This window comes from Idiotropiscis lumnitzeri, chromosome 15, assembly GCF_059441095.1.
Source record: "Idiotropiscis lumnitzeri isolate Australia: NSW breed Sydney's pygmy pipehorse chromosome 15, RoL_Ilum_1.0, whole genome shotgun sequence".
Taxonomy (NCBI): domain Eukaryota; kingdom Metazoa; phylum Chordata; class Actinopteri; order Syngnathiformes; family Syngnathidae; genus Idiotropiscis; species Idiotropiscis lumnitzeri.
In genome coordinates this window covers 9,745,025-9,865,551 of record NC_142405.1, presented here as the reverse complement: position 1 = coordinate 9,865,551, position 120,527 = coordinate 9,745,025, and the positions used below count along the sequence as shown (strand labels likewise).

Sequence of the window (120,527 nt, the reverse complement as noted above, 5' to 3'; positions counted from 1 at the left end):
TTGCGGTAGTCTTTTAGTTGTTTGTCTGTTTTGTGAAATCTTGCGGTGACAATCAAAATCATCTTTATTGGCAAATTTGTTAAAAACACACATTATTCCAATCCATCTCTCTCTGTTAGTGCTCGGAGGTGATGTAACAGCACCGTGTAAACAAGCCCGATGCGTCAAGACGAATTGCAGGTAGTGAAACCAAATGCGGCTCACAACACACGCTCACAACCTTTTCCCCATCTTTCTACGTCTTCAAATACTTTTTACATCAGTGACTTTCATCACAGACATAATAAACAACCCGACCAAATTTCCAAAGCTGAGGTAGTCATTTTCCCTTGCAGCACTACCACAGAGTACTCGCTCTGTGTGTGCTGACCTTTTGATTCCAAGCTGACAGCAGTCATCCAAACTTGTAATGGTCGGTGTGACACGCGTTTGCTTTACGAGCTCACTGAATACTCTTCTCGGCAAGGCAATTAAACACTGAGGCGGAGTAACGGTCGCATTGGAAGAGGAGTTCATGAGAAATAGTCGGAAAAGTTGGGCAATGGTATAGGGGACGCAGAGAGGAAGCCTTTAAAAAACAAGCTTCAAAGATGAGCGTGAGGTGATGGGAGGATGTATATGTTGAGGGAGTTGAGAGATGTGAAGTACATGCCAGAAGCTCAGGAAATGTTAGCTGCTCGAGCAGCTCAGTAGATTGAAGTATACAGTATAGGAACTATAAAATACATATTCAGCTTGCTTTTTCATTGTCAACATATCTTACAAATAAAGAGTTCCAGTTGCGGGCGGTCAAGGCCTTCAAGGCCCTCTCTGCTGGCCTAACATAATGAAGAAATCACGATCATATTCTTCACATTGATGTCATATTTTATCCTAGTGTTGAATCTTTCGGTGAGAGTTTTTATCCAACCAGAAAGCACCTAGCTCGTGTTGCCAGGCAGATTTCATGATACCACAATTCATCCGAGGCCTTCAGATACAATCGTGCGGGCGTCTTGTTCTGTGTGTCAATGGGGCTTTTACAGTTGATAGACAGTTGCGTTTTTTTTTTTAAACCACAATGGCCAAAGGAGGGAAAAGTGTGGATTTAATTGCGGATACACTTGCGACGCCATTTTCAAGTCGGACTTTTCAAGGGAAGCTAGGTTTGTCCAACACTCGCTCAGTAGTGCGTAAGTGTCTTTCTGTTCATTAAATCTTCAGCCGTGGTAATATGAGGTCAAACTACGTATAAAATGCACGGCCCGCCACTGAAGTATTCACACATACACATAGTCATAAGGACATGCAGTTTTTCAATCAATGCCTTATTGTTGACTTCACAAACAGTGGATCATAGAACAGTAAAGTCAGGAAAAGGAGACAGGGAGCTGCAGCTGACAGGTGTGTCATATATACATGTCGCCATTTGAGCACCTTTCAAAAACATTTCTCCCAACATGTGCACTAACTTGCTTTATGGCTGCTCAGTCATCTTCGGATAAGTGATGTTTATCTCTCTGCAGACATATGCTCAAACCTCAAATGAAAGAAGAGAAAATCATTCATTTGAACTTAGAATAGTGCATTCCTGTTCACCCGCATATATGTATAAACGCACGTTGCATGGAGGGTAATTGATACTAACCAGAAAAGAAGAAAACGACATCTCAATTACAGGCCAGATAGAATGAGAAGAATCTGAAATGAAAAAAAAAAAATGAGAGTGCCACTAAGTAAAATAAAGATGTCATCAAGTCCCATCCTCTTGGTGAAAACTGCTGAACCTGTTGGCAGTTATTACACAGGACTGTTGAGATACGAATAAGCTAACTTGCTTTGCTTTGACTTGTGCGCAGTCATTTCAAATGAGCGCTGTGTGGTTGCATAATAATCAACTCAATGCTTCAAGCTTTTTGTATTTAAAACAAACGCGTAACTTTTTCTTTCGGCAGGCTATCATGATGCTAACAAGACGCCACAGATGAGCTAATGTACTAATACTAAACTCCACAGACTTTGAGCGGTGGGAAGCTGCCCATTATTGATAAAAAGGCCATAAGTTTGTCTCAAAGAAGAAAGTATGCTTTGTCGTCATCATTGATGGGCAATTACAAACACCAAAATTTGCAAGAGCAGTCAAAATGTACACGGTTATTTTTGCCATGTTTGAAAAATCTCTGAAGCTGTTGAAAATCACCATGCATGTATCCCAGTCACACGCAACATAAGTGTACACTGAATAGTGTCACAGAGCATCATTTTTTTTTCTTGACCTTTCAACTTCATCATTTGCTTGACAAGTAAGGTCAACCTTTGCACACACTCCCGACGGGGTCAAAGGAAACTGGGTCACCTGTACCTGCTAGTGAGTGAGTGCGTGTCTTCCTGATGCGAGTCCACCCCACGAAGCACCCCAAGCAAGGTCACACCCCCCTCCCTACCAACGCCCGTCCCTCCCTCCCTCCCCCTCTGAGTCTTCGCCCTCCCCTCACCTCCAAGGTGTCACAGAGAGCACCCTTGTTTGAGCCCTCTCCAGCTTTCCAGTGGGACCCTCAAAAATCCCAGATATCCCTGCAATTTCCGGTGCAATGTTTATTTGGCAGAAAGGGGGGCCGGTGGGCTGGGCGAGATACCTTGAAAAAGGAGCCTCACTCACAAACAGTTTGGTCCTGCGTTTGAGGGTAAACATGTGCAGGACGGCTATGTGAGGCCAGCGGCGAGATAGACTGAGGCTTGTGTGTTCTGGTCCCGGACACACCGATCCCACCTCGGACAGCACATAGAGAACACCTCTGTTCAGACCCCAACCGCCACAGTCTAATAAACACCCACCCCCTCTTGCCCTACCCCCACCTCCACTTTAGACAGCGTCCTCTGTCGGAAAATAAATGCCACGACATCATAAGTAGGTTACAAACAACCATCACCCTGAAATTACTTAACAACATAATTATGCAGTGCGATTTCATGCAACATGCAAGGACCAAAACACAAACAAATATACAAACACAGGCACAGACTTTCGACATTTCGGGGCAATGGATGGCATGAGAATCGTCACGTAGCATGCATAGTTCTAACAGTTTTAAATTTGATTGTTCTACTTACATTGAAAGAGAGAATTCTGACTCCGATGACCCTCATGTATCAATAGTACAATACACTGTGAAAAATGGTATACAAATACTCATTTATAAAATGTAACAGGCCCCACACAACAAAGGGAAAAATGACATGTGCGCTTAATGCTCAACAGCACGCCAAATACATTAGCATATCTCCACCGACAAGCTTGAGACTCCTCCCCCTGTTGTAGTACCAACTCTGACCTGTGAAGGGCAGCATAGTGCCACAGGGCTTTCCAGCTCCTGGAATATACAATGAAGATTAAAAAAAAGAAGTGGGACGGCACGATGGCCTCACAGTGCGCAGGTGCACGGTTCGATTCCGGCTCCAGCCTCCCTGTGTGACGTTTGCGTGTTCTCGCTGTGCCTGGGTGGGTTTTCTCCGGGTACTCCGGATTCCTCCCACGTTCACAAAAACATGCATGGTAAGTTAATTGAAGACTCTAAATTGTCCGTAGGTATGAGTTTGACCTGCGATTGGCTGGCAACCAGTTCAGGGTGCACCCCACCTACTGCCTGAAGACAGTTGGGATAGGCTGTAGCGATCCTTGTAAGGATAAGCGGCTTGGGAAATGGATGGATGGATAAAATTAAATTTATTCAAAAATATAATTCAAATGTAACAGCAGTAATACTTTTCTTGGTAGTTGTAGTAGAAGTAGATGAAGAAATTGAAAAAGTTAGCTTTTCTGGTATCATACATGACTTGGAAGACACATCAAATAAACACTGTACACGTGTCATACAATCGTATAAGCTTCCGTTTGCTCCTTAGTTGTAAGTATCATTGCATTTCACGCCACAATCAAGGAGTCCATGAATCAGCTGAACTGATCAAGAATATTGAATAACTTCAACATTAACGATTGTGAACCCAAACGTTTTCTGAACAGGGGATGGAAAATCATTCTTAACACACAACAAACCACAAGATAATCACTCAGAGTGAATTTTCAGAGACAGTCGATAATCCTGTCCTTAGTTTTTTTTTAATCAGAAAAAAGTTTATGAGTAAATAAAATATATTTAGGAGAGGTTATGGTTGAGAGCATTTTATACCGATGACGTGATTTTTATGAGTGAAATTATGAGAGTAGAGCAAAACAGAAGCCAGAAATACACTTAAGTAAGTTAAGTACAGTATCTTGTTTCTTTGGCACGGAAAGAGAGCACGAGAGACCGCATCTCACATCAACGCCTGTGGTGGTAAGCGAAGGGACAGGATGGAGGTGTTTTCGAAGGTGGGGGCTGTTTTCAGGAAGCAGGTGGGGTACATGTAAGAGAGAATTCAGCCGACAGATGGGAGGTGGGAAAGTGGGACTTCTGTCTCTGCTGTGGCCTGCCGCGCTGTCTGGCTCAGTTGGATACAAACATGTTATTTGTAGCAATGTAGCCCATCGACTTACCGTCTGTCATGCCCCTCAGTCAATGCTAGCAATAAATAGTTAAGTTTGCCTCCACGTTGCATCCTCTTCTTTCTTTTGCGGTGGCTTTTTTTTTAAAGAATTCTCTGATGTCTGAAGTGGAGTCAAACATCCGTGAAAGCACACAAAAAAGCCAAAGACAACAATACAAATTTAATTGGGGTCAATCACGTGGTGGTGCAGAATTGCAATCAAATACTTACACTTAATAAGTGTGATTTTTTTTTCTTTTGTGGTACTTCAAATGTGTCTTTGAGTATGATACGATACAACATTATTTATATAGTGCATTTCCCAACAACTGGAGCTGGAACAAAGCCCTTTACTTATGGTGTAATATAAATTAGCAGTAAATTAGAACACAAATTAAAGCGCATTTACAGATGATACGAGAAAGACAACAGAACAGTGCCAGTCTCATGCTGAGCCGAAAGCCAAAGAATACAAATAAATTCGATTTTTTTTTATTAATATTTTGTGCTCTATAAGCAAACTTGAGTTCATTTGTAAAGAACTTGCAGCAACTCGTCATACTTTCATGTGTGCCATTCTACGGTTGACCACTAAGTGGCAGTAATGGCAACGCTGTGTGAATTAGCGACGTTAAAATGCTGCCAAACTACACCGGAAGTACTACTTTGGTCCTTGAGACCAAGCACTGCGATAACGAAGCAGGAAGGTAAAATATTAAATTACTTTACTTTTATATTAGAACCCATTTGCGGTAATGTCACATTTGTAGTGTTTCTATCAACCTGGGTAGAAGTATTGTTTTAATTTTTATTGTTGTAGTTTCCACTGAGAGGAAGCCGGGTAAGGTTTGTGCGCGGAGGAGGGCGAAGAGGGCAAAGTCGTACGTGACGTTTCTTAATGGAGGAAAGAATGCATATGCTGTTGATTGTTGCGCAGCAAATATAATGACCCAAAAAGCACTTCCGAGGATCACGGCACAGACTTTCATGTGATCTGGATAACGCCTCTAAAACGAAGCCTTATCAATATCGTTTCTTATTCGCATGTGCGTGTCAAGCAACATGAAGCATGGCTCCTTGAGCTCGACGCCACTTGACAACCCTCAATTAAGTGCACATGAACAGATGCAACCTGTCAAATACTCGATTGGTTGAAGAAGTGGAGGTTAACTATATTGGTAGACATTGATTGGTCCAGAGCTAGCTGTAATTTACATTAAAGCCGACGGGGTCAAACGACTAGATAAGGATGTGCTATTTTTAAATGTATGAATGAATATGCGTCTGTATACGTACGATATACAGTACAGAATGTGTCTTTATGCAGGGTGCAAAAGTAGGTTTACAATTCTTATGTGACAAAATAGCTTTACTAATTCAAATTTGAGAATGCAATTACTGTAGAAATTGCGTGTAAAAGGTGAATTCGTTTTTTTTTTTGTATCTGCAAATCTCCATGTTTAGGAATTTGAGAAATTGGGAAAGTTCAGCAGAAGCCCTAAAGAATCAGAATATTTTGGAAGTTGGAATGATTTGAATCAGTCCAGAAATGCAGGAATAATGTTAGACCTCTCCTGATATATATATATATATATATATATATATATATATATATATATATATATATACACACAACACACACACACTTGAAAGGTCCAAGGTGCCTTGATTCTTGGCTGGGCTCTTAGTCTGCTTGTGACTCAACCAACTCTGTTGTACTTAATAAAGACTTTGGATTATTAACATCAGCCTCTGTTGTTCTGTCTTATGTCTCCGGCTTAGATGGCTCATAGGCTGCTCGTGCGCAGGATTTGGACGCTCTCTGCAAAAGAGATCCGCTGCCTCCCGGCATCCAACGCCGGCATCGCCTCCACTTCCTTTTCCACCTCACTGCAGCCTGCCTCTGCCCACGTCTTCTTCCTCTCTCCCTCACACGTTCTGCCTTGCAGTCTTCCTCACACTTCCCGTCGTCAGGTCTCCTTCAATGTGCAGGATAATGAGGATTTCACGGAGAGGGTCATCAACAGTCAACTCCCAGTACTGATTGACTTCCATGCACAGTGAGTGTGCACAGTGCAGAATGATTTAAATAAAAACTTGTCTGCAAGATTACAGTATAACTTCGCTAAACAAACAGATTGATTACTTCCACCCTAAATTATTCAATATTATTGAAGTACTTTATGAGAAACATCTTTAGTACTTAGGACAACCTGTTGTTCATGACCATCTGAAGCATAAAAAACTAAAATACAAATTGTAAAATTTTTTCTGTGTACTTTCAGGTGGTGCGGTCCTTGTAAAATCCTTGGACCAAGGTTGGAGAAGGCTGTTGCGAAACAAAAAGGCCGTGTCGCCATGGCAAAAGTCGACATTGACGATCACACAGACCTGGCTATTGAATATGGGGTGAGATTTAAACTTTGTTGAAAAACAGTTTTGTATACATTTTGATCCCACAGACCGCAATGACATTTTCCGATACTGTTTTTATTCCACTAAGCATCACACTTTGTGCGTCTTTTTTTAAATTTTATTTTTATTTTTTTTTTGCCGATGCTGATTGGCTGCCGCCTCACGACAGGGTGGGCCTGAAATATTGACTGACGTGCACACACCACTGCTCTTTATCGTCTGCATATAATGAATAATATTAGCGCTGTACTGATAAGATCACTTGAATTATCCATATGACATGCCCGTTGCAAAATTATTTGCTGGTGTAAGGAGGCAAGGGCCACCAGAATTCAGTAGTATGCATCAATGAACATTATTCCTGTCCGTCTTGTACTGCCCCCAAGTGGCCATGGTGGTCACACCAGAAGGAGCCGCATTTGCAAGCGTTGTCACGGAATTAATTAAACTCATAGCTCGAGGCACCACTGTACTTCTGTATTTATTTTGGCTGGCAAATTTATAGTCTGCAGCATGCAGTTAATTTGAGTGCAGAATATTGTCTTGCAAGTACTTAATCGCTACAATGGTATGATACATTTTGAAGATGTGATATTGTTTAATAAATTAGAATTAATTCAAATTGCTGTTGATAATCATATTGATACCTCATTGTTTTCTGGTAAGATTTTTTTGGTAAATGCTTTATCATAAACGACTATGCACGATAAATTGTATTGTATTCACGTTTTGCACACTTATTCGTGACCCTTGACGCAGTGATCTGTGTTTTCCCTCACAGGTGTCTGCCGTTCCAACAGTTATCGCCATGAGAGGAGGCGATGTCGTCGACCATTTTGTGGGGATCAAAGATGATGATGAACTGGACTCGTTTGTCAGTAAGATTATTGGGAAATAAAGCCGCTTTCCCAGGCCTGTCACTTCACCACCAACGCAGTGCTGTCTTTAATGATTCTGCCGAGCCCGTTTGGAGCCTGTTGAGCAGCAAATCCTTGACGCCAGCCAACCTGAGTCCGCGCTCACCCCCATCACCAGACTCACTGATTTTTGCCGTATACTGTCTCGTCTTATTCTCTTGTTTCTTGTTCTAGTAATGGGTGTGGGCCTCCATTGACCTTGGAAGTAAACGCTGTACGCCTCTCTTAAGGAATTACTGTCACTATTGATGGCTCCAATAGCTTTATTCAGACCTTTAGGGGTGTAGCATTGTGTGTAACAGTTTTCGATACAAGGGCAAAATACGCCACAGTACTGCTCTTATATTGTGTACCTTGAGGGATGAACATTTAGAGTTTTAGTTGTGGAGTGGATCTAACTTAGAAGCTGAGAACGGAATGAGGTGTGTTCCAGTGTTAACTGTAGTTTCTGCTTTCGTCCATGCGAGGGTAGCGTTTCTCTAACATGCCGCAACCACACAAACGATCGTTTTACACCAATTTGCCTGGAAATGTGATAAACATTGTGTGCGTTTGTGCATGTGCACTTTTGGGTCCTGACTGTGAAACTTGCACCAAGCAGAAATTGCGAAGAATTGGATTTCTCTTATTACTGAAATGATGCTGTACTGCAAACATGGCCACATGAAGTACGTAATAAAGAAATTTTAAAAATGTTTTGCATTTGACTTTTGAATCTAGTTTCCAATTAGAGCTAAATGAGTAAACATTACTAGTTTGTCTGATCAAATGTTTTAGTTGATTGGCTGCAACCAATCCAGAGCATGTCCACTTTTCACCAAGTTGTCAGCTGTGATAGGTGCGGTTATATTCAACACACCTGCGACTAATGGATGATGAAATATGGATTAACAAAATCATTTTAACTGTCTTTACCAATAGGTGGCGCTTAGTGCAGGGGGTGAGCTGGTCTTGCTTTTTCACACAGCTATGGTGCAATATAACCTGTGACGTCAGCATCAAGAGTATTAAATGATCGCCGGACAGTGGCATTGCTTTCCGCACAAGACAAGTACATGTCAAGTGTCGCATCTGCTACCCCTTGCATTTTGAAATAAAGGAGAAATTCTGAATATGTCCACTGAGGTGCTTTGTGGCCATCGATGGCATTTTTAAAAACAGCAATGGATGCTGTGACAGAGGCCAAATGGGTTCTTTACACGGGACAGAACAACATTTTCACCCTGTATTATGAATGAGTGCAATGGTTTGGAAAAAACAACACACACGACCCATACAGGGTCTCTCTTCCATTGTGCAAGTTAGTTTTAGCTGTTCGTGACTCATGGTCCCGTAGAAAAAAAGAGAAAACAAGGTCATACAAACTGAGTTGGGTTGACTGTTGACTCTTTGTCTCGTCTTTGCCCTTCGTCGCCACGCAACTGGAAGGCTAGCCGTCCTTTCATTAGAGCCCACAGTTGACATGATGCTTATCAAACCCCAGTCGTTAGACTCGTATTTGACTCTAACGCCGTTTGATGAGATCACCGCAAGGATGTGCGCATGCAGAGCTGTTCAGTAGCACCCACAAGATGATTTAATGAGGGGAATTCCACTGGCATTACATTTGCATGCATGATGGAATCAAGTAGGCCGAAACCGATAAATGGCCAGATGTACGGTTGTTGCATGCTTGGATCAAAAGACATTCCAAGCATAGTTTTGGGATGTCTGCAACCGAATGACAGCATCGATGTTAATGATCTACCATCAGTAAACATTGCCGACCTTGCTTTTAACCACCTTGGACCCAACACACACACACAGGGTGGGTTATCCCCTTAATGTCAGCCTTTCGAGAAGAACAGAAAGATGACGACAGGCTCCAAAGGTTGAAAAACAGAGTGTAACTCTACACCTCTTCCGGTGTCGTGCCAAAGTACTTGCCCCCGAAAAAATCTGCATCCCCTCTCGCGGGAGCGCGCACGCATTGACTGAAGGCGTCGCGATTTTACTACGTTTGTTTTCATTGAAAGGCACGAAGAATGTATGATTTTGTGTTTTTGATTTGCTGTAATTTAAACTAGGTTTTCCATAAAAGCGGTAGTCTTCGTCTGTGTGGTTTTCAGCGCACCATTCGCTACAATTTAACACGTAAAGTAAGCGTTTGACTCCGCCGAAATTGGGGGGAAATTACCCGCATTTGCATTCGTTAGACCAAAGAAATTTTGCAATCAATGAAGCTACCATAAGGGAATTTCAGTGATCAAAACACGATGAAAAGGGGAGAGGATGAGTGAAGTGGGCTATCGTGTTTGCAGCGAGATCAAATTAAGTGGCAAAATACAGATAGGTGGTATCCTGTTAGAGAACACGTAATTGTATTCCAAATGCAGGTAATTTCCCCCCAATGTCGGCGGAGTCAAACGCGAGTCAATGCGTGCGCGCTTCCGCGACAGGGGATACAGCTTTTTTCGGGGGTAAGTACTTTGGCACGACAACCGGCAAACACAATAGACCACACCTCCATCCTCACTCGCCTGTCTGTGTGGATGTGTTACTCAACCCTCTCTTGTGACCATATAAGGCAAAATAAGTCATGCGAGAGCTGCTGGTCAAACTGCAGACAGGCAGAGCTGGAGAATTCTTCTTTGACTCCTCTGATTTGTTTGCATTTCTCAGGAGTTGAAACCGTTAATGTTTGCGGCGTGTTTGATGGAAATACAAGCTTATATTCACTTGGCCGGTTGCCGATTTTCCCTTCTGTGCGTGTGATTGTTGGCTAAGTTTTGTTGTGTGTGTGAGGGGGGGGGGCAGCGAAGTACCTTGGAACAACAAAAACTTGGCTTGGCTCCTGACTATTTTGTGTTTACAGTAAATTCATTGCTGTATTTATATTGTAAACACAACAATGACCTCTAACTGTTGGGTCTTCATTTAGTCCCTGCCATTTATTTCTGGTTCTATCGTATTTTTTTCCCATGCTACAAAAAAAATGCAAATTTTAACATTAGGGTGATTATCTTACAACCACATTTGATAAATGAGCAAGGAGACATTTCAACAAAAGGGGGAAAGCTGTCTACATTTCCTTCACTTAACATTCCTGACTGCGTTTTGTGAGTCAACATGTGTCTTATCACTTCTTCCTGTGTACTGATTACTAAAAGACAGGAAGATGATGCTGGAAGAAAAAGTGTTCACTGTTGCCTTGTAATTATTTGTTTGACATTTCAGGGCCTCACAAACTTATTTTGCATTGCAATATAAGCAGTTATTTTTTATGTAATAAATGTAATTTTGGTGACTTAGTTGCAGGAATGAATGGTATTGTGTTTGCAAAGGAGGCGCGCCTTCTTGCGTGTGTGTTGAATTTTCTCTCATTGTAGGTCAGGTGCGAGGGCACATCTTTAGAATGTGGGTCAGGCGAGTGTTTAAGTTGACGGGAGTGGCTACGGTTGACACTATTTTTGCCACTTTGCACAATCTAGTGAGACCCAACAGAAAACCAAGTGGCAAATATTCTACTCCTGCTAAAATTTGATTGACAGCTCCGTTTTGATTGACAGAAGTTTTAATCCGGCATTTTGTTAATTATTGTGGATGTAGTCTGCAAGGGTGTTAAACTGACCGAAGCACTTACCTATTGTGCAATTATAACATAATTTCTTACATCTGTTTTCATGCAACTTCTCTTGGTTGCCCTATTTCCAGTTCATAAATAATGTTAGATTTTTTGGGGGGGTCCAATCACATTTAAGCCTTGGTGCTGCCATGTCAAACTAACCTGCCGAGGCCGATGAAACATAAATTATGAGCAATGACACAGTTTTATTTATTTTATTTTATTTTTTTATCCAGATGATTTCAAATTGGTTCTTACAAGTTCCAGCTCGATATTCCTGATGACATCAGCATTTTCCCGTCCACTGATTTGTCGGTCATTGCAACAATTGTTCCAGCCAACTTCAACAAACAAAAGACCTTTTCAGGCATCTGCAGACATTAACACAATCGATAATCGATATAATTGCGATTTTTCTTTTATATATATAATATTGGTGGTTTATTATTAAATTGTGATGGCGGTGCTTTTAAAAAGTGGATTAAGTCGAGTTTGTCCCCACTGAAGGCCCAAGTACCCGTGAGCTATCGTAAACATAAAGTAAATAGAAACATATCACAGTTTGTTGCAATGTATTCCCAGAGAACTGGAATCCAAATAAAACTACTTTTATGAATACACCCAAATTAAAAATTCAGGGTCATTCACAGGTCGGCCTGGTAAGAGAGAAAAGACGCATGCAAGACTCATCGCCGCATTGAAGCATGAATGGCATCACACACATGGAGTGATTTTATAGCGAGAAAGAGGTCAGTCAGTTAACATGCAAGCCCTCGAAAGTGTTTACACTGAATGGGTCCCTTTCTCCCTGACTGCAGGATATAATAGCCTGACACACCCTGAATGACAGACACACCCTGCTGCTAGTACAACCAAGGGCAGGCAAAAGCGAGACTGGGTCACAGTGGAAAGGAGGCGGAGGAAGGAGATGGTGAGGTCAGATGCACATCTCCATATTTGGTCATCCAATGCCTTCAACTCCATCCTGCGTTACTTGCTGTGCCCGGGAAGTATTTCTTATTGTCTTTTGCCATTGTGTTATTGTGCAACAAAATCGCGCTTGTGACTGTTTGTCAGCAGAATTACGCAAACATTTGTAAGACGGTTTTAAGGATGTGGTGGACTAAAGAAGGCTGCGTTTATCAGTTTGGGTGCAAATAAATTGTGTGTTTTACTTAATTTGGGATTATTCAGTGTTGGGGAAATTTGAAGTTTATCCAGACTTTCACTCGGCCTTGGCGGGGTCTCTGTGTCATTCTAGTTTTATTTTTTCAAACCAGCTTCTATGTCAAATTTGCTTATTCTGTTGAGAACTTTTTTTTTTCTTCCACTCCTCCTCACTTGTCCCTTTCACTGGCTGCTCCAGCTCAAGCAATATAACAAGCTCACCTTTGACCCGCCAGCTGACATGTCAAATATTTCCCACCCATCCCAGCAAAGAGCAGAGTGAGATTTATTGATGTTTCCACAAAGTACAGGCATACTGAGTGTTCAGTGACGGAGCTACTCCACGCACGCATGGGATGCTTCGTCACTGAACATATATGAAAACACAGATGCATTCCTCTCCATAATGACACACAGCAAACGTAAATCACACATGATTCAGAAAATGTGATTTTTCAGCCTTATGCCAGGAAATGCCGGGCATACCTCAGGCTCCACCCCGAACATAATGTGACTGAATAATATAACGTAGAGAAGCCCCGGGGTTAAATAATTGCACTTACTGACGCAAGAGTCACAATTTGTTGTTCATCCCAGGACGTTGCAACATCATCATCTGGTTTACATTTGGATTCAACTCGAATATGGGTTAGAAAAAAAAAACGTGTTTATTCAGGACCTTTGTACAGTTATCCCGCTTTCATCCAAGTTCTCACATGTCCCCAACTGTAGCTTTAATGATGCCCAACGGATCAGAAGTGTTGATTCATTCATTCTTGTTTCGCAATTTGCAAGCAAACTCTTTTTTTTTTTTTTTTTTTTAATTTTCCACCATTAATGTCTCCCTGCTGGTTGTGGCATTTGTACAGGCACTGGGCCATCAGTTCGACTTGGCCCAGTAGGATATCTGAGGTAAACAAGTTTACACTGAACTGTTCCCCTTAATGTAAACTAAAAATGCATTTGAAATTATTTCTACCGTCAGGTGCAAATGTTTTTCTTTTCAGTTATTTGTCAATTGTGGTTGCATTTAACATGAATCGACCTTTGCAAGCAAGCAAGTCATTGCATTCTCGAGTGTTTTTGAAGCGAACAAAGAAACCACAATCAAGTCAGACAGTCGTATGATGTCTGACTATAATTTTCCTCCCTGACATTAATTAGTTGATCACCTGCAGCACTTCCCACGTCGTGTTTACATGACTGGGCATGCACGTTGGCCCTGTTTGACGATCACAAACCTGTTTATGTGACAGGTGGTCCAAAGCAGGTGGAATAAATGTTTTACGTCACACACACATATGGGTTTTACCTCACACTAGTGACTTTATATTTACGTGATATGATATAAATAAGGGGTGTCTAACTCGCGGCCTGGGTGACATTTGCGACCCACAGGATGATATTTTGCGGCCCCTTATTTCAATGATTTTCATCCAGCTTGCCGGCGAAATCTTAACGTGTGCCATAGGAAATTATCAAATATTACTTAATCTGCCTCTTTTTTTTTTATTTTTTATAAATTATGTATCATTGTTTATCCATCTATGTAAGCAACTTATAGAGACATACAGAACAATTAAATAATCTTTTATTATTTTTAATTGTGCCGTGATTTTTTTTTTAACTTAAACTACTGCCTTGGGTCAATGAAGTTTGGGAATCACTGCCCTATGTGACATAAAAAAATTATGGTAATGCGTCATCGCCCTGGGCAATGTGTGTGTGTGTGTGTGTGTTTTTGGATTCATGGACTAGCATAGTCTAAATTGACATTAGGTGCAACAAAAAGCTATTCTGTCACTCAATCCCAGATTCCCGGGCGTGTCACTTTCAAAACCAGTGAAGAGAAATGTTGAGTCAAAAACAGGCGATATCAAGATAAAACAGGAGAGTATTTTTTTGTTGTTGCATGCAGGGGCACCAGAGCATGTCTTGAATGCACAGAGAAATTTGCAGTGTTCAAGAAATCAGAAGCAACGTTCATGTTCTGAACTGGTATTAATGAAGAAAGAGAAGATTGGATTAGTTGTACTTTTTTTTTTTTGGAATCCCGAACCCCTTTTTATGGAATACTTGATGCGGCCCAGACACACCCAGACTCGATCTCGAGTGGCCCCCCACAAAAGTTCTGTTTGAGACCCCTGATATCATGGGTAGCATGGTGGTTCACACATCTGCATCTTCCGTCAAATTGTTCCAGTTAAGATATTTTTACAAAAAGTGCACTAACGCAAGTTTTGCCGAGCCACCAATGTGCATGAGGATAAGCAGGGAGGTGGATGTGTGCAGTGAACATTCCAGCAAAGAGGTGTCGTTTCCAGTCTAACAGGGGATACGCCATGCCAAATAAAAATCAAGACTGCGCCAAGTATTTTTCATGAGCCAGAGGTGGGAGATGAGCTTAAATGACAGAGGGAGCTTCTGTGTGTCCCCTTCGCCATCCCCAGCGCAGCCAGAGTCCACACTCTTAAGCCGCTGAGACACCGGACCAAAGCACCACTTTGTTCATCTGGTGTGTAAGGTAAGAGAACTAATTAATTCCAGCATCATCTATGTGAGAGTAGTTCACGAACGAGGGCCATGTCTGCTGACTTCCTGATCCAAACCACATCAAAAGTGGAATCTCACTCGCTAGACTTATTTCATATTCTTGGCTGCAAAATGATATTCCTTCAATCTTGCAGGATTAACGCTAGAGATGCATTCCATTTGTCGGAGCTGTGTTTGTAGTCTAGTCTAGTCCAAAGTTGACGCACATGACTGTAGTCTAGTGATGTGTTTCAAGATCATGGTGGCCAGCTATATTCTTTTCAAATTGTTTTTTTTCAAGCTTTTAAATTTACATGAAAAATCATAATAATAATAAAATTATGGACAAAATGTATATTTTTACCTCTGCAAATTGTGTAAATATGTGAAATACCCCTTTAAGCAACAGAGGAAAAAGCCATCCATCCATTATTTTACCTGCTACTCCTAACGAGGGTAGTGCTACAGCTTATCCCAGCTGACTTTGGGCAGTAGGCGGGGTACACCCTGAACTGGTTGCCAGACAATGCAGGGCACACAAAGACAAGCAACCATCCACGCTCAAACACACCTAGGGTGTCCAATCAACCTACCATGCATGTTTTTGGACTGTGGGAGAAAACCGGAGTACCCGGAGAAAACCCACGCTGCCACAGGGAGACCATGCAATCTCCACACAAGAAGGCCCGGAATCAAACCCTGCACCTCTCAACTGTGGGGCCATCGTGCTAACCAGTCGTCCAGCGTGCCGCCAGGAGAAAAGGCCTTTATATCCAAATAAACAATTAGCGTCTACAGAAAACATTGTAAATCATGAAACTTCACTTGGGACACAAAATGGTGAAGACATTTTGGTGTTGTAAGTTTGAAAAAAATATCCATGTTTTTTTTTCTTAAATAGAAAGATATTTCTTTGAAACAATTATTACCATTTGAATGATAACTGCCAAATGCTCCTATCAGGAAAATGAATCGAATTTCAAAGTGAAAGTTAGTGGGGTATGTCTTTTATTGATCAAATTATATGAAAATGGACCATATACATTTGACTTAGTCATACACATACTCAGACATGTAGTAGCAGACTGGACTCATGACAGCTACTTGTTTTGACTGAACCTTGATGTTAGACAAGACCCTGTTGACACATCGGGGGGAATCTGGATGATGCAGTCCCCTCCTGAGAGTGAATAGTGCTTATATGGTCATAACAATTCCTACTATGCGCATACCTTTCTCATTAAACACGCTTTATCTCAACCCCTTCCTCTCCTCAGATTTTTCAAGTTCAGCTTTTTTGCAAGTTAATTGCCCCGCCCAGCTCCTGTCAACCGGATTTTGTGTGAGGACGTGATTGGTCCACTGTATAACGCTAGCCAATGAACGAGAGCCGTTGATCAAAGGGGCGGATTCAACATGGCCGGTGCCCGCCTCGCCTTGGACCGCACCCCAGTGGGCAACGTACTCAACTAAAGTTGCGCGAGCCAGTTAGCTGCAAGTGAAAGAGGGAGGGCTGAAGGAAGAGGCGTTTGAAGAAAGAAAAAAAAAGCAGAGGAAGAGGGAGTTAAGGAAAGGACGGCTTGTAGTGTAGCGTCAACTCCCGGCGAAACTGCAGCAGTCGACTGGAAAAAAAAGAAAGTTTGACTCACGTCGACGCCGACTGAGCCACCATTACGAAGGCGTCCTGCACCTTTTAAGCAGGTAATAATTTACAACTTCCTCACTTTTCGCTTCATGTTCTCGCTACGGTGCTCCTCGACTAATTCATTCATGCGAGTATACGAACCAGGAAGCTTTGCAATACATGCTAGTTCATTGCGCCACTTGCTTAGAGTGGCACCTCATGGAACAGATTTTTTGGGTTAAAAGAACAATTGAAGTTAACCCTCGAGTTCATTGATTCAATTTTTAATTTACTAACTTTAATTTTCACGTGCATGCGTCGTTATATGCGAGATGCAAGAAGTCAATTATTGCATCCGCGTTGTGGCAGCTGGCGCGAGCTAAAGCCACAAGGGCAGAGGCAGGAAGTGATTCGCCTTGAATGAGGCCGGCCGGCTGGCTGGCCAGCCGAGAGTTTCAACCCAACTGGGATGGAAATAAAACGGAAGGTGTATATTTCGACTGCGCATATGCTCTACGTCGGGTATATTATTAAGTGCGCTATTATTTAGCGGTTTGGCTTGTGTGGCGTGTGCGGTCAGTAACGTGTCTGTCTGGCAACTGTGACGTCACCGGACGGCCAGCCCTACCTCTCCCAAGCATGTCACCTCAATGTAGGACGGTGCCCTTTTTTTTCCTCTTTTTGCAACTCTTGCTTAATGTTTGCAGTCGCTCATCAAACACCAATACAATACTTTGATTTATTCGCCTCAAGGTTGAGCTGATTAACTATGCTCATGTCGATGATCCTCTTGTTGCAAACGCACAAAAGCACGGATAACTTCTGTGGATCGTAATTGTATGCAGCGCAATGCTAATGCCCATTCCCTTGTGCTTTTGAAATACTATTTTATTAAAAAAAATACTAACCGTAATCAGTGTCATTGATGGCACCGGTTTTTTTTTACCCCGAACTTCCGTGACGCTTCCACACCTTCCTTTTCACTTTTTGGAGTTGCCCCCCTGTAAGTAAAAACAATGTTCATATAAAGTTACACTTTAGAACTATTGTTATTAGTCAAATTAGACAACAAGTATGCGGATCTTCATTGGAGCGTTCGCACGTAATGATTTAAAAAAAGTATGACATTATTTTTTGCACTTTATTTATAAACTTTATTTTAATGCCACACGTGACAAAATATATCAAGTGTATGCTTATCTTTCATGTATTGTGCAATGTACTCAAACAAAACTAGGGCTGCGGCTTGCAACTTATAACTGTTTTGCAAAGAGCCCACGATTTACCACAGTTATCAATTGAAATATAGTTGTGCCACCTACTGGCTTGGAGGACTTAACTGATGTCTTATATTTTTTTGCACTAAGTACTGTTGGCTGGTCTCAGCAGCCTTCATGAGACTTGATACTTTGACATAAGGCCAATATTGGCGTGATATCGGTACTCACTCTTAACAAAACAACAACTTTGGATAATAAGTCTGGTTGACCTTTTAAACAGATCAGACTTTCAGGCCTTCACTAACTTTCATTGTGAGGGATTTAATTGCTCAAATCAGACTCAATTGTCAGTATGTGTGTCCCTCACTTAATTGGATTTTGTCAGACCCCATGTTTAGCACCAAAATGAACTTTTGGCACATTCACCGCTTTGGCAAAGTGCAAATTTGAAAGTAGGGTGTGTAGGCAGTGACTTTTAAAATGATCATGCAAATTTTCCGCAGTAAAAACCTGTTTGTCTTGTGATTAAGCACATTTGGCTGTGACAGATGACAGTCTGTTGAGTGTCAAATAATTTAAGAAACCTCTGTCTAAATGTTACTTTTTTTTTTTATTGGTACTATTGTATGGACCACTGGTTCACAGCCCTTTTGGTTTCCTGGACCCCCTGCATATTTTTGATTTAGGATGCAGGTGTAATCGGAAGCAGTCTCTTAATTTCAGCTGATGCCTGTCTACATTCTTTGAAACCAGCATGAGGTCACCACATTAAAGACATTTTGATGCGCGTGATTCCATGCGTGATGGTCTACGGGAAAAAAGTTCCAGCAGTAGCTGGATTTTTATGGGTGCAGTATGTGTGAAAATCCCTGGCAATGTCTGACTGCATCCTGTAAAGCATTTAGTCAACGTCAACTCTTAGATTACTTTGCTCTTTGAGTTTAGTCTGTCGTTTTGAGGTGTTTGTTGCAAGTCATGAAATACACTTTGCTAATTGCTGACATAATGTGCAGACGATATTCTGGAAGCAAGCACATTTAATGCTGTCGTAGAGCGAATCCCCCACCGAGAGTTTTGCACTCCCTCATTTGCGAGTTGGCCATTATCTAAAATGAAGACCTCCGAGCAGAATTTTTCTTTATAATGGGCGTGGCAAAATTGAAACGCTGATGTGCGCAAAAACATATTTCATACAATCACAATGACTGTTTGCGTTTAGAGCGCAAATCAAACTCTTGGCTGGAATATTTCCTTGTTTGTAGCAAGTATGTGTGACGTTTGCGCAGTCTCCGCTCTGTCTCACAGTTGTCTCAAAGTTTTGTGTTTGAGTTGATGATCTTTCAATATGCGTGTGTGATAGCCATCTTAAACTCTGGTTGACTAAACCTAAACGTTGTTGTGATATTTTTAGTTGGATAACAAAAGAGATCATGTCAGCAAATGACTAACTTGCACCCAAACTGTTGGGAAATTAAAGGGTTTGGCAACCATGCACTTTACGGCCCTGATTAATGATTATTTTTACCATAAATTCTGTCTTTCATTGAATATCACTTTATCAAAATGCCAAAAATATTTCAAACCCTATTATTCTCCCCTCTGTGAATTTTTATTTATTTTTAATTGTACTGCGCACTGCCATATTTATAGACCACGAGACCAGATAACCCGGATGAAGACGTCATACGCGCAATTAAAATTGATAATGCAAATGCTTCTAGCGTTGCTCATGTAAGAATTATTCTGCTTCGTTTGACGGTCACACGAACAAATACGCCTCAAGAGAGAACCTCCTTCAGATGAGGAAGTTGCAGTACCCCCTGTCGTGTTTTCAGGCACCAAAAAAAAAAATGTCAAGCTGGCCGTCACGACGACTGTTCATTACACGCCGAGGGCCAACTTCAAAATAAAAGCCAAACATCCGCAGTGCGCTAGAAGCACTCCACCTCTCGTTTTTCGTGGTCCTTCTTGCAGTTGTTTTATTATTTAAGTTTTCGAGCTCTTGCACGACTCCTTCAAGCAGCTTTATTGTGTTCAATACAACAATGGCAGTGGAATAGTTAAGTTGTTAATTTTATGTATTTGATCAAGAAAAATGTCAAAGGCCCATCAACACAAATGTCTTTCTGATCATGAAATTTCAGTTTTTATTTTTTAAATGCATGTATTCATTCAAAGCGGAATTATAGCAATGGGAAATTTTATTCCTTAATTTGACACGAATAGGATCATAGGTTGGATCATCAAAAATTAATAAATAAAACAACATTCTCGATGTAGTTTTAAATCTTGTATTTCTTTTGTCTTGGTCCTTTTCTTCTTCTGTTTCCTTCACCCATGGCTTTCTTCCTCTATATGTTTGTTTTTTTGGGGGGGGGTTGTTTTTGCCTCGAGGCAAACCCATTCTTTCCTTTCTCCTCACCCACACAATGCACACCTGTATGGTTCAAAAAGAGACGAACAATACCAGGAAATGTTTGTGTGGCCGATGCGCATTAGCAGCTAAGATGGACTCTGGCCACATGCTTTACTCCGTGGCATAAAACTTGAGGTAATGTCTTATCAGAGACAAGTGACCTACAGAAAGGTCCGTTTTCTTTTCTTTTTTGTGCTTCCAAGTGACATGAGTTTAGGTCCGTATTGAGACGGCTACTTTTTGGAGACTGATTAATGCGAAGGGCTACCAATTTGATACACGCTTCTGCAATAACACATTTGCTCAAATTACCTCGTTATTAATAAATATATTCCTCTCTGTGAATGCACTGCTCAGGTTAATGATTTATCACTTAATGATTTTTCAAAGGTGGGCCACTTATAACAATATTCCACAACATATTTCTTTAAATTTGTGCCAGTGTTTCTTTTCAAAGGATCACCTTTACAACATTCCTAGGAAATCACAATGTTCTATCACTGGTGACCGTGTTAGTGATGCCTTGTCCAGATGCTGATGTTGGACTAGGTTTTTGCACATGTCGCAATTTTCTGACCCAATTATGCAACGCTTCCACCGCTGATCATGAAACTCGTTTCTGACTCTATTGGCTGTGACGCGTCAGCTGAATGAGGTCTGAGCACTTGCGACGATGGTTCAAATGATAATGCAACACTCGACTGTTTGCCTTCTTCACATACTCTTAGGGAGTTGTCCAGATAACGGCTGCTGGTGATAAGGCTGAAGTCTAAAACAATAATTCGGAAGGGTTGAGGTGGCTATTGAAGTGGTCAGGTAATAAACTGAAGATGTGTGCCCGTGCTGTGTTCCTCTTACAAAAAAAGTTGCTTCTAAACCCCCCCATCAGCATTCCCACATGGTCTATTGGGACTCTTAATTTATATAATGGCTAATTCAGTTGGTTTCTACAGTTTCCTTGGTTACTGCGAAATAACTGATCGCTTGTCTATTCCGAGCAGTGGAGTGTGTCTTGTAAATGATCTGCTTATTAGACCAACACCCTCTTTACAACTATCATCCAGTCTTTCGTTTATCAGCAAAGGTGTTTAAGAACCAAGAGTGGTTTTATTTGTAGTCTTATTTAGAGGCAAGTCTTTTCACAGGCTAATCAGGCTTGGATGACATTAGCTGCGTTAGGTAAATTCTACTGGCAACGTTCGCAACGAATTTCTCACACAATTTCTGTTGATTCTTGGCATGCAATTGTTGAAAATAGTTTATCTGTTAGACATTCCTCGGATCTCCTTGGTTGACTTTTTGCAAACAGCCGTAATGTTCTAATTCGTCCACCCGATGAATGTCATTGATCGAAATGCGACACTGCAGCAGCAGTCTTTCCCACAAATGGTGCTTCGGCCACTTATGGTGATCGGACGTTTTTTGTGGAAAAGTATGTGCAATTTAGATATATGGATAGATAGCTGGTTTATTTTTTTTATGCAAAATTCATTTTAAATTGATGAGAAGCTCTAAAATTGAAAAGCGTCTAATCTGCATTTTTAGGTGATTGGTATTGGCAACATATAGCATCTGATTGCAACACTCCCATTTCCCACTTACATATTCATCTGTGGTGGTCTGCTACAAATTAATTTTGGCCACCACTGCGCTCTACCTCCAGTGACTAATGTATCAAACATATTGCTGTTCATAAATGAGGTATTTAGATAGACGTATTGATCCATCTGGTGATCAGTCAGTCTACATTAATTCTCAATATTGTTCGTGTCACTGAAGTACAGGGTGTGACACGTCAACAGTGTGCCAAATAAAGTGGGGCGGTATAAGCAGCAATTTGATTATTTTGACACCTTATGAAATTGAAGGAACCTAAATGGCAAAGTCAACTGCTGCTCGGTGGAAACTGAACTTGATGATGATGGCATCTGCCATCTTACCGTTCAAGTGGTCGTGGTTTTGGGGGAATGTGGAAAGTCCAGTTATGATGTGGGAAGAGATATTATGCAGCAGTCATTTTCCAGCAAGGTTTTCATTTACTTCTCTTCGTAGTTCAGTGTGTGCCCAAGAAAATGCCACTCTCCTCAAAGCTCCATGAAATGAATTTCCACAAATGGCAAAATAGCTTTCTCAGTTTCATGTTTCCTCCCTATTTTTTTTTTTTCAATTTTGTTTTTTTTGCCCCCACCTTCTCACTTGCAGGGGAGGTGTGTGGAGCTACGATACACAAATCAGACCGCAGTGTTAAAGCATCCCTAATTCGAGAAGAAAGTGGTGGTTTGCCTCATTGATTTGATGATGTAATTTGCTGGGAACGCGGCAGTATTGACACTTTAGTTGCGCTGTTCGTTTGTGTGCCAATCCGACACGACCATGTCGCCTTCAGCAGGAGCACGATGGAACTTTTCAGATGTATGACTGTACATGGTCATTCTGTGGTAGAAGGCGTCACGACCCCTGGTTATTACGGTAACTCAGGAAGTCACTGAGGCGGAAAGGAATGAGTCTGATGGGATGTATGGGCTCTGTTGACAGACCCACGTTGACCCGCTTCATCTGTGGTGCAATCGGGAGCCGTTTAATTTTCAGGAGCAATTTTCTTTGTTTGCTGGTCTTATAATCGCACACAGTTTCTCAAGTTCCTACTTAATTGCTCTTGAAAGTACTGTGCAGTCCCTGAATTATGTTTCCAATGTTAACCTTTGCTCACTTCCTCCTGCTGTTATATGGTTCTTCTTTCTTAGTTTGCCCATAGTACATTAGTATACTAATGTTTAATCGTCTAAGCTCCTTTTTTTTTTTTTTTTTTTTTTTTTTTTTTTTTTAAACCAGTGGTTTGTCTCTGGATAAGTGAGTCCTACCAAATGCCATGCATTCAGTTAATAAGTAACCTTATGAACCACTTCTAATCTCACGGAACGGGAGCAGGACTGATGGCGCAAGATGACATGGAATTAGGAAATTATGGAAAAAAAAAAAAAAGTTTCCTGGTGCATCATGTAGGGCGTAACAACAGGAAGGCTGCCGTCTTGCGCATTTAGCAAACTATTTAGTTTTGGCTACCGTTCTAACTCTGTCAATTAGAGGTAAGGTCCAGATCTAGGGTACGATTGTCTGATTGGGGCGCTTCAGTCCTCCTCTTTTCAATGTAGAGCAGCCCTGGTCAAATTAGCTGTCAGCTATTTTGGTATTAAGGCACTCTCTTGAGATGTAGTTTAAAATGTGTCACAGCATTTTCTGTGTCAAGCATGTGCAGTAGAAATCAACAGTGGCTCTCGGATACGTGCATGTATTTTTGTTGCAAAACAAGCAGATCTGCACAAAACGCTATTAAAGCCACCATTTTTCTTTTTATATTTACATTTTTGTGGTGGCCTTGTTGCTTCCTTTTTCGCAATACTTAGCTAGTTAACTCATGTGCATTTGATGAGTATTTTGATTTTTAAGTGTCAGTCAATTTGGCCCACGCAAACTCGCCATGGGTGTGCCTTTGCTACACTGTGAGGTAACAACGAGACAGTTGAAGCCACGACCTGTTGTGTGTGTGTGTGTGTGTGTGTGTGTGTGTGTGTGTGTGTGTGTGTGTGTGTGTGTGTGTGTGTGTGTGTGTGTGTGTGTGTGTGTGTGTGTCGAAACAAGAGTGCATAAAGAACAGTCTAAGACGGGGAGGCAGGGAGGAGGCATAGCGGATAAAGTGAAGACATTTGTGGAATTTCTCTCACTGATTGAGAGGGTGAGTATGGCAGGAATGCGACCCTGAAAAGACTGGATAAACACAGCAGAGGGTGGTTGGTGTTGCTGGGCTGGGGGGAGTGTGTGGGGGCGTTTAGTCTTATGGAGAGGTGTGTGTCCTAAGGCCTAGAAAAGGGGTACAAAACCATGTGAGGAGGACAGCATCACCAATTTCCCCTCTTTAGTTTCACAGGATGCAGGAGTTGGACTTGGCAGCACTTTCAGCAATGATGGATTTCAGCTGCAGCCTGGGGAGGGTGATGGGAGGATAGGGGGAGGTAGGGGTCATGAGAAGAATGATGCGCTCTCTGCTTTCTTTCTCACAGACCAGGGTTAATGTGGTGGAACGGGTGCAAGCCAGTTAAATGAAAATGACCTATTTTGTTACGTCAATGGTCTGTCACCTTTTCTTAGTACATTTGGGTTTATTTGTTGGGTTTATTTTATTTTTACTGGCGTGGAGATGACGATCATTCATTGTCGGAGCTATATTAGCGTCTTCATGTCAAGACTGGCTGAATCCCAACACACTATGATGAAGTATTTTGAAGTGTTAATGTAAGTTGTGACGTTATGTTGGACGACAAAATTCAGTGTTTTTAAATGACCTTTTTTTCCCCCCAAAAAAGTGGTGTTTGACTACAATCTCTAACCAGTTTCGTAACGTTGAGCACAACCATTTGGCAGCCGTATGTTTCCCCATTGGAGCATTTTGCAATGTGAAATTACAGTCTCGGCCCAAAGTATTGTTTGACACAATTATCACTATAATTTATTGCCTGAGCGCTCCAGTGTTGTTTTGCATATGAGCATAATCAAGCAAACTTCTGGCCATGCAGGTCAGAGAGCACCGAGATCAGCAACAACTCTGGTAGTGCTCGCAAAACGGTGCGCTGAGCTGCAATGAATTTTGTGTCACCAATGTATGGGAAAGCAATTGCCGAGGGACTCTTTGCACTACTTCACTTATTACTTGTTTTAAGCACACAGCCTTCTTTTCCCTCTGTACTGGTAATACTCGTCGAGTCACTTTCTGTTGGAGTTGAACCGCAGCACTCCCTGTCAACAGGCTGCTATTTATGAGCTTCGAAGGGTGTCGCACTGTAGGCTATATGAAATATGGGCTAGTCATGTTATGCATGTGTGAATCAAGGCGACATATAATGTAACTTGTGGACTCAATTAGTAAGCTCTTTTCTTATAGAATAGGATGGCATTGAAAATGAGCCTTGCTCTTAAAAGATGATTTCTTTACCAACGGCTTAACGCAGAATATGATTAGTGACCGTGATTGATTCCCAGTAAGTGTTTTACCTTTTGACCAATCAATTGTCAATGAACCTGAAACTTTTTCTTTTGTATTTTTATTCATTTTTTTTATGTTGACCTGACCTATCTCAAGCAGGCATTTCCTGTTGTGCATTGCCTCAGTTGTGACCTTTTTACATTCTTCAAACATTGCATGTGAAAGTAGAATGCGTGCAAAGATTCTTGTAGTTAGTTGGTATTCCTGTGAATTGTTTTGCTATATTGCTCTACTAATGACAATATATCCTACTTTCTCCCTGTCTCTTTTTTGAAACAGCTACCATGGCAGACCCTAACAAGTATCTGTACGCGGACCGGAATATGATCAACAACCCACTGGCACAGGCTGACTGGGCCTCCAAAAAGCTAGTATGGGTTCCCTCAGAGCGCCTGGGCTTTGAGGCTGGCTCCCTGAAGGAGGAGCGAGGCGATGAATGCTTGATCACGCTGGCGGACTCCGGTAAGATCATCAGCGTGAACAAGGATGATATCCAGAAGATGAACCCGCCCAAGTTTAGCAAGGTGGAAGACATGGCTGAGCTCACCTGCCTCAACGAAGCCTCCGTGCTGCACAACCTGAAGGAGAGATACTATTCTGGACTCATATACGTAAGTTTGATTCGTCGCATGTGTATTTGCGCTCAAATTGATTATTGCTGCTTGTGTTTGTAGAAATGTGATGCACCATGTTCATGAAAGCTTTTATACCTGACCGACTCCCTTTTAATTAAAATTATCTTGGACAAGAACTCTTGTGGTACATTTTGAGGACGGCGCTTGCGTTCCAGCTTGACTGTTCCCCAATGCACAAAGGCATAGGTTGGGTGACTTTGGTGTGGAAGCACTTCAGAGCCATGACCTCGACCCCATGCAACATAGTTTGGCTTAACGAGACTGTTTTTTTTAGTCAATATTCGAGCCCTGTGACCCTTGCGCTTCCAGATTTGTGGACCAAATTCAGAATGTTGAACGAATGTCTTCCTGAGGGTCAGAAGTCGTTACATGGTAGCTTACCATTTATAGGAAGAAACTGCATCATTTTCATCCATTTACAGTTCCTGTGCTCTGCTGATTTCCTCCCCAGCCTTTGCCGTGGGTGTTGACTCTGAACAGGAAGCAGCGTTTGATATGTGGGCAAGGAAGGCAAATGACATTGTAATTGCTGTTCATTATTTGTGTTTATCCCCCATGTTCTGGACTGTGAATGATTTGGTTTGTATGGCAGGTCATTGCTCCTTGTTTCCCTCGGTTGGTTTGAGTGCCCCCAGGCTCCTTAGGCTCTCATGGGAGAGCTTTTGCTTACCAGAGGGAAAGATGCCTGATAGTGAGATCTTGGAATGGCAGTGCAGGAATCAGGAAAGGCCCAAAAGAGAGAAGAAAAACAAACCCAGTTCTGGAACAACTAGAAAGTTGTACTCTTGTGGTTTTTGGAGTGTGTATTTGTTGGTCGTAAATCAGTAATAATCCACAATCTAGTTTAGATTTGACTTTAGTGACCCATCACAGAGCTAGTTTAAACAGCAATGCAATTCAATACTTGCGCCTCGTTTTGAACTCGTCACTGGGTGGGGTTGACGTTACGTAATATAGGAGAGGACCAAAACTGAGTTCATGAGAGAGCCTCCGCTCTTGTGCTGAAGGGAGACAGGATGTTTCAGCAAATGAGATGACTTGTCCAGAACATTAAATAAATGTGTAATAAGAATCAATACTTCATTCCCTGTTGATTAATTGCTCAATAAATACAGATGTTTTAAAAAAATTTTTTTCCTAGGTGTCGTTCAACTCAGTCCCCAGTCAAGAGCTGCTTTAAACGGTTTACTTTGTGTTCTGCAGACATACTCTGGGCTCTTCTGTGTCGTCATTAATCCATACAAGAACCTGCCAATCTACTCCGAGGAGATTGTTGATATGTACAAGGGAAAGAAGAAACATGAAATGCCACCCCATATCTATGCCATTACTGACATATCTTACAGAAGCATGATGCAGGGTAAGTCACTGTCCCAAACAAAAGTCTTGGCTTACTTGATCCCCTAATAATTTTTATACTACTACAAATGGCTCACCAGCGATTTGTATATCTTTTTTTTTTTTTTTTTTTTTTTTTCACCCATCATGTTTTGCACAAGGCAGTTTGTAATCAGCTTTGTCAAACACAGCAGCAGCTCTTTCTAGTTGCAACATGGCGGATGTTGACTTCCTGTTTTGCGGCCAGTGTTCCGGTTATACAAACCAGCTGCGGGCGATAATTTGTTACTTACGAAATTCTCCATAATTAATCTTTTTCCGTCTTTTTGCAGATCGTGAAGACCAGTCCATTCTCTGCACGTGAGTTATAGATCAGTCACACGAAGGCTTTTTCTTAATTACCTGACTCTTTATTTGTGCTGTGCATTTCGGTTTGAATGTTAACTGTTTTATCTTTTTGTGTTTGGCTTTTAGGGGAGAGTCTGGCGCCGGCAAGACTGAGAACACCAAGAAGGTCATCCAGTATCTGGCGCATGTGGCCTCCTCTCATAAGACCAAGAAAGATCAGGTTAGTTGGCCTTTAACGATATTGGTCAACATGCTCCTGTCGCCTTTCACATCCATCTGCAACTGCTTTTTTGTAGTTAGTGACCTAGAAATTTTTCACGTCTGATATTGTACAAAAAAAATATTTTTCCTATTGTGCTCCGAGGTCTTCACTTAGTGGTATTTACCTGTGCGTGTGTGTGGTGTGTGCTCGTGTGTCAAACGGGTTATGTAACATTTGTTACTTCATAATTATATTTTTGTGCTGAAGACTCCTCTAATGACTGATAATAGCCACCACGAGGGGGAAAACACATTTTCCAAACAATTGTGCTGATTTAGTGACTGGAATAAACACTCTTGGCACTTTGACACTTAACATAGGCCAGATGTTGTAGTGCACTTAACATTGCTGACGAGTTTGGTTTTCTTGCGTTTACTGCATCTCACATGAGAAATACAACTGTCCCAGTCAGGAAATAACATCTGGCTGCACTAGAAAGCCTTCGTGGCCTGCCAGGCTTTTGATACACGTTGCCGAATGTGACCCAGTGTGGTTTAGGCAAAACCACATCAGTGTCCATCATTCCATTTTTGAGGTTGTCGTATTTCTCTCTTCCCGTCAACAGAGCAGCTCGATCCTGTCACATGTGAGTTAACTCTCTCTCCATTTTTATTCGTTCTTCCTCCCCACCTGCTTCTGTTGTCGCCGTCCCTCCTCCACCTCCTCGTCCCCTTCCTGTGGCTTCCCCCTCATTGGAGCACATTGTTGTTGTGGGGGGAGAGGTTACTTACTGAAGCTGAATGGAAGTCCTAAGGAAGTTTGGCGGATTAGTGGAAGCTGTATGTGTTCCTGTGAAAAAAATTCAGCCAGACAATTGTAGGATAGGTGGGGAGGAGGGAGCCTTATTAAGGAAATGAGTGCCATTTCTGGCCTTCATGCGGGGAGCTGATAGCTGAATTTTTGCCTGGCTGAATTTTCCGGGATTTCTGTGGCTACTCGGTGCGTGCTCTTGTCCGAATGTTTCAATCTCTTTGTCCAGGATCTGTTTTACAGTTTCTTCATGATTCCTCAGCCGATTGCATTTAATCACTCAGCAGCTTCTGACATGTTATGTAAAATGTTTTTGTCCATAACATAACCCGCAGATAAAAACCCTTTTTAAATACAATAGGAGTATTTATTTATTTTGGTCGGGACTAGAAAATAGTTTTATATGTTCTAAATACACAGTCTGTGCTGTAAAGGTTACAAATATAAAGCAGGTAAAAGAAAATGTCCATTTTTTTTTTTTATTATTATTTCTGGGTCTTTCCTCTCTGGTGATGGCTGGTTGAGGTTCTCAGGGTGTTGGTTTGTTTCTGTGTGTATGGCATCCTTATTGACTTTTTATCGTTTTTATTTTGTGTGGAGGCAAAGATCCTAGTAAAACAATTTTAAAAGATTGTAAAAGTGTGTATGTAAATGTACACCATGTATGCTTTAATTTAGACTGGTTTTGTAGAAATGAAATGTCAATTAAGTGCAGCTTAATTGGTTTCCTCTTAAGGTGCCCTAGAGAATTTCCAGTTTGAATAATGCAAACATAGTGACCCTGTGCAGGTTGTTAATAACTTGGTGTTTTGATTTATTTATTTATTTTTTAATATATTGTCGTTGATCTTTTATCTCTCACCAGGGGGAGCTGGAGAAGCAGCTTTTGCAGGCAAACCCTATTCTGGAGGCCTTTGGAAATGCCAAGACAGTCAAAAATGACAACTCTTCTAGATTTGTAAGATGGTGTATGCAGTATTGGGTTTTGTTCGTTTTAAAATGTGACCACTTCAAGTACTTGCCTTGTTTTATTTGTAGGGAAAATTCATCAGGATCAACTTTGATGTCAACGGTTACATTGTTGGAGCAAATATTGAAACGTGTATCCTTATTTTCCTGTAATTAACAAATGTTTGTCGAATGTCCATGAAGTGATATGTTGTCCCCTGTCATTAAAACAAAATTGTCATTTTTGGTAGTGGTGGCTGCATCTGAATCATTGTCCTTGACAGACTAATTGTTAGATTTGCTGGAGAAGTCCCGTGCCATTCGTCAGGCCAGGGAGGAACGAACCTTCCACATCTTTTACTACCTGCTCACAGGAGCTGGAGATAAATTACGTGGTATAATCTCCATCACGTCATGATGAATCAATTGCCAAAGTTTCGTCCTCCCCTTTTCTAATGATCTCACTGATCTCTTTTCTTTAGCTGAACTCCTACTTGAAAATTACAACAACTACCGTTTCCTTTCCAATGGAAATGTTACAATTCCGGGACAACAGGACAAGGATCTTTTTGCCGAGACCATGGATGCTATGAGGATTATGAGTATCCCTGAGGAGGAGCAGATAGGCAAGACCAATCGCAAACCCTTTCAGATAAACGGTCGCTTGTTACTGGCTTATTTATGTTGTGTCTTTGTGTGCGTGTGTAGGCATGCTGAAGGTCGTGGCTTCTGTGCTGCAGTTGGGAAACATGACCTTCAAGAAGGAGCGTCACACTGACCAGGCCTCAATGCCTGACAACACGGGTAGGTTCCACCTCATTTTGTCGCTGTCTTATAATAGGTTGAAATTTTTTAGAGGCCCGAAAACTTTTGTTGACAGATGATCATATGACTGTATCTTTAATTTTTTTTCTGCTTTTCTTTTCTTTTTCTTTTGAATCCTTTCATAACCTGCCCGATTTCTCCAGCCGCTCAGAAGGTCTGCCACCTCATGGGGATGAATGTCACCGAGTTCACCAGGGCCATCTTATCACCCAGGATCAAGGTGGGTCGAGACTATGTCCAAAAGGCCCAGACTCAGGAGCAAGCAGAATTTGCTGTGGAGGCCTTGGCTAAAGCCACATATGAGAGGATGTTCCGCTGGTTGGTTATGAGGATCAACAAAGCCCTGGACAAAACCAAGAGACAAGGAGCCTCCTTTATTGGCATCTTGGATATTGCTGGCTTTGAGATCTTTGAGGTTAGACTGACACTGTTTAAAAATAGTGACAATGACTGTTTGTTTTTTTGTTTTTTTTATTGATATGTTTTAATTTTCTTTCAGCTGAACTCATTCGAGCAATTGTGCATCAACTACACCAACGAGAAGCTGCAGCAGCTGTTCAACCACACCATGTTCATCCTGGAGCAGGAAGAGTACCAGAGGGAGGGCATCGAGTGGAGCTTCATTGACTTTGGCCTCGATCTACAGCCTTGCATCGAACTCATTGAGAAACCTGTGAGTTGGTGGCGGTGGTGGGGGATTTTGTGCACATGATCTTTTTTGCCGCATTTTATTTTTATTAAGCGTTCTACTCTCCCTATTGTGTGCAGGCCAGCCCTCCTGGTATTCTCGCCCTGCTGGATGAGGAGTGCTGGTTCCCCAAAGCTACAGACAAGAGCTTTGTTGAGAAAGTGCTGCAGGAGCAGGGCACCCACCCCAAGTTCTTTAAGCCCAAGAAACTGAAGGATGAAGCCGATTTTTGTATTATCCATTATGCAGGCAAAGTGAGCATTTTTTTTTTTCCCTCTTCGTCATTGTCGCCGGTACTTGCTGTCATTGTTTATTTGCTTATCTAAATGCTAACAAATTGTCTCCTCTTACTGATCAGGTTGACTATAAAGCAGATGAGTGGCTGATGAAGAACATGGACCCTTTGAATGACAATGTTGCCTCACTGCTCAACCAGTCGGCAGACAAATTTGTTTCCGAACTCTGGAGGGACGGTAAGTCTGGGGAGAAATAAAAACAGACACTTGATACTTTTTGTCGCAACTTGGCTGATAATCTTTGAGATATCTAGCCTCACGAGACAGCTACCAGGCATTTCATCATTTTAAATAGCTGACGTAAAATTAACGGACAAACTAAGAATAAAAATATGTTCTAGTATGTTATGCAATTTTTTTTTTCTTGCTGTATTTTGAAATAAGTGAAATTAAGCCAACAATAATTATTTTTGACGATGTTGGCATTAATCATTACAAGTAATGCTAAATAAGGGATCATTTTTCATCAATATTTTTCAAAAACTAAAAGATCCATCTGCTCTTCCTGATTGAGCCTCTGTACTTTAATGGGGCCAAAGTGCTAGGTGTGGGCAATGTTTAATTATTGTAGCTTGTTGTTCCTGTTTTCATTTCACATTGCTTTTTTTCTCTTTACTGTCTGGTGTGTGTGCGCCTTTGTTTTACCTTTTCTTTTTTTCTCCATTCTGTTCCTTCAAATTCCTTTGTTTGGATCCATTCTGTATGTAACATTTTACCTAAACATCTTTGCTGGCTCTCAGAGGTACAGAATTCTCAGAGAGCCTATTTTTATCAGCGTTTTCCTATACTACACTCAGACTCAGGTGACAAGGTTTCTTTTTGTTTTTCACGTCTTTTCCTGTCAATCCTACTGTCTGGCACACAACTAAATGCTTTGTTTGCTCCATCGCCTTTTCCTCAGCGCTCACACCTGCTTTGCGCTACAACTGAAAGCTCAAGTTTAAGTATTGTCTGTGAAATATTGAAACTTTTTCCATGCTTTATATTGCTTTTCAACTTTTTCCACTTGTTGCTCCATCATTGAACTCTCCCTTTCCCTCTCCCATATAATAGTGTTGTATGGGACTCCTGGTGGTGGTCATGGTTACTGCAGAAATGGGTATATGCTGCATGGGTGTGGTGTTTCTCCCCTTTGTTGGATGGTCACAAAAATAAACGTCCACTGTAATGAGTGTCACTTCCAATGCTCATAAGCATCTTCTAAACTGCCACTCATAGTTTTCACACCAAACTACTGTGTGGACAGTTGACATTCACCCACTGCACTGGTTTGCCCTCCCTTTTGTTCTGTGATTGTAATCTTGATACACTTCACTGGATTGTACCCCCCCCCCCCCCTCTGTATCAATCTGCATCCCATCTATTGTGTGGTGTCATTGTTGACATTTCTGTGTCCTCTACTTTCTCTGGGTGGTTGTCTACCAAGAGGAAGTGGATGGTGTATTTTGTCATGCAATTGGTGACGTTTGCGCTGGTCGACGTTGACCTTTTATTAAATTGAGCGTTTTGTCTGTTGCCCTCTCTTTAGTGGACCGCATAGTCGGACTGGATAAGGTGTCGGGCATGTCTGAGATGCCTGGTGCTTTTAAGACCCGCAAGGGCATGTTCCGTACCGTGGGGCAGCTCTACAAAGAGCAACTATCCAAGCTCATGGCCACTCTGAGGAACACAAATCCCAACTTTGTCCGCTGTATCATCCCAAATCACGAGAAAAAGGTATTAGAGAAACACAAACACACTGCCATTTAAGCCATTGTGCATCGTCGGTTTGCTGAAGTATCCTTGTTTCATTTCTCCAGGCAGGAAAACTGGATCCTCACCTGGTTCTCGACCAACTGAGATGTAATGGAGTTCTGGAGGGGATCCGTATCTGCAGACAAGGCTTTCCCAACCGAATTGTCTTCCAGGAGTTCAGACAGAGGTAGACAAATGTTAAGCCCACAATTCTCACTTCTATTCTGGTGTGTATCAGAATATACCCAATATTACGTGTTCTTCTCCCAGGTATGAAATCCTCACTCCAAATGCGATTCCCAAAGGATTCATGGATGGAAAGCAGGCTTGCGTGCTTATGGTAAGAAATTTCTATTTTCTGTTCAATCTTCACTGTGAAGGTTCGCAGACAAGACGTGAATGTGTTTCTTTTCTTGTCAGATCCGAAGTCTGGAGCTCGATCCTAATCTTTATCGCATTGGCCAAAGTAAAGTTTTCTTCAGAGCTGGAGTTCTTGCTCACCTGGAGGAGGAGAGGGACATGAAAATCACAGACATTATTATTAGTTTCCAGGCTTGGTGCAGAGGCTACTTGGCCCGCAGGTAGGACCATATGTGCACCTCCATGACGACAGCCCCTCATGGTAGATAGATCATTAGAGTCTCATAAATATGATAGAGCTCAAGATTTCAGATGTTTGAATTATATCTACGGGTGTGCCATTTAGTAAAACTATGTCAGCAAGTTAAGTAGTCTCTTGTGAAGTAACTTAGTTAATTCCCCCCAACCCCCGTTTCCAGGGCTTTTGCAAAGCGACAACAGCAGCTGACTGCAATGAAGGTGATCCAGAGAAATTGTGCCGCTTATCTCAAACTCAGAAACTGGCAGTGGTGGAGGCTATTCACCAAGGTAATAATCATCTATCCTATTATTTCTCATTGATATTTTTTGCCTGCTATTATTTTTTACAAGATGTTTTATCATTTATATACACTTGAACAACAATAAAAATAACTCCTCAGGTGAAGCCCTTGCTTCAAGTAAGCCGACAGGAAGAGGAGATGCAGGCCAAGGATGACGAACTGAGCAAAGTGAAGGAGAAGCAGATATATACGCAACAACAGCTCCGGGACTTGGAGGACCAACATCAGCAGGTAAAACCAAAGAATCAAGGCATGGCAAACATGTGACCAGAGAGAGATGCTACTTCCCACTAAAATGCTGCGTTCTTTTTTTGTGTAGGTGAATGCTGAGAAAATGGCTCTTCAGGAGCAGCTTCAGGCAGAAACGGAACTCTGTGCTGAGGCTGAAGAGATGCGAGCGCGCCTGGCTGCCAGGAAGCAGGAACTGGAGGAGATCCTCCATGACCTCGAAGCCCGTGTGGATGAGGAGGAAGAGCGCGCTTCTCAGCTGACATCTGAAAGGAAGAAGATGCAGCAAAATATTTCTGTGAGTTGTGAGGGTTCTTGTAAACCCTCTTGAAATGAATAATCAATATAAAGACAGTGCGTCGCCCATGAAGTGTAAACTTATCCGTTTTAAAATAGGACTTGGAGCAACAGCTGGATGAAGAGGAGGCAGCTAGACAGAAGCTGCAACTAGAGAAGGTCACCATGGAGGCCAAAGTGAAGAAGTTTGAAGAGGACGTCATGGTCCTAGATGATCAGAACTCCAAACTTAACAAGGTTTGTGTGTGTGTGTGTGTGTGTGTGTGTGTGTGTCTGTCTGTCTGTGTATATATAATGAAGAAAAAACTTCTCTTGTGAATTCAGGAGAAGAAGTTGATGGAGGACAGAATTTCCGAGTTCACTACCAACCTTGCCGAAGAGGAGGAGAAATCCAAGAGCCTCCAGAAACTGAAGACTAAACACGAGGCCATGCTCACAGACCTTGAGGGTAGAATGGGACATCTTAACTACAGTTTTGGTTTCCAGTAGATATTTCTCCTTGACAGACTCATAACTTTGAATTTGTCTCAGACCGACTGCGCAGAGAGGAGAAGCAGCGCCAGGAGCTGGAAAAGAACAGACGCAAGCTTGAGGGCGACTTCACTGATGTACACGACCAAATTGCTGAGCTGCAGGCCCAGATTGCTGAGCTTCGTGCCCAATTAGCCAAAAAGGAGGAAGAGCTCCACGCTGCACTAGCCAGGTGTTTATCAATGGCACAGTTCATCCTTTTTAGTAATTGGCCTTTTTATCATTTAGTGGTAAATCATCATCAAATGTTCGTATTGCAGTTGGAGTTGCACAAGCTAGAATATTCAAGGAATTATGGACGTTGCTTTCCCATTTTAGGATCGAGGAGGAAGCTGCACAGAAGAACATGGCTCAGAAAAAGATCAGAGAGATGGACGCTCAGATATCTGAACTCCAGGATGATTTAGAGATGGAGCGACAGTCCCGGAGCAAAGCTGAGAAACACCGTCGGGACCTGGGCGAAGAACTTGAGGCTCTCAAAACGGAGCTGGAAGACACTCTGGGCTCCACTGCGGCACAGCAAGAACTCAGGTAGACATGTTGATACAAAGACTTTTGACAAACTCCAAATGTTTGGTGACAGTCCTTCTGCCACACCTCTAGAACGCTCTCCCGACTAAAATGTTTGTCGTAATTGCCCCGGAAATTATTGTTATTACTGCGACATTAAGAGTCCATTTTAAAATGTTTAACTTAACTTTGCTTTCCCTGCCCAGGACCAAGCGTGAGACAGAAGTGGCACAGCTGAAAAGGACGCTGGAAGATGAGGCCAGAGTCCATGAACAGCAGATGGTTGACATGAGACAGAAGCATAGTCAAGCCTTTGATGAAATAAATGATCAGCTGGAGCAGGCAAAGCGGGTATTGCAGCATTTTGTCTTCTCTCTTTTGTCAAAATAAATAAAAGTAGGATATTACATTAGCAACAAATCCATGAATTTATCGATGCTTTAAATAAACTTTTCCTGCAGAACAAAGTATCAGTGGAGAAGGCCAAGCAGGCTCTGGAATCTGAGAGGAATGAGCTGACCATCGAACTGCAGAGCTTGATGCAGGGTAAAGGAGATTCCGAGCATCGCCGAAAGAAGGCTGAAGTGCAAGTTCAGGAGTTGCAGCTCAAATTTTCTGAGAGTGAGCGTCAAAGGTTGGAGCTAAGTGAGAAAACCACAAAAATGCAGGTATACTTTGAGCGTTCTTGTTTGCACTGTTAGATGCTTTGCATTTGTGCTAAAGGCTTTTGTCTATAGTGCTTGTAAAATAAATAAACAATATGCATGAAACAGCGACTGTTTGATACTCAGTATCTCACTCACTTGTTTGTAACTGTCCACAGGCGGAACTGGAAAATGTCAATTCCCTGTTGAATGATGTGGAATCAAAGTCCATCAAGGCAACCAAAGACCACTCTACACTTGAGTCTCAGTTCCAGGATGTCCAGGTAAACGCCCAAACATGTAGTACATGTTCCTTGACCACTCTTGTTTGTAGACTTGAACATGTTTTAAAATCCCGGCGAAAAGATGAGTGTAAATGCTGAGTTAATCAGTTTTATTTTTTTGTAATCTGTTCTGAATTTGATCAGATGCGTGTAGATTCTCAAAACCATGTCTACTACTCTACAGGAATGAAATGTCCTACAGGAGCTAATTAATTTGGTCTGTTTACAACAGGAAGTACTTCAGGAAGAGACCCGGCAAAAACTGTCAATGGGCACACGTCTGCGCCAGCTGGAGGATGAGCAGAATAGCTTGAGAGAACAGCTGGAGGAGGAGGAAGAAGCCAAACGAAATGTGGAAAAGCAACTTCAGATGGCGCAAGCACAGGTACGCAACAAAGGGTATCAACAAGATTGAGTTAAAAATTTTGTGCTCAACTAAATTTGTACGGGCTTGGCAGCCTCGTTTGGGATATTAACACAATAAATAATTCCTTCTTGCGATTAGCTTTCAGAATTCAAGAAGAAACTTGAACAGGATTCCACTTATTTGGAGAGTACTGAAGAAGGAAAGAAGAGGCTGCAAAGAGACCTTGAGTCAACATGCCAGCGCCTGGAGGAGAAATGCTCAGCCTATGACAAAATGGACAAAACCAAGACACGCCTCCAGCAAGAGTTGGACGACTTGCTGGTCGATCAGGACCACCTCCGACAAATTGTCTCCAACCTGGAGAAGAAGCAAAAGAAGTTTGACCAGGTGAGCCTGCATTTGAAATGGCCTTAAGATTATTCTGATTGTTGTGCTTCAGAAATAACCTACCTTGTCACTATGTTTTCTGTCCAGATGCTGGCAGAAGAAAAGAACATATCTGCCCGCTATGCAGAGGAGCGAGATCGGGCTGAAGCCGAGGCCCGTGAGAAAGAGACTCGTGCGTTGTCTTTGACACGTGAACTCGAATCTCTAACTGATCTGAAAGAGGATCTGGACCGCAGCAACAAGCTGCTCCGCGCTGAAATGGAAGATCTCGTGTCATCGAAGGATGATGTTGGAAAGAATGTATGTTTTTTTTTTTTTTTTTTGTATTCATACATGTTGTTTCCTCTTATTAGTTTGTTTCCTTCCTCATCCCACATCTGAATTGTGCTGCAGGTTCACGAGTTGGAGAAATCTAAGCGATCAATGGACCAGCAGCTGGAGGAGATGAAGACTCAGCTTGAGGAGCTGGAGGATGAGCTGCAGGCCACTGAGGATGCCAAGCTGCGTCTGGAGGTCAACATGCAGGCCATGAAGGCTCAGTATGAGCGAGACCTGACAGGACGTGACGAGATGGGCGAAGAGAAGAAGAGGTCTTTGGTCAAGCAGGTACATTCTCCCATATTCTCTCAGTCCGTGCATTCCAGTTGATCTATGTCGGGGAACCTGGTAGTTAAAGATGGTTGTGCATTTTAATGCTGTTCTGAGCAGTATATTCTCTTCCCTCGTGTCATAAATTCCCGTTTTAAAATCTAATAGATTAAATTACACGCATTTAAATTGGAAACATAAATCTATGAATGATGCGCCGCATGTACTTGCTTCAGGTCCGTGAGATGGAAATGGAGCTGGAGGACGAGCGGAAGCAGCGTTCAGCTGCTGTGGCTTCACGCAAGAAACTGGAGCTGGACCTGAAGGAGCTGGAGGCGGGTATTGACATGGCCAACAAGAACCGGGAGGAAGCGCTCAAACAGCTGAAGAAACTCCAAGTGAGTCACTGCTAATGCGCTTGCATCTTGTGGTCAGCTGAGGGTTGAACCACAAAGTTTGTCCTCGATTTTCTTTTTGCTTCGTTACGAATGTTCTGTCTGCTCCCTAGGCCCAAATGAAAGAACTTATCAGGGAACTGGATGACGCTCGTTTGTCCAGAGAGGATATACTTGCCCAGAGTAAGGAGACTGAGAAGAAGTTGAAGAGCATGGAAGCAGATATGCTCCAGATGCATGAGGTCATTACTCACATATCCCCGTCCATCTTACTGTTTATTTTGCACACTACTTTACGTACAATATGAGTCCCAAAGTAATGGAACTTGAATGTAATCTTGACATGCAGGAGCTGGCTGCTGCCGAGCGCGTGAAGAGACAGGCTCAGCTGGAGAGAGACGAGCTGCAGGATGAGATCAATAACCAGGCTTCCAAAAAGTAGGGCCTCTCTCAAATCTCGTGTTCATCTTAACACGCCTTGACACTTTTGTCTCCTTCAACATTTTCACTGCTTCTCAATCCTAGTGCTCAAGTCGCAGAGGAGAGGAGACGTCTTGAGGCTCGTATTGCTCAGTTGGAAGAAGAGGTGGAAGAGGAGCAGTGCAATACTGAGCTGATGAATGACAGGATGAAGAAAGCAGTGCTTCAGGTTTGGATGTTTGGTCCTCCTCTGGAAAATCAAGTTGGATGCCATCTTGGAACAACATTTTTTTTATTTTTTTTAATCCAACCCATTTGTGGTGAGGGTTTCACTAGATTTTTATTTTTCTCCCCCCTTTTCCAGACCGAGCAGATGAATGTGGAGCTGGCCGCGGAGCGCAGTTCCGCTCAGCGTGTCGAAGGGGCCCGTTCCCAAATGGAACGTCAGAACAAGGAGCTGAAGCTCAAACTGCAGGAGCTGGAGGGAACGGTCAAGTCCAAATACAAGGCCAATATGACCGCCCTGGAGGCCAAGATCGCTCAGCTGGAAGAGCAGCTTGACTTTGAGACCAGGTAAGAGCCTCAGCAGCACGGGAGGGGGAGAAGATCACGGAGCGACACGTCTCCAGGCTGAACAGTGTCTTTGCTTCCTCCATTCACTCAGGGAGCGGCAAAATGCCTCCAAGCTTGTGAGACGCACAGAGAAGAAACTGAAAGAGGTTGTTCTCCAGGTGGAGGATGAGAGGCGCAACACGGAGCAGTACAAAGACCAGGTCTGTTTTATTGCATTATGTAACGTTATGAAGATGAAAACGATTGTTTCTGTGGGACAATGAAAATCAAAAGAGCAGGTCAACAAATTGCTTTTTCTCAAACATCTTACTTTTGAGTAACAAACCGCCGTACATTATGCGGATGTTGCTTCAATATCATTATATATATCCCGATAATTTTTTTTTTGTGCGCTCATTTGTCTTCTAGGCGGACAAGTTGAACTCTCGCATGAAACAGCTGAAGCGTCAGCTGGAGGAGGCTGAGGAAGAGGCTCAGCGGGCTAACGCACACCGAAGAAAACTGCAGAGGGAGCTGGAGGATGCCACTGAATCGGCAGAGACGATGAACCGTGAGGTGTCCAACCTCAAGAGCAAGTTGAGGTGAGCTGAGAAGCTGTGTCAATACGGCGTGATTCTATTTTGTGGCAAACACGGACGGGTCAATTCTCTTTGGACCACGTTCACATTTTGTAAACAGGATTTCTGATCTCTACTTCGGCTAAAATGGGTGGACTAGTTTCTTCTCAATTTATTATAATTTTAAAAATTTAGTTTTTGAACAAAACTCTGTAGTTTGTTTTTAACAAAACCCCTTTTTTTTTAATTGAGATTCTCTTCATAATTGTGTATTTCTAATATTTTGGATTAACTGTAAAAAGTTGAACTTGTTCCCTTTTTGCTCTTTTACAGACGTGGCGACCTCCCTTTCACCATGCGTCGTATCGTGACTCGCACTGGCGTCGAAAGTGATGATGAGGCTGAGCCCAAGAGCGAGACCCCTGAGCCCAAACCCGAATAAACCGCTTCAAGCGACACTTAATTTGTCATCAACAAACCATTATTAGACAACCCCCAAACACAGATGAACATGCTGTCAGTCTATTGTATGTACTGATCAGTGGTAAACGTGTAAAGACCAAGTCATCTTCTGTGACTGGCTGCTCATTTTAACCGTGACGATCTATGCATCACAAACGCGTACGGTAAACTCAGACAATCGCCATGCAAACCCATTTTGGGCAATCCCCTTTTGACTAATAGTTCTTTCTCTGGGAAAATTGAAAAAAATAACATATTTTTGTAAGGACACATTCAAACAAAAGCCCTGATGTAGGATCTATTTTTCTAATTGAAGAATGAGAAAATGGAAAGAAGTATACTTAAATGAAGACTGATTACTGGAAGAGGACCAAAGTAATATCTCAATCTATAGATTTGTACTTTATGCTAAAGTTTTTTTTTTCTATGATTAAGAATGGAAGTACTACATGTTTATGGCTCTTGCTTGCGCTTTTGCCTTACAATGAAGGTTTATATACTCAAATGTATTGCACCAATGTAACTATCACCATGTGACTATGCTTTTGAGTTTAATCATTGGATATAGATACACATTTCATGGAAGTTGAGAGGGAGATGACATAATTGGAAAATTATTCACCCGATGAAATGTAGTGAAGGCATTTGATTGTGACTGTGCTAAAATTCTGTAATTCTGCACCGAGCGAATGAAACACTTAGCCTATCGATTCACAACCACTGCATTTGTGTTTTCTTAAAAAAAAAAAAAAAAATCAAAGTTTTAAAATTGATGAAGGCATCCTGCACTTCAATGAAGTAGTACATACAAAGAACATCAACACGCATTGTGGCCGTAAATGCAGCTGAACTGAGCTGGGTAGTGAAGTCGGCGTTGCTTTCCCCGCCTTCCCTGGATGTTTATTGATCTTTTGTGTCGTTACTGTTGTCTTCATTCTTGTTCAGGGTAAGGTTCAAATGAAGTTGTGGTGTAGTTTATTCCTAAGGGCACACACTGTATTCTCAGGGCACAGCTTATTGAGGGAGGAATGGGTTGGCAGAGTCACAAGTGTTGAAGAAGTCATCCTACTGGCATCTAAGGACATATTTGATCATTGTAGCCTGTGTACACTTTACTCAAAAATAGTAAAAAAAAAAAAAAAAGTTCAGTATAGACATAAATACTTCGATCACATAAACCCTTTTTTTTGCAGACATTAAAGCCCTCACACGCTGTGCTCAAGAGTGGCTTTGGCTGGCTCACACTGCTGGGAAGTGAGAGGAATGTGTTATACTAAAGAAATCACTGCTCAGATGAATTGTATGCGCTTAAAATAAGCAAATTAAATCCAAAACGCAGTTTAAAAAATGCATCTCATCTATGTAATGTTTATCTGCACCTGAAGAATTGAAACAATGTTGTGACTATGTTGGTATTTGGTATTACAAATAAAGAGGCTTTAAAAATGGTAATGTGTTATGTTTACTGTACGCACTGCACACCTCTTGGGAGCACTCCACCTGACGCGACTTTTTTTGCGGCTATTCCAGATAATACAATGCATCACCAGCAGGGGTCAGTCAAGGACTTAGAATAGTTAAATTGGAGTCTAAAATGGTACTTAGAAAATGGAGTTGAGTTACTTCTTGCCAGTCTAAGCTTTAAAACGTACGTAAAACGTGTACATATAAAACGTATGTGTATAATTTATGTATATATATGTGTATATATATATATATATATATACAGGGAGAGAGAGAGGCATTATATATTTATGGCATTTGGTGCCGTTCCTTCCGCACCGCACACACGAATGAGAGAAAACTTCATTAACAGTATCTAAATCCCTACAAAATTAGATACAATGATAAACGCAAAGTTCATAAATGATTTAAATGAGAATTAAGGATAGTTTAAAAAAAAAAAAAGTTGAAATCTATAGTGTGCTTCCGAGTGACGTATACGATCGGAGAGCCAATAAAAACTACGTTTTCATGAAAGGGCGTGATTTTCCCGCGCCATCCAATCGCGCTCAACCTCTACAGGAACCGGCTGGTTACACGGAAGAGTTTAGCTTTTTGGAAGGCAGTCCAGTGTTTATCAAATGAGCGTCTAAAATCAGCGCCGAGCCCCCTAGGTATCAATTTCAGCCTTTAAGTTTCGTTATTACAGGTACCAAGGTCGCCAATCAGTTTCATTATTACTGTCGGTGAAGACAGAAAGGGAAGCCAAACGGCGACACAACATTAACAACTTGACCAGAACGGTATGTATTAAAACAGCTTTTTCTTTTTATTCCAATTTGTTTCGTGAGTACTTTATAAATATGTGTCTCTGTTACTTTCTCGTTCATGCTTTCAAGTTTTTGTTTAAAAACTCTTTTGTTGGGTCTTTGTTCTGTAATGGTGAGCTTTGGGACTACCAGGACTGAGTTTTACGATGGGGATAAATGGTAGACTAAAGAGCCATAGTACTGCCACAAATTAGTCTCTGTGGGTGTATATACAATACAGTATGTAACCTGAACTGTTGCGTCACATTGACCTCAACGCTCAACAGTGCAGACAATCTGTCTTTACAACCTAAAGAATGCTCAATTTTTACTGACACTGTCAGAGGTCTTATGACATATTATTTTGGTGCTACTATGGTTGAAACTCTTAAAACCAACAGGTCTTTTTTCAGTCTTATTCAATTTATATTGACTATTTGTGTTATTTGACCTTTTTAGGTCATTTAGTTTGGGATGGTTAAAGCTAGTAGTAGTACTGTAAAATCCTACTACAGAGGGACATGGAGCAAGATTCTAATTAGTGACCTTTGGTTTGTTAATGAGTAGCTGTGTGTCAAGTCAGCTGCTCACAAATAAGAAAACAAACAAATACATTGTTTGTCCCGTGATTCGTGTATAATTGTGTCGTTTTTAAGCAGCCCTGCACAAACAGAGCCCGATCGTGTGCCATATTATGTCCATGGGTCAACATTGGCTTGCATCATCAGCCAATATGCAAAGAGTGTTGTGTGGGTTGACTGGATTGATCCCAAACAGCCTGTTCTGAAACATGTCAGTGTATTTTTTTTTTCTTGTCAGGAAGAGGAGCGTCTGTAGAGTGAGGGTGCAAAAAAGGAGCAGGAACATTAGTCAACCCGCTGAAGTCCCGGCAGAACTATGGAACTGTCGCTGGTACGATTTCAGTTGAATTTTCACTTACGTTTTTTGTTCTACCTTGTCGAGAATTTAGATCCATGAAAATGTTCTAACTGTGCATGATGTTACAGTGGCGTGGTTTTCAACATTTTTCTCAAGTACATATTTTAATTAACTTTTATTTACAATGCAATTAAAAAAACAATTAAGCACGAAAACATGTTTTGTTATGTAAATCAAAATGTAAATTTGACATACTTATGAAAAAACAATTTTGACAATAGATTTGAAACTTCATGAATTAACATTTTTTTTAAATGAATGAATCCATCGGGCAGTGTCAGTCATAACCTTATTTCAATATTTAATATTATTATTATTATTTAATATTATTAAAGTAGCTAGAATGGTAGAAATATTACTCATAGTAGCCACGTGAGGATAAGTAGTATAGAAAATGGCTGGATGAAACCCAAATTTTCATTCAGCAATTTCCTCTGTGGGTGTATATAACCACCATCACTCCTCCAACCTCTTTAGGCTCACCCAGCCATCAAAGCATTCATGTGTGGCGCTCTGAGTGGAACCTGCTCTACGCTGCTTTTCCAGCCGCTGGATCTGGTCAAAACACGTCTACAAACATTGCAGAACAGCGTGCAGCCTGGGTAAGGATCAGCAAAAACACACATGCCATCCTTCCTTGTTATAAACGACTAAATAATTTAAATGAAGGCAAAAATGTAACTTTAACTTGAGATGACCTTTATATGGCACTTGCATTTATAGATTACATATAGATTGATTCTTTTTTTTTTTTTTAAACAACTAATCTGAATTTTATTCTTTCAAGTTCTGGCCGTGTAGGAATGATGAGAGTGATCCTCAATGTAGTGCGGACAGAGAGGTTGCTGGGACTGTGGAAAGGAGTTTCTCCGGTTAGAATGACAATACTGACAACACAGATCAAGCACATGTATGAATCCTTAAATGCCAATCACTCACCTCTCCTGTTCTCCTGTTATGTGTTCGCCCAGTCGTTCATGAGGACCATCCCTGGTGTGGGGCTCTACTTCAGCACTTACTGCTCATTAAAGCAGCACTTCTTCCAGGAGAACAACCCGGGAGCTTTGGGGGCTGTGCTGCTGGGAGGCGGAGCCAGGACGGTGGCTGGGGTCCTCATGCTGCCCGTAACTGTCATCAAGACTCGATATGAAGTGAGTATACTCAGGAGAACAGCGATAAATAAGACCATAAAAATGACAGTAATACATTGAGACGGTGTCTTATAAATTGCCCGGCGGTCTTCAACTTTAGTTACGTTTCACTCCAACAGTATTTGTGTTTCTGCTTCAGTGTGGCAGGTACCGTTATGAGAGCGTCGCCGGGGCTTTCCGTAGTGTGTGTCGGACTGAAGGTCCGGCGGCGCTGTACTCTGGCCTGATGGCCACGCTGCTCCGAGATGTTCCTTTTTCTGGAATCTACGTTATGTTCTACAGCCAGATGAAAGCCAATTTGCCAAATGGTATGTGAGGACAGATTGCTTCAGAGTGATGCAGCAAAACTTATTTATGTGTTTTGAATTGAAAATTATTGAAGTAACATCTCTGTACTGCTTTCTGGGAAATTATATTGCTAATTATATTTTTGATTATGGGACAGGCAAGCATGTGGATGCTCATTTTGCTGACTTTTATCTATTGTTTATCTTTGTTTAAGAGATCAGGATGTCTGCTTTTGCCCCCCTGGCTAACTTCAGCTGTGGGATCCTGGCAGGGGTGTTGGCTTCGCTCATCACTCAGCCTGCCGATGTGGTCAAAACACATGTCCAAGTGAACCCCCAGTTGAGGACGATTGACGCTGTCAGATACATCTATGTGGTAAGTCCTTTTTTTATGTCAATAAGGTTGAAAACATCAGAACTACACATGGGAATATTATGAAACAATGTCTTTATTTACCATGTTAAGCTTGAGAACATCCAACCACACAAAATATGATGAATATTACAAAAATATACACATATATTATTAATATTTCAGAATTTGTTGGTTAATTATTGTGTTCCCCCTATTTATTTGTGGAAATAATTGAATGTTTAACAGTATATACATTTTTGGGGGGAGTTTAAAAAATATTATTATAATTAACACCTATTTTATCTTCTCAACAAGGAACATGGACTTGAGGGTTTCTTAAGAGGGGCGTTGCCGCGCTCTCTTAGGAGGACGATGATGGCTGCCATGGCGTGGACCGTTTATGAGCAGATGATGGCATATCTCGGACTGAAATCGTGAAAAGGAAAGTCACGGTGAAGGTGGTAGACGACAAAGAAGAGAGAAGAAGGTCAAGCGACAAAAAAGCGACGAGGAAAAGTGCCTGCTGTGCCACAATCTTTTCTTGTCCTCAATGATGGAATTGCACATTACATAATAGCTGATAAAAGGTTGGCGCTCTAAAAATGTGCTCTTCAGCGATTACAGCTGAAGTTTGTTTGGAGTGGTGTGGCTCAGTGGTAGAGTGGTTGTTTCCCAACCGAGAGGTTGTGGGTCAAATATTGTGACCAGGTCGAAGTATCCTTGAGCAAGATACTGAACTCTGAGTTGCTGCTGATGGAATGTCATCAGTCAGTAGATGAGGTAATAGAGCGAGCGCTTTGAGCACTGAAGGTAGAAAAGCTATGCAAGTGACAGCCCATTTACCACAGTTTAACAGTTTTAGTAGGTATTTTTGACTGCGCTTTCAGATTTGTCACACGTTCGAAGTATCTCAGTGAGTGTTGCTGTTTGTGTTTGTTTGTCAGTGTGTGCCCAGACTGCTGGCAATTAGCCATGCATGATGATATGCTTTAACTGTAACACACACTATCATATAGCTGTATGCTTTTTTTTTTTTTGCATTCTTTTACTGTCACAGTTAAAAGTCCTTTATCACAATAATGCCTTAAAATGAATGTTATTTGTATTTTTTTTTTTTTAAAAGCTACCAAAGTATTTATATATTTATAATGCAATAAAACAAATCTTTCATTTTGACAGAGATGTGTGCTTCTTCCCCTGCTCCTAGAAACCATGTTGTAAATGATTAAACTGAAGGAGTCTACTTAATATCAAAACCTGAAACATGACGCCGAATATGCTGCTGAGTAGATATGGCAGTTATGTCATAGATATGGCTTGTTGAATTCTGGACCTGCAGATCACTGTGACATGATACATTTCTGTCTTAATCTTTGCCTAAAAAAGCAACTGTGACTAAATGAAACACACCGGTTTGGTAAAAGTTGATCTACTGTATTTCCAAAAATGCAGTTTATTTAATTAAGTATATTAGGCTTGCTGTCTCAATTTATTAACAATGACATAAAATGAGTGATAAAATACGGTGTACAGTAGACTTTTGTAATAAGAAACTAATTACTGACCATAATAAAAGGCTAAAACTTCAGTGATAAGCAGGACAGGGGATGAGTGACGTCATAAATAAGGCAAGAGAATGCTTGATAGTCCCATTCAGCCGTAAGGTCTGATCAGGTCTCATTTATTTATTCAGTATTTTGCAGCCTGTTTATAGTAGTATGGGTGAAAAAAAAATCACATTAAATTATGTCTTTTCCTTTGCTGTCGTAGGGAAACAATCCAAAACATGTTATTTCCTTTCATGCCACTGGACAAACAATCCACAAACATTTTACTCCAGTCCTATTGTAAACTGAATAAATTAATGATCCATCACCCTCATCTGACTGGAATGAATCACCAATACTGAACCTCTCTTCACTTCTGTTTGCCAGCCTGCTTTTGGTTGAATTGTTGCCTGTATCACCAATTATGTACAATTATTTGGGTCACTGACAGTTTCAGTGGCGACATTTCTCAACATTATCCCAATGACACTTTGTTCACCCTGTGATCATGTTGACTGGAACTCTTTATCTTTGGCAATAAATACACAAAGTTTCCACACAGGTCAGACTTTGGCTGAGAGGTCAGCGTCTCAGCATTTTCTTAATATGGTCTTTCCATCTTGTCTTAATATGGGATGGCCATCCGACCCATACCACCCCCTTGGACCACCGTCCACCACTGCCACCTTTCGACAAAACGGCAGAACTACAACAAACCCGGTTTGAACATAACGAACCAATCACAAGCTTCGAAAATGACTATAAATAAGACGTCACTTCCTGAGAGCGGCCTCTTTTGCCATCGTGTGGTTAGTCTTCCATACGGCGTTGTTTCGTGGTGAGTTCCTTAATCGTCTTTTTTAGAATATGTAACCTTCAAATGTATCCAGAGGATAAGCAAACTCCTTATTACCATCTTAATGACTTATAGTGGCGTTAAAACCAAACAAGTCACTTTCGCGTCGTCTTAAAACGCTCCAAGTAGTTCGGCTAACATTTGAAGCTAACGAACTAGCTTGTGACACGCGCTCACTCCATGCTGTTCGCTCCGCAAAACCTGACACACTGCTAAAGTGAATAACTTATAACGTGTACGTTGAAATGATACACCAAATGTACATTTTCAATACTAACTGTATGCAGTCGACTACTAATGCAAACTGCACAAAAATGTGTAAAGAATGAATGTTTCAAATGTATTGCGGTTACCGTACACTATTGATCAAAGAATTTCGCAATTCTGGCTGTCATGCAGTTAATGTCATAAGGTAATTTATTTTATTCCACAGCTCTCCCACCTCACTCGTAACTCCGGGAAAGTGGTCACGATGTCCGGAAGTCTGGATGCCCTTCAAATGAAGGAGGAGGATGTGCTGAAGTTTCTGGCTGCAGGAACCCATCTGGGAGGTACCAACTTGGACTTCCAGATGGAGCAGTATGTCTACAAAAGAAAAAGCGATGGTATGTAAAGATGCACGTTAATGTCTAAGTTCTCATTTTTTTGTACATGTTTTGGAATATATTTAGTCCTTTCATTTAAGGTGTCTACATCATTAACTTGAGAAGGACCTGGGAGAAGCTGCTGCTGGCTGCAAGAGCCATTGTTGCCATTGAAAACCCAGCAGATGTTTGTGTCATTTCCTCCAGGAACACTGGCCAGGTAAATTTTAAGTTCCTATTGCACTGTTTTCTTGTAAGACCAAAGTTGTTTTGAGATTTGGAACCGCACACTATTAAAGCTGGGCAACGTTGTCGGTGTTCTGGTGTCGGAAGTGTGCAAGAGTAACTATGGACAGGTTTTCGCTAGCGCAATAGAGGACTGATGTCCCATGATTGTGGCTGGATAGACCTGAGTCACAATGTAAACCAACTTTTTAAAAAAAAGAATTGATGAAATGACTCCAATGCTGGAACTGACTGTTTTCTTTCCTCTTCAGCGTGCAGTGTTGAAGTTTGCCTCTGCCACCGGTTCCACCACCTTCCATGGTCGTTTCACCCCAGGTACATTCACCAATCAGATCCAGGCAGCTTTCAGGGAGCCCCGCCTCCTGATTGTGACTGATCCTCGTGCTGATCACCAGCCACTGACGGAGGCCTCCTATGTGAACATCCCCTCCATTGCTCTGTGCAACACCGACTCCCCACTTAGATATGTGGACATTGCCATCCCCTGTAACAACAAGGTGAGCCATAGAATTAAATAACTTCACAGCTTCTTTCCGTGGCGCATCTTATTTTTGAATATCTGTTATCAGGGTCACCATTCTGTGGGTCTGATGTGGTGGATGTTGGCCCGGGAGGTTCTCCGAATGAGGGGCACCATTTCCCGAGAGCATCCCTGGGAGGTCATGCCCGATCTGTACTTCTACAGAGATCCTGAAGAGGTAAATAGTAATCTTTTAACAGACAGTATCTGGGTGGCAGATAAAGTGCACTTACTAATGAGACTCTTTGAAATGCAGATTGAGAAGGAGGAGCAGGCTGCTGCAGAGAAGGCTGTCGGGAAGGAGGAGTTCCAAGGTGAATGGACTGCCCCTGCAGCTGAATTTGCCCAGCCTGAGGTTGCTGACTGGTCTGAGGGTGTCGCTGTGCCATCTGTGCCCATTCAGCAGTTCCCAGCAGGTAGGATTGCTTCAGTCTCGCCTGATTCAGTGCTACTCCAATCCATGTAATAACTGTTTTCTATTTTTTTTTTCAGGTGCTCCAGCAGCTGTAAAGCCCACCGAAGTATTTTCGGGTGAGAATTGTCATTTTAAAATGCATAAAAATGTTCAAGACCTTTGGCTGTTTCTTACCATTTTTTTTTCTTGCAGAGGACTGGAGCAATCAGCCTGCCACTGAGGACTGGTCCACTGCTCCCACTGCCCAGGCCTCTGACTGGGGTGGTGCCGCTTCTGATTGGTCTTAAAAAAAAGTCAAACAAAACTGACCATGATGAGAAATAAAGTGTTTTACACCATTTTTCAGAGTTGTCTATTTGTTTTTACCTTTTGGTGACAAAGTAAGCCACAAGCTGGGAATGTGCTGTGCCTTTTAAAATGTTGCAAAATCAGGCAAATGAACAGAATACTTGCAAGAATCAAAGTATGTGGAAGATGTAAAATTGTTCCAGCAGTACCTCAATGAGAAACTGGGCACCCAAAGGATGCTTATGTTACTCGTACTTTTGCTATCTGGGATACTATATCATTCCTTGCAGCCATCTACCACCATCAATGGGGTGGGGGGTAGGAGCAGCAGTCAAATTATGGAGCTATTTATATTTATCTTAAAATACAAATCCTCTAAAGGACAATTACAATAGATCTGCAGTCTGTTCGAAGTAGATGAAAGTCGGGACAAGTTTTGAAACTGAAAGCAGTTCCAAATGGTTTCATACTTGAGGAGAACGTCGGCAACTAACGTGTATACCATGACAACAGTGACGTGCATGCTTCAGTTGTTGACGCATTTGGAGCACTGCTATGCGCCAAATATAACATTTCGGAATCTTCGTCTTTGATGTGAAGCGTGCTTGAGAGAATTCGAGCGGTTGTCCAGCATCCCGCCAGTGCACAACAATCACCACTTCCACATTCGCGCTCGACAGTCGGGTGGGCGTGTCCCAAGGCGATCCAGACGCTGCTATTGGACGAACACTGTTTCCTTTCCTCCACGACTTCCGCTTTCTGCACGCCCAACTACGGAATAATGATAATAATGATCAAGATGGCTACTACAGAAGCTTTCTTTCTGTAGCTAAGCACCAATTTAATGGGATCACTTAAAACTGCTGTTTGTTACTCTTAAAGTCCCTCGGTGGCGACGAGGGCTCCGCCAGGAACAATACTACATGGATTCATTACGGACTGTGAGAAAATACTAGTAATTGTGTCGCCTGTAGCAGTTATTCAACGGAAGCTAGCTAGCATAGTAACCAGTTAGCCGTATAGCTGGCGACTATCTCCGGCGTTAGTCGACCGCCCGCGGGGGAGCCTGGCTCTATTTCGCGAGTCCGGTCCGTGAACAAATGGCCGAACCGAGGAAAGTTCCCTTCGTCACCCTCTCGTCGTTCAACACATCCACTCCGTCGCCGCCAGAGTTGAGCAAGAAACGCCGCCGCGAAGATGAGGCCATGACTTTGGGCAGAGACGGTGGTGGAAGTGCGGTCGGATCAGAAGCTGGCGGAGGTCTCTTTGGGACCGCGCAAGGTGATGTCGCTGAGCCCGTGGAGGCGAAACCCACCGTCCGGCTCAACCTCTCTCTCTCCGAGCCAAGTGAACGTGGTTCTGCCGAGTTCAACTACAGCGAGTTGGTGGTCCCGACGCCTTTACGTCCTTCTCAGGTGATGAGACACTTGAGCCTCGGGGTACAATGATGTGAGCAAGCGGGCACTCGCCTGGTGCGCGTGACCCGTATACAAATCTAATATTATCTTCCAAAGGTTATTTGCGGTAGAAAACGTGACTATATGAGTCTTTTTGCAATCAATTATTTACAGCAGAGCATACGCACACAGAAAAAGTGTTCTTACCAAGTAATTCATCATCGCAATATAACGACTGTAAGTAAAATGCTCGCTGACCTGTCAAAACATTCCTTGATATCCTGATATATAAATCCCCACCTATCCAACAAGCTGCACTGTTTGTTCTTGGACAAATTAAATCTGTTACCATTACTAAACCCTGGGTAATTACCATGTTGTCCCCTTTTGACTTTTACATGTAGGTCCAACTTGCATCAGCTTCAACTGCCCCAAAAGGACTCGCACCCCCCCTGGACCCCAACGACCCCCTCGCTGATGATGAGAGGGAGAGGCGTGAGGTTGAAGAGTTGGCCAGGAAATTTGAAAATAAATATGTAAGTTTTGGTAGAGCAGGGTGAAATGCCCTCAAAATCAAGTTGCATGTTTTTTTTTCGCATTTTGCATTTGCCTACAACAGAAGCAAATGACAATGACATCCAAAATCAAGTTTACTTTACTTTTTGTTTTTCCCACCGTGTGTGCTTTCTCCTGATCCAAACAAGCTTTGAAGTAATTTTTTTCCCCTGGCATTACCTTGCAAAACTTAAACAAAAATAACATATAATTTTAACATAATTGCTTCCTCCTGGAAATGTTTTCCTTTTGTCAACAATGTGTGGAAAATCAATCCCTGATAAATCAATCTTGAAAATGTTCAACACAAGGACCCGTCACACTGTATGACGTGGCTGGTCCATCTGTCTGTTGTTGGACACCGCGCCGCACCGCGTCCAGCTCTCATAGCCTTGTCTCATGTATTGTCGACTTGTACAGACGTGGCAAAGCAGCCTCTACAAAATATTCGCAGCAAATACCTCTGGTCCCAAAAATGTTTTGCTTTTACAATGTGGATATGGGCACCATGCTTTTGGCTGTGGTCAGCACGATTCACTGTGAATGCCATTGATTGGTCGGCCAATAAATTCTTAGATAGTGTCGTTAAGCGGATATTTGTCTAATTGTGGTGTGCTATTAATTTCATGCATTGCTTGCAGGGCGGCGCCCCCAAAAAGAAGAAAAAAGACAGGATGCAGGATCTCATTGATATTGGTTACGGGTATGACGAAACCGACCCCTTCATTGACAATTCAGAAGCTGTGAGTTCTTTCAACATGCACACATCAGGTTGGGGTTTGGGGTGGTTCCACTTGTCTCATTCAGTTTCTTTTATGAGCGTTTTACTTTCTGATAATAAAAAATATTTCTTTTAGTCCTATATTCTACTCCCTGCTTCCAGTGTATAGACAATGCTGATGTGATCACAAACTGCAGGTTTAGTTTGCTGTTTCCAGACGAAAGCAGTAATTGTGTTAATTGACTGTAAGCAAACCGGAACTGAAATGACGTGATGATAGTTAGAAACAGTGTTGTAGTATTACAAATGAGCATTATTTCCTTTTTGTACAGTATGATGAGCTGGTTCCGGCCTCTCTGACCACCAAACATGGAGGCTTTTACATCAACACAGGCACTTTGCAGTTCCGAGCAGCATCTGACTCCGAAGGAGATGATACAGAGAATAATCACATCAAGGTACGTTCTTTGCACCTCTGTCAGTGCGCAGCCATTGTCTTTCATCTAACGTGATCGTACAAATGAACATCCTTCTGCTAAAAGATGAAAGATGGAGAAGAGCGGGTGATTAAAAAGCGGAGAAAGAAGCAAGATGGAGCCGTTTTGGAGGAGAAGAAACCCAGGAAAAATAAAGTACCAAAGCCTGGGTAAGGTTCTCACTTTTACAATTAAATATTTGTAAAAGCAGTTAGTTGTTTTTTCGGAAATGATGTGCAACCTATGGTCTGCAAAGGCCACAGTATTTGTGCAGTAATACGCTTGCAATACAGGGGTCCTCGATTCTGTTCCTATGAAGGCGTTGTAGATTAATCTGAATCCAATAACCTATGAGATTCATTATGCATAAATGTTTTTGTTTTATAGGTAAAATAAAAGCAAATTAACCATTGAATGATATTAAAGAAGTTTATTGATCTACTTCAATTGGAGTGGTTACTGTGAACAGTTGCAGTCTTTAAGCGTCAGCTAGGATGTCAAAAAATTCTCCTGAACTAGTTTGGCGTGAACATAAGTCAGTAAGTAATAAATCAGATGACATCATTAATTAATTAACTTATAGCTGTCTGTCACTTCAACATGTGGACGAGCTATTTTCATCCCTTTAAATTGGCTAAAATCGCGTAAAAATTTCAGACCAAGTCGGGACGGACCATTACTATCAATTTGTCGGGGGAACAACATTTTTTTGGACCATATTGGGGATACGAGGTTTCCGCTGGCCCGTGATTATATGCAGTATATATCCTGTAAATATGAAGATGTTTTTTTTTTATTTTTAAATATATAAGAAAATATTTTTTAAAATAAATATAAGTGCTTTTAAATCCACTAGAATGCGATTGCTTCAAGTATGAACGGCAATATCGTGGGGCAACATCAGCAGTCCGCTGAACAAAATAATTATAATATTATATATTATTTTATTTTTTTGTACTCTTGACAGAGTGTCGTCCTTGAATCGTCCAGAAAAGAAGAAGAGGAAGAAGCTTATGAAAGATTCGCTCCACCTGGCCAACATGTTGCGGCGCTTCACCAGGGAGAAGGAAGAGATGCGAAAGCGGAACACGACTGGCGCCGGTCTGCCACGACCTCAAGCCAAAGTTCCCGGTGCTAACACTCCGCTCGTCAACAGCCAACCCAAGGCTGCCGGTGGCAACGACTGCAACATGACGGATTTGACGTCCGACCCGGCTGTGATATCACTGCTCGGGTCAGCCAACAATGACGTGTTGCAAGACATGATGGGCGATCTGGACTTTGCGATGCTGGACTCTCCGCAGTCCTCCAGTCCTACTCAGGGTGAGAACGGCTCTTTTGGCGTGGGCCATAAAGCTGGCGTTGGCCGCATGTCGCAGGGTAATATGATGAGCCCTCCATCACTGCCCACCGGTCTCCCGGGCCCTCTCTTGAAACGTATCGAAGACCTCCGAGCGGTACGAAACTCTTTCATTATCTCGCTTGTTACTTTGTACCCCATTTGGTCCGGTTTTCGCATCCCGTGACGAAGACTAAATACACACGATTGGGAGTAAGTCTAATCCTTGTTTGTTATCACAGGCATCCCGTCAGTTCGACGAAGAGGGCCGCAAGAAGTTCTTCACAATGGACATGAATAATATCCTTCTAGAGTGAGTGGCATTTAAGTTTTGATTCCTGCCGACCTTTTTATATATTTCTTTATTGAACATTTATGCGCACTCTTGCGTGCTATTAGACAAATGCAGAACAGCAAGGGACAAGGCAGGTCAAAAACAACAAAATGTACCAACAAGGATACAGACGACAGCTAGCTAGCTAGCATTAGAAGAGAGTATCTTAAATCCGCAATCTTTAATTGCTACTCTTTGTCAAACAACACTAACATCATCTCAAAAAGTTGATCAATATCTGCACTGCCTGGCAGTCCTTACAAGATAACCGGAAGGATATCTGTATTATAAATCCATATTGAGTATCCTTGAAAGGCGCTGATATCATTTTGTGAGCAGTATATCACTTTTATAATTGAAGAATGCCTAATTTTTAACGCCCTGATTCACTTGTTTGACTAAAAGCTGCAACGATATGGTGCAATCTTTAGTGAGGGATCCAAATATTCTCAAACAACATTAATGGCTTAGTTTGAACTGAAATGGGCACCTCTTCAACATAAGCCAGGTGGATGCTCCTCTAACCTATCGTAGTTGCTTTTTTTTTTTTTTTAAGGCACCCTTCACCCTCGATCCTTATGTATTATAGTATGTATTATAATTATAATCCTTCATCTATTTGTGCGTGTGTGTGTGTGTGTGTGTGTCAGTATTGATTTACAGGTTCAGGAGCAGCCAGCAGATGTTCGTTCAGCTGTGTACTCTCATTTGGAGGCCTTTGTTCCGTGTAATAAAGAAGGTCTTCTCAAGCGCCTTAAGAAATTGAGCCTCAACATACAGGTAGGTGGCGAGATTGTGATCATCAAGTATAATTAGAAGTATATTTGGAAAAGTGGAACACAGCTGTTTAGCATGCATAAGCGATTGTTACAGAGCTGGAACAAATCAGATAATTTTCCTACGTGGATATACCGTAATAAACGCTTTTATATGAAGTATTTACATTTATTTTATGGCGCGTTTGTTTTTCTCAAATCATATATTATGCTTAAATGAAAACAGTGCTGTAATAATAATCGTAACATGTATTTTTTTATGTTATCAATATAGACTTTGATTTATTATAGAGGCTCCTCTTTAACTAAATACTAAGGCCCAACCAATTAATCGTCCGGCCGGCACAATTGGCTCATATTAGCTCTTTTAAAAATCTTTTTTTTTTGCAGATCGTTTTTTTTTTTTTTTTTTTTTTTAAACACATTACAGCATAAGACCACCCCACACCCCTCTCCCACCCATTTCTTTTTTTTCTAATGCTAAAGGACAAAGTATACTGAAAGAATCAAATGTTCTGCCAGTAATTCACATCATTGTAGTGTTAAGGGACCAATAGGGAAGTTATTGCATTTGTTTTATTTTTAATTAATTAATGAATTGATTATAGAAATTTTACCCAGGCAAATATCCGAAACAGCACAGGCCTAAAAAAATCCATATCGGTTGAGCCTACTTAATAGCGCTCCATGTCCTTTCTTCAACCCACACTTTCACTGGTCCACTCCCTTTTCATTTCATACTTTCAGATCTAACTAATAAGCAATGAAAATGATAAACACATAATATCCAATGACGCAAATTGTAAACCTTTAATTGGCTGAATTCCATCTGTTTCCAACACAGCTCTGTCACATTGCAACTGCATTTAAAAGTAACACCCATTTGAAAACGAACAAGTTTCAAAATGAAGTTTTAGAGTTGGAGGCGGTCCAGAAATGCCGCCTCCAAATTTGATATGCAAGAAAAACGTTGTCACCTTCAGAAGCGCTTGCAAACAGGGACTCTATTAAGACATGAATACTGCGTTGCATCACATCAAATTGATGATCATCTCACCCCCGTGCCTTCTTCCAACCAGGACGACCGGCTCCGAACGCCACTACTCAAACTGAAGCTGGCAGTGTGCAGCGTGATGCCAGAACAAATCGCCCGATACAACATGGACTGTATCGCTAAGGTGGCAAAGTAAGCGCACTTCCAAATCATCCGCTTATTAACTCGGACAATCTGTCGTTATTTCCCTTCGCTCCTTAACCGGACGCCACACTTGACGTTCTGTTTGGTTACTTGTGACTCCTGACAGACAGCACTGCGAGGAGGGAGAGAAAAATGCTTCCGAGGATGATGATGAGGAGAAGCCAGGCAAGAGGGTGATGGGGCCTCGAAAGAAGTTTGTCTGGGATGACAAACTCAGGTGTGTGTCGCATCCTCTATTACGAGGTCAGATTGTGCCGCTTTTGTAAACGTGTTTTTATTTATTTTTATTTTATTTTTTTGGGAGGATTGATGAAGATTGGTCTGTCAACACACCCACGCCTTTAGTAGTCTTGCACACAAAAGATTTCTAAAGCACGTGTGGGACTGACTCTGTTGCACTCACAAAATTTGTGCATGTACGACTGACTAATCGCAAGTAATAAGTCGTGCGCACAACTTTAAAAAGAAATCATCATTTTGTCTATGAAAGTGTGTTGCGACTTTAATGGCCATTGGATAATGTGAATCCCGGGCTACGAGAAATAATTAAAATCTTAATATCAAATTAAAATCTTCATTTGGCAAGTTACATTTTGCTCTAGTGTTTTGGTCTCAACTGAACAGTGAGTTTTATTTCTTTTCCCCCGTTGTCATTTTTGGTCAGGTCGTTGCTATGCAACTTGGTGCGAGTGAAGTTGAGCTGCTATGAGCTCGAGGGCAAGAACACGTCTGCCGAAGATTACCTCAAAGCCTTCATGGAGACAGAGGTGAAACCTCTTTGGCCAAAAGGTTGGATGCAGGGCAGGTGTGTTATATATTAAAATTTTCCTGACTTGCTTTTGTCAAGGTAAACGTCCTATTGGATGTTCCGTCGTCAATCACTGTGTCTCTTTTTTTTCCTACTAGGATGCTGTTCAAAGAGAGCATCATGGCTCATGGTCACCTGACTGGCTACACGTGAGTAAATCTACGTTTCGAAACCGCCGCGCTACAAAGTTAGCAATCACGCTGATTTGACTTGTGTTCATTTCAGAGCAAAGAAAAAGATAATCACCACAACAAAAGTCAAGCCAAAGGTGACACTTGTTTTTATGACAATCAGCTGCTCGTCACAGCTCTTTAGTGTGTGAATGCTGTGCAGAGTAAGTGCCAAGTCATTATCCCAGGATTGCCACTCAGTCAAAGACAAGAACATACAGATTAAGATTGATCCGAATCACTCTAGTCTGGGAAATACTAATCGCACATTTTTCACAATAACATCACAGTTGGAAAGGTGGCACCAGCGAGGGTAAAACCAATCTGACATCATACAACAACAGCACACACAGCTGCATCAAAAGATTAAACGATTTAACGATATTTGGTTATTCTGCATGTGCCGTTTGCTGCTGTTCCACATGGAAACTGGTTTAGCGATCATCAAATTAATCGACAACTATTTCGACAATCGATGAATTGTCGCCTAGGTTAGCATCCTTTGAGAAACTGAGAGCTACTTCTTGGGTGCTGATTAATGTGTTTGATACGCATTTACATTTGATACGTTTCAGTGGATTATCTTCAAACGAGGATATCTGGAAAACAACAATTAATATTTCCCCTTTTCTTATGGACCAAACCAGCAACTGTGATACACTTTAATGCCTTTTTAAAAAGGAAATTAATCGAAGGAATACTTGATAGAATAATCAATTCTAAAATTATTTAATAGTGACAGTTCAGATATTATAATACCTAGTCCATGCCATTCCATTTAAGCGGTGTCTTTTTTTATTTTTTCTTAGAGACAACAACGTGATTAACTTGAACATTTGTTTGTCAGGAAGCTGCATGGGTTCAGCGGACAACACCTTCAGCAGGTGTCACTCCGTCCCCTGTCAGCCAGGTTGCTAAGCGACCGTCTCAGTCGCCGTCTGAGCCCATATGCCTCGATTCCCTCGACGACGATCTGGCTGTTCCTTCCCTCGACTCCATCTCCCAGGCGCTTATGATCCTCGGCAACGCCGCCAAGGGCCTGGCGCAAAGCGACAGCCCTCCCTCCCCGGATAGACCCAAGAGCATCGCCAACCCCGCCGCCGCCCCTCATGTTTCTGTACTGATCCAGCAGCAGCAGAAAAAGAACTCAGTCAGCACTCCCGGCTCCAGCAACCCTCGCTACACGTTCTCATCTTCGTCTCCCTCCGCCCCGCTGTCTCGGCCGTCTTCTGTCAACTTTTCGCCGGCGTCGTCGGTCAGGGTGGACGCTATGGGGGTTGTGAAGGGCCCGGGACAGGTGCACAGACACTCTGTGTTGAACACTCAGAGACCCGTGGGCGTCGCTGTGCCTAAAGTCAACTCTCCTGCATCTGCTTCACTACCTAAGCCCCGCCCTCCACCCACCGCATCACCCCTTGCGCCTCCAGGATCAAAGATTGGGGTCTCCGCTCCTTCTTCGGGCCTCATCAAATGCAGCAATAAAGGAGTCAACAGTAGTGACCCTGTCATTACGTCACCTCCGTCTCGACAAACGACAGCCCATCCGTCGCCCGTGCACATGAGCCCCAAGACCTTCCTGGCGACACGAACGCCCCTCCCCCCACAGAGCAAAGCGTCTCCTGCGCCCCCGTCCCACCTGGGAGTTCAAACTACGCAACAGTCTGGCTTCATCACCCCGATGCACGCCACGCTCACAAAATCCAGTCACAGTGGGAACATCACGCCAGTCGTCAAACTCACACCTCGCACCCTCAACTCTGTCGTCGCCACCTCCCCTCGTACCCTCGGCTCGTCCGTCACAACGCCGTCTCGCAGCCTCAGCTCCGTCATCCCCACCCAGGTCATCCCCACGCCGTCTCGCAGCCTCAACTCAGCCGTCACCACCTCATCACGCACCCTCAACTCTGTCGTCACCACCTCGAGTTCGTCCGCACCCTCTCCGATCCCCAGGTCTCAGGCGACGCCCCCCATGCAGCAGTTCTCATCTAAAAGCCCCGCAGGGTTCCGCCCGCCGTTCTCAGGTGCCCAGGCCGGAGCAGCCAAGGTGGGTCCAGGTGGTTACGCTCCCCCCGGCAACCAGAAGACTCCAGTCATCATCAGCAGCAGCACAGCCAATAGTAGCCTTATCAACACTTCACCCTTAAGCAAACATTCAGGAACTGCCACTCCCCCGACGCCGCCTTCCGCCAACCCGGGCCAGCGCCAGAGGTCGGTGGGTGTGACGACGTCTCAGGGGACCAAACCGGTGACATCGGTCCCGTTGACATCGGCCTCTCCTCAGTTGCCGCAGGTTGGTGTTCATGCAACATTTTTGTCTTCCTCTCAGCCAATCATGGTTTGGAATGTTCAAGCTCCGCAAAAACACGACAAGGCTCAGAAACAGGAAGAATCCGAACACGAGTAGCTCCTTGTCAAACAATTCAGATTGGATCCTAGAGAGGCTACTTAAAATGCATATTCAGCCTTAGAAGTGCGAATGTTAAAAACACGACGCATAGAGGACAGGGCTTATTTTTTATGAATGGAATTTTGTTATGTAAAAGAAAGTAATCAGATCATTAAGATGTGTGTCTTACATTTTACTATTCCTATATATTGTTTTATTGATATAAATACATATTAAAAATACTTTAATATTAGGTATCTCAAGTTGTTTCTAATATTTTTAATGAAATTGTGATTTTTCTTGTATTATGTATTCTTTACATAATTTTGTGGGTTATCTTTATCTTCTAATATTTCTGTTGTTACGAATTTTCCATTCATAATCATGCTATTTGTTCTTGCTATTATGTGATAGCGGAGTTTTTGTGGGCAAAATAATAGTTACTCAGCAAGCCAGTAGACTCCAAACAAGAATTAATTTTCCCTCATCTTTAAGATGCAAACATTTGTCTTTTGTTTTCCCCTTTTTCGTCCAGGCGTCATCAGCAGGGGGAAGCGGTCTACTAGGCTCCACCCCGTCTCTTCCTCTGGGCTTCGGGATGCTGGGGAGTTTGGTTCCCGTGTCGCTTCCCTTCCAGTTCCCCCCGCTGCTCAACCTGCCCCCGTTGGGCGCCGCCGGCTCCAGCACGCCGCCCACTAGCTCTGCGGCTAGTACCAATGCATCTTTCTCTACCCTGACTCAGAGTGAGTGCATGCCATACTCATTTATTGGATATAAAAAGTCTACACACCCCTGTTGAAATGCCAGGTTTTAGTGATAGAGAAATATTTAGACCGATAAATCATTGAAAACTTTTTCCAGCAATGAAATTAGCAATAATCAGGGAGAAAAAAATCTTTTGGGGCGGGCATGTAAAAACTAACAATTCGGATCATTTGGTAACAAAAGTGTGCACACCCGCTTATAATTGATGATGTGGATGGTTTCAAAATGAACAGTCACGTTTAAAACTCTGTTTAGATGGGAGTCGTCAGACTACTGTTACCATTTAAAGCAGGGGTCTTCCATCCTGTTCGGTTGTGTCCTGCAATTTTCCATCTCTTCCTGCTGCAACACACCTGATTCAAATGAGCAGGATTGTTATCTCGCTTCTGCAGACTATGCTGATTATCTGATCATTTGAATCAGGCGAGTTGTAGCAGGAATAGATGATTGGAGATTTAAAGTGATGCAGACTAACTGTAAATAAAGTTCAAATGTATGACGAGGCTAGACAAGACAGACAAATGAACTCCATTTTGATGTTTACAACATGGATCTGTGCGTGCCACACAGCTGGAAAACAACTTCTGATGTCATGTAGTGACACATGCAAACGGCGGATCGGAGTACATCAGTTCACATGTAAACAGTTATCCAGAAATCTTTTCATTCATGCAGTATGTTGTCTGATATAATTAACGCAGTGTTGGAAAATTGAATTTTCATTTCACTGTAGAATGAACTATAGAGCCTGCGAAACAGAAATTCGCTTTTCGCGATTGTGGAGCATGAAATGAGCGAATTATTGCGACCACAGCCTCTGTTTGTGATTGCCTTGCATCCATTTTGTTTGCTTCAATCCCCCTTGAATGTCTGTTTTGTTTTTTTCCCTGTTGATTTCTGCCATCACCAATGTTGCGTCGGTCACATTCCCCATCTGCCATTTTGTTTTCTTTCTTGTTCCTTCTTCTTACCTTTCCCTTTCCTTGTGCCCTGCTTTTCACCACCCCATCCTTTGTGCCCGTGTCCTGTCTCCTCAGATCTGTATAAGAGTCTCCAGTCGGGGTCTCAGGTTGCTCTGCCTCCTCACTTGCAGCTCGCTTTCTCAGGTAAAATGTGAGCCTCCCTCCCCCCTCTCGCCTTTCCACTTTTGCTCCTTTCTTGTCTTTCAAACTGTGCCCCGCTCATCCTGTTCTTGTGGTCATGTGCTTTGCCCCACCTTTGTATGTAGCCATTGGCGACATTTCTGGAATTGCTGTAGCTTCTGATTGACAAGAAAACACCGGAATAACTTTCTTGTTTGCGTGCAGATGTCGGCCAAAACCAGGGAGCAGACGGCAAGAGGAAGACTCTATGATAGCAGCTGCACTTGCTTTTGGTGCCAGACCACTCTTCAAATGTTCACCTTTTCAGGAATGAGTTTTAAAAGAAGGAAAAAAAACATTTTGATAACTTTTACATCCTTCATAGGAAAACAAAATGACAAATACAACTTGTCGACGTTTACGAGACAGACCTATATCACTGTGGACAGGGAGCAGGCGTGTGTGTGTGTGTGTGTGTGTGTGTGCCCGCCCGCCCGTGTGTATATGTTGATATAGGAGCGACAGTGTGCCTTTTATGTGTTTCCCTCTTTAATGCATGGTCAGTGTTGACATGGTGCTCTTTTGAAACCATAATGGAATTACCGCTGACATTTTTAAGACAAAATGCACAGAGCTGAATTGGAGCTTTCTCCCACCCCCAAGTTGAACACTTTTTTTCTATTATACTTGAATTCTTCAATGAGTTCCATTTCTGTACAGTACCTTTTAATTAAAAATGTTACCCTTCGCGTAGTCGTAATTATTGGATGGAACCTGTGGTCAAAAGGCATGTAATAAGTGTTCAGCAATTTTATATATATTTTTAATTACTTTTGTTTTTCAGGGTTTTTGCAAGCGCAATTCTTGTGTTATGGGAAATTCTGGATATCTGGAAAAAAAATGGACTATTTACAGTAATAGCATTTTGTATTCCTGTTTAGGGGGAAAAGGAAAACCTCCAAAACTAAGTGTGCCTAGGTTCCACATTAATTCACATTTTTTTCCTAGTGCTAGTATGGGTATCCTCCCACATTCCCAAAAAAGATATGCTTGGTAACTGATAATTCAAAGTTGTCAGCAGTTGTTAATGATTCTTTTGGCTTGCAATTCTCATGCCAGTTGGGATTGACCAGTTGACCTGTGATCCCAATAAGGATAAATGGTTTTGAAGAACTTATTTCCAAACAGCCTTGCAATAACTTCTGCACTTTGGAGAAAAGTAAACATGACACCACAATGAACAGGCAGTGTAGGTTTTTAATCAAGCCTTAACATAAACCAAAAGAACTAAATGATCAATCATGTATGCAAAGTTTTCAAAGCACTGTTGGGGAAATCATGAATAGCTTCATATCAAGTGAAGAAAAATGTGACAAAAATAAACTTGAAGGGAAAAATAAGATGCAAGAAAGGCGAAGGTGTTTTCCGTGGGATCCACGTCTACTTGACCAGCGGCCTGGTCTTATCGTCGTCGCCGCACTGGTGCGCTTTGTACTTTTTCACCTCCGCCATGTACTTTGACCAAGCATCACTTTTGCCGGGCGTAGACTGCAAGGAGAGAAGACGCAGCACGTCAAACCAGTTCCCATCTTTGGATCACCCTCCGCTCCTCCTCCTTACCTCTGTGTCCTGTTTCTGCTTCTTGGCAACCATGCCGGTCTTAAGGAACACACCGCCTCTGCGCTTCCCCACCTGGGTTAGGGCATAGAAGACTGACACCATTATAGGAGGCCTTGCCTTGGCAATGAAGGAGACTACACCAGAGCAGGTCTACATTGTGTCTGCTGCCCAACCGCCAGCCTCATCTGCGGAGAACATCCCCCAACTTAACCCATCTAATAGTTTTTATGATACACTACTCACAAAATGGCAAGATACTGGGCTTTTGGGTGAAGCTTCATTTGAGTTTCTCTAAACATTTTAATGCACGTCCAACTGTTCAGTAATTGGTAAGAAGCTGAACTGGAAACATCACATGCATTCAAAAGTGTAAACGTTCACCTGTTAAGGTTATGCATTTTTAGTTCAAACTGAAATTTCACCCTAACTGCTTGTGAGTGGTGTATACGGTATTTCTACGACAAAGGTGAATTAGTTTTAGGCTGTCTGTTTGCATATGCTAGCTGCCAAACCCCTTACAAAGCTGGTGACTGGAGGGGGCTTCGTATGTCCTTGCTCTCCATCTGCCCCCTGCTCCTTTTTCCTCATCTCCTCCTCCATCTTCTTCTTGAACATCTCCATAAAGCTGCCGTCGTTGGCGAACGCGTTGCCCGAGGACGACGGGCCTTCTTGTTGGCCCGCGGACGGGGACGCGGGGCTGCCGCCATCCGAGTCCGCACCGCTGCTGCTGCTGCTGCTACTCCCGCCGTCGGTGGCGTGTGATTTTCCGTGTCTGCGCCTTTGTTCCATGTTCAGTGACTGCGGCGGTGTCTCTGTTTGTTTGAGTAGCCTGGAACCTCCAGTTAGACGACGGGCTGCTTTGCTTTGTATCGCTTGGTTGTATATCGTTTAGCTCGACAGCGTCTCTTAATAACAAAAAAACAACTTATGCCTTGCCTAAAAGAAATAAGTCAAAACAGTCGACGCAAGTCCGCTTATTTGGATACAAAACAAAAAAACAACAGCAGTTGGTCCGCGAGCTAATGTTGCTAACGCCGTCTGATTTACTCCGTTTTCGGATAAACTAGCATCTATTTCGGTTGGTGACGTCTATACGTCGACAAAATTGGATATAAGACCCCGCACTTGTTAAATACCCGCGTCCAGGCTCGTAAATTTGTGAAGCGTGCCAGTGTTTTGGGCTAGGTTTTCACTTAGCCCACCGCTCGCCGTCGGCCATGTTTAGGTTCTCTGTGACGTCATGTCGTGGGTGTGGCCCCAACTGCTGTACAGGAAGTCAAACTTGCTATTTTACTATTTTACAGCGGTTAGATGTACATATCATAACGTCAGCCCATTATCATAACCGCCAACGTCATTTAATCTCCTGTCATGTATTAATAAAACATACATTACGGCGTGCTAAGACTGTTTTTTTCCTTGTCTGTGCAGATTCTCATTCATCCAGGTCTTGGTATTTCGGCTGAGTATGCAAGTTGTACTTGCACGGCGAGGTTGTTCTGCGTCACAAACTGCCGGATGCTCATGGCATGGCTATGAACTATGATTTCAACACACCTCATAAGGATTTATCCAGGGGTCTCATGCAGCCCACTTTATTTAAATCAGACTTACCGTGCATATAAATTGTCAATAGTCCAGTAATATTTATAATATTGAGTTGAGTATTTTTTTTGTGTGTTTTTATGTGTTGATTGAATAATTTGTTAGTTGATTTACTGCAAATTAAATTTTACACTTACGTTTAAAAAAAAAAATTGTACTATGTGTATTGTGTGCCATGGGGGGGGGGGGGGCTTTCTAGGATTTCGCTCCTCGTTTGCGTAAATTAACATTTGTTTTATTCTATGAACTACTGCAAGATAATTTCCAAATGCAAATATTGTCAGAATATTTTTAATACAGGAAATATGTGCAATACTAAAAAAAGTCCTGTGTTGTCTTGTTTTACAGTCCTGTATATATGTTATATCATGTCTAGTATTTTATAAACATTTCAAGAAGGGGCTAAATGTATAGTGCCTACTTTTGATATATATATTTTTTGTTAAACAATTTATCATAATGGTTTTAGTTTGCAGTACTAAGCTGCTTTATAATAGTTTGCAACTCTGATATAGCAACTAACTGCCCAAAATATTAAATTAGCGTCAGGTCTGAAGGTTATCTTCAATATTGCTGACATTTTGAACATGAATGAAAACTGACAAGCTCCACTGTTCGTAAATGAATCGTTGTGATTAAATACAAATCACCAGTTCCCATCTTTTATCTTAAACTGCCGTTTATTTGTAGTGCAAAAATAGAAATGACAAAAGCTACCAAATGTTCAACTTGCCTGATCCCTGTTGTGAGAAGTATGATACGCCATCATCTATTTGACCAATTTTAACATAGTCATCCCAGCAGTTAGGCACCAAAAACAAAAACAAAAAACTAAACCATGACCAACATAAATGTGCACACAATTTGGTCAATACAAACAACAGCAAATCTTGACAGGGAGAAAAGACAAGACACTAAGCCGCAGCTTTGACATAGAACGTACTGTATTATTATTAAATACTCAAATGAGCTCACTTTTAAAAAAAAATAAGCAGTGATGATAAACGTGACATCTGTTGAAGGTTAGAGTGTTCGTACTCTGGTTTCATGTGAACAGACAAACTCCAAATGAGCATTCTTGGGTATTCAGTAGTTCAACTTGGGAAAAAATTTTTTTAAAAAGCCCTTAGTGTTGCAAAATGTCAATCACATTGTATATTCGTGATGCATTAGGAAGCCTTCGGTTGCCTACGTTCACATTTGTGTAATTTTTAAAGTGGTGAGTGCATTTAGGTTTAGGTACCCTGCTTCAATTGGGAAGGAAAAAGTCACAAGTTAAATTCAACTCATGAGAATAATCACATGCAAATAAAGCTAATAAATGAAAACAATCATGCAGTGGTACATGCTATTCTACTAACATCTACAGAAAAACACAACCAAGGAGAGGATTCAATGTTAGTACACTGCCATTTTTTTCTAACCACACAGGAAGGATTTTGTGTCTCTTTGAAGGCACTCCACAAACCCACTGCTTTGGGAAAGTGCTTTTGGCTGGTCATGTGACAGTTCTTAGGAGAATATCCTTCAAGTGAAAACACGATTCAAGGTAGGACGTATTCTCTTGTGCAGCGTAAGCCCATTCACATAAAAAAAAAGAGCAGAAAGAGAGAAGCTCAAGTGGTTGTACAGTGTATAAATGGAGGTATCCCAAGTGTAGCTTAGCGTCTACCATACGACTGATGGTCCAAGGCCACATTTTCTATTCTTCCTCGGTGGGGAGCAGTGGACCTCTTAAGTAATCCTCTCATCCCAGACATCTTAACTACATTTCTGACAACACTAACTCTAGGTCGAGTGGCTTAAGACATTTTAAAAAGGCTTAATAACAAAAATGAAAAAATGAGAGACTGTCCCATTCTCTAAAAAAACCCAAAACATCAAATAAAAGCCACCTTAAAAGGTGAGACAGCATTTTTTTCCCCTCAAGCACCAAGGTCCCTGTGTTCCAGTTATTGCTCTTTCAGCATGAGATGCAAAATTGTCACGCCTCTGGAAATGATGACGGTACCATGTTGAGCCAGCAGGGGGCATGTGCAGAGAAGCAGCAAAAGGCACGGAGACGAAGAGGAGTGCAAGGGGGCCTCCTTCCTAGTCTTTATCTTGGTTGGGGTCGAGTGAGGCCTCTCCTGACATTGGTGGCCATCCTCTGCTGGGCCAGGAAGGACATGGTCTGGTTGGGCGAGCTCAGCCTCTCGCCCGACACTCTCTGATGCAGGGCCATTCCCTGCGCGAGGCCATGCAAGTCCATTATTCAATTTACGTTATTATTAGAATACCTGAGGAGATTCAGAGGACTTCTTACCATGTTGTACCAAGCGCTAATGATAAGTTTCTCTTCCTGGTCATGCCTGGATCGGCTCTTCTCAAAATCACGCTGTGCACAGGAATACATCATTGATGTTTTTTTTACCAAGAGAAGATAATTCTACAAAGGAAGCTAGACGCACACTCTTTTTCGTTGAAAAAAATTCCATACAATTATTTGTTCAATGCCCACACATCTAAACGCAGTATTGATGAATATTGCGTGTTATGTAAAATGAAATAAGCAACAAACTTCCACCTCAGGGGGTGGTGAATTTTGCAACTTCATTTATATTCCACAAATGTAATATTAATTGGAATACTGCATTTAGACTTGTGGGAGTGAGCACAACATATTATTGTAAAAACATTTTTAGATTCCAAACTCCATACCTCCAGGTGATGGATTTTTCTTTCTTTCTCCGTCAGTTGGTTCTTCAAGGCCTGAATGTCAGGAGTCACAGTCACAGGCTGTTGCTTTGGATCCAGGGTCTTGACCACCTACGCACAAATAAAGCACAATTCGAAAGACCTGCTTAGTGAAACCTCGTTCCCAACTGACACGCACATGAAGCGAGGGCATGCTTCCAATTAAAAAGGAATAGAAAGTCAATTATTCTGCTCCAGGCTCAGAACAAACATACGTCAGCCTGTCTTTCAAATTAGAGTAGTTAAAAATAAATAAATAAATAAAACGACACCTGCAAATGAAATTGTACATCAATCGGGTTGTTTGTCAACTGTAAAAGTTACGGACCGTCCTAGCCTTGTCCACATAGCGCTTGTATCGCTCCTCCATCTGTTTCATGTCCTCGTCCTTCTTCCGCAGGATCTCCTGGAGTTCATCTATCTTCTTTGCCACTGTGAGTGACACAAAAATGGAAAAAAATAAAAGAACAAAACTGAGTCATCTCCAAATGAAGCAGGTCAATGGTAGGAAACTTTAGGGAAATGACTCAACTGTTGCTGTCCACCTTGGGCTCCAAGTCATCAATGACTTCTCGTTTTTTCTGGAGATCAGTGTGAGCTTCGTGGAGCTTCTCCCTGGAACAAAATCTTATCAGAAACTTTTGTTCAAACAAAAGAATAGAAATACTATTGGGAGGACTTACAAATGTTCTTCCAGCTTCTTCTTCAGTAAGGAGGACTATATAAAGAAAACAAGGAATATATATTAAACTCTAAAACTTCTATTGTTAAAGGGGCACACACACACCCACCCCCGCACACACACACACGCACATCCAAAAAACATGCAAAGTAAAAACTGTGAAAGTCGAGTCGGTAAATCACAAGCCATTTGGACAGAGGGGCCCACCCTGTACTTACGATAGCCTGATTTTGGCACGGTTGTTCGGTGGGGCAGGCGGGTAGAGACAAGACAGACAGAAGGGCAGGCGTTAATGCTGAATCAGTAAACACGACTTCAACGTCCACACACGACACGTGTCAACGTTAAACAAGCACTGCAATTCTCACCCATCGATCATTTTTCTCAGGCTTCTTAAAGTGTTCAATGAAATGTCTTTGTTGTTACAGTTTATCCGTACTCCCAAAAAGGTAAGTTTAAACAACTTCATAGTTTGTGTTAAGTGCCACTGCGTATATTGGTTTGCCCATGTGTGATGTCAGTTCATGTGAGCACGCTATTAGGCGAAAGTATTGCTGAGCCACATATGAAGACTGTTTGTGTTGAACGTTTTAACTGCTGAACAGTCATTCATGTAACAGGGATACAGGATTGTGAACATACTTGATGCATGGTGATGATACTTTGTGACGCCTTCTTTATTAAGTGCTTTGTCACCACCTTGTGGCATTTATACGCAATTACATACCCTTTTTCGGGGGGCACTTCAATTATTCGCAGATTATCGCTATTCAAGGTAGGATTCAGTTGGTCACTGTACTAGCAACCCTAGAAAATGGTCGCATTTTTATTAAATGGTTTCATCAGAGACGCAAGTAAACTTTTATAGATGATTTCTTTGCAATGGTTTTTCATGTTGTTTAATTTGTAATGTTCTTGTCTTTTTCTCTGGCACATTATTTTCACAATATGTAATATAGTAAGTAATATTTATGAATTAATAGTTAGGTTGAGCAACAGGTGCAATATATTTTTTTCCTGAAATGTCACAAGGTATAGTAAAATCCGTATTACGCAGGTTTTGATTGATCAAAATGGAAAACAAAAAAATTATTGTTTCAAAAACCTAATTTTTTTTTTATCTTTAATAATTATTTGAATTACTGCCACTATATAATGTTCTCCCACTTATTAGAATTTACGGAGTCATGTTTTTTTTCTTTTGGGAATCCAATCTACGTTATTCGCAGTGTTCATATTGCTTTGGTGCCATCTTGGTGCTAAGGAACTACGTTGAAGTTAGTTTAATATGTTGCGTATATGTGCTTTGCGATCTTGTGCAATCTATCGGCAATGATGCACCTTTTTGAAGCAGTGGGGTCAATTCCTTGCAGATTTTCACTATTTGGAGCAGTGCTCAAACCTTATTGCGCGGCAAAACTATTGCTATAGCTTTTAAAAATCTACATTATTCTATTGATTTAAAAAAATATTGATTCAACTATGAATTCTAAATATGGTTCAACTTTTAAAAGCCTTTTTCTATTATTAGCCTCATGAATGGAGATTGTAATTTATCATGACAAGGTACATATTGAGATTCGTCCACCAAATATGGTTCACAGAAATAGCCATTTGTGTATCTTCTCATTGTGAGAGGAATGGCAAATAACTGACACGGAAAGGGAGGGAAACAAGCACTCACATCTTCCGTCTTGCTATCCTGCACTTGAAGTGCTTTCTGGAGCTCCTCAACCTGAGAACGCAGCTCGGAGATCTGCTGCTGTTGCAGCCTGAAGGGACAGAACAATGGCAGGATTGTTGAAGAGCCAGGATAGAGAAGGAGGGATGAAACACAAAAGTGAAACAAGTGGGAGGAAGATAAGTAGAGAGAAGTGTTGATCCTTGTGCATCTGTGTGCTGCCGGGCCATGCGGCGCTGGCGCTCGACTGAGCATGCTCACTGCACTCCTCTCCTCCTGTTACTGAAGATGCTTCCCACACCCTGGGCCTGGTGTTGCCTGGCTGCACACGCACACACACACACACACACACACTCGGTCCACCCACATGTCCACATGCCCGCAGGCATACAAACACACTCGCGCACACAGACAAGAGACAATCTGGCTTTCTGCTGTCTGTCCTCCAGTCCGGCCCACACAGCTCAGCTGAGCACACAGTCCAGAGGGTGAGTTGACATTTAGGCAGATATCACTCCTACCATCCGCCAAACACCCATCTTAATGTCACGGAACACACGATATGGCGGCACGCAGCGGGTAGGAGTTGATTTCTTCTCGCTACGTAGGTCGATGACATGCTGTCACCTACCTGTTTTGGGTTTCCAGGGCATTCTTGCTGCGCTGAGCGCCCTCTAGCTCAGCTTGCGCCTCCACGACTTTCTGCCTGTAGGTTTCCTCCTGGACACACAGCATCTTGTTTTCACTCTGCAAGCGCACCATTGTCTCCCTGGAATCGACATGAGGACAAGAGAGCGAGCAAGAGGTGAATGAAGCTGATGAGTGTGGTTCTGCACTCCTGCAAAACACACATTTTAAACATATTTGACATTTTTAGTTCAAGCACAGCTCATATTGTAGTTTCTGTGTAAATCCATGTGCATGTCGTGCTAATCGGTTTTAATATCCAAGAAAAGCAGCCCTATTTGGAATGGATTGTTCCCCTCAACAATAAGAGTAATCAGTTTGAAGTTTTTTGTTATTTTTTGGGACGTGACCTTTGTCTCTGATTGATTGTTTGCACTCAAATTAGAGGCATTAGCTAGGACTAGAGACTGTTGATTTACTCACACTTTGTATTTATCATGTACGACTGTCATGTCATAAAAACGGATTTAAAAAAAAATAAATAAAAGACCAAATTTTTTTTGTTAATGCGAGTTGCAAATTACCTCTTAGAGGAGTGTCTCAATATTTTTGTCCCTATTGGGGTATATCAGGCCAAAAGTTGGCCTCAAGAGCATTTAAAAAAAAAAAACATGGTCCAATTAGGTCTGACTAGTACATTTCCAATTATATAAATCAAATATAGTGCCACCAGTGCATCTTTGTGTCAGAATAATAAGGTCAAGTCTCATCGTCGCAGCCAAATGAGACGTCACCACAACTTCAGCCCTCGGGCCGACAGCCTTTGCACATCAACATTAATGCATACTTGAGCTCAGTGGGCATGATCTCAGCAGCGAGGTTTCCAACCGCGGCCTCATTGTCGCTCAAGCCTCCTGTGGAGAGATTAGGTTGCAGATGGAACATATGCAGCTTTACTTTAAAAAAAAAAAAAAAAAGACTTCTGTATATGTTCATTCAAAAAACTGGCATTATGTGGCTCTCCAAACACGAACATTGCATGAAAATTAGCTGAGCGCAAATCTACAATGCTGCACCAATGGCAATCAGGGTAGACTCACACCTGCTGCGTTTATTTCTGCTGATCCATTCCTTCAGAACAGACTGTCAACCAATTCAGTCATCATGGTTAAACTTACCTGCATCCCTGAGACACTTCTGTTGGACTTGCGCACACCTCAGCTCATCATTTGTCTCCCGAAGTGTGTCTCTCTCCGTCATCAGACGCTAAAAACATTTCTCAAGTTAAAGGAACACGGAATTGTTCTCCCTGTGACGACGCAAACAACTTTTGCTTTTAATAACTCACTTGTTTCTCTTTCTGGAGTGCATCATATTTGTCAGAAAGGTTCTTGTACTCAAACTGCCATTTCTCCGCTTTCATGGCCTCGGCCTGGTGCTTGGCGTGAAGCTCGTGAGCCTGCAAGTCAGAGGGCAGAGCAACGGCTGCGTCGGCAAGAAAACTCGCACAAGAACCACGCGGCCCTCGAAACACGAGCACAGGCCAGACTTTGTTTAATAGCGCTTTGATGTCAACACAGAAAAAGTACGGCTCTGCCTCCTCCTCCGACAGCTTGCCTGTTTCTTGTACGTGTCCAGCTGAGTACGAAAGACGTTGGCCCTGCGGAGCTCCTCCTCCAACTCGCAGGTGCGTTGCATGTACACGGTGTTGCGCTCCTCCAGGAGGCGCACCTGTCTGCGGAGGTCACCCAGATCTTCCAGCTTCCGCTTATAAGTCTCCACCAAGGATTCCAGCTGGTTCACCCGGTCGGAGGAGTGCCTGAGGGGCAGCAAATGAGGACAAGGATATGAGCCTCACCAGGGATGAAGGTGTGATTGCCCGTGATTGGCTCCGCACTCTACTTGACTTTGGAAACGCTCTGACGCAAAGCAGCCTCAACGCATGAAATGTCTTATCAACACAGATGTCAGCGTGAGGAGGTGAATGGACGTCTGTGTGTGGGCAGTGTGGGAGTTGTTTCTGTGAGTGGAAGATGATAATGGAGCTTTAAGCATTCGCATGTATTCCCACATTCAATTGTGTTTTGATGCGTCATTTCAGACGTCAAAGGACTAGTCGGTTTGAAAGTTCAATAACTATTTAAAAAAAAAAAAAAAAAAAAAAAAGCTCCTCTCGCAAGTATCAACCGCATTCCAAATTATGCGAATGATGTTTTTCTCCGACTTTTAGAAATAGTCTATACAAATGGAACTCAGCATAATTTTCAATTGTTAGGGAATCATTTGAATGTTTTCAAATAAACCTACGAATTATTATTTTTATTTTTTTTCAAGGAATAAAAGTGTCGTCTGTTCAAATTCATTCTTCACACGGGAGTGTTTTGGACATCTTATAGAAATGAAAAGAGTAATTTGTCAACTTTACAGGTTGCATTTGCTGAAATGTAATTTCAATTAAAAACATCTCAACAGGTCAAGGAACATTTTCGAATAGGATCTCTTATTTGGTGGCAGCGTCGCAAATCTCGCATTCATTGATTTGTGAATTTTTGCAGATTCTCTGCTGGAATTTATTTGCTGGACATCAGAATAGCCTCACAAAAGGTGTTGTTCTAAGATCTTCGTTTGAGGATGCTCCAAAGGTTCTGAACAAGGAGGGTTGAAGTCAGGGGTGGATGGAGGGGGCCGCACACACAAATTTCTCCCCTTCTATGCAAAAAGCAGCCAATGATGTTAAAATGGAACTTGAGCTGTGTTTATGAGCATTCCATTTCACCAAATACAACCTCGTAATGCTGCAAATTCAGCAAATTATTCGAAAATTATGTCTAGTACTCAACTCTGACAAAAACATGAATGTTATGTTTTAGTTGAGATATCACATAAATAAAACATGCTTCTTGGTTAGCAAGTCAAGTCTGTTTTCCAAGAAGGAGGACATCATCGCTTCCACACTCACTCAAAGATAGGTGAGAACGAGAAAAACTGTGTTTGGAACTCAAATAAAGGTGTGATGTGTGCTCTTGATGACTGGCTATTTGTGTATGGAAGCTTGTGCTAATAACTTGACTCGGGAGCACTTCTATTTGTACTGCTGATAATGCAAGCTACCTTTCAGCTCACCATGACAACCTGATGTGCACGCTCATTGCTGATGCCATGACTCAGCATGTAGGGCCTGAAATCTTCCCCCCACTTAGCCAAATGTAAAATGTTGTCGCCTGGTCGCAACAGTCACTCAACGAATATTCCAATTTCGCGTCAGGCAGTGTGGCTTGCGTTCTTCTTTTAAGCCTGCAAAAATTGTCGCGCGAAGAACATGCACGCAGGATGAAAGGAATTTTTACCTGAGAATATCCATCTCATCTTTGAGGCCTTGCGCTTCTTGCGCAAGACTGGTCAAATCGTCGTTCCTTTGCTGCACGCTGGCCAACTCGCGCTCCAGCATGTCGGCACGCACACACGTGTCATCGCGACTGTTCTCCAGTCTGACATGTGCAAAGCAGAAAGTGATTTGAACGCTCAGGCAAACATATCTCGTCCATAAGCGCCCTCATGTTCGTCTATGATGACAAACATTCAAAGGAGTCAAAGACATCATCAAAGCCCATTGCCATGACATTCATCTTCATGTTATTATTTGAACACAAGTTTTGCTCCAACCAAACATAAACATGCTACTTTCACCTGAAGTTCTCATCTTGAAGCTGCTCCATTTGACTCTGCAGCAGCAGCAGCTTCTTGCCGGTGATGGCAGTGCTGGAGACGTCCAACGAGTCGCAGCGGCTCAGCTTCTCCTTTAAAGAACGAGTCTCGTTTTGGAGCGACAACTTCTCTTCCTGAGCCACAGACAGCTGCGGAGAAAGATGGAGAAAAACATGTGAGAAAAACTGCGAGGAAAAGGCGCACATTCAGGAATATGTATGAAAAAGGAACTGGACGTTCTAAAGAATGAAGACAGAAGAAGAGCGTTCTTGTGAAAACAACCGGAACGGTCCGAGCACATGACGGAGTCACAGAAAATAAACTTGCATCTTATTGTGTATACGTATGCTATCTTCTCATTTTACATGCTTACTCCTCAAGACTTAGTCAGCTGGTTTGAAATGTTCCCAGGCGGATGGAACTGTCTCAATGGTGAAGTTGTTAACGTTAGCCTTAGGGTCAATACATGGGTACAAATAAACGGATTTGAAAGGAGTGCATACTGTTCAGAGGGGGAAAAAATAGACTGAGAAAAAGTGTGTAGTAGATATTTACAAAATGTAGTTGGGCCGAGAGGCAGGGAGATTTTTTGGGTTAGACAAGCCAGCAATACAATATTAAAAAAAGGGGGCGTGGCTACTTACCTGCTGGAATCTTTGGAACCTACACTGCACTTTAAGGACAGATTGGACGCTTTAGCACAGGACCACCGACAGCAAATGCATTTCCAAACAACAAGTGACTAATCTCCGAAGCGTGGGCTATACAAGTAAACAAAACAGGTGGGCTGAAAGCTGCGTAAATTTGAGTTGGCTGCAGCGCCGTCCAAAGCCAACGTGTCAGTTTTAGCTTGATGTTATGCAACACTTGACAATAATGTCACTTTTAGGGGGAGACTCAATACAATCAGTGTATTCTCCATGAGTGGAGAAAAAAAAAACAAGCCAAGGTTACACAACATCCAACCAAAAGAAAACAAACTCAGGCGCTCTAATCAATAAGGGCCAGAATACATCACCGTGCAACAGACCAATTCTCGATTTCTTTGACTGTGTTTTTTTTTTTTTCATAAACTAACCTGATATTCCAGGTCTCGACAGCGCTGACGAAGGTCCTCTTTTTCACCTGCCTCCTCACTTAGAAAATAATACTTCCTAGACTGCAAAAACACAATAGTCAAGAAGTAAAGAAACCAATATTGTCAGGTGCTTTTGGAGGAAATTTAAAGTTTATAGAGACGAGAGAAACATTTACTTCACCTGGTAGTCAAAGTCTCCATAGTTTTCTGGGCTTGCTGGTTCAGATGAGGGCTCTCTTGATAAAAGCTTCATACAAACCGCAAGTCAAAAAAAAAAAACAATTTAAAATATCACTTGAGAGGACCCTCGGTTTTCACAGAACTTCTCTCCCAGTGTTTAGTATTTTCGTATGTCGACTCCTTTTCCATACAATTCGGTTTAAGTCCGATTTCTTGTAATGGATTACTTCTCAAAACCGAGGTTCCTCTGTACTCCAAATTGAAGTTACACATTATCAGCTTTGTAAATGCGGCATAATAAACACTCTTGTATTGGAGCCTTATTAAATACGTATATCAAATGTAGACAGATAAACATGATTTGTGGAATAACTGAATGCTTTCTGGCTTTGAGTTCTGTCTCTGGCGATTAAGAGGGATTTGTTGATTGTGAATTAACCAAGGACAAAGTACGTCTGCTGCAAACGAACGAGCGAATCCCAAGCGGCTGACTTACCTCCTGAATGGCTGTCATGACGACATGCTGGACAGATTCCTCAAGTGTCATTATCTGCTGGATTTGCTCTGGGTTTAAAAAAAAAAAAAAAAAAGAGAGAGCGTGGTCAAGGTGCAGCCAAAAAATAGATTAGCGACAAATACGATCCTGAAAAGAAAACTAGAGGCGCTTCTTTTGCCAAAGAGTTCAAGCAGCTTAGCTTGCGTGACCTGATCATTTTGATGCTCTTCGCAGAGAATAAGCTGTAAATTGTTCTCAAATCAACCACTCAGCTTGCAATCACGTCGCCGAGAGTGTTATAAAACAAGAACCATGTGATATGAAACTCTAGTGAAAACTACGCCTCCCCCTAAACTGTTCTTTTCAAATCTGTTTACCTTGTTTCTTCTCACAGCTGACAGCACAGCCCAAGACGAGCTGGACCAACTTGCCCAGCTCAGTGACGTCCCCCATCTCACCGATGAGATTCACATCTGGCAAATGCGCTTCCAACACCTGGTGACCCAGTATCTGTCGTTGCAGATCAGAATATATCACAAAAGCACGTATGATAACCCCGCATCACAACAATCTCACCCAAATAGTGTATTTGGGAGCAAATTAGATTATTATATCAGAATAAAATATTCCTTACGTCATGGTAATACTCCATCATGCTCTTGAGAATCTTTTTCAAGTTGCTGACCTACAACAGAAATATATCAGCATGCTTGATAATTTAAACAATAGTACAGCTGCTGTGATAAAGAATTTGTCATTGCCTTGAGGCGCCAGTTGTCCCCGCTCTCCTCTTTGATTCTACTTAGCCAGGTTTCATTAAACCAAGTGGGGTCTCTGATGAGGAGAACATAGGAGAAAACATGTGACATCACATTGCTGGTCTCTTATCTGATGCCCAGTACAGTATAAAAACAATGTTACATGCCTCTTGACAATTAAAAAAAAAAATAACTCCACAAGTGTGTGTTTGCCTATTTGTGTTTTAGCAACGATGCACATTATGAGCACTTATGATCTGTAATATGACAACCATAAATATTCTCACATTGTGTTTAAGACATGTGCGATGGCCACGCCACTTGTTAGGTCTTGCTTGCTGGTGCATGATGGAACCTGAAATGTCTGCAACTGAGAACAGAGCCATAAAAGGGGTTACAACATTTACACTTATATTCAAAACACCGCCGCACATTTTATTAACAAAATGCCAAAGATAAATGACTAACACCTGATTTTCAGTCGGCAAATGAGAGTCGAGTACAAGTACACCCAAACATTGGTTCAAGTCAGTGATTCTCAATAGGTCGGTGAAGACTAAAAAGTGGGTCACGAACTGGTTGTTAAAAAAGAAAAAAAATGCAGGAGGTCCTTGGTATCTGATGCTACCGATGTATGACATGTTTTGAGGTGCACAAAGACTACTCTTAACACACCTCAGACATAAGGACAATCTTATAAGACATTAGATTGTTGGGTATTTGGTGTCCTCTGTCTGGACGGCATAAAATGGGGACAAAAATAGCCTGATTGTCTTTAGGTGTACCCGGGCCTAAGGGAAGAAACGCACATTTAGAAATACAAACTTCACAAAAGAAGGGGCTTTGATTCGAACCCCTAAACGAGGTTATAATCTGTAAATCAGACATTTTAACCAAAACTGCCCCAGTTGAGATTCAAACCATAGTTTAAATCATATTTGCATTATAAACGAACCCCATTCTATCAATTGTATTGTATAAAAGGTGACTTAGACAGATTTGTTCGATGTGAATTAGGGTGTTCGTTTCGCCGATAGCAATTCCGGTGTGCAACGAGCACAGGTGTATTTTGATTGTAACGCTACGACGTTACACTCAACAATCGCAATTTAGCTCAAACTTGTGTCTCAAGGACGTGTTCTTTGCTGTCACGGCAGCTGAGTAAGGTGAAGATAGCACAGCAAAGTAAACAGGCTGCTCGGCGCGAGTTAGCCCGGCAGGTTAGCGTTGCTAGTTTACGCACGCTCAACTTTCACACCTGTCAACGCGACGGCTACTCCGATTATTTAATTTTCGCTGATATTATTTCCCAAACAACGTTCTGTTGGCCAAAAAGTTTAATTCCACTGTCGTCCTGTCACCTGTTAGCGGTTAGCAATGCAGCGCGGCTAAAGTCAAACTTACCCATGTTAGAAGCGAATCACAAAGCTCGGCTTTGTCCAGGCTCATTGTGCTTTTTTGTTTTTTCGTGTGTTCGTTTCGTTACCCGTGAACGCTTCGAGACTTTAGATTGTGAGGAGGCGGCGGGTGCTTCTAACACTTCCTGACAAAGTTACTTTCAGACCCCGGACACTTTCCACGTCAGTCAGGCAGCCATGGCCTCCTTGTGCTCCTGCCTGCTGTCTCCCCCTCTGTGCGTCTGTCTCACCTCCAACCCGCCCCGCGAGCTTCCGTATTTAGAGCGTTTCTATGGGAACGGATTACGTTACGGGTCAGCGTGTCTGAAATGAATGGGCTAAATTTGACAATAACAACAGTACACTTAATAACTCAAAGTGTCTTAATAATTTTGATTTTGAATAAAATAAAAATAACATTTAAAGTACTTGACTTGTTATTGTAAATGTTAGTGGGCAATATTGAATTGATTAATTGAGATATTTTATTGAAAAAAAAACCTAAACAAAACTAAGAAACTCTACAACAAGAAGTGCATTGCTTGGCTGTGCAATGAGCAATATAAACGGATACACATTCATAGGCAAATGCCAACAAATATTTAAAAAAAATAAATAATCCACTCTAATTATCTTTCTAATACAAAATATTCACACTCTCTATCTAAGTAGAGACATATATTTGTGTAAAAATAAACAATAGTTAATTGCTATTTATCTGCTTAAGTAGCTATAAAAAATATCCACACACCTCCTTTGTGACATTAAAAATGAGATAAAGAAAAACTTTTACCATCAGTAATGTGAGTTATAATCTGCACAACTCAATTAAAAGAAATGTATTTTCAAGAAAAAAAATGTCTAAGATCATTTGGGCATGAATGTGCGCACATCCTCTTTAACTGGGGATGTGGTTGTGTTAAGATTTAAGTAATCACAGTTATACTCAAATGTGACTCTGATTAAACCAAAACAAAGATCAACTGTTCTAGTACGCTTTTCCTGACATTTTTTCATTTTCAGCCTAAGCATGAAGGTTATGTGCTAACAACTGTGAAAAAAATCATGACCTGTTTGCAGCCTTTGAAACCTTAAATGCGCCTTTGAAACCCCGACTGATTAAGGACCGCAGCTGTCTATGAGTTTCAGAGGGTCACACCCCGGACTTTGGACAAGGGAGTTTTTGTATCAAACCTTGTTCTGGGACATTCTCAGTGCTGAAAATGTTTACTCAAATTTGGACCCCCTGTAAAAATGGGAACACTGCTTGGAAGACAAACTCACCTACTTTGAAATTCTGACTGTTTTCAAAACCTAAGTGCCACATTCTGACATTTGATTTTTTTTTGGACTAAATTTTAGAACCGCTGTTAAAAATCAGGACCTCTGATGCACGCCAAACCCTCCTTTGAAAGTATATTTGTATATTACGAGTTCCCAAAAGCACCACTGGATGGCTCTAGTTGACCAATGGCCTTATGATAAAGCTTGTTGCACAAGATTGTTTCAAACCTAACATTAAAAAATAAAAGTGTTTCGGCAAATAATTCTAACAGTAAATAAGCTTTAATAAAGAGTTCATAGTTTTCTGATTTACAGTACGAATTGTAGATTTCTAATAATTTCAAATGGAGAAACCGTACCTGTTAATATTTTCTACAATTAGTGTTTTTGTCTTCTAAAAAAATACAACATGATAGGAATCTTGATAAAGACAAGAGTGACATGTAAGTACAAGGTCGTGATTATGCAGATAAATGTCAGCCGGTTCCTGTCAGAGGCCTGTGTGTCTCTCCCCTTTCTCCGAGTACTAACTAACATGCTGTCACACACGTACTCCCTCTTCCTTGGTATTTTAAATATCTCCTTGTCTGCTTCCTTATTTGTCATCAAACAGAGATTAATCACAAAGAAATGATTTCCACTATTTCCGCTTTGTTCAGACAACCCTGAACTGTGAGCAGTACTCTTATATGATTTTTTTTTTTTGAATCATCAATCCGTTCTCCTTCAACTCACTCTTCACCAGGGTTGTTTTAACCGACTTCCTCCTTTTCTGAATTGTTTCTGAATCTGTGGAATGCTCATTTACCGTTTACTGCTGTTTGAAATTACAAAGAAGTGGCGGTAGTTGCCCAGTCGGTGCTACGATTGAGAATGCAAAATTTCAGTTGGCCCAAGAAGACGTTGTAAAAGTGTTCAAAATAATTGCCACAGTGTTGATTGACTCACTGCTCTATCCCTTGCCTTAACCCTCCACCACACACACACACTTTGACAATCCCTGTCAGTTATGAAAATGGGCAGTCTTGAATTTCTTGTTAAAAACATAATTAGTAAGCACCACAGTAGACCTTAAGGATAAACATGACTCAGTACTTGACTGGTGGATACCGGAAATGTGGCCGGTCCATGAATTTGAGTGTGCTGACAACCTCTCACTGTTCAGCAACATGTCGGTGGTGGCTGATTTGAGTTAGGACTGATTAGCCTTGCACAACTGAGGGCCATTTAAGGTTGATGTTTTCATATTATGACAAGGAGGTCAGCATAGTGGGTGAAAAGTTAGATTCGATAACCTCTGAGGTACAGGAATAAAATCTACAAAATGCATATTGACTTTAAATTTGTCTATAGACGTGAATGATTGTTTGTCTAATGTACCCCATTGAGTACCCATTAGTGAAGGGTAGACCCCAAATCTTTCCCAAAAACTAGAAGTGTATCCGCCTTAAATTCAAGCCTCATCTTACCTGCAAACAAATAATGTTGTTCAGCCCATCTGGTCATAAACTTTCTGCAGGACGCCAAACTCAATATAAGAAAGGTCATGTAAACCTATTGGTGCAGCGTGAAATCCGCATGGAGCAAACAGAGCTTCCTGCAGAATTTGAACAACTTCTTTTAGGCTCTTCCGGTGGACCCACAGTAATGCTTTTTGTTTCTTTTCAAAGTTTTCTTCATGCAGTTACCATGCTCATCCTCAGTTTCTTATTGAGGTGTTCTGACAAGCACCGGACGGGATCCATCTCACCTGAGGACAAGCATAATGACAATGACAAGTAATCAGATGAAATATGTAAAACATCCTTGCTTAAAAGAACAAACTCTGGGAAAGCAACAGAGAACATCAAACTGATTACGCAAGATTGGGGATTGATCCAATGGTCGTTTTACAAAAGCCACCTATAGGGACCACCACACTGCCAATGGCCTCACCCTAGCGGCATTTTTGCACATGCATTATAGAAAACATACAAAGGGGTTCCAAGTCAGGTAAGGAGGAAGTGAGGTTCTTGACTTGGGGCACTTCAGAATAGAAGTTACTCAGCTCCCAAAGCATAGGTCAGGCTGTCTAACCCTTTGAGTGGAAGGAGGTGTGGATGGGGGGGGGTTCTGGCAAGGCACATCTCCGACTATTTTTGGCTAGCCCCTCTTCCTCCACGTTAATTCCTCTTTTCACCCGTTCTCTCTTTCCTTATTCCCCAGATGTTTCCTTCCTGAAAGTCAAAAGGCTTTACTTCTCCTCGTTTCCAACCCCACTATGACGCACTTGCATCCCTCCGGGGGGAGGGGGGGACATGAAGGGTGGATGTGGGAGGGTCAGAAGCTAAGATTGAGTAATGATTTACTTTTTTAGGCTTGCGGGTTACTGGTTTGGAAAAACAAGGGATGGTTCCTTTTTTTTATGTAAAGAATAGAACATCCTAAAATCAAAACATTTGTATTTAATATTTATTGAAATGGTTTAATCAAATAAATAAATATTTCGCATTTCATGTTGCATCACTTAGTTCCTCGGTAAAATTGTCTTTCACTTCCTCTTCCTTGTATGCCCGTAAAATGTTCTTTTTTTTTTTTTGAGACTTATGAAACAAAATGAACACATTTTTTTAACAGTAATTTTAAAGAGTTAAACACGTATTACGGGTATTACCCTGATTTAATGCAAATAAATAAATCACTGATGCCTCATTTTAGTAGGTCACATTTTAGATAAAACTTTTCTTTTTTATAAAAAAAAATTCATAGTTAAACAAAAATTATGGTTCTAATAGATCCCTGTAGCCACAGCAATCCAATTCCTTAATAAAGCAACAAAGTAAAGTTCTACAAAATGTTAAACTCAACAACAAATTCAGTAATTATTTGTTCAGGCAACCTCCTCAGTTAGTTTCAAGCTCCCCCCTTTTTACAAACCACCTTTAAATGACAAAGACGGAAAAAAAAAGAAAAAAAAAGCTACCCACATATGTGAGTAAATGATTTGCGGACAAAAGAAACACTGCACCTTTAAATGAAAGAATGCCAAGGATGTGTGCCTATGCCCAGACATTTGGAACTGGAATGTGTTGGAATGCTGGCAGCGGTTTATTTCCCCTGCAGCTTTCTCAGGTGTTACAAGGAGAGGAAAACAACAGAACCACAGAGCGGAGATGGACGGAAAATCACACAGAGATTCTAATGACAAACCGCATTTGTAGACATGACCTCACTCACAGGTACAAGCTGTCAGAAAGGACAGATTTATATATCGACCTCCCTTATCAGCTGGCCTGTCCCTCCCTCGCAAACCACACATTTACAAGCACAGTATGTCTGTCCAGGTAGTTAATAATACTCTCACCTCAGGAAGTTGGCACGCAGTGTTTGTCTTGTAACAGCCTGTCAGGACAAATTGCAAGCAGAGAAATGTCGTCTGTCTTTTAAATTCAATCAACCTCTTTGTTCATTTCCAACCAAACTATTGAATTGTTGTTATTTGTAATTGTTTGTCTTCCCAGTGTTTGCCTAGTGACAGTTTCTATCAACAGCAGAGTGTATTCTGACAAGAGTGAGGCTGTAGATGGCCTTTACGGTGACGCCACACATAACAGTGGACACACAGATGCCAAGTTGGCAAAAAGACAACATAAAATTCTACAATTTAAATTAAAAAACGTCATATTTTTGTTTGCTTGTTATCAAGTCTTTTTCAGAAAGTGTTCCGGGCCCCTTGGTGGCGTGCTGCGTGATGCTGGGGTGTTTGGGGCGCATATGACCTTTTTTTGCAATACCTGAATAATGTGTAATTTCATATCCCCTTACAGAAGTTGGTAGTGGCACTCTCATTTATTATTATTATTATTATTATTATTATTATTATTATTATTATTATTATTATTATTATTATTATTATTATTATTATTATTATTATTATTATTATTATTATTATTATTATTATTATTATTACCTCTGTACTGTGAGGCCATCGTGCAAAGCGTTCAACCACCCGGTCATACACCACATACAATAGAATTAATACAACTTTATATACATATCCTAACAATACAATCTGCACCCAGCTTGCATCAAACTTCAAGTTCATTTGAAATGTTAATAGACAGCACGTTTTCTTTTAATCAAAAATAAAACTACAACAAAATTTGATCACTATTATTTTTATTTATTATTATTATTATTATTATTATTATTATTATTATTATTATTATTATTATTATTATTTAGATATTTCTTGGGGAGGCTAATAGAATGTTACAGGATAAAATACTTTTCTTTAATTTGCAAATGTAGAATATTACAAGGTATAAAGACATTTACAAAAATAGCGCAGTTATATTAATAACACAAATCTGAGATTCTTGAAATACATTTCACTAATCAACATATGTTGATTTACAGCATATTGAATCATTTGTAGCATGTTTCCTTAACAAGGTGAGGTGTAACTCCCACCCCCTCTTCCTTCCATTATTCTGTATGTGGCCCTCAGTGGAAAAGGTTTTGGAGCTCCCTTATCCACTGAAGACAACTTTTACTATTCGCATTCTCTGTATGGAGGTGCAGTACCATTATGAGTCAAGCAGAAAAAAGAAACAATTGACGTGCGCAGGCTGTCAGTTACAATATGTCAAAGTGTCGTGAAGCGGAGTTTTGAACCTCAAGTTGCTCTTATTGTCACATCATTTGTGTTTTTCATGCACTATGGTTACTTCCCTTGAGTGACTGCAGATGCCATCATTATTGTGTGAATGAGGCCACATTGAAAAAGTGCTTTGAGTACCTTGAAAGTAGCCACTTAAATACAACAGTTTTACCCTGGTACGTAACGTACAAAATTACCCCCCCCCCACACGCTATTGACTAATATACATTTTAATACGACTCAACACAGGTGTCAAATTTATGTCAGCCAAAGTTTTTGGATGAATGGGCAAGAATGAACACATTGGAGTTTAAATTTGATGGGCTATTATTGCACGGTGGAGTTGCTTTTGATCAATCTGCTCCGTGTCCCCGTCTCCCTCTCTTCTCGGTTTCTGTTTCCAAGCCTCTCCCTCTCTTTTTCACACACAAATAGGCTGCACATGGCCAGCACGAATGAGTCACAGTGGCTTGGTAACAAGCGCCTCTTCTCAGGGACGGTCCCTCCGTGAGCCCATGTGATTAGGGCCAATCACCTTGAGAGTATCAGGTGCGTTGCTCCTCCATGCAACGTGAGACTCAACTCTATTGTCTCCCAAGTTTGCAATAGCAACCGGCAAGCTATCCTGACATGCGATCCAAATTGATCGGACGCTGATCATGATCTCGAGAACTATAAGACAGCGAAGCTGGTTCATTGCTCTTTGGTGACACTTGTGTGTTGTGTGCTACATCTAAAAATAGCCAAATTGAAGCATGAGACACTGGAGGATTGGCAAAGCAGATGACATGCTCTTACAGTATGCAAAGACGGTCAATCATAGTGAATGCGGAGCGCAACGTGATCATTACATTGCATGGCTACTACGTAAAAAAAACAAAAAACAATATGATGACATATGAATGGATTTTGAATGTATTTATTTATTTATTACATTTTTAGACAGTTTAAAGACTCAGTGTGGACTCATTAAAAATGCAGAATGAGATGAAAGTAAAGTAATTAAAAATTATACAAAAAAAAAAAATAAAGCATGGAAAAAAATAAATAATTTCGTGACATATATTCGTCTAAGTAATAATTTTCCCAAAGTGAGATCCTGGCAAGCGATAAGCCCAAATCATTTCACACAAAGCAAGTAAGAAATGGACAGTAAAGCGGTATCCCAAACGTATTCTACGACACTGCAAATGACAACCACAACAATAATCTTGTATTTACTGTGAAAAAAAAAATGTTGAATGAAAAATATAAATTCAAAATTTTCAAAGCAAATAAACTTCAATCAAATTTGGGCAATTTAACAAAATATTTCTGTTGTGAAATACGAGTTTACAGAACAAATTGTCCCTTGTCTATCCCTCCAAATTAAAGTTATAAGTAAAAACAACAAATAGTCGGCGCAAAACCTTTTTTTTTTGCGCTAACAAAAACATTGTTGCTGTATATTTAAAAATTACATTTTAAAGTTATTCCCACTTAAATACAGTTTTAGCCTAAAAAAATACAAGTTGTGATCTTTGCGATCTTTAACTAGATTAGTGCATAGAATTACGCAAAACAGCCTCTGTATCACGTAAAATGCAATTGCATTGTAGATCATAACGCCATCTTCTCACTTCTGCTGCTGAAAGACAGCAGGTTATAGTTTAGTGGTTGAGAAAACAATAATTACCGGGCAGGTATAATAACAGCTTCGTGCACACTGTTTGTACACGTTGCTCTCTGCACATGTTCAAGAACACATCAACACGCCTCATACACTCGCCATCAACTGCTGTGTAACAATAGCGCAACTCTTCAACACGAGACAGGCCTGCACTCCTCCACCCTATTTGCTTTTTTAGACACGCTTCACACACCCTTCACCAGAATTCTTTCTTTTACTGACTTGTTCCACGCAGAACAGGACTCAGCCTCCTTGTCATGCCGCTGCCTGTTTGTGCAAATGGCATGGCCTCTCATCCCCAAATATAAACTACACCGGTCCTTTAGTGTGGCTACCACGGTTGCCGTTTTGAATGTTTCATATTAGAACATGCAGCAAATGACAATTGGCTCACGGGCGTGACTTTGGACTCCTATTTCGGTATTCACGGCTACATGCAGGGATTACAAAAGCCACCCTTCTTGACCGTTTGCTGGGTGTGTTGTCGACACATACATAAAAAAAAAAAAAAAAAACAACCACACCTTCATCCTTGCACAACTTCCCCTATCCTTTGGTCCGCACACTCTCGGCAAACACACCCAAACAATCTTCACCCTTCAGTCCCTTGTTCAGTGTTGTGCAGCTGGCCGAGCCCCTAAGTGACATCCTTCCCTAAATGATATAGTCGAGCTTTAAGGCCAAAGAGCACCTTGTCGACAAGTGTGGCCTGAATGAGGCCTTCACTCAAAGTGACACTTCACCTGACTCAGCAGGACCCAGGCGACTGTTTACTGGACCTGTCCACTGCAATCAACACGTCTGCTTGGGCCCCGGAGTGTAATTGCACTGATGTGCTGGGCTGTTCACCTCTTCGCTGCATTAAAAAGAAGGGAGGGGAAGCTTGATCTTTGTCCTGCCTTATTTCCATCACAATACAGCAGCTTGGGCACGCAAGGCCATGGATTATACGTGCACACGGAGAGATGCTTTCCTCACACAAAAAGATGGGCGCTCATCGAATAAAATGATGAAAATGTTACGCTGAATTAGAATTTTATTTCTCCGTGAGAGTCCCGCGGGAGAAAAGCCGACTTCTAGTTTCAACATTCACATTATCTGGGTCAAAAAGAAAGTTAAAGAATCATCCATGTAAAACTGCACAATCTACGATATATTTGAAGAAGCTTCCCTTTCAAGAGGCTGTGAGTCCTTTTTAAAATTTGACAAAAGTGCTGGTGACTGCATTGTTTTAATGGGTTAAGCCAGCCTTTCCAATAGGTTCCAGAACGTGTCCTGGGTCAGTTTTCATTTTGGATTGTCAAGAGTAAAACTGGTCTGATGTAAACTACGGGTAGATTTTAAAAGTATCCAGTTATTGTTAATAAAGGCAAATATTACCGATTTTGGTTTCTATTTTTATCCGGTGATGTCCAGAATCATGAGTTGCGTGGAGTTACATTGTTGCTGGAAACTTCTTTTCCACACTGTGGAGAATTTCACAGTAAAATCGTGTCAGTTGTGATATTACTGTTTTTTACAATGCGATGTCATTTATTTTAACAATACATGCACGACAGTGGGTGTGTCCTAAAACATCTACTGCTATTTATTTTAATCTATTGTCTTTTGCATTACGTGACATCATATCATGACTGTGAGATTATTGTGGTATTTTTACAGTTCACACCATTTTAGATATCGAACCTGCTATTTAATAATAAAAATTGAAATGGCCCTTTTCTGTAACACCCTCAAAACACTTCACAATGGATCCATTATTCATGCACTTGCATGTTCACACGCTGCTGGCGGTAAACTATGTATGTAGCCACAGCTGCCCAGGGGCTGGCCGCCAGGTGCGTGGCTGCCCGTGAGCCAAAAAGCCCGACCAACACCCCCACCAAACATTCACACCCATAAATACACCAGTATGTGAGGCACTGGAGGCAATGTGGCTGAAGTGTCTGGACCAAGAAGACAATGCCCCATGACTCGGACAGGGCGGGATTTGAACAGCAGACCCTTCGCTTACTGGACACCCCACTCTACTTCCTGATTCATGTCCGACGTGTATTTTGACATTTCTTGTATTTTACTTAAATGACGTACCTTCTTGAGCTTCGACCTTAAGCCTATCACAAACACATCAGCAACATGCATCCATCACTCATCGCCTTTCTCTGCCACCTGAAAAAAAGTATCGGGTTAGTGTACGTCCTATGGCACATTTCAATGTATTGATGGTGAAAATTGAAAAATTGTCCTAAATTTGATTAATCACATCTTTGTGTCGTATCTTGTATTGCCCAAAACATTGCAGGTGCAAAAGGTGCAATTCCTGCGGTTAATTTAAATGCAAGACGGTTAACAAAGTGGAATGTGTTTTCCTGTCAAGTGGTGGAGATAGGAATGTGGCGCCTATCTCCGGCACTTGACATAAATTATGTTTACACAGTGCATGGTTATCTATTGTTCTTATCTGTGATGGGATGTCAAGGCCTTCAAGGCCTTCTCTGCTGGCCAAACATAATCAAGAAATCATCAATCATATTCTTCCCATTGATGTCTTATTATATCCAAGTGCTGTATTTTTAGTGAGTTTTTAATCCAATCAGAATTCAGTTAGCACGTGTTGCCAGGCAGATTTCGCTATACCGGTGACACACACTCTTTGTCCTAGGCCTTCAGATCCAATTGCGTGGGCATATGTTCCGTCAAAGCAAATGAGCTTTCAGAATTGATAGACAGTTGCGATAGCCAATCAGATCATGAGTTGGTTACAGTGAGCCTTCTCTCTGGCCTCACGCTGAAGGTTGAAGAACGTGTCTTGTGATTGGATACTCACTCGTAAGGGGGCAGCGCTATGCTGAATCAACACACCCGGAAGTCGTAACTGGCGACCATTCGAAAATTTAAAATATATTTTTGCTTTTTTTTTTAAACCAAAATGGCCGAAGGGGGGAAAAGTATGCATTTTAGTTGCAGGGACACTTGCGAGGCCATTTTTAAGACGGACCTTTCAAGAGAAGCGAGGCCACTGGTTCTTATCAACTTGTTCACAATTTAACTGTTCCTTTACATAATCTGTATATAGGCAAGTTAAACTAATTAGCGTCAAAGTTGTCACATTGATACTGGACCGAGCGCTGCCTCCCTTGCAACATTGCACAATCTAACTGGAAGAGAAGAAAGAAGAAGCTAGACGCTCACTTGTTGCACTGTCAGTGTCAGCACAAAATGCAAGGGGTGTCCAAAGTGAGACTGACGCGTTCAGACAATCATCTATCATGACGGATCTCCACCTTGCAGGTGAAATAATGTCCTGTCAGCTTGGGCGCCTCTGATGCGCCATCGACTGGCACGCTATAAGATGCAATAGCCAGACTTGAAGGGGTGAAAGCTGCTGACCTCGCACGTCATCAATAAGTGCAAAAAAATTGAGCCCGCCGTTTCTACTTTGATGGCTTTTTGGCAAAATCTGAACGCTGATGGAGAAGACGAGCGCGACTGAAAGTGATGTCAAAGACCTTTGAAGTGGAGTGCACAAGCCCTGTCAAGATGAACACGTCGATTTGTGGCACACAAAGCGATCACAAGTCACGATAGCACCAGCAGTTAGCGAGATAATTACGGGAGGGTGAATAAAGGTCCATTATGAAAGTTTGAAAGGAGCTGTCATGTAGGATTACAGCCACGTTGAAACAAAAACTCCCATGAACTTTCAAACTCTTCTTGTTGGGTCACACTAGATTCCTCCCAAAGCTGCTGGGCCTGAAGCACCGCTCTCCTTAACGGCAGAGTTGAACTATCTGGCCCTGACTTCCAGCTAACAATTACACCTCCCGCTCTTTTATCTGGGGGTATAGCTTGCCTGTAATCCTGGATTTTACTGTCTTCACTTGATGACATTTTCAGGTGCAAGGAACATGAAAAGTTCAACAGTGCAAACATCGACAACATGGATGGAGTGATTTTATCTGACTCACAGCTGAACTCTTTACGAGTCTCACAAATGTGCTAAAGACAATGATGAGATTTTATTTAAATTTCCCGCCATTGAAAGAAGCCGTGATATATTTCCATTTATATATATATATATATATATATATATATTTTTTTTTTTTGTTTGTTTTGTTTTGTTTTTGTTTTCGTGTGTATGAATAATGAATTATGAATTATATTTACATAATTTCTTAAAGATGTTTCTTCCGTGATTCAAATCGTAATAGTGACCTTTACAAAACATACAGCGGTAACAAAACTGTCAGAAATATGTCTCTCAAGACAACACCTACAATTCTTGGACATGTGGGAGTGATGTCTGTTATTGTAGCGATAGTTTGTTTTGTAGAACTGCAATGCATCATTCCGAGAGGTGTTTCTTACTTATTAGGGTTATGTAATAATTATTAGACCTATCTCTCCAAATTGTGTTGGACAACACTGCAAACCGCAACTGCAATGATAAAAAGAAAATTCAATCAATTTGTCAGTTGGTTAATCCAAGTCCAACTTGGATATATTGGTTATAGTTCTGGTAATGATTTAGAACAAAGGCTTATCTGTTTCCCAAGTGAGCGATAACTATTCACAAACTTGTCCGCTTCACATACTTTAAATCTTTTCGGAGGAGCAGCACCCAAAGGGAAAGATGAAACAAGCTCACCGACGCACATATTAACCCTGGCTGTGACCCTACAGCTTGTCAAGAAGATGAACGTCGGCGACTGGAAAGAGAGCACGGGAGAGAGAGAAAAAAAAAAAGACAGCATTCTGTTTCCCGTAAACGACGAAGGGGGAGGGGGGTTTTGGGAAGTTTGGTGACTCATCACTTTTTCTTTTCTTCTGTGGCTCCCCGCTTTTTGGCATTGCGCTGCAGAACTTGAATACCTTCACGGTAGATCGGCCCATCATTGCTTCAATGGGCCCGCTTGAGTCTTGACAGGGTTCTCACGTCGAAGGTTATTGAGTCGCAGCTGTCCGCATGGCTGTCACCATCCTCGGCTGCCTTTGTTCACTCCAGATCCTTCACTTTGAAACCTGAGGAGATAACAAGAGTTTGACAGCATTTAAAAAAAAAGAATGAGCCTCGTCTTGTTTCGGGCTTTTGCCATCTTCTTTACGCGTCTGCAGGTGCAAATAATCAGGTCCTATCCCGTAGATGAGATGAGTCATCAACTTCATTTTATATGACAATCACATGCGGGTAAAAGCTTGTAAATGATTTCAGTTCTCTAATATTGAATCTTTTATAGCACCTTTTTTTTCTTATTACGAGTGACCCAGAATGGAAAACCTTGAAACTCCACTCTCTACTTTTTTTTTTCTTCATATTTCTAAATCATCGCTTCTGTGCGACCGCCCATTGGCCCGTAAAAACTTTTGTACCACTATGTGATCACCAGCATTATTTTGTGGTGAGGGACTTTCCCCGCGGACCCCGGCGCATGGCACAATAACACCCTCCAACCCTCTGTTGGGAGGCATTTAGCTCCAAACTCAAAGCCTCTCTCCCTCCTTAATGACAGACTCGTCAAAGAGTGATGTCACCAGCTGCAAACAACAGCGTACGACAAAAGGGTCTCGCTTCTCGCCTCCGTTTGACCGCAGTGACCTCACATGATTGAAGGGCCTCCGTCTTAAAGGCCCCTTGTGCGCACGAAGCTGCGATGCAGCCGCTACCGGTGACTAAGGAGTGACTAATCAAAACAGTTGTAGTTGGCTCGTTCGTCTACGTGTCATCAAGCGCTTGATATACGGCAACAGCGTGGAAGTGGCGCAGACACAGACGGCGATGTTCAACCCGTCTGTGTTTAGCTTTCTAAGCACAAATGCACCGTTATAATGGTAAAGGTGCAAGTTGTTTCCGTACGTTTCCACTAAATGAAACACACAAATGAACAGATATACTCATCAAAGAGCTTCCGTTTAAACATTAAATCAAACCCAGCGAACACTGCTGTGATTTACGAAAAACAAAATCCGCTACACGTCCTGGCCTCGGCTTGCGGTTTCCTTCAAAGGGGCACCTTGTTAGCTGACTCACTGGCTGAAGTTGTGCATTTCCACTTCCACTTTGAAACCTTTCCAACTGAAACTTTGCGGCAACAAATCAGAGTTGGGGAAGGGGCACGAGAGAGGAAGAGAGGAAGGTCTGGAAGCAGTTAGAAGATGGCTGATTCAGAGGAGAGGAAAGAGGGGGAAAGAAAAAGGGGGGGGTGTCACAGGATTGTCATCAGGAATCTAATGGAGTATGTGCAAGTTTTTAACACTGCTGAGATTTTAAATTTAGGAAGGAAGGGAAGATGAAGTCTTACTAAGGTTTGTTTTTTTTTTTTTTTTTTACTACAATTTATTGTGGCACTAACCTTCAAAATCTCATTGTGGGCTTTTACGATTTACTGTATGGGAATGTATATGCACTCTATATTTATTGTGACTTAAAAAAGATGAACCCACAACCTAAAACTTCATTTTTTGCAATGTATAAAAAGACCACATTAAATTCTGTCAATCCATTAAATAGTGACTTTTAATTACAAATGAAGTCGTTTAAAATAAAATCTATGAAAGGGTGTCCCAGAACTCACTATTCACTTCCTTCTTTCGATTTTGTTTCCGGTATCATTGAGACAAACTTTGCAGTTTTTTAAAGCAAGTTGTTCCATTGCTCTCGCTTCAGAAATTGGCATTGGAGCAGCTTTGCAAAATTGTCACGTGGAAAAACGTTTTTCTTTAAGTGCTGGTCTTGAGAAGCTTTATGACTGTCCCACTCCAACGCATAGGACAATTTACACTTTCCAAAGCAAGTTTCTCTAAACAGAATCGGGAGGAAAACACATGCTAAGTGTGTTTATAAGGAACTACAAGATGATCTCCACTTGGATAATGTAAAGTTGGCTGCTGAGACGTGAGCACTTGGAGATTGCGTTCCATCCTCGATCATGAGTGTGTGTGTGCCCATAAATGTACTGTGGGGTGGATTTAAAAATATATTCATCATGATGATAATTGATGCATTCAATGAATTGATTTCTACAATGATTCAGAGGGTTCACTGTGCCATTTATTTCATATTTGTAAATTCAATCCACCACACTCTGCCTGCGCCTTGTTCAAATCCACTAAATCGTGTTTCACCACTTGCACCGCAACTTAGACCTGCTTTTACCCGGTCGAAAGATGAATCTACTTTCTGCCACTGAATTGTCAGGTAAGGGAAAATGTCCATGGTGCGCTGGAACATTCAGTATGGCGCAGCGTGGTCGTCCAAATTCCCAAAGAAAAAAAGAAAAATGCGCCGCAAATACGTGATGCTTACGAAAATAGAACCCTCGGTCTTTATAGCAAGGAATCTATCCACATAGCACATCGCCACTTGGCAACATTAAAACATTTCCTTCGTAACGTGCTCCAAAGACTTACAACAGGCAGGTCACCCCAATTGGATTGGTCTGAATGATTTTTGTGGCCTTGCCGGTTCTATTCAAACATCAGAAATTTAGGAGAGAAGTGCAAAGTCACCAAATAAAAAAAAAAAAATAAAATAAATCAAAGGAGAATGCCTGATTGATTTATTCGTTAAGAGGTGCATTTCAGAACTTTTCTCCATATAGTGCATGCTCTAAAAAAAAAATTTTAAAAATTGTAATCTTATACAAAGCAGCAAATACAAGACAACATATTGATATGAATGTTTGAGCGACAGCATCATTTGGAGTCCAGGGCCATGATGTTCAGTGACTAAGACCTCTGATGTTTGTCCACTAGGTACCAGATTTGATGTCCATCTGTCAAAGGATCGTGAACATCAAACACACACACACACACACACATAGTCACACACATACTAAATCAATGTGGAAAAAAAAGAAATCGCTCACTCGCTCTAAAAGAAGCATTTTCCTCATGGCTGAATGTCAGCTCATCATGCACATTAAGTGCAAACCTCTTACTCAGCCGTCTGTAACCCCCTTTCTCCCTTTGTCCTGCCATTTAGCTCTTCCCTTCCCATGCAACGTCTGCGGAGGTCTGATAATATCACCCCGGAGGTCTGACACCTGTGTGGTCCTGCGGGTCAACACGAGGAGCGCAGACTGGGTCAGGCAAAAGATAAAGAGGGGCTTCACCTCGTCTGACTAACATGTCAGCCTTTTAATGCGCTTTGACAGTTTTATCTTACTGAGCTAAACGGTAACAGTTGATGCCCAGATGTTTTCACTTTCCGGAAAAAAAATTGGAAATCGCATCAGTTTCAATAGTTTTTGAGTGGAGCGGAGTCATGGATGGTACTCTGAAGGGTGTCAGATACGTTTCGATAGACTTTATGGCGAGTATACCAAGTAAAATTCACTCGTAACATTCGACAGAATTGGACCAATTTCTATTTATAACGTTTATTATGACAAATGGGGACTTGTCAAAAACAAAATTATACAACAAAAAAGTTTACTTCTTAATGCGCAATTAACATTTACAAATAGATCTACATCACCCTTTTATTGCATAGTGTTAAATAAGAAGAATGATGATACCCCCCCCCCCTCTCCCCTAACCACAAACACCGGCTCAAATGAGCACTCACAAAAGCTTCGAGCAATAGTGGTGCTGTACCTTGATTAATGTTGGATGCTGACGTGGGCGTATTCACAGAGGGGACGGTTTTGTTCGGCGCTTTCAGGTTATTTGTTTGTTTTTATTTGTCTTCTTAGAATTACATATAAGCAGCAAGTCAGTAAAGCCGGGGTACATGAATACTGATTTTTAACATCTTAAGTTGAAAATATGAGGACCACAAACAGGATGTAGAAAAAAAAATCAGATAATGTGCGGCGTACTCGAGATGACCGAGACAACATCAAACACGTAACGATAGGTCCATTGATAACCAGGACTCCTCCCCAAACCAAATGTACTATGCACAACATAAAATTTTTATATAAAATATATATAAAAAAAAATGACATAGAATTAACCAGAATGAAATAGTTTATTGTGCTGCTCAATCATTCAGCTTCTCTCTTGGCTTCTCAGTACGGCAGTAATATTTGTCGTCCTTCACAAAGGATAAAGAATATATTCATTTGTGTATTCCTATTTTATCAACCAAAGATTTACAGAATGCATCAAAAGTGGAAGTGTTTTCTACGGCATAGGGGACACAGTTCTTTTTTGGGGACAGAGCCCCCTGAAATCTGCGCCACGCCCCCCACAGAGTAGATACTAAGGAATACTACATTTAACAGTTTATTATTGCCATCACTGTATCGCAATTGTTGTATTGTGGCATTGTAGAATGCCATTATATTGAAAATGTTTTTTCTTTTCAATTTAACCGGTTTATTTTGGTCATGGGAATTGTGTCTAAAGGAGAATGAATGTGCACAAGGTTTCATTTCTTTGGGTAGAGGTTTATACCGTGAGCCTTATGGCCACTTGAAGGCCACTTTATTGACATTAGTGAGCTGATGTGGCTATCTCCATCCTTGCCCTTACTCCCTGGCAACACAGATAGACAAACAGGAAGCTGCTGTTGCCAGGGAACCAGCCTGAAGTACGACAGCATGGCGTGCGCATGAGTGAGGTAAGAAATGGGAGAAAAATGCGCGGAGAAGTGGAATGTTGTGTTGGGGGAATCTAATTAGACTGGGAGGAACATCCTGTATAGGTTCGTAAGAAAACCATGTATTGTGTGTGCGTGTGTGTGTGTGTGCGTACACTCTCATTTGCGCAAGAACTGTGGCTGCGTGCGAGTCTGGGAATAGGTTGACTGACGCACAGAATGACAGATGAGCTTTGGAGTCCTGGCAACCCCTCCAAATCACCCTCCTCTGCCGCTCCGTCTTCTTCCACCTCCTCACACACCGCAACGCCTCCTTCTCATCTCTCATGACTCCTTCTCCTCTTCGCCATCATTCTCCCTTGGCGGTGCAGATTCAATCGTGTCGTTGCCTCTATGGGCCAGGATGCGAATTTGGATGGCTGAATTTAATTATGACATACAGTTAATATGTGAGCAAATATGTGGTGGGATTCATGTCACCTATGTGGGAAATTTAAGAAAACATCAAGAAATCAATTACATTGCGAGTAATACACACACATGGAAGAACAATGAACCAATGTGTGGACTCACATAACCCAGGTTGGAATTTCAAAAATGCAATATATTTTTTCCCATCTATTCTTCACATCAGCTTATCAAATTACGTTTCACAATTGAATGGTCTGAAATATTAAAGACTTCTTCTCCCTCAGGTCCTGAACACAATACTGCTCCCAAGACAACAGTCACATAGTTTCTGGATTTTTCCCTCGTTTTGGCAAGGCGCCCATTCCTGCCATTGTAAATTTCCATTATTCTCCCAAAAGGAAGGCGACGATGATCTGATTTCCCTGGTCACTGCCCCACATTTTTCAGAACAGATTTCCAACGAGTGCACCCTCGACCGAAATGTGTTGTGAGGCGGTGAGATTTAAAAAGAATAGCGCACAGTGTGAGTTGGACAAACTAGTGTTTGATCATGATCATTATAAGAAAGAAAATAAAATCGAAAAAAAAAAAACTATCAATCTATCTATCTTTCTATCCTTTTTAAAGAAACTTCACCTTTGAAAGTAGCACAGCAATTTAGCGGAACAGAATTGCTGTGATTCATTCCTTTTCCCACATGTATCCTAGCAAAATTTCTGAGGCACAAGCCCAATAACAAAAATCATACGCACTAGCTGTTTCCTTGTCAACTCTGATCAGACCTGCCCCACACAGCACAGAAAAGACGGCGTGGTACAGTGTGATCGAGCCAGACACACCCCCCCCCCCCACACACACACACAGCAAATTCCCCTAAAATAACACTGTAAGGATTATGCGAAACATATGTTGATGCCAATAAAATTGGTAATTAAATCACAACTCTGTTAAATATGAAACAAAAACCCGTACATTCTGTTCATCATTGAAGTGGCAAACTGGAGGCCCAATGGAGGAAGTGAAAATGAGCAAAAAAAAAAAAAAAAGATTTTTTTTTTTCAAACTGCCAGAATCTTTTTACACACAAATACTGGTTGTATATAAATATATAAATTAAAAAAAAGTGCTCTACTTCATAGTGTGTCGCCAGTTACGAACAATGGTTCTATACTGACACTTGAGAATATCACAATCTGAGACAAGCTGTCTCTTGCCCAGCTATTAATGTACAGAGTCACACTTCCCCTGAGCCACATGAACATCTGCGCAAAACCACGAACGGCAGCTTTACATATCAGCCTGACAATAATTTTGACACATCTTCCCATTAATTATGCTCACACATTTATCATTTTTAATTCCCTGCATTTCGTATAAATTTGTTCACCTGTCGCCCAGGGTTGTTTTGTTTTCTGTGGCATTCGCCTGATGCAATAATACTGCGGTATTATGAAGAGTCTTGTCAAAGTTCAGGGAATTTCAACACTATTTTTCCAAAGTGGACTCATCAAATTTACATCGCACGTCACTGACCGATTGCTGTTGCTCAAGCGTGTCACAAACCACAAACCGGGGAAGCTGTGACCTCTGCAGTCTTTTTAGAAAGATATGCAATGCAGCACAGCCGATACTTTGCAGTCATGAGGCTCTTTTACACTTTACAATTTACACAGTGATGATGAATCCTATATCATTTTTAACACGCCATGGCGCCGCACACCGCATTTCTCACCTCTTACACACGCCAAAGATATTAGCAAGAACTGATCATTACAAACTTTTTCCCGGGTTCATCTTCGGACCAGGTCTAATTATACGGCCAAAGGAAGTGAGATATTTCTATTTCGAGCTTCAACGTCTCGATCAGGAGATTTGCACCCATGACCGGAGGTGAACGTCATGCTCTTTCGTCAGCTAGAGTTTGATATTTTGTGTCCTCTTGCAGTTGTGGACCAATTTGACTTCAGGGGGACCCGGCTCGGCAAAGGGTTTTTGTTACAGTCATGCAAAAACACACACACGCGCGAGCACACACCCCCACACACACACACACACTGGGCCCTATTTTTGTGCTTAGTGCCAGTCTAGTGTAAAGTGCGGTCTGACTGTGCATATATGTGAAGGTTTCTTTCTTTTGGTATTTTCGTAGAAGGGGGCAGTTAGAAACGGCCATTTGCGCCGTTGTTGGAGTGAACACACCGCCGACATGCTTTACTTACATGATCACACATCCTCACTGTGAAGTGGGCATTTCGAGAGCACCTTCTACTCTGATTAATTGTGTCGGGGTGTGATCCCTAACACCGCCACACACACACACACCCATGCACATTCACAAACTTCTTCCGCAAAGCCTAGCGGGCGGTAATAATGATTGTAATGATAACGCGTTCAATGAATTGATTTCTACAATGATTCAGAGAATTCGATGCACGCTGCATATGAGCGGAGCGCATAATCTGTTTGCCTGTGCCTGAATCAAATCCATCAAAATCATTTTACAACACCAGAGCCACAACTTAGACGAGCCCAAAGTTGGTCTAAAACAGGTGTGGGCAAACTACGGCCCGGGGGGCCACATGCGGCCCGTTAAACGTTTTAATCCGGCCCGCCGAATTTAAAAAAATTAAATGAATGAACCTTGTTAATGTTTTATTTTCTAAATACTGAGGTTTTTCAAAGACAGATATATTGTTGAAATGCTTTTGTTCACTTTCATTTAAAATTAAATATATTTATTTTCTCCGATGAGGTGAGGTTACCAAAACACTCCATCCATCTGCTCCTGGTCCGGCCCCTCTGTCAAATTTTAGAACCCATTGTGGCCCACCAATCAAAAGTTTGCCCACCCCTGGTCTAAAATCTAGTCTACTTTCAATTGCCAAATTGTCAGGAAAATAAAAGAAAACGCCCTCGGTCCGCCATCTAGCCTTAGCCTAGCAATGCGGCTGGCCAAATTCCCAAACATTGTAAGAAAGGCTTGCCCCGGCATGAAAATCCAGATGCGGCAGTTTTTACACTGAGCGCACGTACACTGGCTATGAAAATAGATCCCACTCTGTTGATTGTACAAACCAACCTGTTCTGCAGCATTTAAAGGTGCTGTGTACTTTTTTTCCACCAGCGCCTTGCACAAACATGGCTGACACTTTCTTGAATGTTATTTTACCCACACATTTTGCATGAACATGCCTTGAACATGCTAAATAAACATTCAGAAAAACAAACCCATGTCTAATCACAAATTGCTAAAACGAAATTACAATGAAATTGTCCTGCAAAGGCATGAATTTAATCTATAATTGTCTCTTGAGTAGTTAATACGTGAAGGTTTGAAAACTTTTTTTTTCTCCACTTTTGAACGTTGCATTTGGAACTTAGCAAATATTTTTGACTCATATCTATGACCGCCTGGTGGATCCATTTTGAACGCAAGCAATTTAAACAATATTAGTTTTCCCTTTTGTTTTCATCCCCACCTTTACTGCGTGCGCTTGAGGCTGCGTGAAGGGATTATCCAAGTCAATAGTCTTAACACTAGTAAGCAAACAGCCACCATGACAGCAGACATACTGTATTTGCGCAAGCATATCAGATGATTCTTTGTGCCACTTGCATTGAAAATAGTGTGAATAAATGGCTGGAATTCAAAACTATTCTCAGCACATTTTTTTTTTTTAGAAGAAGGGCTCTCTGTTGAAAGCATCTGAAGTGTTTTGGCAAGAGATGAGTGTATTGCCGCATCTTAACGGGGAACAATAGCCTCTGCGTGATAAACTTCTCAAATTCCAAGGTACAACACATGGTAAATAGCTCAAAATGGGGCAAGTACGGATCTTGTTCCCAACTTTCAATCTGTCAGGAGATGAAAGAGCGACCTAGCGGAAGAAAAGCGCGGAGCGACTTCAAAAGCTGGAATTTCTTTAAAGATGGTTCTCCAAAGACCACATCAAACACCGGGGGTAGCGGTGCTGGGTAGGGAGATACGCCGAGCTGGAGCGTGAATATGCGCGCATGCGCATGACTGTGTATGTGCGTTGATGGAAGCATTGCGCAGAACTGCCGGGATGCATGTGGGCTATGCCACTCTGACCGGAGCGCACAGAAGAAAAAGAGGCTGTCAGCTCTCATAAGACTTTAGGGTGTGTGTGTGTGTGTTTGTTCTCTTATTCCGAGAGGCCTCTTCAGCACCCAAAGAGCTCTCCAGCACCGAAACTGCCAAGGAGACGATCACAGGGTGGCCCCGCAGCCCACACACACGCCTACGCACATTCACCCCGCCGCGTCAGGGCTCCCATCGCGCCAGTGTTACAGACGCATCATCCTCTTTTTTTTTTCGGCGATAAAAAGCAGAGTGGCTATTGATTGTTTTAAACACAGCATTTATGACACGAATGCTATTCCTAGTGTTTAGAGTACGCCCACTCGTGTTTTTCCCATGATGCTCAGCGAGACGAACTGCAATACATTCAAATAGACACTCCCATAAAAAAAAATAAAAAAAATACCCCTCTGGTTTTATCAGCAGGCAACACGATCACCTTTAACTCAGGGGTCCTTGGGGGAAAAAAACAAACATGACCTTTCTTCCATTTTAACCATAGCTGTTTGGGGAATGTCAGATTTTGTCTTACAGGTTTCACACTGATGAAAAAATGAAAAGTACTTCAATGGAAACAATGTTGTGCCTGAACCGTGTGGCTCCCGTCTTCCTTCATAATTTAGCATTCTTCCAAGTTTCACCATCACCAATGCCAGACATTGCCATTGTGGATTATATCCTTCCTGTTCGCCTCCCCACGTTGGGTGCCTGCCTACCTGCCGCCTGCCACGCATGCCTGATTGTCTCCAGTTCTGCCTGACTGTCGACCGGCGTTGCCTGTTTTTGTGTTTGTTCCTCCACCCATCAATTTTCTACTGCCGATGCTTTTCAGTGACGCAGGTGAGCTGGAGTCCAACTGATTACTGATTTTGGGACGTGCAGCCCAAGACAAACTGGAGGAAATTAGTTTGATAAAAAAATTACAACTATTATTATAGTTGGAAATAGCAGTAAGTGTAAGCATAAAACCTGCATGCCTTTGCTAGAAAGCAAAAAATAAATAAAAAATAAAATCTGGGAAAGCCTACAAGAACATCTTAAAGTTATTTGAGGGATGGTACGACGTATGGGCAGACTCGCAAAAAATGTGAGTTTGAATCAAGTTGGTTGATTCTGAAAACAACCACATCCCATATCGTGGTGTGTACATTTGTGCAACCACATTATTCGACTTGCATGTTTTTACTTCCTGCCTCGAAAAAGATTCTTGTTTTGCCCAATCGGTTGAGTTGCACAGTTTGCACTTCATATTAATGGTGGAAAAGCTTTCATCTCAATATTTTTTTTTAACATTATGACATCAGCATTATCATATTTGTCAATGGGCATCTTTGAAACAGTTATTATGTTAGATCTCATTAGAAAAAGCAACGACACTTAACGCTGTTGTTGAATACATATTGAAATGAAATAGTGTGAAAAAATTAAAAAGAAAAAAAAAAATTCCATTGACTGTAGTGTGAATAATTTTAATATGTTTGTTGTAAAGCTTCACTTCTCCTGATAACAGACACATAAAGAAAAAATGTGCTGACCTGTGACTTTAAAGGGGAAGTCAACCCGCAACAAATTATTTGCAACAAAATGTTCCATGTGCCTTCACTACTTGAAACGTGATCTGGCATCAGATAACGACCAATCATGGCTCAGCTTCAGCAAGCCCCCTGAGATGGACAAAAAAAAAATGGGTGGATTTTACTTCTCGACTCATATTCCAAAAACACAATTTTAATCAGAATGCAATGTTTCGACTAGTGGGCCTGCATAAAACAAATTCTTGTAAAGAATTTTTCGGGGTTGACTTTCCCTTTATGACAGCCCATGATTTAAAGTTATCTTTACCTTGCACAGTACAGCGTTGAACGACGATGTAAGAAACAGCAACAGACCTATCCTTTCAAACGATATTCCTAGAAATAAAACTATTAACATTTGCCGAGACACACGATAATAATTCCACAACTACACTCCAATTACCGAGTTACAAAGGCTGAACTGGAGAACGTCTGTTAAATCTTTGAACTTATTTGATCATTTTCCCATGCGGCTCATTAGCCATATAAGCTCAGTACAGGTGAAACAGCAATCCAAATTCAAAGCATAGGATGTGATTAACATCCTCTCTACCCCTCAGCATCCTAATGTGAAACCCGGCCACAGCAGCACAGGAAGTCTTGTCTGAAAGGAAGGACGTGGTGGTTTGAGACGTGCCACACTGAGCGGAGCTGAATGGGATATGTTCGCAAATCAACACTGATAGTGTTAAGATTCAATACAACTTCCTCCTCGCTGCCAAGAGCAAGCGAGGCTTTCAAACAAGTTTTATTGCACTGGTGAACCAGTTGAATGAGAGCGCCGACCTATGTAAAAGAGTCAAGCAATGTAATTAGTTTTGATCCTACAGATGATTTGCCTCGGGATGTCTTGCTCCTCTGTAATCCTGTTTGATTGATACGCACATGTGGGCGGATGGCTGAGGCTTTCGCCTCTCTTGGAGAAAAGTGGGCTGATGTAAAAGTGGAGCAAAAGGAGCTATGTACCACGGAGAGGGCAGAAGAGGCACCTGCTGGGTACACAGGCTTTTGAACGGGCTTGTTTAAGTGTCTGTACTCACGCACGCATCTGTCTGAAGCGCTGCCCCTGCTGTGCTTACATACACATGGTGCCTCTGATCACAACTCTGCCAAGGTGGTTTTCATTTATTAACAGAGAATTCTACCACAGGTGCATGCTGTAAAGATGGCTTCATAGAGGGGGGGGGTTACATAACAAGAAGAAGAAAAAGAAAATGAAGAAGATTGCTCCCACAGCTGGGGAGAAATTTAGCTGTATATATCCAGTCTATCTTTACGCTGTTGGCAAGTAAACATCACGATGCAGAGTGGAAAAAGTATGTAAACTGTTGGATTTAGTAACTGATTTGAGCCTCCTTGGCAAAAGTTACCCGGATGAAACATTTCCGGTAGTGACAGAGCAGATCTGCAAAACGGTCAAGTTTCTTAAAAAAACTCTTTCAGTTCGGCAACAATCCTCGCAAAATCTGATGAGAATCGCCGCTTTGAGGTCGTGCCAAAGCACCATAATCAAGTTGAGGTTGCTGGACCTCTCCAGGATGTGTATTTTCTTCTGGTGAAGCCATGGGCCTTTAGAACAGGGGAGGGATTTATGAAAAGTTCAAAACAGGAAAACAGGAACCAGCAATCTTTGATCAAAGAATACGTTCAGGTGGAATGCAAGAAAAAAAAAAAAAAAAGTCAGGAAAAGCTTGGACTTTATTTGGGGTTGATGAACTTGAAACGGTGGCGTGTGTATGGTCACTCCCATTTAACATAAGTTTCAATGTCATTGATTTTCTAACTATATGAGGGTGTGCACACTTTTGCAATTTTGTTTATTCCACTCTTGAAAACATTTTTTTTTTTAAATAATTGAGTTGTACAGGTTCAAGGTCACATTAATAGCAACATGTAAAAAAATATTAATCTTTTTCTTATTAGTTCTTATGATAAAAAACTAATTTGAATTTGGACAGGGGTGTGTAGAGTTTTATTAACTTTACATAACAAAATAGACCCTACGAACTGCACAATGGTGGGATTAAAAAAAAAAAAAAAAAAAGAGATAACTGACAATTCTTTATTCCGGCATGTTTTATCTTACTTGTGGTGAATGGAAAGTATTTTTGTGCCGCTCTGCAAGGTGACAGTATTTATTTTGTATAAACGACTTACCCGCCGCTGTTCCCTAAGGAATTCTTAAGGTGTGGTTTGATGAAACAGGCTGTACTGTTGTTCATAATAGAGACGGGGGTGTGACCCCATTAATAACACTTGTTAACTGTTCTCTTTGGTGTTACTAAGACGAACACGTGAGCACGTGCAGTATGTTAAGATCGGTGGAAAAAGGGAAGAAAACCTCAATGTGCATGCTTTCACCCGCCTCAGCAGAAGGACACATCTGCTCGTGGGTCCACAATCAGCTTGACAGAACTTTGCTGTCAGTAAGCAAAAAAGAAATCTCCAAACTGAGTCAAGCCCTCACTTAATAAGATCCGAATGACTTTTCCACCTGCAAACATGTGTTCGTGTAATCAACATCACAAAAGTGTCTCTGAGTCAGTTTTGGAACAGTCATGAGCTTGGCAGAGGTAACGTCCAATATCAAAGATGAACACACACACGCCGCACGCATTTAAGTGATGTGACAGTCTTCCTTGGTAATTGCAAAGGCGGAGTTGAGTTTTGCTGTCAAATGACGATGCTGATGAAGCAAAATGACTGCAAATAAACTTCTTTTTTGTCATTTAAAACTGAAATACAGACCCGTATGTAAGGCTGTGTCAACGACAAATGCCTGATGAATGGATAGTAGTCTTACTCAGTGTTGTCTTCTGTTATTACTCACAGCAGAAGGGAGAGTTGACAGAACCTCGCTTTGTTCACTTAGAGATCTTGTTCAAAAATCCACTGTCAGATTAGGAATTAATGAAGTAATTCTGATGTGTGTATGTATGTATATATATATATATATATATATATATATATATATGTATTCCTATTTATTTATTTAATTTTTTTTATGGAATTTTTTTAGCCATTTTAGTAAGCGCAAATAATTATGTACCAGTGATAAATTCCTTATTAACAAAATGATCACAAATTTAACAGGTGAAATCGTTAAACAGCATATATATATATATATATATATATATATATATATATATATATATATATATATATATATATATATATATTCCTATTTATTTATTTAAATTTTTTAATGGAATTTTTTTAGCCATTTTAGTAAGCGCAAATAATTATGTACCAGTGATAAATTCCTTATTAACAAAATGATCACAAATTTAACAGGTGAAATCGTTAAACAGTATATATATATATATATATATATATAAAATCCATTATAATTTAGCAATTGCCAGCCATTGTTACAAATATTAAGGTGCGCAAAAAAACATATACAGTATTAGCAATAATGCATGAGAGTGCTGGCGGCAGACCACCTACACATCCACCTGCTTTGCTTTTTAGAGGGGCCTCTTCAATCACAAGGCTGAGGTCATTATGGATGCGATCCTCCAGAGCCGCCAGGCAATTGTTTAGTTATTTCTGTCCTTGCAATTTACAGTGAAACATCCAACAAAATCCCCCATTTAACATGCACTACACAACATGTGCTCTTGAGATCACTGGTAGCAAATATGGGAATCTGAGGCGTGAGAATTTTTTGGGGAGATGATGGAGGTGTAAGTGTTCATAAATGAGGACGCCTCAATGACAAAGCAGTGAACTGTTTGACAGGCACTGTGAAGATGAGTAAGTCCAAACTTTCAGTCTGAGCTATGACAGGGGAGAGTTGTTTGTTCTTGACTTTAACCACAAGATCACAACACTGGTTTTGGTACTTTAGTGAATTCAAACTGAAGTCCCAGTTGTAGTATTTTGTATGTTGTCTGATCACTTACAGTAAGTTGGACAATACACGCACTATGTGTCATCCAGCCAATAACAAGAAGGCAGGACATAAATAATTAACAATCCACAGTCTAGCAGAAAAATATTGTAAGCTTCTCATTGAGGTAATAAATTACTAAAATATTTTTTTTTCGCTTAGGGTCCACATAATTACATTTCTACATTACCGTTTGGTAAAGTCTCACATCAGAACTGAAATTGGCCAAAAAAATAAAAAGTTAGTGCTCAAAACAAAATTTACTGATAACAAAATATGTGAGAATTTTAACAGTTCAGTGCAGTCTTCATACTATTTGCGCTACAAATTCTCATCCATGTGAGCTTTTTCCGAAAAATGTTGATCATTGGTTGATCATATACTTTCATTTCATTGGGAAAAGTCAAGATTCGCCTGGGGGGGAAAAAAAATCGAATCGCTTGACATGACAGCTTGTTCAACCATTTTGCATATGAAGACTTATTCGATGATCTAATTCCAAAATGTTGCCTTGTATGAGACAATTCAAACTGAGAATTGGACATCATCCTTTGCATGGATGTGCCAAAGCATTGTTAGCTTGTTCAAATGTTTGTTCGTTAGTTTTTTTTTTAATGTCCACAAAGACAAACGACACAATGATGTGAAATTCGAACAAGTCGTTTTGAGAAATTCAATTCTGACCTGAGAAATGTACCGAGGCAACTGAGAAAAACTGTAAATCAAGTGCAAAGACTTGACTCATAATAGACTCTGTCAAGCTCGTACTACATCATTTACTGCTGCTCTTCTCCTCTTTATGTGACAGCCCGAAGCTTCAGCCAATCACCATCCAACTTTTAAGCAGCTATTTTCCTCGGAATTCCCCAGATGGATTTACAGAGTCAAGGCTACTATAAATACTTCCTCTGTGGCACCGTAGCGGTTCATAAACAAAACATGAGACTCGACTTGAACCTGCTCTTTCAAAATACACCTCTTTGCTAATCTTGTGCGATAATTAGTGTGCTTGGTGAGCGACTAAAACTGCTCATAAAGCTGCTGCCTGTGGTTTCTCTGCTTGCCTCCATCCCATGAAACACGCTCGCCTTGACATTCCATGCACAGAGTGCACAAACAATAATTGTCAGCTGATGTAAAAAAAAACAACAAAAAAAAACCAAACAAATAAAAAAAAAAAAAGCAGTCTGTAAGCAAGTAAAGATATTTGTGCTAAAGAGCATTTACATATCAACAAGCAAGGGAGCAATTTGTGCATGTAAGCAAGGGGGGGGGGTGAAGTCTCCGGTGTTTGTTGCGGACTTGATTTTTACAGGCAATGATTTGCTTCAGGGCGTTCGTGTCTAGGCTTGTTTAAGATGCACAAGGTTCTGGGCATTGGGCATGGCACTTGGCTGGGGATCACGTCGAGGCTCCCCCGGGGGCTCAACTAGAATTGCAGACACCAACAGAAATCGAACTTGTCTGCTGAAGCTGCTACTTTTTATTGAAAACAGCAGAAAAAAAATCGGATGGCGCTCAACACGATGCCACAATGAACGTACGACATTTTTGTTCTGGAGACAGACTCACTTTTTGCTTTTTATGCAAATGATGACGTGACTCTTTGCAAGGTCTTGCCCCATCGTTAATATCTGACCTGAGGGGGATTCCTTAACTTGCTTCACTGATGCTGCCATAACCTCGTGTCTGGCAAATGTTATTTTGGACAAGGACCAGCACAGAAACAAGGAAGTACACCAGACAATGAGATGAAAGACACCACAAACAATAAACGACGAGAAAATAATTTGTGACACTGTCAGAAGTGTTTTTAATGTGATGTTTTCGCTATAGCCAATGTCAAATGACTCGATATAATTAAAAACAAGGATATGGTTGTGTTGTTCACCTTTTACACACTCACCTGACATCATCAGGTGCACAATTGCATCCAATTGAAGAGTTGCTTTCCATACAAATTTAAATGTAATTTAAGTGTTTCAAAGCGAATGTTGGACTGATACTCACTAACAAAGAGCTATTTAACAATTCTTTTTTTTTTTACATTAGTCAAAGTCCACAAAATGGAATTCATCTGCAACAGTTGAGCTCACTTGAAAAGTTGTTACACCTGTTGCCTTTCAAGTTCTAACGTCAACTAAATAGTTACTAACAACAACACTTAAACTTGTTTACTTCAAGTGTACTGTGGAAGCGCCAAAGTGGCTCCTGCTAAACTTTTTATGTTGTTGTAACATCCAAACCATTCGAAGGAATGTAAGCAGCATTATTTCCAAAGTACTAGACGCAATGAACAGGTTCTCGGATTATTCTCAGGGAGTGCTACTCCAAAATTTGTCAGCATCATGTTGTCACGACATTCAACAATGAAATGAAAGTTCACCCAAAATGGCTGCTTCAAACCAAAATGGTTCAATTTCGGGAATGGGTCTTTGACAGTTTTGGGGCGTCTTTTAATAATGGACACGCCCACTCAATTTCTTGCCAAGTTATTGTCAATCACCAGAACTGGCAGAAATTGGTGAGATTTCAAAAAGGGTGTTTCATTCGTCAGAAAAAGAAAAATAAACAGCTGGCATCAACCATCATAATAAACATTGTTAGCATTTATTGTTTTGGTAAAAGCTTAAATTTGTATATTGTTCTTGAATTGGATCTCATCGAAACATTCTACCATGTACAAAATGGCCACACTTTGTGTATTGTTCAAATTAAAATCTGATTAATTTGAGCTCTGACGAGGCAAAACTTTGAATTCCGCTTTGATGAAAGCCCAAGCCCTTTTTTGACCATATGGCACACAATGAAACCACAAGAAGCACACAGCAGCTTTTGTTACGCGGCTGAGCCAAACCATAACTGAGAAGGGCAACGTCCCACAGTTCCTTTGCACATGGATTGGGATCAAACGTGTGGCGATTGGGAGCATCCAAGCACAATTTCATTTGCCAGTAAATTATTCAGTGCACAAATTTATCATGTGTTCCAATTTAAAACTCGGAGTAGATGCGCTCTCACGCCAACCACCCTAACTCTTAATCCAAATGTCCTCCCGCATTCTTTATTAATCACTTTAACCTGCACCACAGGTTCTTGCTCAACAAGGAATGAAAGCACAAGAAGAAGGAGGAACCCAAATGGTTTGACGTGAGCCACTCATTAAAAAAAAGACTTCTCAGTGCCTTTGTCGCACCTGCTTGTCGGCGGCCTGACTGATTTCATAGGCTGTTTCGGGCTCCCTTGTTATCGGGAACCAAGCAGAGTATCTTTAATTATCACAGCAATGGCTTACACCGTAGGTGACATTTTTAAAATGTTGAGACCCAGCAGGTTATTTTACCTTTACCTTTCCCAGAAATGAGAAAGTGGTTCATGGATGTGCAGTATGAACAGTTGGTGTCAACCCTTTGTGTTTTTCTGGGAAGATCCTGACATTCAAAAAAATAAATAAATAAATAAAATTACAAATAAAAATAAAATAATAATAATTAAAATAAATAAATGAATGAATAAAATTAAATAATAATAAAAAATAATAATTAAAAATAAATTATATATATGTATATATATGTATATATATGCATATATATATATATATATATATGTATATATATGTATATATATATATATATATATATATATATATATGTATATATATATATATATATATATATATATATATATATATATATATGCTCGAACTGAAATGTGACTGCATGTGATTCAATTAGTCACCGATGCAAATTTTTAACAGCTCATTTGGACACAGTTGTAGCAGCACACTCCCCATCTTTCTCTCTCTCTCTTTTTTGCACCAAGATGTAATTCTATTTTGCTGTCTCTTAATATACTGCACTCACTGATGGTATGACTATAAAATAATTCAGCTCAGTTTAAATGTAAATAAAACCTTGCAGTGATTCTAATGTGATGGGAAATATCAGGGGATAATTAGGTCACCCTTCATTTTCATTCCTTAAAACGGCAGATTGCGAAGCCAAAAATAATCATATTGTCGCTATCACGTGGTATTTGATGGACTACGAACGCATGCCAGACTTGAAGTCAGCGAAGCATCTCAAATTGGAGACCTTTCGCCTTCAAATGAATGCCACATGAAGAGTGAATGAGGTTTTTGGTGGCTGACCTTAGGTAGATTCGATAGCTTGCGGTTTCGAGTTAATACGGGATACACCACAGCATCATGCGGCGTGATGATGTCAATGATGATAGATCACTCTATTAATAGACCGGGCAATAAAGTGACCATATTCACAAAGGGGGGACTAACCAACACAGTGCATGCTTGAGAGGCCCCATTATGTCTAAATGAAGGAGTCAGCCTTTCCGTCAAGAGGGCACTTCGCAAACAAACCTCATCAAGACTGAGCGTGTCTTTCTCTTTCCCCTTGCCCACCCGCTCGCCCCTCTGCAACCCGCTGCTCTTTTCTGCTGAGTGGGTGTTTGCTGGAGTTGCGAAGGTCAGAGGAGAGACTATGAAGTGAGGCGTGAGCTTGGAGCTTTGACCTCTGGCTGGCCTCGGTTGTGCCTGCACAGCTCTGAGTCACATGGACGGAGTCTTCTCGATGAAGGGAAAGGGCTCAGCGTTGCGAAGAAGCAGACGACAGGCGCACTGCTGCCCGGGCTCTGACAAAAGACGACTTGTGCAGAGGTGGCGAGGCGCACAATGGGACAGTTTGGGAGGAGGAGGTGAGGAGAGCTCAATCTTCAGCACAAGCACCTCATTGTGAAGGCCTTCTTTGTTAAACGCAGAATCCATGAGGGCAAAGAAATTAGCGGTGATTTTGAATTGAATTGTCGAGATTGACAATGAGGAAGGTAAAAATCTGCACGGTCAGAATGGCTGAGTGCTCTTGGAATAGTTGCCCGTTTGAGTTCCGCTTGTGAAAACAGGCTTTGAGAGTTTGAATCCTGCAGCGGACAATTGAGATTTGTTGCCCCTTGAGCAAGGCACTCAATCGCCTCATGTCACTTCTCTTGACACATCTACCTGGCCTGAGTGTATAAATCAATTCTTTGTGTGGGCTGTTGAATGCCATAATGCAGCAAACGAAATGCAGCTGAGTGAACATAAATTTAGACATACTTTACTTTAAAAAATTATATATTGGAGTCTTAATCTTGACCTATAGAAGAAAAAAAGAAACTCCACCCAATATTCTCTTCACGGGGGTCGTGGGGACGTGTAGATATGTCATTTTAGATTTTTCTTTTCTTCCAGCTTTTAGTTTTTATTTCTTAATTGCAACAACAAATAGACAATTGACACGGTGGTCGACTGGTGGTCGACTTATTTATATATGCTTGAGCAGCCCACCAACCTCCACCTTCTCCAGTTGGGTATTTTTTTTTTAAATTATTTGTCCACATTTCCTCTTGTCCACCATAGGCAACATATATTGGATGTTTATCAGCGTTTTCTGAAGAATTTATTTGGCGTTGTAAAAATAATAAATAAATAAATAAATAAATAAATAAAGACAATAATAAATAAATAAATAAATAAATAAATATTATGTTTTTTGCTTTGCCCCCCCCCCCCCATTTCCCTCCCCAAGTAAAAAAAAAAAAAATTCTGGCTCCATCCGTGGCCTCAGGGGCCAACTTCAAAATAAAAGTGAAGCAAGTAATACTTTACATGGATATCAGGCTTAGCGTACCTTTTATTTTGAATTGGGTTTTAGGAAGCAGTCATTAAGGCAGCTGGAATTCAAACTGAGGCAGACTTGAACTGAAGCGCAATAATCCATTTTCAGCCCTCATGCGCCGCGGTTCATAAATAATTTTGAAAAACATTCAATCTGTAAATGTATATGTGCAGTATATCTTCTTTCTGATTATCATTCCTTCTTTTTTGGGAGTCACAAAAATGCACAGCGCACATTTTTTGGGATGAGAAATGAAATCAGGGAGACAAAGGAAAGATTTGCTGTTAATCATATTAATAAATCAATCTTTTTCTCCTCCCTTTGCGCAGATTTGAAAATGTGGTAAAGATAACAGAGAAGAATCCTCCACCCAAAGTCATACGCCTTTCGAGGTCACGTATAGTACAAGTACGGTTTGATTAATCATACCGAAAAATGGTTCTTTCCAGCTTCGGGGCTTCCTGTTCCCCTACTCACACAGGAATAGGCCCAGGTAACATTCAATTGTTTTTGGCAGTCATCCATGTGATCCTCATTCTCACAACCAAATCTGTTGCCAAGCAGCCCATCTTGCCTTGAACCTTTTTGAATAGCCCCCCTCACCCCCACAAAAAAAAACGCACAAACAAAAAGACATCAACACAAAATCCCGGCGGAACAACAAACCATGTCTGCAGACAAAGAAAGCAGAACTCGGAGCATTTTCTATACTTGTGCGTACAGAGCATCTCTAAATCTAAACAGTCTAAACAGAGATATGACTAATCAAGATGTGACTAAGACGTCAGACGCATTTTTTGTTTTCACAAAAGCTGAAACCTGATAAGTGAAGTGTTCCAACAAAACACCACATGTCAATGTTTAGACTTGAATTCGAAGCACGACTGTGTTGTTTCTGGGCACGGAATCTATACCACACCGTATACATTTGCCTCAATGTTCACTCATTTATTTCTAACACAGCTTAGGTAGTCTGAGTGTTTTGACTAACATTTGGCATGATGGCAAGATGCCACTGCATGAGTGTTCCCGTAAACACTCACCACTCTGGACCATATAATGTGCTTTGCCAAAATGTCACTGGGACTGTGGTCAACCTCTACCGCAATGCTGAATAAAACCTCAACCCCAGCAGAGTGGAGCAGTGGCTGAAACGAACAGCTGCACAGAGAATAGCATTTATAAGGGAGGTGGCAAAGTAGATGCACAACACTGCCAGGAAGTGTGTTGTTTTTCTCTGTTGATCCATATTCCCATGGATACTGGCAAGGAGGAATAGAGTCAAAATAGTCTGAGTGAATACCAGACAATTTCTTCATGTCGTTATTATCAATGAGTTGAAGGGGGAAAAAAAGGCAAGTTTCAGTTTTTGAAGTTGGGTCAGGAATATGGTTATTTAGCTGTATGATTTTGTTAACCTCTGTTTTGTTGGGAGGACTCCTACGAGGTCTAAACATGATAACGGGGTCTGTCTTTGGGCCAAAAGTAGAACAGCAAAGGTGAAACAAACATAGAGATGGAGGGGCTGCTTTTATTTGGAAAGTTCAAATCCGAATGTTGTTTGCTGCAGCTTTTGATTCGTCCCATCAGCGGTGGCCAAAGTGAGTTAGTCAAATTATTTGTTTGGAGTTGCTTTAATGTTGGATGCCTTTCTTGACGCAATCCACCAGTCTGAACATTCAAGTCTCCAGGAAAGCTAATATCTCTCTTCTCTCTCTCTCTCTCTCTTCTCTCTCTTGCTCACTCTTTATATATATATATATATATATATATATATATATATATATATAAATATATATATGTTGGTTTTTTTTAATTTTATTATTTTTTTTAACTCCCTAGGCCAACTTGTTTCTCAGCTCTTTTGTTTTCTCATCAAGTCAAGTCACAAGTCATCAAAACAGTAACTCGAGGCGACAAGAGTCCACGTTTGCAGTGACTCAGGTCCCCAACTCTGGCCAGTAAGGGGACATTTGATCACCCAGTTTGTGGGTCTGCAATATTGATGGACCAACCTGAACTCTTCTGATGCGTTGCTGGCTATTGTACATTAGAGCTCAAGTTACTGTTTCCAGAATGCATTATAACACAAAGATTATGTTGGGTTTTATTTATTGGCCGTGCCTAAGCGTGGGTAGTCGGCGCCTAGGGTGAGTCAAGTATTTTTTGTGACCCTTCATCAGTGGACCTCTTGAGAGCTTTCATGGTCTACCAGTCCAGTTTTTCGTTCTTTTTACCCTTACGCGTCAGTGTAGTTCTGGCTGCTGTTCATTGATGTGTAAATGATCTGAAAGTTCCACATGACGCAAATTTATATGTTAGAAGGCTTTACAAGGCCTCAAAGACTTAATTGCTGCTTCCTGCAATGGTGGACAGGAGTACTTCAATGGATACAAAGAATTAGTTCTAATGTCAAGACGTCAACTTCCAGCAAATAGCCCCCCCCCCCTTGCTACGCCACTGTTTAATGATTTCACCTGTTAAACTTCTGACCATGTTTGTTAATAATGAATTTACCACTGGTACATAATTATTTGTGCACACTAAAATGGCTCAAAAATAAATTACATTAAAAAATTATATATAAATATATATATAAATATAGAATATATATATATATATATATATATATATATATATATATATATATATATATATATATATATATATATATATAACACACACACATACACACACACGCACACACACACACACATATGAAGAGAGAGAGTGAGAGAGAAAAAGTGCAAAAGTACAGATGTAGCCCTGAAGAAAAAAAGACATGTTGCTATTTTAATCCCTTTATTGGGCAATAAACCATTTTTGGTAACTTAAAGCTAACTCTAAATTGAGTCATCTATGGCTCACTATTTGGTAATAGAACCGCATTGAAGACAGGAAATTATAATAATTAAAAGGTTAAACTTTGATCAAATGAAAAAAATATTATGTTATACTATATGCATCATAATTAGAAAGTCACTAAAGCAAAAGTCTCTTGAATTATCCTACAATCTTTTTTCTCAGATTATAAATATGATCTCTTAAAGAGAATTGCAAAGCATTTTTTAAAAACAAAATAAAAACAAAAACATTGTAAAAACTCATTTTGTAAGGAAAATGAAAAATTCATTTTTATTATTAAATTCCAAGACAAAATAGTGACTTGATATTTACTCCCCTGACAAATGTAAGCAAGTGATTTGTTATTGATGCGTTGCTGACAGCAGAACACGACCTGAGACAAATTCCTCAGATGCAGCCAAAAGATTTAGCAGTAGCCAGAGAAAAGCATCCCACCTGACTTGTTTTGTCTGAGCACAGATACAATCTACATCGATGGATTTATCTGCATTTGTGTGGGAGTTTGACAAATTACAAAGACCAGACAAGGATTCCTTTCTCAACAGCCAAGACAGGTGCACTTTACTTTCTACTTTCTCACAAAAAGCGTAAACCGCAACTATTGTGCCAGTGGAGCAGAACCAAACGTAATCTTAGGGGAAATAGGCCCGACAGATAAAAAGGACAAAGAGATTACTTCTTACTTGGCAGTGTTTACATAATACAAGTAGGCATATTGTTGGAGGAAGTGTCATTAAATCTTCTTTGTTTTTATTGCTAACATCAGAATTCCAGTACAACCGTTTGCAAAATTCAAATACATTATCCACATTTAAAAGAACCATGGAGCGTTTCCTTACAAAACTCCTTTAGCTTAATGCTAACAAACAATACAAAGCGCCATAGACAAGCTAGTGAATAACATCGGGGTTGCTTTGCGATAGATGGAACCTTGAAGGAATTCCAACAATATTGACAAACAGCACTCAAAACACAAGAACAACCACTGACCGCAACTTTTTATTGAATTATTTTTCTCAGGCTGAAATAGATTATAGCAGATGATACGCAGCTATATGTACAGCTAGTCATTTAACGTGTTGAGTCACTGTCTCAAGTAAATTAATAGCTAGGTGAACCAAAATGAATTAATAATGATAAAAATAATAATCACCATCATTCAAATAATTTATTTCTACAACAATTCAGATAGTTTGGCAAACAGAAGCATTGATGTTATATTTATGAATGAAAAATAATAACATTGACTACACATATCAGTGCAGCACAGAATCCTACAGGCTATAGATCAAATCCATCAAAATTGTGTCACAACACCTGCACCACAACTTAGTCCTGGTTTTATTTGTTCCAAAGTCTATTCTATTTTCTGACAAGACATTGTTAGGCGTGCCGGTGGCATGTAATAGTAAATATCCTCGGTCTGCCAGAACACCCAGTGAGGCGTAGCGAGTTCTGGCAAATTTCCAAACACAGTATACTAGCCCGTGCATGCAAACGATGATGTGTCAGTTTGTACGCCGAGCACATGTACACTTTTCTACAAAAATAGGAGGAACTGTCTTTTCCTGGGCCAAAGACACAATTCAAAATCTTGGTGTGCTGTTTGATACAGATCTGTCTTTGAGCAATTTTTTAGATCAATCCCTAAAGCCTTTTACCTGCTTAAAAACATATCCCGATTGAACGGTTGTTCACGCTTCAAGCAAACCAGGAGAATCGTGTCCATGCTTTCCTCACAATGCAGAGATGCAGGGTTCGATTCCGGTTTCCTCCCACATTCCAAAAATATGCATGGTAGGTTGATTGAACACTCAAAATTGTCCATGGCACCCTGCGATTGGGTGGCAAGTAGTTCAGGGTGTATCCCACCTACTAACCAATGACGGCATACATATAAAAATACATTTATATATATATATATATATATATATATATATATAAATCTGTATATGTGTGTGTGTGGGTGTGTGTGTGTATGTGTGTAGTAACAGTTGCACACACATACGCACACACAAGCACTATCACCATTGTTTTATACACAACACAGTGTAAACCATTAACCGAGGTACGCCAAAATCAAAGAATAATCCACAAATATATTTATTAAATCAACTTCATTGCAATGTAAATCTAAATACCCATATCATAATCACTATGTAATAATGCAGCCATTCCTGTCGTTTTGAATTACTATATTCCGCTCGCTCAGTAAACATAAATGATATGCGATCCTTTTCCAACCCTGCCAATGTAAAAAGTCCCTTCCTGAGTAGCACATGGATGGCACAAAAGCAGGAATGCAGTCCTTGTGGGAGTGGGTTCCCGGTTCTCCCGGAGGGGAACTTCTACGTCACGCATGCCCATATTAGGTATGAGGACTTCCTCCACAGAAGACGACATGATTTCAACATTTCTCTCGGGCTTGAATGGAGTAAACATTCATATACTTCAATTTAAATAAAAAAAGGCGTTACTTTAAGTCAAAAAGACTATTTTGTGATTGGTAATAACATCGATTCGCGTTTGTGAGGGAAGAGGTAGCGCCTAAATTGAATTATGTATAATTCTACCAACAGTTGGTTTGACTATAAAGATCCATTAAACGTCTAAACTGTTAAATTAAAGTCATAAATAAAGTATCAAGTCCATGTTTATGACAAAAGAGTCCGCAGACATGCCTCCGCCGGGTGCTGTCTTGCCGACAGGCGTATTTACAGTCGCTTCTTCCCGGCATCTGCGTCACTGTCAGGGGCGTGGTCCCCGTGGAAACCGGCCAATCAGAACGCAGCAGTTCCCCGGCAGTAAGCGTGTGTCCATGCCTATATAAAATGGGCTGTCAAGAGCAGTCTGAACACAACTTCACACGCAGCAACGCTTACACGTCGTCACAGGAGTCCGCACGTTTTTTGGGGGGAACTTATCAGACGCGCGAAGAAAGCGGCAATCAGACTTAGAGGAGCGCTTTTTCCTTGACTTGTTGGACTTTCACTCATTTTTCAGTTGGAGTGATAGTTTCTGATGTTGGGACACTGTTGACAAGACGAATTGATGCTCGTTCTCTGCTGACTCTTAACATTTGTTGAGACTGTTTCAATAAGCAGCCGGTAAGCTTACTTTCCCGACTTTATGTCCACAAAGATGGAACAGCCTTTTTATCATGATGACTCTTTTCTGTCGGCTTACGGCCACTCAGACGCCGCCATGCACGACTACAAGCTGCTAAAGCAGAATATGAATTTGAACTTGACAGAGCCCTATCGCAACCTGAAATCGCACCTGAGGGCCGACACGGACCCGTACCAGGGGGGGCAGCAGGACGTTGGGACCCTGAAGCTCGCGTCCCCCGAGCTCGAGAGGCTCATCATCCAAAACAGTAACGGTGTCATCACCACCCCGACCCCGGGGCAGTATTTCTACAATCGGGGCATCACCGATGAGCAGGAGGGCTTCGCCGAGGGGTTCGTAAAAGCCTTGGACGAGCTGCACAAGATGAACCAAATGCCTCATTCGGCATCCTCCATCGGCGCCAGCGGAGTTACCACATGCTCGCCAGCGGCCCCTAGCGTGTTTGGATCGGGACTGCACCCCGAACCTCCCATCTACACAACGCTGAACGCCTACTGCCCGAACACCGGTCTGTCTTCGTCCACCTCCAGCTACCCCACAGCCACCATCAGCTACCTGCCACCACACCAGCAGAACCACCCGCTGCCCTCCGCGCACGGCGCTTTTCAGAACTCCCACCCGGGTTCTGGGCTTCATCCGCAGCGGCTCGTGGCTCTCAAAGAGGAACCGCAAACCGTTCCGGACCTCCTGAGCAGCGACGGCTCACCTCCCATGTCTCCAATCAACCTGGAGACCCAGGAGAGGATCAAGGCGGAGCGAAAGAGGCTGAGGAACCGACTGGCGGCAACTAAGTGCCGGCGACGCAAACTGGAGCGCATCGCTCGCCTGGAGGAGAAGGTCAAAGGTCTGAAGAGCGACAACGCCGGCCTGTCCAACACAGCCTCGGTGCTCCGGGACCAGGTGGCCCAGCTCAAACAGAAAGTCCTGACCCATGTGAGCAGCGGCTGTCAGTTGATGCTCACAAGCAAGATGGAGGCATTTTAATCACAGACTCTACTTTAAAACAAAAAAGTGACTTTAAGGTGATAACACTGGAGTCATGCTGTGCTTATAGCACTACAACAGCACGAGGCAGCACGGGGCCTATAGACAACTATGTTGTGTCTATATTGTGCAAAAGACTGATTGAAATGGTACTTCTGGATGCTGGACACCCCTCAAAGAACCATTCAACACTTCATCAGCCCAGCATTTGAGTCGGGCAAACACTGAGAAAAGATACCCTTATTCTGGTTTACTAAATGGCAGAAATCGGTTATCCAAATGTCTTTGTAGATTTGCCACTGATGATATTGTCATCAAAAGCTCCATATATTCTTTGTGTAAATTATTGTTGTTTGTTCCGGTTGATCCGGGCAAACTAACTATGTCCAATGTTTACAATGTCATTTTTTTATGTGTGATGTGTATTTAAGTAAAGAGTCTTAAAAACATAATGGCAATGTGTTGTTGTTCTGTAAGGTCAAATATAGCACAACCATGGCTCACAGAGAGAGGGAAAAAAACAACACAGCACAAACAAAAAAACTCTAACATGAATCAGAGTTTTGCTGGATTTATTATAGTGCTGTTTTATTGTCTTGATTAAAAAAAAACCCTATGAGGGAAAAGGTCATGTATGCATGCCTTGCTGTCCTCAAACTTTGCAGTTGAGATACGTACCAGTAATTTTTGCCCACAGAAAAAAAACACAAACACTTACTGTAATTGGAGTCCAATAAATTTAATTTGGTGTTTAATGCAGGCAACATGGTTAGCACACTTTTGAGGTTAAGGCTTTCAATAACTGGCTTTCTTGTGTGGAGTTTACTCTAGGGTGACTATGTTATTAAGTGTTAATACCAGTCGAGGGGGAACCGCATGTCCACACCTCTCGCCCAAAATCCACTGCATCGGGATAGGCTTCATCTCACCTGCTTCCCTAATGAAGACAAGTGTTATAGAAAATGGGAGGATGAATTGAATAAGGGGAACCTTTGAAGACATGCATGGACCCTTGGCAACATATGATATTAATTAATATATCTCATTGAAACCACGTATATAGAGGCTACATGGTGTCATTTGAGGAGAATGATGTTATATTATAGCTGTTTCTACAGAGTATTTAATTCTAAAATATGATTGTTCTGAATAAGAGACAGATACAAAAAAATCAATCGACACCAATTGCAACAGAACACAAGCAAGGAGCAAAATATGCTAATGATTGAATAGTAGATTTTGTTTGATTACTGCAATGGTTGACACTGTTGTTAATCCCATTTGGTTGGTAATTTAGTACAGATGGGGGGGTGGGGGAAGTGACAGTGACTTTTAGGAATGCCGGGGCTCTTGAACGCGCCTCACCATGCACTTGGCAGGGCATCAGGCATGATCGAGTGGGCGTCCGGATCTTACATGGAGCATCTGCGTGGATGCTTGGAGAAGCGCACGCAGCCAAAGACGGCAATGATGGTGCGCGTCATTGCACAAATATGCGCGGCAAAAAAAAAAATTGGGGCTCAAAGGAAGATTATGTGGAGGGGTGGGGGGAAGTCCCGTGGATGAGTAATACTCACAGACAAGCGTCTTGGAATGAATAAGGATAAGAATAATAGAGACGGTCAATGAATTTGTTATGATGTTCGTACATTTGGAAGATAGCTGAAGCAAAAAAAAAAAACAGTATCAAAACAGCTTCGGCGACAGTTGGCTAGGAGAAGCTTAGCACAAAAACTGACCCTTGGAAAACCGGAGGCGTATTTGTATTTCTGTCAGTCTATGTGGAAGAAAAGCAAACACTGATAGCAAAGTTTTATCATTGAAAATACACAGCACAAAACAACTTCACCCTCAAATTATTTCGAAGAGGAAGCGTTATAGAATATATTTAAATATTCCCTTCCCATCAATAACATGTCCGTTATTTTTGTCGCGCATGTGGAAACAGACCGCCCACGCGACTTCTCTCTTTCAAGATTATTTTCCCATTTTCGTCAAAAAAACAAAAAAACGTGTCGCTAAAGGAAATGGGTCTACACACTCTGACTACATTTGTCACACAATTAACCATAAATAGGTCGCCTCGAGCACATTGATTGCGATCAGAAACATCGCACGATCATCACCCACTCGAAATAAAAGCTCAAGTGTCACAGCCTCAGTGGCGGAGGCTCACCATTTACGCACACGGCTGGCTTACGTGATAATAATGCGCACTGAAAGGGGAAAAAAAAACAAGGCAATTAAAGCTTCACTGGCGCTACGCACGCCTCGACCCGCAACCCACACCGAGTGTGTGGGAACATCTGTGATGTGAACAGTGACGTCTGAACAGCTCT

At 41.4% G+C, this 120,527-nt stretch overlaps 8 protein-coding genes across 12 annotated transcripts; 6 read left to right on the top strand and 2 right to left on the bottom strand.

Annotated features, from left to right (window-relative positions):
* The first annotated feature begins 5,086 nt into the window (after window positions 1-5,086).
* txn2 (thioredoxin 2) lies at window positions 5,087-7,850 on the top strand. Its single transcript, XM_088316001.1, has 4 exons — window positions 5,087-5,210; window positions 6,286-6,563; window positions 6,789-6,912; window positions 7,700-7,850. The coding sequence occupies exons 2-4, from the start codon at window positions 6,286-6,288 to the stop codon at window positions 7,814-7,816; spliced, it is 519 nt and encodes a 172-aa protein (XP_088172127.1). The 5' UTR covers window positions 5,087-5,210; the 3' UTR covers window positions 7,817-7,850.
* An 8,758-nt stretch (window positions 7,851-16,608) lies between these two features.
* Window positions 16,609-41,853, top strand: LOC148322791 (myosin-9-like). 2 transcript variants are annotated; one of them, XM_088317054.1, is made up of 41 exons: window positions 16,609-16,839; window positions 25,716-26,047; window positions 27,275-27,431; window positions 27,742-27,769; window positions 27,884-27,977; window positions 28,585-28,605; window positions 29,635-29,727; window positions 29,808-29,871; window positions 30,014-30,112; window positions 30,200-30,343; window positions 30,426-30,521; window positions 30,686-30,957; window positions 31,042-31,215; window positions 31,311-31,484; window positions 31,589-31,703; window positions 33,055-33,242; window positions 33,326-33,447; window positions 33,531-33,600; window positions 33,681-33,841; window positions 34,040-34,148; window positions 34,262-34,393; window positions 34,482-34,688; window positions 34,787-34,924; window positions 35,012-35,135; window positions 35,219-35,390; window positions 35,537-35,749; window positions 35,935-36,079; window positions 36,190-36,396; window positions 36,552-36,656; window positions 36,889-37,041; window positions 37,162-37,410; window positions 37,498-37,710; window positions 37,804-38,016; window positions 38,235-38,396; window positions 38,507-38,635; window positions 38,743-38,831; window positions 38,919-39,042; window positions 39,178-39,386; window positions 39,478-39,586; window positions 39,795-39,967; window positions 40,277-41,853. In XM_088317054.1, the coding sequence occupies exons 2-41, from the start codon at window positions 25,721-25,723 to the stop codon at window positions 40,383-40,385; spliced, it is 5,883 nt and encodes a 1,960-aa protein (XP_088173180.1). In that variant the 5' UTR covers window positions 16,609-16,839; window positions 25,716-25,720; the 3' UTR covers window positions 40,386-41,853. The 2 variants fall into 2 exon arrangements, with proteins under 2 accessions (XP_088173180.1, XP_088173181.1); XM_088317055.1 differs by lacking the exon at window positions 28,585-28,605.
* A 573-nt stretch (window positions 41,854-42,426) lies between these two features.
* LOC148322790 (mitochondrial glycine transporter A-like) lies at window positions 42,427-46,565 on the top strand. Its single transcript, XM_088317057.1, has 8 exons — window positions 42,427-42,651; window positions 43,477-43,569; window positions 44,074-44,198; window positions 44,384-44,468; window positions 44,568-44,747; window positions 44,887-45,055; window positions 45,250-45,410; window positions 45,705-46,565. The coding sequence occupies exons 2-8, from the start codon at window positions 43,555-43,557 to the stop codon at window positions 45,825-45,827; spliced, it is 858 nt and encodes a 285-aa protein (XP_088173183.1). The 5' UTR covers window positions 42,427-42,651; window positions 43,477-43,554; the 3' UTR covers window positions 45,828-46,565.
* Window positions 46,566-47,704: 1,139 nt separating this feature from the next.
* Window positions 47,705-49,895, top strand: rpsa (ribosomal protein SA). The gene is made up of 8 exons (XM_088316809.1): window positions 47,705-47,774; window positions 48,226-48,397; window positions 48,478-48,596; window positions 48,874-49,119; window positions 49,192-49,320; window positions 49,399-49,558; window positions 49,635-49,673; window positions 49,750-49,895. The coding sequence occupies exons 2-8, from the start codon at window positions 48,265-48,267 to the stop codon at window positions 49,842-49,844; spliced, it is 921 nt and encodes a 306-aa protein (XP_088172935.1). The 5' UTR covers window positions 47,705-47,774; window positions 48,226-48,264; the 3' UTR covers window positions 49,845-49,895.
* A 706-nt stretch (window positions 49,896-50,601) lies between these two features.
* Window positions 50,602-62,646, top strand: ubn2b (ubinuclein 2b). Of its 2 annotated transcripts, XM_088316806.1 has the most exons (17): window positions 50,602-51,260; window positions 51,647-51,778; window positions 52,439-52,540; window positions 52,851-52,976; window positions 53,061-53,164; window positions 53,962-54,451; window positions 54,576-54,646; window positions 55,318-55,447; window positions 56,523-56,629; window positions 56,748-56,858; window positions 57,306-57,446; window positions 57,548-57,598; window positions 57,675-57,717; window positions 58,467-59,909; window positions 60,541-60,748; window positions 61,808-61,876; window positions 62,078-62,646. In XM_088316806.1, the coding sequence occupies exons 1-17, from the start codon at window positions 50,946-50,948 to the stop codon at window positions 62,122-62,124; spliced, it is 3,690 nt and encodes a 1,229-aa protein (XP_088172932.1). In that variant the 5' UTR covers window positions 50,602-50,945; the 3' UTR covers window positions 62,125-62,646. The 2 variants fall into 2 exon arrangements, with proteins under 2 accessions (XP_088172932.1, XP_088172933.1); XM_088316807.1 differs by lacking the exon at window positions 61,808-61,876 and having other exon boundaries at window positions 62,078-62,645.
* Window positions 62,647-63,089: 443 nt separating this feature from the next.
* trir (telomerase RNA component interacting RNase) lies at window positions 63,090-64,741 on the bottom strand. Its single transcript, XM_088318063.1, has 3 exons — window positions 63,992-64,741; window positions 63,473-63,544; window positions 63,090-63,400 (listed from the first exon to the last, which is right to left on the bottom strand). Exons 1-3 carry the CDS (start codon window positions 64,259-64,261, stop codon window positions 63,293-63,295), a joined length of 450 nt encoding a protein of 149 aa, XP_088174189.1. The 5' UTR covers window positions 64,262-64,741; the 3' UTR covers window positions 63,090-63,292.
* Window positions 64,742-65,738: 997 nt separating this feature from the next.
* On the bottom strand, window positions 65,739-80,871 carry hook2 (hook microtubule-tethering protein 2). Of its 3 annotated transcripts, none has more exons than XM_088316778.1 (22): window positions 80,802-80,871; window positions 77,308-77,390; window positions 77,024-77,096; window positions 76,897-76,947; window positions 76,640-76,772; window positions 76,263-76,330; window positions 75,768-75,833; window positions 75,587-75,667; window positions 74,491-74,657; window positions 74,151-74,291; window positions 72,421-72,622; window positions 72,152-72,262; window positions 71,982-72,069; window positions 71,651-71,717; window positions 70,808-71,014; window positions 70,180-70,267; window positions 68,497-68,531; window positions 68,346-68,428; window positions 68,142-68,245; window positions 67,778-67,885; window positions 67,383-67,454; window positions 65,739-67,304 (listed from the first exon to the last, which is right to left on the bottom strand). In XM_088316778.1, the coding sequence occupies exons 1-22, from the start codon at window positions 80,829-80,831 to the stop codon at window positions 67,176-67,178; spliced, it is 2,187 nt and encodes a 728-aa protein (XP_088172904.1). In that variant the 5' UTR covers window positions 80,832-80,871; the 3' UTR covers window positions 65,739-67,175. The 3 variants fall into 3 exon arrangements, with proteins under 3 accessions (XP_088172904.1, XP_088172903.1, XP_088172905.1); XM_088316777.1 differs by lacking the exon at window positions 80,802-80,871 and adding an exon at window positions 78,425-78,662; XM_088316779.1 differs by lacking the exon at window positions 80,802-80,871 and adding an exon at window positions 78,425-78,662 and having other exon boundaries at window positions 70,808-70,945.
* Window positions 80,872-116,941: 36,070 nt separating this feature from the next.
* On the top strand, window positions 116,942-118,640 carry junbb (JunB proto-oncogene, AP-1 transcription factor subunit b). The gene has a single exon (XM_088317569.1). It carries the CDS (start codon window positions 117,205-117,207, stop codon window positions 118,186-118,188), a length of 984 nt encoding a protein of 327 aa, XP_088173695.1. The 5' UTR covers window positions 116,942-117,204; the 3' UTR covers window positions 118,189-118,640.
* Window positions 118,641-120,527: the final 1,887 nt, after the last annotated feature.

Bases quoted from the DNA above. Each gene is read 5' to 3' on its own strand.
- LOC148322790 (XM_088317057.1), top strand. The intron at 44,199-44,383 runs GTAAGGATCAGC...TATTCTTTCAAG, and splicing joins CAGAACAGCGTGCAGCCTGG to TTCTGGCCGTGTAGGAATGA. The intron at 45,411-45,704 runs GTAAGTCCTTTT...CTTCTCAACAAG, and splicing joins CTGTCAGATACATCTATGTG to GAACATGGACTTGAGGGTTT.
- trir (XM_088318063.1), bottom strand. From the start codon at position 64,261: ATGGAACAAAGGCGCAGACACGGAAAATCACACGCCACCGACGGCGGG. The intron at 63,545-63,991 runs GTAAGGGGTTTG...GCCCTAACCCAG, and splicing joins CCCCTCCAGTCACCAGCTTT to GTGGGGAAGCGCAGAGGCGG. The intron at 63,401-63,472 runs GTAAGGAGGAGG...CTCTCCTTGCAG, and splicing joins AGCAGAAACAGGACACAGAG to TCTACGCCCGGCAAAAGTGA.
- ubn2b (XM_088316806.1), top strand. From the start codon at position 50,946: ATGGCCGAACCGAGGAAAGTTCCCTTCGTCACCCTCTCGTCGTTCAAC. The intron at 57,447-57,547 runs GTGTGTTATATA...TTTTCCTACTAG, and splicing joins AAAGGTTGGATGCAGGGCAG to GATGCTGTTCAAAGAGAGCA. The intron at 59,910-60,540 runs GTTGGTGTTCAT...TTTTTCGTCCAG, and splicing joins CCTCTCCTCAGTTGCCGCAG to GCGTCATCAGCAGGGGGAAG.
- junbb (XM_088317569.1), top strand. From the start codon at position 117,205: ATGTCCACAAAGATGGAACAGCCTTTTTATCATGATGACTCTTTTCTG.
- rpsa (XM_088316809.1), top strand. From the start codon at position 48,265: ATGTCCGGAAGTCTGGATGCCCTTCAAATGAAGGAGGAGGATGTGCTG. The intron at 49,120-49,191 runs GTGAGCCATAGA...ATCTGTTATCAG, and splicing joins CCATCCCCTGTAACAACAAG to GGTCACCATTCTGTGGGTCT. The intron at 49,674-49,749 runs GTGAGAATTGTC...TTTTTCTTGCAG, and splicing joins GCCCACCGAAGTATTTTCGG to AGGACTGGAGCAATCAGCCT.
- hook2 (XM_088316777.1), bottom strand. From the start codon at position 78,469: ATGAGCCTGGACAAAGCCGAGCTTTGTGATTCGCTTCTAACATGG. The intron at 70,268-70,807 runs GTAGGTGACAGC...CTGTCCCTTCAG, and splicing joins GCCCTGGAAACCCAAAACAG to GCTGCAACAGCAGCAGATCT. The intron at 68,429-68,496 runs GTAAGTCCTCCC...ATTTTGTTCCAG, and splicing joins AAGAAGCTGGAAGAACATTT to GGAGAAGCTCCACGAAGCTC.
- LOC148322791 (XM_088317054.1), top strand. From the start codon at position 25,721: ATGGCAGACCCTAACAAGTATCTGTACGCGGACCGGAATATGATCAAC. The intron at 34,149-34,261 runs GTAATAATCATC...ATAACTCCTCAG, and splicing joins GGTGGAGGCTATTCACCAAG to GTGAAGCCCTTGCTTCAAGT. The intron at 36,397-36,551 runs GTATACTTTGAG...AACTGTCCACAG, and splicing joins AGAAAACCACAAAAATGCAG to GCGGAACTGGAAAATGTCAA.
- txn2 (XM_088316001.1), top strand. From the start codon at position 6,286: ATGGCTCATAGGCTGCTCGTGCGCAGGATTTGGACGCTCTCTGCAAAA. The intron at 6,564-6,788 runs GTGAGTGTGCAC...GTGTACTTTCAG, and splicing joins CTGATTGACTTCCATGCACA to GTGGTGCGGTCCTTGTAAAA. The intron at 6,913-7,699 runs GTGAGATTTAAA...TTTCCCTCACAG, and splicing joins ACCTGGCTATTGAATATGGG to GTGTCTGCCGTTCCAACAGT.